The sequence below is a fragment of the Lycium barbarum genome, chromosome 12, assembly GCF_019175385.1.
Source record: "Lycium barbarum isolate Lr01 chromosome 12, ASM1917538v2, whole genome shotgun sequence".
Classification (NCBI taxonomy): domain Eukaryota; kingdom Viridiplantae; phylum Streptophyta; class Magnoliopsida; order Solanales; family Solanaceae; genus Lycium; species Lycium barbarum.
In genome coordinates, this window is record NC_083348.1 from 72,795,817 (window position 1) to 72,939,995 (window position 144,179).

The 144,179-nt window shown below is 35.3% G+C and overlaps 10 protein-coding genes across 21 annotated transcripts; 3 read left to right on the forward strand and 7 right to left on the reverse strand.

Annotated features, from left to right (window-relative positions):
* Positions 1–18,025: 18,025 nt before the first annotated feature.
* Positions 18,026–18,427, reverse strand: LOC132624417 (uncharacterized). The gene has a single exon (XM_060339201.1). The coding sequence runs from the start codon at positions 18,425–18,427 to the stop codon at positions 18,026–18,028; it is 402 nt and encodes a 133-aa protein (XP_060195184.1).
* Positions 18,428–20,859: 2,432 nt separating this feature from the next.
* LOC132624418 (large ribosomal subunit protein uL11m-like) lies at positions 20,860–27,091 on the reverse strand. Its single transcript, XM_060339202.1, has 2 exons — positions 27,014–27,091; positions 20,860–26,611 (listed from the first exon to the last, which is right to left on the reverse strand). Exons 1-2 carry the CDS (start codon positions 27,089–27,091, stop codon positions 26,168–26,170), a joined length of 522 nt encoding a protein of 173 aa, XP_060195185.1. The 3' UTR covers positions 20,860–26,167.
* Positions 26,596–29,624, reverse strand: LOC132621688 (large ribosomal subunit protein uL11m). 3 transcript variants are annotated; one of them, XM_060336043.1, is made up of 2 exons: positions 29,041–29,624; positions 26,596–26,611 (listed from the first exon to the last, which is right to left on the reverse strand). In XM_060336043.1, exon 1 carries the CDS (start codon positions 29,509–29,511, stop codon positions 29,044–29,046), a length of 468 nt encoding a protein of 155 aa, XP_060192026.1. In that variant the 5' UTR covers positions 29,512–29,624; the 3' UTR covers positions 26,596–26,611; positions 29,041–29,043. The 3 variants fall into 3 exon arrangements, with proteins under 3 accessions (XP_060192026.1, XP_060192024.1, XP_060192025.1); XM_060336041.1 differs by lacking the exon at positions 26,596–26,611 and adding an exon at positions 26,634–26,753; XM_060336042.1 differs by lacking the exon at positions 26,596–26,611 and adding an exon at positions 27,812–28,502.
* A 544-nt stretch (positions 29,625–30,168) lies between these two features.
* Positions 30,169–33,659, forward strand: LOC132624419 (uncharacterized). The gene is made up of 8 exons (XM_060339203.1): positions 30,169–30,507; positions 30,895–31,722; positions 31,956–31,965; positions 32,190–32,199; positions 32,257–32,417; positions 32,531–32,763; positions 32,858–32,962; positions 33,525–33,659. Exons 1-8 carry the CDS (start codon positions 30,169–30,171, stop codon positions 33,657–33,659), a joined length of 1,821 nt encoding a protein of 606 aa, XP_060195186.1.
* A 2,631-nt stretch (positions 33,660–36,290) lies between these two features.
* LOC132624420 (uncharacterized) lies at positions 36,291–39,128 on the reverse strand. The gene is made up of 7 exons (XM_060339204.1): positions 38,524–39,128; positions 37,687–38,240; positions 37,548–37,606; positions 37,402–37,473; positions 36,948–37,334; positions 36,650–36,731; positions 36,291–36,556 (listed from the first exon to the last, which is right to left on the reverse strand). The coding sequence occupies exons 1-7, from the start codon at positions 39,126–39,128 to the stop codon at positions 36,291–36,293; spliced, it is 2,025 nt and encodes a 674-aa protein (XP_060195187.1).
* Positions 39,129–41,246: 2,118 nt separating this feature from the next.
* LOC132621907 (probable protein phosphatase 2C 47) lies at positions 41,247–46,722 on the reverse strand. Of its 3 annotated transcripts, none has more exons than XM_060336381.1 (5): positions 46,238–46,722; positions 44,637–45,142; positions 43,723–43,914; positions 42,882–43,087; positions 41,247–42,108 (listed from the first exon to the last, which is right to left on the reverse strand). In XM_060336381.1, the coding sequence occupies exons 2-5, from the start codon at positions 44,847–44,849 to the stop codon at positions 41,553–41,555; spliced, it is 1,167 nt and encodes a 388-aa protein (XP_060192364.1). In that variant the 5' UTR covers positions 44,850–45,142; positions 46,238–46,722; the 3' UTR covers positions 41,247–41,552. The 3 variants fall into 3 exon arrangements, with proteins under 3 accessions (XP_060192364.1, XP_060192365.1, XP_060192362.1); XM_060336382.1 differs by having other exon boundaries at positions 44,637–45,147; XM_060336379.1 differs by lacking the exon at positions 46,238–46,722 and having other exon boundaries at positions 44,637–45,854.
* A 20,711-nt stretch (positions 46,723–67,433) lies between these two features.
* LOC132621728 (glutamate receptor 3.6-like) lies at positions 67,434–75,243 on the forward strand. 5 transcript variants are annotated; one of them, XM_060336100.1, is made up of 7 exons: positions 67,434–67,588; positions 68,240–68,539; positions 68,626–69,977; positions 70,065–70,342; positions 70,466–70,497; positions 70,579–70,985; positions 74,602–75,243. In XM_060336100.1, the coding sequence occupies exons 2-7, from the start codon at positions 68,275–68,277 to the stop codon at positions 75,079–75,081; spliced, it is 2,814 nt and encodes a 937-aa protein (XP_060192083.1). In that variant the 5' UTR covers positions 67,434–67,588; positions 68,240–68,274; the 3' UTR covers positions 75,082–75,243. The 5 variants fall into 5 exon arrangements, with proteins under 5 accessions (XP_060192083.1, XP_060192085.1, XP_060192082.1 ...); XM_060336102.1 differs by having other exon boundaries at positions 67,482–67,599; XM_060336099.1 differs by lacking the exon at positions 67,434–67,588 and adding an exon at positions 67,614–67,998.
* Positions 75,244–75,736: 493 nt separating this feature from the next.
* LOC132621729 (serine/threonine-protein kinase/endoribonuclease IRE1a) lies at positions 75,737–85,685 on the reverse strand. 3 transcript variants are annotated; one of them, XM_060336104.1, is made up of 7 exons: positions 85,576–85,685; positions 83,342–83,588; positions 80,990–82,290; positions 80,427–80,599; positions 79,837–80,083; positions 78,338–78,641; positions 75,737–76,089 (listed from the first exon to the last, which is right to left on the reverse strand). In XM_060336104.1, exons 2-7 carry the CDS (start codon positions 83,513–83,515, stop codon positions 75,943–75,945), a joined length of 2,346 nt encoding a protein of 781 aa, XP_060192087.1. In that variant the 5' UTR covers positions 83,516–83,588; positions 85,576–85,685; the 3' UTR covers positions 75,737–75,942. The 3 variants fall into 3 exon arrangements, with proteins under 3 accessions (XP_060192087.1, XP_060192086.1, XP_060192088.1); XM_060336103.1 differs by lacking the exon at positions 85,576–85,685 and adding an exon at positions 85,208–85,568; XM_060336105.1 differs by lacking the exons at positions 83,342–83,588; positions 85,576–85,685 and adding an exon at positions 85,208–85,345.
* Positions 85,686–88,933: 3,248 nt separating this feature from the next.
* Positions 88,934–110,048, forward strand: LOC132623210 (exosome complex exonuclease RRP44 homolog A). Its single transcript, XM_060337943.1, has 24 exons — positions 88,934–89,144; positions 89,223–89,366; positions 89,471–89,628; positions 90,272–90,327; positions 92,409–92,531; positions 92,745–92,875; positions 92,979–93,219; positions 96,590–96,737; positions 98,532–98,772; positions 99,032–99,188; positions 99,327–99,395; positions 99,895–100,020; positions 100,170–100,222; positions 100,984–101,090; positions 103,782–103,836; positions 103,934–104,033; positions 105,690–105,801; positions 106,750–106,870; positions 108,123–108,185; positions 108,269–108,374; positions 108,461–108,556; positions 109,311–109,392; positions 109,478–109,543; positions 109,646–110,048. The coding sequence occupies exons 1-24, from the start codon at positions 89,091–89,093 to the stop codon at positions 109,839–109,841; spliced, it is 2,805 nt and encodes a 934-aa protein (XP_060193926.1). The 5' UTR covers positions 88,934–89,090; the 3' UTR covers positions 109,842–110,048.
* Positions 110,049–111,504: 1,456 nt separating this feature from the next.
* On the reverse strand, positions 111,505–116,879 carry LOC132623211 (protein PIN-LIKES 7-like). Of its 2 annotated transcripts, none has more exons than XM_060337946.1 (11): positions 116,720–116,879; positions 114,877–115,158; positions 114,439–114,518; positions 114,109–114,233; positions 113,420–113,541; positions 113,087–113,290; positions 112,882–112,998; positions 112,669–112,769; positions 112,451–112,503; positions 111,998–112,183; positions 111,505–111,893 (listed from the first exon to the last, which is right to left on the reverse strand). In XM_060337946.1, exons 2-11 carry the CDS (start codon positions 115,009–115,011, stop codon positions 111,769–111,771), a joined length of 1,248 nt encoding a protein of 415 aa, XP_060193929.1. In that variant the 5' UTR covers positions 115,012–115,158; positions 116,720–116,879; the 3' UTR covers positions 111,505–111,768. The 2 variants fall into 2 exon arrangements, with proteins under 2 accessions (XP_060193929.1, XP_060193928.1); XM_060337945.1 differs by having other exon boundaries at positions 112,882–113,001.
* Between the last annotated feature and the right edge of the window lie 27,300 nt (positions 116,880–144,179).

A 144,179-nucleotide genomic window follows, 5' to 3' on the forward strand; every position in this document is an offset into this window, starting at 1 on the left:
TACTTGCCTCTGGGTCGCTCTTAATCCGAGCATACGCAAGTTCGAATTTCAAAGTGTTCGAGTGTAGATATCGAAACCTTCGCCCCACTTCGCTGCACTCGGAGAAGGTATCTTCTTTCCTTTAAGTTATTTTAGTATTCGTTTGAGCGTTTGAAACTGTTTTAGGTGGTTTGTTTGCTTAGTTGTATTTCAATTTCGTTAGCAGTTATTTTAGTCGTATTAAGCGTATTTAGTCCCTGTTTAGTTCAGTTCTGTGATGGTGTTAACTTTATATGCAAGTTTAGATTAACCTGGTGTTTTAAGTTTACATTTGTCGACTGGTATGTCATTGGATTAATCATGTGTTGATTTAAATTAGGCGACCTGTTAATCGTGTTTGTGTGCATTAGCCTTTTTCCATGATTAGTTAGTCTGAATCTCATCTGATCAGGATCTAATAAGGACCATTATCATGCCTATTCTATTTGCTTCTACATACTGTTTAGAAGAGTGATGTTAATCCTCGCTTGTATTCTAAATCTGGGTTTGTTGGTTCACTGCTATGACATCTAATGAGTTTTATATTCAGTTATGATCCAGAAGTCTACCAATCCTGCCCATGTGGTTAAAATTTGTTATGATTGGTCAGCCTATTAATCGTTTATGTCAAATCTGGATTATTGAGTGTTGGATTTGATCATTATGGCTAAATATACATTGGGTAATGCATAAAACTTTTCCTATTTTGACACCATGATTAAATGTATTGGTTGCCTGAGATATGTCTGTGCCAGTTTAAATTAAGTTAGAGTGAGCTGAAACTTAAGTGTTCGACCTACAAAAATGACTCGTCTGTGGTGGGTTGCTGGAGTCAAGAAATGTTCCTGAATTGTTGTTACGTTAGCTTTGCTAGTTGAGTAGACTGTTGCTCCCATTTTCGAAATTAGAATTAAGTGCACTTTGGTTTAAGTACAATTCTTTTCTTTGAAATCTGTGTTTGTAATTCCCATGTTCAGCCACTTTGAGGTGGTCAGTTGATGATTACATTTAAGTAGTAAATGAACTTAAACCCTATAGATTCCCTTTTGGTGTTACATTGTGCCATCAGCTGCCTCCCACTTCTGAGATTGGTCTTAGTGTACAAGCTTGAACATGCATTTTTATCTATGTTTAGTTCCAGTTTTCTTTCCTCGTGTGTCACAAATTGCAGTCTGGTCATCAGTTGATCACACATCATAAGTATTAGAGCTGAGTAATTTCAAGTTTATGACACCTCTTCATAAATCATTTTCAAATACAATGATTACTATGACACTCCGTCTCTCAAGCATGTTTACTTTACAGTTTTAAGCGCAAGCTATTTTTTATGTACCGTTATTGGGTTTGTTTTTACGTGATGGTGTATTTTTTGTTTATTGTGACTTTGGGTTGAATAGCCTTCCTTACCCTTCTTAATTTTGCTGGAATGGTTAAATAATAATCCATATGGTTGATTGTAAGTAATAAACTTTGTTTGGTTAAGTTTCTTTTCTTGTTTGAGATCTCAGAACTATATGATAAGTCCTAGATTAGTCTTGATAAACTTGCTGCCGGATATTAATGTTTAAAACTGTTGAAATGATAAAATGAAACTAGATATTAGATTGTAGCTGGTAAAATTTGGATATTTCGTCAGGACATGAAGTTGTTTTATGTGCTCGTCTAAACCTTGCCTGATATGTTAAAACTTGACTAAGTTGTGACAATTACCTAAGAAATGAAATGATTTTTGCTACCACTTCGTTGAACCTGCTCTTTGGGATGCTTAACGGACCACTAAACTGTTCCTTCTCCATCAGTTTATAAAGTTATCCATCCCTGATTAAATCGTCTGAATTTTATTGTTGAACTTGCTACTCTTCAATCATTCTGCCATTGTGAGGTTGCTAACCAGTTCGTTTAGTATTAGAGTTTTCTATAAAAATATATATATATATATATATTTTAAACCATTGTTAACACATGTCTTGAAACTAAAAAAAAAAAAACAAGCGTAGGAGGAGGAGTGTCACTTGTGTTAATACCTCCTCATAGAACCATTTTGCCTGAATAATGATTACAAATGCATTCCCTGTTCTGGTGCGGCTTTAGCAGGTCAAAAGTCAGTCATCATTTCATACACTTAAAATGAAAAGAGAGAGTGTTACTTCTACTTTCTTGTTCCCCCTTCTGTCATCATCTTATCCCTGTTTCGAATTACCAGGTTTGGTATGAAATCTTTTATTTGTTTGGCATGTTATGTCAATGCTCGAATGAATTCCCTTTTGACCCTCGAGTTTGGGAAATCTCTGCCTAATGTGAAATTTGCGTGAATGATGTTTCATTGAGTGTATGAAATTTTAGAAACAAGAAAAGGGGATTAGAAAACAGTAATTGCATTTAAAATTTGTTTGTGTGTCGTGAATCGGTTAGCGATTGCATAGTGATTGTCTGGTCCTTTAGGATCTACTGTTCTGTCTTGCTCGAATTTAGATTGAATATTGGCTTAGAACCCTTCTAAGGATATTTGCCTAAGTGTCGTGTTCGGTCCAAGTTACATCTGGTATAGTTCATGTTTCTGTTGGAATACCCCATGATATATTAAATATTGTGTTCAAATAATGCGCTATGTTGACTGAGATTGGAACTGGTACTGCTGGGCTGAAAATCTGTATTTTGGAGAGAAAAGAATAATTACCCCTTTGTATTTTAGTCGAGCATAATTATTAGCTATTGGCAGGAATGATATTGTGCTGCAAATCTACCATGTTTAGACTCAGTACCCGCTGTGTGTTGCTAGTGCATTTCTTTAAAACTCTGCCTGTGCCATATATGCAAAATGCCCTATTTAAATTATTCAGATGGTTGAATATGGTGAATATACTTGGTCTATATTTATGTGCATCATCGTGGGAGTGAAACATGCGTTGTCAGATTCCATGTACAGTCCAGTTTCATTCAAATGTGGGTTATGTTTATTTCTGAATTCATGTGCAGTAGGTATTCCTATATGTGAAATGTGTATACATGAAGTATACTTGAATATACACAATATGTACATAATCTATTGAATCGCCTTAAGTTTACATTTTTTTATATACATAACTTTTTCATTGATTAGATATTAATCCTTTTCCTTTCGTTTTTTTTGCATGATCACCGCATACGAGTCCGAGGGACTCGTTCTTCTGCCATATTCGGAGTTGGGCTAAAAGCCCAACAAAACCATCTCCGCCCAGCCCAATCTGCAGCAAAAACCCAAAAGAAAGAAAAAATGAAAATTCTGGGCCAAGGCCCAATAGCGTGGACAGTTCCCAGCAGTAAAAAAAATGGGCTGGCCCATTCGATATTTATTTACCTCTTTTATTTTATTTTGTGCATTTAATTTGTATTATGCAACTAACTTTTTGTTTGTTTTGTTTTCTTAGTTTAGATAAATCCTAATGAATTAGTAGGTTTAGTTTTGGTAATGGGTAGTTAGTTTTAAGGAAGACTAACAATCAGTTCCATAAATTTTATTCTTTTTTTTTCATGTTAAAACTATTTTATAATGTCTAATATTTATTTTATTTAGCATAATTTATTTGCAAAATAGCATGACTATATATATCGAGTTAAAAGAATCATCTTTTATTCTCACTATCCTAGAAATTTCAAAACGTGACTAATATGCAAAATATAAAATTTAAGTATATTTTATGAACACACTTTTAAGAGCCACCCAATTATACATATTTTAGCCAAATATAGTTTAATAAAGAGGAAGAAAACTTACTTTCTTTGCATTCTATTTAAGTCTAGATTTTCTACACCGCCATATTCACATAACATAATCTTGTTTCAAAGTTACTAAAACGTCACTTATATGCAAATTGTTATATTTCTGCAAGTCTTATTTTCAAGAATATTATTACATTTTCATTCAAGGGTTTAGCATGTCCAAGTTTTTATTTTAAATAGCCTTTAAAATCTTCTTTTATGCAATACATCATATTTTCTACAAGTATTATTTCAAACGACATCATTATTACTTTCATATAAAGCCTTAGCAACATTTTAAGCTTTATTTAAATTGCATCTAAAATCCTCTTTTATGCAAACTATCTTTTATAAGTTTTATTTCTAAATAGCATTTCATTTAAAGTCTTAGCAATATTTATCAGTCCTATTTAAAAAAAAAATGGCATTTTAAGTTTTCTTTTATATTATATTTTCTGTAAATCTTATTTCCACTAATACTATTTTCCATTTTTAAATTTAAACATTATATTTTACTCTCAATTAATTAACCTAAGTTGGCCGGATAACCGTAATTTAACGGATTCTAAAGGATGCCTAACCCCTTCCCTTTAGGATAATATAGAGCCCTTACCTAGAATCATCCTGGTTAAGCAGACTATTAATTGAGGTTTAGTTTTAACTTTACCTTAGTTAACATCTTGGTGTCCTAATTCACCGTTAAATTAATTAGGTGGCGACTCCTAAAAATAAAACAAAATAAATAGGAATCACCAATACGTCATACTCCTAATAATAACTCCCTCAATCGATCCCGGTTAAAAATGGGTGTGACAATGAGTCCTTAATAGAAATTATTTGAAAATAATAAAAAACCAAAAATACATAAATATCTTTACAATCATCAATAAATAATTGATTTTACATATAAAAATGTTATATTATATTTGTTACATACAAAAGTAATAAGTTGCAATAAAATAAATATGACCTTCATAAGTCTTGAGGTTACAACTTACAAGTACATATACAAATGATGTATTGTTAGAGATTACCTTTTTCATTTATTTCTTTTATTTGAATGTTAATTGATTCTGAGGAAAAAGCCCAAAAATACCCCTATGCTATTCGAAATATGTTAGATTTACCCTCCGTTATATTTTTTGACTCAAAAATGCTCTTGGCATTACGTTTTTAGCTCAAAATGCCCGCCAGTTATCCAAATAGCTCAAAAATACTCTTCATACTAATGTTTGCTCCAAAAACAAGAGAAAGGGAACCAATTTTGCACTTTTTTTTTTCTCGGAGACGAGGAGAGTGGGCTTGAATTTGTGAGGAATATAATAATAACATATGAAATAAGTAGTATAAACATTTCTAGGTTTAACAAATACCTAGTATAAACAATATTTTTCCGATCCAAAAAGAGTGTCCACTTAGCCTTTATTTTCTTGTTCAAAAAGAGTGTGCACTTATCAAATGAAGAAAGAATTAACCTCATTTTTTCATATTTGCCCTTATTAAGTATTAAGTGATCAAATCCCAATACCTATTTAATTAGGGGTAATTTAGTCAAATTACCTATTTTTACCTAGATATTAGTATTTTCTTAAGGGGTGTGCAAATGGCTAAATAGACACTCTTTTTGAACCGGAGGAGTATTATTCACAATTCACCCATGTCCACCAGTTGTGAGGCAAAAATTGTCACCATTCCTCTTCAACTAAAATTACACCTTAGAACTGATCACTGTCTCAAAATCTATTGTGGTCGTAAAATATCCAATAATATTATAAAAACTAAAAAATGTCAACGTGCTAATGTCTGTTTCATTAGCAAGCAAGGGTTGCACCCTATTCACATTTTATTGTCCATATTTCCTCCTAAAAATATATTATTATTTCTTTAGAAAATGCAAGGACATTTAAAAATAAAGAACTACAAATGTTAAGACAAGAAGCTAAGGGTGCGCATACTCTCATAAATAACGAAATTGAAATTTTTGACACTTCCATTTCGATATCACGGTTTTTGATATGCATTTTTTTAAAAAAAAATGGTATTCGGTTCTTATAGAAAAATACCAAAATATCAAATATCGTACGGAAATACTCAATTACATATACAATTTATATTATATTATTATATAGACAAAAATTTAAATAATCAAAATATAGTAAATAAAAAACCGCATTATTATATTTCTCACATATTCACCTCCAACCCCAACCCCCCCCCCCCCCCCAAAAAAAAAACTGAAAATAAAAAAAATATGAACAAGGGCAAAATTACCCATTCGAATAACTCAAAAACAAAATTGGTTCATTTTCTCTTGTTTTGGAACAACCGTTAGTAGGAAGGCATTTTTAAGATATTAGATTAATTTAATTATTTTCTACTAACCATTATTCACAATTATTTTTTTTAAAGTGAAAATAAAAGGTGAAAAGAATCATTACATATCTCTAGAATAAGTTCTTCCCTTGAAGAAAGTGCTCAACTAATTTCACGTAATTCTGTATACAAATATTTGGCAATAAATTGTAAAATATTATTACCGCAACCAGCCAAACTTCCAGAACAAACAAAAGCAAAGCAAAAAACCCAAACCAAGGAGCATCCGACCCTCCTACCACTTTCTAGGAAGGGTGTAGGAAGGATCAGGTCTCACTCTAGGAACAAAACTGATCAATCAAATATGTTCATTTGCTAGCCTGCTTTGATTCTCTAAACATTGACACTCTTTCCCTTACTGTGAATTGTATTTGTTGTATAATGAAGTCCTTCTGTACACTGCAGTCTCTAAATATCCTCCAGTTCCTTGATTGCCAAATCAAGTAGGTCATTGCTCCAAGAACTGCAACCACCATTGTTTTTTTAACCTGCTCCAGTGCCTCTATCATAACCATTGCAAACATTCTTTTGTCCCAGCCCGTGGCATCTGTATTCCCATCCATGTATTTACATCCCTCCACAATTCAACTGTCCAGTCATATGTAACAAATAGATGGTTCGCATCTTCTATTTGTTATTGTGTACACAATACACACAAAGCATTAGCACAGTGGAACCCCATATTCAACATTCTCCCCTTAGTTAGCAACCTATTTTGATTTGCCATCCACAAAATGAACCTATGTTTAGGTTGTAATATCTTGGACCAAATGAGTGTAGCAGTAGCAAGGTTTGACCCTGACTCCAACATAGTGAGATAACTCCTAGTGATAGAGTATTTATCGGATGGAGTAAGGGTGTACCTATCATTCCTATACCAACTCATCATTCCTAATTTCAACTTGTTCAGCTTCTTCCAATACCAGCTACTATCTGTTGGGGGTACATGACCCCAAAAATCATTTACATTCTTCATATATATGCCATGGATCCATTTTACCCATAAAGATTCCTTCTTATTAGTCATCATCCAGACCAGTTTCCCAACTGTTGCTCTATTCCACATTTTGCAGCTCCTTATGTTTAATCCTCCTTGTTTCTTTAGTTTACACACATTGTCCTGAGCTACTAGTGCTACCTTCCTTTTGTTTACAGTAATGCCCTATAAGAATTCTCTATATTTCTTAGTAACATCCTTCAACACACTCTGAGGTAGGATAAACACCGAGCCCCAAAAATTATACAAAGAGAAAAGGATAGAGTTAATAACCTGTAGCTTTCCTGTATAGGATAAACGTCGGTTGAAGTAGTGCTTATCCTCTCTGTGATTTTTAAACTCAACTGATGGCAATCTAGTTTGTTCCACTTCTTTGGAGACAGTGGTAATCCGAAGTGATGTGCCGTGAAATTACGGCACATTCGACGCCAACTACTTAGTATTTTGTAAATCCCCAAGTACTTTTGATGTCGCTTCTCGTGTTTTTGTGTTAATTTGTAGAATAACATGTGCTGGAAGCGACTTGAGGCAAAATGAAGCAAAAACCAGCTGAAATGAACCAGAACATCACCTGCGAATCGTATGTACTGCATGCGAGTCGCAGGTGCTGCAACATCTATTGACATAGATGGCAAAAGAAAGCAAGACAGTGGTGCAACACATGCAAGCACCACATGCAAGTCGCATGTGGTACATGCGAGTCGCATCTGATGCCGCAGATGCTGCACCACAACTGATTGAAGATGCAATACCTGTGACGATTTGGTGCAACCTGCGACTCGCAGGTTGCACATGCGACACCAAGTGCGATTCGCACTAGATGCACAGGGGTATTTTTGTCTAGAAATTATTCCCGTTTTGGACATTCTATAAATAGATTTTCTAGGGTTTTGGACTCATTATTCTACAGATTTTTTGTCTAGATTTTTGTGGAGCTCATTTATTATTGGTTGGTGAAGTCTTTAAGAGATTCCTTTTGCTTTTGTCATCTTCTCCATTGAATACTTTTGTAAGCTTTATGAATACACTTTACTTTATTGCTTTACCTTTAATGAATATTAGTAGCTAATACTTTAGCTAAGGTTGTGGGACCAAATGTGTTAGTTATGTGATTGGGTTTCATACTCATAGTTCATTTATATGATAATGGTGTTTTCTATTAACTCTTCAAGCATTAATGTCTTGTGATGGTGTACAACATTACTTGTGCCTTAATACCATTACTTTGCTTGGAAAAGAAAGTAGAGGTTAGGAAAAGGGTAAATAGCAACAATTTGGGTCATTAAATCCATCTAATAGCTTGAGCTAGGAATAGGAAAGTTGGTTGAGGCTACATGGGTGATCTCTTATAAAACATTCTAGGGCTTGGAAAAGCCTAGGATGAAATTTGCTAATTTGGTTGGAAAACTATTAGCAAGATTCGCGTGACCCTTGGTTTAATGCATCTAGGCATATAAATAAGTTGAATTGATACCCAAGCGCATTACTTTCCATTGGAACCACAACCTTGGTCCCATTTACCAATAGTTTACATTTTATAACCACTCTTAGTCTTTAATGAACAAACAACAACCAAACTACTATTATACTCCCCCCTCTCTCGAAATATAGACTAATAGTCGGGTGTTACACTTGACAAGTATATTTCTTCATTGTATTCTCTGTGGGATTCGACCCTAACCTCGTTGGGTTCTATATTTGACAACAACCACTTACTCCTGATATTAAAGGTGTAATTTGGGCGTATCACCAAGTCCTTCATTGGAAAGGTGCCTAGAGAGAATACAGTAATCTCCAGCAACCTAGACTGTATTGCACCATTAATTCCAGCAACATATAGAATTGATTTATCTGAGTTAGCTACCAGTCCAGTTGTTGCTGAAAAATGTCCAATAGCTTCCATGATCCTCTTAACTGGATCTTCCTTTCCTTTACAAAAAATCATCAAATCATCTGCAAAGATGAGATGAGTGAGTTGTTATTTTTTACACATGGGATGGAATAGGAAATCTGTAAGCTGACTCATTAGTTTCCGAACGCTTTTCAGATACTCCACTACCAATACAAAAAGGCAAGGGTGATATTAGATCACCTTGCCTTAAACCCCTCTTTCCTTCAAAGTAACCATACCCCTCACCATTTACTTTGACAAAAAATCTAGTCGTGGTAATACAAGTCATAATCAATTGAGTGAACTTTGGAGGGAATCCATAGCCTTCCATCATCTCCTGTATAAACTCCCAATGCACCATATCATATGCCTTTCTCAAATCTATTTTCATCAAATATCTAGGTGTGGTCTGTCTTTTGTAATGTCTCAGCAGGTCATGGCACATCAAGATATTGTGAATTAATGATCTATCCTGGACAAATGCACCCCGGTTTACACTCACAATACTTGGCAAGACAGATGCTAGTCTAGTGCATAATAGTTTTGATATGCATTTATATACCACATTACAACAGGATATAGGTCTATATTAACTTGCACTTATAGGAGCAGCAACCTTGGGAATAATAGAAATCATAGTGGCATTCAGTTTCTTGAGAAGCATACCTGTTCTGAAAAATTCCTGAATAGCTTTACAAATGTCACTACCCACAATGTTCCATGGGTATTTAAAGAAACCACTTCCAAACCCATCAGGGCCTGGACTTTTGTTCTCATTGATACTGAAACATAGCTAATTTTATTTCCCTATCAGTAAATGGTTTAAGCATTTCACACTGCTGGCTTACTGTTAATTTTTCCCCTTGGTCAAAAATTGTACTATGGGATTTCTTCCTGTGTTCCCCCTTCTCTCCTAGCATAGTTTGAAAGTAGTCAACAAAGACTGCAACTACTTCATCAAGATCATTTTTGGTTTGTCCATGAGCGTCTTGGATTTGAGTCACTGATTGTAGAAGTTTCCTCTGTTTGATGATAGAGAAAAAATACTTAGTGCACTCATCTCCTTTTCTGATCCACAAAGCTTTGCTCTTCTGCAGCAGAAAAGATGCAGCCAAGCTTGATGACCTTCTGAACTTCATGTTTAAACTCTTCTCCTCTGCTTGTAAAGGGACATTTCTAGGGTCTTGCTGTAGTAATGCTTGTATTTTCTGCAACTCCTCCCTATCCTCATCTGCTTTAGTCACAATATTGTTAAAGTGTTGTTTGTGGAGCTTCTTAAGATAATATTTCAACATCTTCAAACTCCTCACCACTTTATACATATCATATCCACCCACCGGAGTAGACCACACAGTTTGTACTATCTGGTTGAAATCACAGTGTTTGTTCCACATGTTCAGTACTCAAAGCTTTTAGCTCTCACACTTCTATTCTGTAGCATACTGATCACAATAGGACAGTGATCGCTTGTGCCTTCCGGTAGGAACTGTGCTTCATAATCTAGCATATTGTCCATCCATTCTCCATTCACTATTGCCCAGTCAATCTTTGAGAAAATTCTAACATCTTGCTTGTCACTCCATGTGTATCTATATCCAATGTTCTTTAATTCTATAAAACCACATCTATCAAGGCAATTCTGAAAGTCAAAAACTTCAGCTAATGAAACAGGTGACCCTCCAATCCTATCCTCATCATGTAATACTGTGTTGAAATCTCCAAGAACAATCCATGGACTTTGATAGTAAACAACTTTGTCAGTAAGAGACTCCCATAAACTTTTCCTATCTTTTTTAAGGTTAAATGCATACACAAAGGTAGCATAAAACTTAAGTTACATAAGAATATAATGAACCAAACAGGTAAGAGTTTGAGCTGTCTCACTTTTCACATCCATCTCAAACCAATCAGGTCTCCAAACCCCACAATTCTTCCATTATAATGGGAAGCATGGTTACTAGTATAGTTCCATCCTCCATACATAGTTGTCATTATTTGTGTCAACTTATTCACCTTAATCCTTGTTTCCAGAAACCCCATCAATCCTACATCCACCTTATTGCAAAGGAGTTTCACCTCCTTCTGCTTATTGAGGCTATTAAGGCCTCTAACATTCTGGCTGAATAGTTTAACCATCCCCTCAGGGGAACACTGTATTACCACCCCCGTTCTTTACTTCAGCAATTTGCTTGCTTGTTCCAGTTCTATAACTGTCTAATAGTTGGTAATTGTTAGAGGTCTTGACCGTAGTAGCATTAGTAATCACTGCCCCAGCTTTAGCCTGTTGTTTCCATCCGGTATTTGCTTGCCTTCCCCTAAAAGTTCTATTGATTAGAGCATTTTTATTATTTGGAGCAGTTCTTACCCCAGTACCCCCAATGTTTGGAACAGACACCTGGTTACTATCAGTATCATTTGCTACTTTTACAACACCTTTGGTAGCATCAGTTTGTTCAATTTCTGCAGGACATTGATCAACGGACTCATTTTGCATATTCACCTTATTCTTTCTACAAATATCTTCCTTATGGCCATACTTTTGACACAGCTTGCATACAGACGGTTGCCAATCATACGTCACTTTTTGTTCAATCACATAGCCTCTTTCATTCCTGAAATACACACAATCTGGCAATGGTGGTCCAATTTTCACCTCCAACAATAGCCTAGCAAAATTGAGCCCAACTTTCTTCTCAGTATGTTTATCAGCCATCAATGATTTACCAAAGAAACTACCAATCTTACTTCGCCCCTTTGCACTCTAGTATTTGAAGTCTAACTCGGGAAATTTTATCCAAATAGGTACAAAGTAGAGTTCATCTCTAGATAATTCTATTTTCGGACTCCACAATTTGATAATAAACGGCTTGTTGTCGAAATGGTAAATCCCTATTTGAATTACCTCAAGCTGCCCTTCTTCTGAATCGAACCTTACCAATACAATGCCATTTTTCATCATGGAAATTTTATTGATGCCATGTTTCCCCCACTGCCTCTGGATGTAGCCATTAAGCACCGAAAATGGCGGACGAGCCCAAAATACATAACAAACCACCGAGTGTTTCCAATACGCTATTTCGGAACTGATATCCTCATCCTCAATTTCACATATTAGTTGTTCACCTTCACATTCGGTAGTAACATATTCCAATTTGAAGCCAACATTCGTTATTTTAGAGATATCAAAGTTTTCCCACACCGATCCTTTAGACTCGGTTTCAACCATACGTTCGGAAGCCTTACCTGATGTCACCTCACCTCTTTCTGCTTCATCTGCCCACGAGAATCCACTACCACTATCTAGTGTTTGGATCAGTTTTTTCCATGCCTCTGTTCTCTCTTTGCCTAATACTGCTTTGCTCTTAATTAGCGGTGTGCTCACCTTTTCATTCCCCATCGTTATTATGGCTGAACTCAATTCAAACCCTGTAGTTGTTGCTATCTCTATTGAGCTTGTTTTAGCTGCGACAGGTTCTCCATCATGGTTTCCCCTACTTCAGTAACATTTGTTGGGTTAGCAACTACTACCGAAGAATTGGTGGTCTTTCCCAAAGCTTTCTGATGGACAATCCCCGCCGGATTCGCAGCTTTGGACCTCTTTCCCATGGAGTGCGCACGTTAGGCTAACGTGCACTGAGAGAGCCCAAAACTATCCATCCCTGTTGTATACAGGTAATCTTAAAAAAGAAAAAGTAATTAATAGGTCAAAATGCATCAATGGTGTAAGATGAACTTTGGAGGAAAGGATAAAATGTCATTGATTTCGCATAGATGATCTAGATACCCATGTGAATTTACTATCCTAACCTAATTTGGGCCATTATTAGAGGTGTTAAAATGGGTTTACCCAGCCCAACTCAACTCAGTCCTAAAGGGCCAAAGAATTAAATGGGCTAGAACGGACTGGCCCTTTTAATTGAAGGGCCAGCAAAATGGCAGCCCAACCCAGCCCTAAGCGGGCCGATGGCTAGGACGGGCTAGCCTTTAAGTTTTTTCGTCTTCCGAAATAATATTTTCTAAGTGATTTTTGGTACAACTTGAACATGAAACTTTTACAATATGAAATAGAATTTTCTACCACCCATTCTTGCGCAAATCCATATCATAGAAGAAAAAAATTCAAGAGAACAATTTTTTATTTTTAATCACTAATTCAGATCACATTCAAAAGAAATTGAACATAATATAAATTCTAAGTCTAAAAAGTATTACTCCAGTTTCTAATTTACTACTTAGTAGTAAGTACATTTTTTATTATCTTTTTGTTTAATTTACTTATATTTAAAAAAAAAATTAATTTATTATTCTTTTCTGGCTTCATCCCAACTCTTGAGGCCGGCGAGCCAAGAGAGATTGAGCTTTTGAGCCTCACTTCTATATGAGCTAAAGAAATCTTAATCGAACCCTACCTAAATAAAGAGTTAGGTTGGAACTGCTTTGTGGGCCAAGCTAATATTGACAGCTCTAGTCATCATGGCCAAATCAAGATTTGATTTTTCCTAAAACACCTACAAGGTGGAAACTTTTAATTGTTGACTGTAGGCTGTAGTCCCTCAGATTCCAATGATGTAACAGTGAACCAAAAAAAAAAAAATGTTGTCATTGTTACCTATATTTATGGAGGCTAATTCGGTTGCTGATGGTTTAGCCAATTTATCGTTTAGTCAAGAGTATCGCTTTGAATGACATTCACATGTGCCTTCTAGCATTTCTTCGCGTACTGCAAGAGATGATGTCAGAGTCTCATTCCCTCGCTTAGTTTCGGGCTAGGTTCTCTCCCTCTCATGTGCCCTAGGAAGCGGTCCATAGCGTGTGTCAATCGATCGTATCTCCTGCGGGCTCCTGCCATCACTTCTCTTACCTCTCTGGTGACAGGAAAAACATGAAAAACATAACTATAAACCAACTCTATAACAAGTAGAAATTCGGCTGTCTAAAAGATACTCAAGTGCAAAGACAAGGTCCTATAAATCCGAGACATACTCCTAGCTCCTGATTTTTTTTTCATTTTTTTTAAAAAAAAAAAGAGAAAAAGAAGAAGATATTTACTTATATCAACCAAGTATCCTAGTGTAGAAGGAGTACTATGTTTTGCTTTAGCAATAAAAATTCGAGGATGAGACTTTATTTAAATATATGTCTCAAGTATTACAGAAGAAAATTATAAACATGCAAAGATGTTTTATAGTATGCTATTTCCAAATCTTTGATCAATTGCTTCATATAACAGACTATTTGTTCAATGACCAAGCTAGAGTTGCCATATCTTTTAAAAGTTTAATCAAATATAAAGTATAATGTACTTTGATAAGAGTTTAATGTCCTTTTTGCTTCTTCTTCTTTTTTATTTTTTCTCTCTTTGGTTTGTGGTAGGCAAGGAAAGATGATAAGAAGTAAGAACGTCGTTTTCCCACTATTATAAAAATCTTTTGAATTGGTCATTTTTGTGGAGGCTTTGCTAATGAGTGGTCCACCATTATTAAACTAATAATAATAATAATAGGAAAAGGCGAAAAAGTTTGTGCTAGGAATACGTTGCACGTAGAGAATAAAAGTTGGGTGTCATAAAGATTTCACACACATGAAAAGTGACCTTTGACGCTCCCTAAGGTTTGATATTAGAATTGGCTTTTGGAAGAATTCATACTTTATTAAGTTTGGTTTTGAAAAAAATTATTGCGCGCCTTTATCTTTTTTGGTTTTCCCGTTTTGGGACCCAATAATTATTTTTGAGGCGTGTATGAATTGTTTTTATCATTAGAGTCTTAAATATTTGACCCTGATGTGCAAATAATATTTGTATTTGATGATTTATCATGAATTAACAAATTTTACATTTACTATTATTACTGCAACCTTTTATACTAAAATCCACAATGCGAGCAGGCTCACGCAGCAAAGTTGACGTCATGTGATATTGAACCAAAATTGAAAGAAGGTTGAGGACTCAACCTTTATGGCGCAGTCATCTTTGAAACGTGTTAAGTGCTTGTAATTCAACTAATTTTCCTATAAAATATCATAGCTTTGATCAGGTCACAGTAAGCGCCATCTAATCCTAGGCAAAATCATGTCTCTAGAGAGGACTGGCTTTGGCTTCTTGTTTTCTAGCCAAGATTTTTGTAACATGAGAAGTCATTTGTACAATGAATGGTAATCAGGAATAATACCATTCATTTATTTATTTATTTATTTATTTTAACTGTAGTGTCCAAATTAACTTGAACGCATCTCTATTTTTTTTTTTAGCTTCTTAATCGTAGTGTCAGAATCAGCTTGCGCACCTCAACTAATTTCACGGGATACCTTGCCACAACAACAACAACAACAACAACATACCAGTGATATCCCATAGCGTGAGGTCTAGGGAGGGTAAAGTGTACGCAAACCTTACCCCCATCTCAGAAGATAGAGAGGCTATTTTCGAAAGACCCTCGGCTTAAGAGAAAATATGACGAGAAAAGGTTAGATAAGCACAAACAGTTCAAAGCAATACGAAAATGAAACTTATGAAAGCGACAAAAGCCATGATAAAGCAGTCTGAGAAAAAAAACAGTAATTACCATAGATAAATACGATAATTGTGGTACAAGAAATAACATATAGTTGCAAGAATCAAAGGACAAGAAAATGAAGATCAAAACTGTGACTACTAGTACGATGGGATGCGTGGGACTACCTACTAGCCTTCTACCCTAATCTGAGTCATTCATAGCCTCCTATCTAAGGTTATGTCCTCTGTAAGCTGGAACTGCATCATGTCCTGTCTAAGCACCTCTCCCCAATACTTCTTCAGCCTACCTCTACCTCTTCTGAAACCGTCCATAGCCAACCTCTCACACCTCCACACTGGGGCATCTGTGTCTCTCCTCTTCTCATGCCCAAGCCATCTCAGTCGCGCTTCCCGCATCTTGCCTCAATTGATGTCACTCCCACCTTGTCTCGGATATCTTTATTCCTAGTCCTATCTTGCTTGGTGTGCCCACACATATATCCCAACATTCTCATTTCTGCAACTTTCATCTTTTGAAAGTTCGAGTTCTTCACTGTCCAGCACTCCACCCCGTATAACAAGGTCGGTCTCACTACCACTTTGTAGAACTTGCCTTTAAGCTTTAGTGGCACCTTATTATCACATAGCACTCCTGAAGCGAGCCTCTATTTCATCCACCTTGCACCAATACGATGTGTGACATCGTCGTCAATATCCCTATCTCCTTGTATAATAGACCCAAGATACTTGAAACTTCCTTTCTTTTGGATGGCCTGGGTACCAAGCCTCACTTCCATGCCAGCCTCATGTGTTACGTCACTGAACTTGCACTCTATGTGCTCTGTCTTGGTCCTACTCAACTTGAATCCTTTAGACTCCAGAGTTTATCTCCAAACCTCCAGCTTAGCATTCACTCCGTTGCGAGTCTCATCAATTAGGAATATGTCATCCGCGAATAACATGCACCATGACACCTTACCTTGAATTTGCTGCGTCAAACCATTCATCACTAAGGCAAGTAAAAATGGACTAAGAGCTGATCCCTGATGTAACCCCATCTCCACTGGGAAGTGTTCCGAATCTCCTCCCACTGTCCTTACCTTAGTCTTGGCGCCCTTATATGTTCCGAGTCTCCTCCCACTATCCTTACCCTAGTCTTGGCTCCCTTATACATGTCCTTGATTACCCTAATGTATGTCATAGATACACTCTAACCTCCAAGCATCTCCATAAAACCTTTCTTGGCACTTTGTCATAAGTTTTTTCTAGGTCGATTAAAACAATGTGTAAGTCTCTCTTCCTCTCTATATACCACTCCACCAGTATCCTCACAGGATGAATGGCTTCTGTAGTTGAGCGTCCCGGTATGAATCCGAACTGATTCTCTGAAATGGACACGCCTCTCCTCACCCTTATCTCCCTTTCCCACACTTTCATAGTGTGTGACTTAGCAGCTTGATACCTCTATAGTTGTTATAACTTTGAATGTCGCCCTTGTTCTTGTATAAAGGAACCATCATACTCCACCTCAATTCCTCAGGCATCTTTGTCATCTTAAAAATGAAATTAAACAACCTAGTCAGCCACGCCAAACCTGCCCTGCCTACACTTTTCCAAAACTCCCAAGGGATCTCGTCAGGCCCGGTCGCTCTTCCTCTACGCATCCTACGAACATCACATTTAACCACCTTTACCTTTATACTCCTACAATACCCAAAATCATGACGTCTCTCAAAGTACTCCAAATTTCCCAACACAATGTCTCTGTCACCTTCTTCGTTCAAGAGTTTATGGAAGTATGACTGCCATCTCCGTCTAATGAGAGCATGCTCCACCAATACTTTGCCATCCTTGTCTTTGATGCATTTTACTTAATCCAGATCCCGTGCTTTCCTCTCCCTTACCTTGGCTAGCCTGAATAACTTTTTATCCCTGCCTTTGTCCTCTAGTTCTGCATATAGGCGTTTAAAAGCTGTCGTTTTTGCCGTTGAAACTGCCAACTTCGCTTCCTTTCTCGCAATCTTATACCTTTCGTTATTCGTCCGCTTCTCCTCCTCGTCTTTGCTATCTACCAACTTCGCATACGCCACCTTCTTTGCTTCCAACTTCCCTTGAACTTCTTCATTCCACCACCACTCCCCTCGGTGCCCACCACGATGACCTCTCGAGACCCCAGTACATCTCTAGTTGTTTCCCTAATGCAGTTGGTCGTCCTGTCCCACATACTGTTCGCGTCCCCCCTACTCTCCTAAGACCCTATAGCCCTCAACATCTCCCCCATCTCCTGGGCACTAGACGAAGTCAGAATCTCCTACCTGATTCTCGGCCGGTCATCCACAACCCTCTTTTTTTTCTTCCTAGTAATCTCCAAATCCATCACTAAGAGCTTATGCTGGGTCGTAAGGTTCTCACTCGGAATGACCTTGCAGTCTTTACAAAGACCTTTATCATATTTTCTAAGGAGCAAAAAGTCTGTATGCGTCGCAACCGTCGAACTACGGAAGGTTACCAGATGCTACTCTCTTTTCGGAAAACTCGAGTTGGCTACCACCAATCCAAAAGCTTTTGCAAAATCCAGGAGTGAGACCCCTCCTCCATTCCTTTCCCCAAAGCCAAAACCTCCATGCTTATCGTTATAGCCCCCTATAGATGATCCAATGTGTTCATTGAAATCTCCTCCAATGAATAACTTCTCGGTGGGCGATATACCTCTCATCACTTCATCCAAATCCTCCCAAAAGCGTCTCTTCTCCTCCTCGTCCAAGTCTGCTTGTGGCGCGTAAGCACTAATAATGTTCAAAGTAGACCCTCCCATGACAAACTTAATCGCCATCATCCAGTCATTGACCCTCCTAACCTCTACTACCTGGTCCTTTAGCTCACTATCTACTAAAATGCCTACCCCATTCCTATACATCGCCTTACCCGAGAACCATAACTTATACTCGTCCACATCCTTAGCTTTAGATCCTACCCATTTAGTCTCTTGGACGCAAGCTATATTAATCCTCTTCTTCTTAAGAATCTTAACTAGCTCTATGGACTTCCCCGTCAAAGTCCTAATGTTCCAGGACCCTACTCTCAACCTAGACGCTCCTTGAACCTACTTACTACTACTAACCCTAGCCCCCGCCCCCGACCATGAACATGACCCTAATCTACCATTGCTCACTAAAGCCACTAAGGCAAATATAAGCTACTCAAATATTTATCTAAAACAAATAGGAATAAAAACTAAAGCACAATTTAGCAAGAAAAATAGGCAAAGTCGGGCCACTACGACAAGAATGATAGCACTATAAGCGAGAGGAATAGAGGCAAGAATGTAAAGTCAAGAAGCAACGTGATGCAGGGAAAAATTAACAAGGCTAAAAGATAGAATTTTTACGGGCCACCGGAGATACCAACTCCAGGTGAATGAACCTGTTCGCCGCAAAAAATTCTAGTTCGCCGCCTGGATTTACTGTTCACCGCCGGAATCTACCGGGAAAATTGAGTACCTGTGCTGAACTGACCGGAAACCTACTGGAGAGGGGTTTCCGGTTGCAAAAACGGGAGAACAAAAGCAAAAAGTAAAGAGAAGAGGGGAGGGGAGAGATTTGGCCGGAAAACGCCCTACTGCCGGTGCTTGTCGGCCAGAGAGAGGAGAGAGAGGTACTTGGTCGGAGTGACTCACTGCCGTGAAAGGAGAGAGGAGGGGGGTGGGGTGGGAGTTACGTACTTACCGTTGGGGAGAAAGGGGAAGAAAGATAGAAACACGAAAATCCACGGGATACCTTGCCAACTCCAATTTATTTCTTTATTTATTTTTATAACCATTTGAACCTGAGATCTCATGGTTCTCAACCATTTTTTGACCAGGTGCAGAATAATGCGCCAATTTATGCATTGAATCACAAGGAGTACCACGGACCACTTACTTGTATACCATTTGGATTATAGGGGAAAAAAAATTCTTCAAAGTTTTCACATGTCGTAAAAAAGAAAGAAATAGGAAAAACATTGATCAAATTTGCAGGTCTAAACAGCCAGCTTTCAAGATTTCAGAGAAACTCACATGCACTTCTTTAGGAAACAGTATCTGGATTACAAGTCTGAGAAGTGGCTTTCAAGATTTCATTGGAATTGGTACCCCCTTTTGGTGATCAAACTCAAGCAGGGCATATCATTCTTAAAAAGATGAAACTTCATTCATGCACAAACATTAATAGGGACCAGCAATAACCACAGCTGCCAATAACCATGGACATAACTTGTATGCAAAACAGAACAACAAACTACTCGCAGGTACGCCCTAAAATTAAAATTAAAAGTATACAAGTCTATTATCTTTCAGTTTGTGACTTTGTGTGGCTATAATAATCTCATTAAGCGTAAAATTAAAAGTTTAAAGATACATTATTACTACTAAATATAGAAAGATGTTATTCTTTTTATGACCGACTAAAAGGAAGAATTTTTTAATTTTTTTTCAAAAAAAAAAAAAAAAGTGTTATATAAATTGGGATGAAGATAGTATAACAGATATCCAAGTGTATTATCTTTCAGTTTTCTTTCTACTATGTTTTGCTTTAGTAATAAAAATTCGAAGAGTAGACTTTATTTAGACACGTCTCTCAGATATTATAATATATATAAAGTTGGATCATATTTTTAGGGTATTTTTCTTGTTCATTACTGTCTTGTGAGTACACGGTATGACTTTTCTTTTCTTTTTCGTTTTCGATTTTGATTTCTATTCTACTACTAAGCTAAAATGAAAGTTAGATTTGAAAGTTGAGAATTTCAAGTCTTTGATCAATTGCTTCATCACGTAACAGACTATTTGCTCAATGAGAAAGCTAGAGCTGCCATATTTTTTAAGAGTTTAAATTTTATATATTGATGGTGTTAAAAAATATTTACACAATCAGATAATTACAAGTTATATGTCAATAAACATTAATTAGTATTCTAATAGAAATGATAACTAATATGTTGTCATTAATTAGGATTTACTAATAAAAATAAAAATTTACATTTTAAGTACATATAACCTTTTTTTTTTTTTTTGCCCTTTTGGAATGGCATAAGTCGTGTATAAGTTAATAATTTCAATATAAGAGAGATTTCTGTAATATAGGAAACATTAGGAAATACGTGTTGCATGACCAGAGGAAGTTTTATTTTCCTTCTCTCTTTGATTTGTTTGTGGCCGACGAAAATGAAAGATGATAACAACGTCGTTTTCTCTCTATTATTAAAACAAACAAACAAAAAAAAAAGCTTTTGAATTGGTCTAATCAGTTGTCTACCATTATTAAAATAAGAAAAACGCCAAAATATTTGTGATAGGTACTAGACACGTCATTAGGCACAAAAAATTCATGGAGAATACCATGAAGGTGAATTTTCAAGGGTATGAATAAAACAGTTGTATTTGGAATTTGTTGATACCCAAAATCTATCTTTTGAATTTAGAAACAAACACTGAGCCTAAAACATTGCAGATGATTTAATATCATTAAAAATTACATAGAAAAGTCACTAAACTCCCAAATGCAAGACGATTGCATAATCTAAGCTACAATAAGAACTTTGTCATACTTGGCCTATATAAAGAGTTTAACCTTCTCATTTGTGTGCTCAAAATTTTGCAGCATATCTTCTACAGATACGTCAACCCATGCCATTTGAACTCTCCAATTCACAATAGTATTGGCAGGTAACATAAGAATCATAGTATTCTATTTAAAGGACTTGGAGGGAAAAAGGGGGAAAATATTTAGAAGTTCGTATGGTAGAAACTAAAAAGAGGTTTTAGTGATACTGAAAGAAAATAAGAAAAGTCACAGCAACTCATTACATATCCAGAAGTATATGAAGATTTATTTCTTTTTTCTTCTCTTCTTTATTTGTACTTTAATAAGTAGGATTGATGTTTTCTTGGTCATTGTTCATTTTTGTGTTCTTATCGTCTAGTCAGCAAAGCCTCTAAAACTTGTGTGGTGGATCAATTATCTATCCCTTTTGGATAAGGGGGGACCATGTCATTTCAAGAACTTATAATCTGTTTAACTCTTATTGGCACAAAGGGGCGACTGGCCGTGGCTTATTAGTTAGGAGTATTTATTTGTCCGTTTTGGAAAACCTTGCACATGATGTCATTGTTCCTTTTTTGCAATGATGTGGACACTACTACCCTTTTTCATTCAGAAATTTGCTGAAGTTGCAACCACAAATGTAGTTTTAGATTCTTGATTATTTGATACTGATGTGACAATGAACAAAAATTGTTAGTTCTGCAACCACAAAGGTAGTTTTTAATCTTGAATATTTGAAAATATCATAGTAACAACATACTCAGTGTAATCCAACACGTGATTGTAGGAAGGTAGAATGTACGCACACCTTACCCTTATCTTTGTGGGTAGAGAGGCTAATAGACCCTCAACTCAAAACAAGTATAATCATGCTGGACTGAAAGTGAAAAGATCAGATTAAGCGTCATTCAATCCATACCGAGTCAAAGTAATGTCTCTAGGAAGGAATTTGGCTTATGCCTTCTAGCTAAGTTTTTTTGTTAACATGAAAGAAGTAATTTATACGATGAATCGTAATAGGAATTAATACAATTTATGCAATGAATTACGAGTAGCATTTTGTTGTATGCCACAAGTCACTCGAACAATTCTTTTTTCTTCAAACTTTTCACATATCGCTGAGAAAAAAATGAAATAGGAAACATCGATCAAATTTACAAGTCCAGACAACCAGCTTTCAAGATTTCAGAGAAACTGACTTGTACTTCTTCAGGAAACAGCTATCTAGATTACAAGTTTGAGAAGTAGCTTTCAGGATTCCAGTGATACACCCTGCGGTGATCAACCATAAGCAGGGCATATCATTCTTAAGAAGATGAAACTTAATTCATGCACAAGCATGAATAGGGATGAGCAACAACCATTGCTGCCAATAACCGTGGATAAAACTTGTGCTCATAAACAGAGTAGAATAAAAGACGACAGTACTGCATGCAGGTACGCACTAAATACCCATAGCCAAAATTGACATAGCCCTTGCTTTGCCCACTTCCAAGATATTTTTAGTAAGAGATTACTATTCTACTGAACTATACTTCCATCATGGTACCATGCAGGTTGGAAATGCACCATCAGATACAATATTAGCTCAATACAACTACGAAGAGATGATGCAAAACAGCAAGCATATTATCAGAACCTGATAACCACAGTGACAAAATTAATATTCCTAGTAAACTGTCCCCTCTTAAAACTTCTAGATGACTTGTGAATGAAAAAAGGAAGTAGAGGAAAAGAAACTTCCGTTAAACTTTGCAAAATGACATGAGACAACAATAAATTCTGCCACAACCAAAGTAAAATTTGCAAAATGCAAATCTTTCCAGTTTCCAGGATACAGAAAAGTAGTACAACATAAAACAGTAACTTCAATAAAGCCATAACACCAAAATCAACCCACCACATATTGCTGTCATAGCAGGAAAAAAATTCTTTCATCCCCTAAACTAGAAGGATTTATGTCAGCACAGAAGCATCAAAAGTCCAGATCAGATTCCTTTGTACCCAATAAATTGCTATATTGACAAGGTCAGTCACTAAAACCCAGAGTTCTCCCAGTCGGTCTGCCTATCCTCTTCATGTTTTTAAACTAACAAAACTCGTACTTCCAGCTAAGGTGCTTGGAATTGTGTCAGACGCTATAATAGGACTAACAAAGTTCTGGCTTCAGCTAGTTTGTTTTTTCTTTATCCTGAATGAATACCGGTAATTGCAGGCTGTTACTATGATGTAAGTATAAACAGTAAAGAACAGTGTTTATGGCAATTAATGATCAAACCTGAGGACTGACTATCTCCTGTGAGGAAACTTAAATCAAATGTAAAACAGAATGTAGAAAAAACTGGATGATGCAAATATATATATATATATATATATAAGTGCAGCTATGGTTTCAACTTTCAACAGCTTAGGGATGCAAAGAGACACTGATAATCAAACATAAGAAGACACCAAATTCCCAAGTCGATGCAAGAGTTGGCTATGGAACCCATTCCTACTTAAGGCCAATAGATGTAGGTCTATCTTAGAAGATTAAGATTATGAACAATCTCCAATGGAAGGGTAAAAAAATCAGTGAAACGGAAACACTAGAAATGGAGGATCTGACCAAGAAAACTAGCTAAGTGCTTCCTAGATGAATGCCAAATTTAAGAACAGAGAATTCAGCAAACACATCAAATAAAACAAACTAAAATTTCAAAGAAATGAATCCATGAGAAAACACTAACGAATCTGCCATAATCTGCGACAAACACAGGCAGTTACTTTTGGATCATTTTGAGAAGCCGTGCTGATCTTCTCTGTACAATTCCAACTCGATTGGATGCCCATAGCAACACCCAAACACAGGCAGTTTAACATACAATTCAAAAATCCAAATAAGTTGTGACAACATGCACCAAGTATGCATCAGCATGTCTTAACACCATAGAGCAGGTTTACTCTAGTAACTAACTAACCACTATTTTCTTGACTACACCATTATTACCACAGCCATCCCTTCTCTAACTTGACCAGGAACATTTCCCTTAACCAAGATGGCACTTAGAGGGAATACTATCATGGTAACAGAACTTGCATCAACAACAGAAATTGGTAGGTCTAATTTTCCATCCTCAGCTCTATCTATGTGAAAACATGCCCCTAATGCTAACACAAAATAGAAAATGAGTGGCAGTATGATCACATGTGTTAGCCCATTCTGCTCTTAGATTCACAATAACAGTATGATGAAAAGCATTAAACTTGCTCAAATTAACCCTAATAAACTTCAAAAAAAGCTATCTTTATTGCTAGAAAAACATCCATAATCCTATCATGCTTCCTTAAACAGCAAAATCGCTGCTTTAACAAAATTTACGACTCTCATTTCCAAATCTTACAAAAAACAAAATACAATAATACCCAAAACAACAATTCAGTAGTTCCAATCAATCCAGCTCTTTCTGAACTTCAATCTTAATTGCTCTGTTCTTAGATTCACAATAACAGTATGATGAAAAGCACTAAATTTGCTCAAATAACTAATAAACTTTTTTTTAAAAAAAAAAAAACATCTTTATTGCTAGGAAAACATCCATAATCCATATCATGCTTCCTTAAACAACATAATCATTATTTTAACCAAATTTACGACTCTCATTTCCAAATCTTACAAAAAAAACAAAATACAATAGTACCCAAACAACAATTCAGTACCCAAATAGAATGGGTTAGCCCATTCTGCTCTTAGGTTCGCAATAACAACATAATCAAAAGCATTATGCTTTCTCAATTAACAACTCAAATAAAGTTCAAAAAAGCTATCTTTATTACTAAGTAAACATCCACTCCATATCATTCTTCCTTAAACAACAAAATCATTGCTTTAACAAACCTTACGACTCTCATTTCAAATTTTACAAAGAAAAATACAGAATTACCCATATGAAAATTCAGTAGTTCCAATCAATCCAGCTCTTTCTGAACTTCAATCCTAATTACTCTGCTCTTAGATTCACAATAACAGTATGATGAAAAGCATTAAACTTGCTCAAATAAGTCTAATAAACTTCAAAAAAGAACTATCTTTATTGAACCTGCAAGGGTGGCTCAGTTGGTTGAGCATGGGGCTTTCATAATGGAGGTCTCAAGTTCGAAACCCCCTGCCTACGACAGCAGGGGATTTGCCTTCTGGGTCGAGCTCGTCGCACCGGGCTTGCCTAGTGCGGGTTACCTCTCCTGTGTGGTTTGCGAGCTATTGTACAGGAGCTGGGTTTACCCTGTGCGCACCCGAAGGATAGCGGCTGCGGGTTCCCATGTCATAAAAAAAAACTATCTTTATTGCAAAGAAAACATCCATAATCCATATAATGCTTCCTTAAACCACAAAATCATAACTTTAACCAATTTACTACTCTCATTTCCAAATCTAAAAAAGAAAATTACATAATTACCCAGACGAAAGATCAGTAGTTTCAATCAATCCAGCTCTTTCTGAACTTCAATCCTAAATTCCTAATTGTTTGCTCAAATTAACACTAATAAACCTCAAAAAAAGCTATCTTTATTGCTAGGAAAACATCTATAATCCATATCATGCTTCCTTTAACAACAAAATCATTGTGTTAACAAACTCTACAACTCTCATTTCCAAATCTTACAAAGTAAATACCACACGAAAATTCAGTAGTTCCAATCAATCCAGGTCTTTCTGAACTTCAATCCTAATTGTTCTGCTTTTAGATTCACAATAACAGTATAATGAAAAGCATTAAACTTTCTCAAATTAACTCTAATAAACTTTTTAGAAAACTATCTTTATTGCTAGGAAAACAACCATAATCCATATCATGCTTCCTTAAACATAGTACCCAAACGACATGTGTTAGTCCATTCAGCTCTTAGGTTCGCAATAACAACATAATCAAAAGCATTATGCTTTCTCAATTAACTCTAATAAACCTCAAAAAAAAACTATCTTTATTGCTAGGAAAACATCCACAATCCAAACAACAAAATCATTGCTTTAACAAACTTTCCAACTCTCATTTCCAAATACAATAATACCCAAAACAACAATACAGCCTTACCAATCAGTCTAGCTCTTTCTGAACTTTAATCCCCATAGAATTAGCCGTCCCAATAATAGACTTACAAATAGACTCCAAAGGCATATACTGACAAAACGGATCACTCTGTTTAATCTTAGCAATCTCATAAACATGTATCAACGTTAATGTCGACGCCGTTACATGTCCAGGTCGACCACTTCCAAGTTCAATACCAGCAGCCTGTTTTAAATACCAAGTAACTGACGGTGACTTAACGGTGAATTCAAATGTACCGTCTTTGAATGCCGAAATTGTTACGGCCATTGGTGTACCGGGTTTGAATTTTTGGGTTCTAGCGTTGAAGTCTTTGCAGAATGCCATGGAGTTGAGTTTGTATTGACCGAGAGCTGGGCCGACTGGTGGGCCGGGTTTGGCTGCACCGGCGTCCACTGTGAGACGAATTGTGGCGGAGAATGTACAAAAGAACTGGATGATGCAAAAATATATATAAGTGCAGCTATGGTTTCAACTTTCAACAGCTTAGGGATGCAAAGAGACACTGATAATCAAACATAAGACAGACACCAAATTCCCAAGTCGATGCAAAAGTTGGCTATGGAACCCATTCCTACATAAGGCCAATAGATATAGATCTATCTTAGAAGATTAAGATTATGAACAATCTCCAATGGAAGAGTAAAAAAATCAGTGAAACGGAAACACTAGAAATGGAGGATCTGATCAAGAAAATTAGCTGAGTGCTTCCTAGATGAATGCCAAATCTAACAACAGAAAATTCAGCAAACACATCAAATAAAACAAACTAAAATTTCAAAGAAATGAATCCATGAGAAAAAACTAACGAATCTGCCATATTCTGCGACAAACACAGGCAGTTACTTTTGGATCATTTAGAGAAGCCGTGCCGATCTTCTCTGTACAATTCCAACTCGATTGGATGCCCATAGCAACAGCCAAACACAGGCAGTTTAACATACAATTCAAAAATCCAAATAAGTTGTGACAACATGCACCAAGTATGCATCAGCATGTCTTAACACCATAAAGCAGGTTTACTCTAGTAACTAACTAACTACTATTTTCTTGACTACACCATTATTACCACAGCCATCCCATCTCTAACTTAACCAGGAACATTTCCCTTAACCAAGATGGCACTTAGAGGGAATACTATCATGGTAACAGAACTTGCATCAAAAACAGAAATTGGTAGGTCTAATTTTCCATCCTCAGGTCTATCTATGTGAAAACATGCCCCTAATGCTAACACACAAAATAGAAAAAAAGTGGCAGTATGATCACATGTATTAGCCCATTCTGCTCTTAGATTTACAATAACAGTATGATGAAAAGCATTAAACTTGCTCAACTTAACCCTAATAAACTTCAAAAAAAGCTATCTTTATTGCTAGGAAAACATTCATAATCCTATCATGCTTCCTTAAACAGCAAAATCACTGCTTCAACAAAATTTACGACTCTCATTTCCAAATCTTACAAAAAAAAAAATACAATAATACCCAAAACAACAATTCAGTAGTTCCAATCAATCCAGCTCTTTCTGAACTTCAATCTTAATTGCTCTGTTCTTAGATTCACAATAACAGTATGATGAAAAGCACTAAATTTGCTCAAATAACTAATAAACTTTTAAAAAAAGCCATCTTTATTGCTAGGAAAACATCCATAATCCATATCATGCTTCCTTAAACAACATAATCATTACTTTAACCAAATTTACAACTCTCGTTTCCAAATCTTACAAAAAAAACAAAATACAAAAGTACCCAAACAACAATTCAGTTTCTGCTCTCAGGTTCGCAATAACAGCATAATCAAAAGCATTATGCTTTCTCAATTACCAACTCAAATAAAGTTCAAAAAAGCTATCTTTATTACTAAGTAAACATCCATTCCATATCATTCTTCCTTAAACAACAAAATCATTGCTTTAACAAACCTTACGACTCTCATTTCCAAATTTTACAAAGAAAAATACAGAAGTACCCATACGAAAATTCAGTAGTTCCAATCAATCCAGCTCTTTCTGAACTTCAATCCTAATTACTCTGCTCTTAGATTCACAATAACAGTATGATGAAAAGCATTAAACTTGCTCAAATAACTCTAATAAACTTCAAAAAAGAACTATCTTTATTGCAAAGAAAACATCCATAATCCATATAATGCTTCCTTAAACCACAAAATCATAACTTTAACCAATTTTACGACTCTCATTTCCAAATCTAACAAAGAAAATTACAGAATTACCCAGACGAAAGATCAGTAGTTTCAATCAATCCAGCTCTTTCTGAACTTCAATCCTAATTGTTTGCTCAAATTACCTCTAATCAACCTAAAAAAAAAAAAAGCTATCTTTATTGCTAGGAAAACATCCACAATCCATATCATGCTTCCTTTAACAACAAAGTCATTGTTTTAACAAACTCTACGACTCTCATTTCCAAATCTTACAAAGTAAATACCACACGAAAATTCAGTAGTTCCAATCAATCCAGCTCTTTCTGAACTTCAATCTTAATTGTTCTGCTCTTAGATTCACAATAACAGTATAATGAAAAGCATTATACTTGCTCAAATTTACTTTTTAAAAAACTATCTTTATTGCTAGGAAAACATCCATAATCCATATCATGCTTCCTTAAACATAGTACCCAAACGACATGTGTTAGTCCATTCAGCTCTTAGGTTCGCAATAACAACATAATCAAAAGCATTATGCTTTCTCAATTAACTCTAATAAACCTCAAAAAAAAGCTATCTTTATTGCTAGGAAAACATCCACAATCCAAACAACAAAATCATTGCTTTAACAAACTTTCCAACTCTCATTTCCAAATACAATAATACCCAAAACAACAATACAGCCTTACCAATCAGTCTAGCTCTTTCTGAACTTTAATCCCCATAGAATTAGCCGTCCCAATAATAGACTTACAAATAGACTCCAAAGGCATATACTGACAAAACGGATCACTCTGTTTAATCTTAGCAATCTCATAAACATGTTTCAACGTTAATGTCGACGCCGTTACATGTCCAGGTCGACCACTTCCAAGTTCAATACCAGCAGCCTGTTTTAAATACCAAGTAACTGACGGTGACTTAACGGTGAATTCAAATGTACCGTCTTTGAATGCCGAAATTGTTACGGCCATTGGTGTACCGGGTTTGAATTTTTGGGTTCTAGCGTTGAAGTCTTTGCAGAATGCCATGGAGTTGAGTTTGTATTGACCGAGAGCTGGGCCGACTGGTGGGCCGGGTTTGGCTGCACCGGCGTCCACTGTGAGACGGATTGTGGCGGAGATAGGGCGGCGTGTTAGGATTTCTTTTAGGGTTGCCATTGGTTGAAAATGCGGCGGCGATGAGTAGGGTTTTGCTGCGCCGGTGAGTGGAGAGGGTTTAGTTTGTTAGTTTTTGCAGTTTTGAGTTCTGGGCTTCTGGCCCATTGTCGTATGGGCTGCTTCATTAGTGGTCTAATAGGAAGAGACGTGTTGAAGTTTTAAGTTTCTTTTCATGACACTAGTAAAAAAAAAGGAAAATTTACTGGACATAATTATCTCTAAGACTTATTTATTAATAATAACTATCTTTTATTTTATTTATTGTTAATAGCTTAAATTAATTTCAAAATTACCGGTTGTAACTGATCTACAAGCGTCTCTGTATTTCCCTAAAGTTACGGCCCATGTTCCCCAATAACTCCCAATCTCTTCTCTTTTCAAATTAATTTCTCTCCCATCTTCAATATCTTCAACCGTATTATACGCCCATTATCTATCATCATTATTATCACGATTCCATCTTCCTTAATCGTTACCCACACAGTGTAGGTAACGAATTTTAATAATTTATTAGAATTTTTTTACTTTCTTTGTTGTATTTCTCTATATTTATTCTTATATTTCATCGTTTTCTTTGTTTCTTTTTTCATTCCTTTTTTTTTTTCTGTTTTCAGCCATTGTTAGAGTCTTTAAAACAAGATCTAATTATCCATTTTAATGGCGGAAAGAGATACTCCAAGTAGGAATACTCGAGGTAGTCCTCATGCTTATGATGGTCCTAGTTTCTCTTTGGGATTTTCACAACAACAACTTCCAATTGCAGGAGAATTTGCTAAAATTGCTGCTGAGAGAAGAAGCAAGAAGATTCATGACCCATCAAGGATGCGTCAACTTCCTCCAACTGAAGTTCCAAAACGGAGCAAGCCAAAAGATGATGTACCAGTAAAAAAAAGTTCTAAAGTTGCTCAACAAAATAAGAGAAATGTTACCAAGCCTTCTTCAGACGTTAAGGGTAAAAATGTTGTTAAAGATGTAGATCTGGAAGAGGATGAACAGGTATTGATGAAATTTTTCGATTTTGTTGTTTTGTATTTCACTATATTTCTGTATATTTCGACATAATTGGATATGCAATTCAGTATATTTTCGTGTATTTAATAAAATCTATATGTGCATCAACTGTAATTTACATCATATACAACATAACTGTGGAAGTTGTTTTTCGTGGTTAATTGTATTTCATTATATTTCTATGTATTTTCACAAGTACATATGTTGACTATTCTGTACTTATTGATTTTAAAAGATGTGTTAGTTGTGTTATGCAATGTTTTTTTTTGTGTGTATATTTTTCTTAGATATGCAATTCAGTATATTTCTTGTGTGTGTCTATGTTTTATACAATTGTTTCAGCCTTAACTTAGTGTTGCATTTTTATTTTAGGATCCTAAATTCTATGTTAGGAGTCATCCTGAAGAGGCTCCATCGATGCAACGGTACACTAATATCGAGGTGTTCAAAGATATCAAGAGTAAGCTAACTGTTGCACAGTTAGAGATCTTTTCCAAGACAATATTTGGGAAATTCCTCGGAATGCAGCACCTGGAGGTTCAAGCACAAATTTTTAGGTGCTTCATGGTAAGAGAGCTCAAGGAGAGCACTTCTGATTGCTTTACAATTGATATAAATGGTACCGTATTGAGATTTACCATGAGAGAATTTTCCCTTATGAGCGGGCTAAATTGTGTAGCCGATGAAGGTGAATTTACATACGATGAGGAAAAATCGAATAGGATTATGGATGATTATTTTGGTGGAACTAGGAGTAAAGTAAAAAGATTGGAGTTCATTGATTGCTTTAAGAATAAGTGTTGGGGAGATAATGATGAGGACGCTGTTAAGTTTGCAATTTTGTTTTTTATAAATACATACATCTTTTGCGGTGAGCCTAGGAAAACGAATATACCAAGGGTTCATTTTGAAGTGGTTGAGGATGGAAGGTATGTAGATTATCCATGGGGAAAAGAAGCTTTTAACGAGTTGATTAGAAGCATCAGCAAGAAGTATTCTGCCACAACACAGTATTATAGGATCCATGGGATGCCACTGGCTATGCAAGTTTGGCTGTATGAGTGTCGTTCAAGAGTTCCATCGTATCTCGCTATTAAATCCGGAAATTCCATTCCAAGAATGTTGAATTGGAGGTCCATCGACAGTCAACCCAAATATAATATTTTGATGGAAGACATTTTTAGAGACGGCAAACAGTCGGTAATATTCGAACACTCTAACTTATTTTTATGTTTTTTCATAGCATTTTATTTTGCAATTATGCCTTACTGATTTTAGTTTGTACTCCACTGTTCTACTGTCGTATTTATTGCTTTTCTGCTGGTTTTTTTCCTGGTTTTTTGTATTTCACTATATTTCGGTGTATTTCCTTTTGCATTTTCACCATACTTTTTAAATTTCACTATATTTCTTTGTATTTCCATGTTTTTCAGTGTTCAAAATGTAAGTGTCAATAGTTTTATAACACACTAATTAAATATTTATTTCACACTAATTAAATACTTATTTTAGTTTGTACTCCACTGTTCTACTGTCGTATTATTGCTTTTCTGCTGGTTTTTTTTCCTGATTTTTTGTATTTCACTATATTTCGGTGTATTTCCTTTTGCATTTTCACCATAATTTTTAAATTTCACTATATTTCTGTGTATTTCTATGTTTTTCAGTGTTCAAAATGTAAGTGTGAATAGTTTTATAACACACTAATTAAATATTTATTTCTTTCTTCTTCAGAGCTATACATGCAAATACAATCCCCACTAGCAGTGAGTTGGAGAGCCTCCAATTGCCCGATGTTGTTGTCTGTCGAGATACAGTAGACAAAAATGTCTTAGTTGATGCCAATGAAGGTACCCAAGTCACAGATATGCCAGTGGATGACTTTGATGATTTCAGTACTACTCCCCCCCCCCCCCCCCCCCACACCTTTCTAAGGGCAAACAACAACAACAGACGAATCAGACAGATTCTCCACCTTCAAAGAGACGCAGACAACTTCATACAACAGCTTCCACATCTAAGAAACAACAAATCCACACCGAACCACAGACAACTGTGAAGAAGAATCACAAGGATCAAAAGGTTGCTCAAAAACCTATTTTACAGAAGTCTGCTTCACCAAAGTTGAATGAACAAATGAATAGACCCCAAAACACCACAGTCCTATGTGATGTCCCTACTAGTTCCATGAAAGAGGAAATGCAATTGCTAAGGAAAGATTTTCAAGTTTTCAAGGAATCAGTAAGTGTTCTTAGTTACGAAACAAAAAATATTTTTGTGTATTTAATTTACTGTTTCTAAACAAATTGAAATACTATTTTTGTTTAAATATTAGGTTGTTGGTGAGTTCATAAGTGAGTTGTCCAAGCTTCGAACTTTCATGGATGACAACTTCAAGAAGCTATTTGAAGCAATCAAGGTGAACAATTCTGCGGACAAGGTAAACGTGTGAAATAGAAATTGAACTAACATTTTTAGACTCTTATTGCGAAATAAAATTTATATTAATTCATTTTTTTATGTGAAGGTTGCCGATAGTGAGGCGCCGGAGCATCAAACTGATGCTGGGCTATAGTTAACGCCTGAAGAAAACTTACGACATGATTCTACCATTCAAACATCTCCTCCGAAACATGATGATGAGTCAATTAAGGTAAAATGAGTTTGTGACGTGAAATCCATCTTTTAAAGTTATGTTGTTGTGCATTGTATGCACAAAAAAGTATATGGTTGCCATGTTCCAGTATTAAATTTTAAAGTTATGTTTTCCTCGGTATTTTCTATTTTACAAACTTTCGTATTTTATGGCGTTTCGTTTGTATTTCACTGGTACAATTGTCTATTTTACAAACTTTTTTTTTTTTTTTTTGTATTTCTATGTATTTCCACCCCCACAGAATCAATCTAATCCTGGCCCTATTTCTGTGTATTTAGTAATTCTCCAACCTTATATTTTTATGTTATGATTTTGTTTTAAATTTTGATTTTTTCTTATTCAAAAGGGTGTTGGACCAAAGTTACATGAGGAAGTTCCAGAAATTGTAGTAACCGCCGGAAATTTAAGAGCAGATACACGTAAAGCTTCATCTGAAGAGATTAATCGGGCGACGAAGGATCTTTCAATTCAACAGAGGTAAATTTTACATTCAATCTTATAGATCTTTTCAAGATACTGCTATACTTAACATTTATTAAATCTCCTTTTTTTTAGGGAATGGTCGCAGAGATGCTCATTGAGTTGCCTCTAGAAACTCGTGTACCAGAAGCAGGTGCGGGAATACAACCCGGGGACATCACTGATCATTCAATTTTAGAGACTCCACACAGGTTCGATGAGAACATTACTAAGTCACAATGGTTGATCCCTGACGAAATGTTACCAAGCCAAATAGGTTCGTCAGGATTATCTGTGTTTCATCAAACTGGTCACAAAGGATTTGTTATGCCAGTAATGTCTGCTGATAAAGGAATACAACAGCCAGTGATTAATGCGGAAGTTGTAATTGCTCAACCAGATGTTATTCCAACTAGGATAGTCAAACCCAGTAAATACTTCAGTTCACCTTACATGACCAATTACGGCTCTGCAGAAGCTTCTGTTCAAGACCCCACACATTCCATATTTGAAAAGAAGCATCCATTTGTTGAAGATCCAATTAATGGCCCGCGAAATACTTCGCTTATTCAACAATACCGGAATTGGCTTGAACAGGATCTACTTCTAAGGCATGATAAAAAGTAAGTTTGAACGTATTTACCTTTTTAATTTATATATTCATTCTTTCAGCAAAGTAAACTGTTCAAAATGAAAATAACTGATTGTTGTTATTTAGAAAGGGTAAGGAAAGCCGTTACAAAAATAATAAGCAAGCTTTGGATCCAGATGACATCAATTTTGGCTTCAATTTTGGTGTGTTACATGTTGACGACAAAAACTGGTTCTATCTCTTATCGATGAATGGACAGTCTTGGAATGATGAGGTGCTATATTTCCCATTCCCTCTTTTCCCATATTTCTCTATATTTCTCTATATTTCCCATATTTCTCGATATTCCTTCTGTGTATTTCTCTATATTTCCTGCATCTTGACTGCATATTTTTCTGCAGAAGCTTGTTTCATTTTTTTAACCAGTATCCATTAGACTAATTTCATTTTTTTACAGCATATTGATGTCATTTTTTACTACTTGCGGAAGAAAGGCAAGTACTACAAGGATAATAGTGTTGACTGTATGTTCTTCTCCAAAATTGATGAAATTCATCGTGCATATGCTAATCCGGAGGGGAACAGTAGTGTTGCCAGTTCGGAGAACGAAATATGCGAGTACATTAACGGGCATAGGATGCTGGCTAATGTGCCATGGCATACAGTTGATTGTGTTCTCATCCCTGTCAACATCAAAGAGGAAAATCAGTGGATCTTGATTATAGTGCCATTCACTGACAGGTATTTCTACTCTTTTAAAAAAAAAAATCATTAAATCTGCATATCTCCATGTATGTTCCTCGTATTTCTATCCTACAAGGTCCGTATGAAATTTAATTTACCAACCTATTAACCGAGCTGATGTAATATTCTTTTACGTGCAGGCGTCTGTACATCTACAACTCATACCGAGCTGCTGGTCATGATGCTGTTGTTAGAAAAGAAATACACAAGATAGCTACCCTATTGCCACATCATCTACATTTGCCTGGATTTTATGAGAAAAAAAAAGGCATCGATTGGATTAACCACCCATCATACAAGGGCAAACAACAGACTGATGACTTTCATGTCATGTATGTGAACGACCTGCCACAACAAGCCTCTGGCAGCATGTATGTCTTTCAACATCAGAGTTCCATTTTTTTTTTTCAAAATTCTCAACCAATAATCATTTTTATTTTTTATTTTTTCAGGGATTGTGGTGTGTATGTTGCCGCATTTGCTGAATACTTTTGTTCTGGACGAGGCGTTCCATCTGAAATTGATGTAGAAACACTACGTAATAGATACGGGGCATTACTATGGGAATACGGATGGCAAAAGGCTGATTTGAATGCCTTCAGTGACAATGAACTGCCGCCAAGACCAGTTAGGCCTGCCATAGATTACAACGCGGTCGACACAGTAGTTGTTAATTAGTCCACTAGGTTTTAATGTTCAATCGTTTTTCACAGTACTGTTTTGCTGACCATTTTTCTACATTTTGTTGTGTTGTTTTGTAAAGAATTGACAAATGACAGTGTTTTTTCATCAATGACTTAACTAATTTCTTTCACGACTATTTTTTGTTTAAGTCTCCCATATTTTTATTTATCGTTTAATGAAAACAGCCTCTGGTGTATTTTCAATATATTCCAATGTTATATACCCACTCTTCAATTCGACAAATTATTCCAGGTGAACTGGAATACTCTTACAACTGGAATACTCTTACATTTTGAACACTAAAATACAGAGAAATACACAGAAATATAGTAAAATGTAAAAAAAAATATAGTGAAAATGCAAAAGGAAATACACCGAAATATAGTGAAATACAAAAAATCAGTGTTGTATTCCAGCACCTGCTTCTGGTTATTCCAGTCCTAATGCAACTTAATATTTCTTAAACATTTCACTTATTTTTCATTTTAATGTCCGTTAACACCGAATTGTATGCAATATTATTATGAAAATAAAGGACAAAAATTACAGAATACAACGATGAACCAAAAATTTCTTTATTTAATATTTTTGGGGATAAGGTATTTAAAAAAAAAACAATTACAATCTAAACATCTACTTCTTACGTGACTCATTGGAACAAGAACGTCTATTGTGACCAAGACATCCACAAGTACTACAAGCATTCCTACGTTTACCAATCATCGTCTCCATTAATGGTTTATCTCGCTTTTTCTTTGGCCTTCCCGGGGGTCTCTTGTATCTTGGTGGCAAAACAACTTCATCGCTTATGTGTTTGGGAATATTCCACTCAGTCTCGTCAGGCAGAGGATCCACAGGCACATCATACGTCTTAATCACTGTCTTTGGTTTGAATAGGTCTGAACAATATTCATAAGGCATAAGACTTTTACTCTTCAATACAGCCCATGCATGTGGACATGGTATCTCGTCCATTTAGAACATCCGACAACTGCATGTTTTCTTTTTAAGATCAATTATGAATCGTCTTGCCTCATCATTTACGGTATACACATATTCAGTTGATGGTTCAACCTAATCAAGATGAAATGTGTCAGACCAGAATACATTGAATATTAACAACAATAAGTAATATGAAATACATGGAAATATACAATCCAAACAGAATTACTTAATATGAAATACATGGAAATATACAATCCAAACAGAATTACTTAAGTACCTTCTAAATATGCTGAAATATATTGAAATATATGTAGGCAGACTTCAACAAAATAAACAGTAACATACCGTCATACGTAGAGATTTACATTCGTTTATTGATAATAATTGCTGGAATGCTTTCCCAAGTGTTGTGAATGTGTATGTACCGTTCCTCCTATTAGTGCAATTCCATCTCCCAAACATCTTCCTCACTTCTTCAAGAAAATCGAAAACCGGCAACTCTCTTGCTGCTACCAATTTTCCATTAATACATTCGGCTATATTTGACGTCATTGTCCATCCTCTGTTAACGGGTGAATACAGTCGAGCCCACTTTTCCCTTCCAGCATCCTCCAAGTACTCTTTTACCAGAAAATCAACCTTCTCAATCTTCTCCATCAACTTATCAAACTCAGCTTGTGTGTATGCTTTTGCAAGTGCATAGAATACAGGACTCAATACTTCACCATTCGACTTGTATTTCGTGGTCACATTTTTCCATAAATGCCAAATGTGGCACAGTTGGATACACTCTACTCACCGCCTTAATGATGCTCTCATGTCTGTCTGATACAACACACATGTTATCCCTATTCCCATAAGCTTGTTTGAACTGCTCAAAGAACCAAGTCCAAGACTTATCGTTCTCTTAATCTATTACACCATACGCCAATGGTAGAATATTACCTGCACATACATGTTTTTGTGTAATATTACAGTGAAATATAGCATAAAGCATATTGGAACTACATTAGAAATATAATGAAATACAACGAAATATACCAAAAACAGAAAAAAAAATGTATTTAAACATTTTGGCATCTACCTGCACCATCCAACGTGCTGGCCGATACAAAAGTACCGTTATATGTAGTTTTAAGGTGGGAACCATCTACTACAACTATTGGTCTACAACACTCGAAGCCTTTTATGAACGCTTTAAGTGTTATAAACAAATACAAGAACTCGTTTTGTTGTGATATGTGCATTCTCACATGTGATCCAGGGTATGTTTTATCCAATATGTAGACATATCCCGGTAACTTCTTGTATGATTCTGTTGGTTCCCCTCTTAATTCATTCATTGCCTTTTCTCTAGCCCTCCATGCCGTCATATAAGAAACATCAACGCCATACTCATTTTTTACGTCGTCTACTATATCACCAGGTGTATATTTCCTCTTGTGATTTGCTATTTTTGGCTTAACAACTGACGCACCAATCAACCAACTTGTTACTTGCCTTTGGGAATACACTTTGTCCTTCAATGGACACGTATGTTCGTCATGAAAAGATCTCACTCTGAACATTTCAGAGTTCGCTATACTTGAAGCTCTGAATTTCCAACGACAATCAGTTAAACAACATACCAGAGTGTAACTACATAAACCAATACAAGAAAAGAACAATCAGATTGAAGTTTCAAACACATACAACATCCTAAATACATTGTCTATATGTACTGAAATAGTTAGATAATGGAATTAAATAATTCAAACAGTTCGTATTTCACTGTATTTAATTAAATCCAACTGAAATGTAATGGCAATCCAACAGTTTACGTCACTGTATTTCAATGCATTTCTTAGTATATTTCACTATATTTCATATACATTTCATAGTATATTTCAATGTATTTCATATTTTTAGGTGACTAACATACCTTACGGCATTCGACCTCTCTGTCCTGAAATTGAATCTTTTGCGAATTGCATAATTCGCCATAACATTCTTCAGAGTGTCCTTATCTTTGTAGATTTGATCAACAAAAACATCTTTATGTTCCTTGTTCGAAATTATCAAGTCATCGTTGTTTTGAAATAAAACAACAGCCTTAGCACAATCCGACGCATCCAAATCATTTGAATCAACTACGTTTATAGCATACATATAATCATTAAATTCAAGTTGAAACATATCGTCTCCAACTGCAGATTCGCCGGACATAAAATTCTCAAGATCATTATCAGTTATGCTAACGCACAACGGATATGCTTCAAATCCCCTGTTTTCTCTCTTAAGCTCAACATACACCCTTACTCCCATATTGTTGCGTATTTCAATTGGCATGTTGTCTCCTTCAACAACATATTTTATTGATATCGTTTTCCTGCTAATATCAACACCTAACTGAATTGCTATAGTTTCAACCAAATCACCGTATGAACAATAATCTTTGAAGACAACTGCGTCTAGTTTGTAATCAACAAAACAATTCTGTTCATTCCAAAAACCGGAGTGTCTGATCACTGTTGTTATGCTTGACATGTTTCGTTTTGATAATTCAACAAAACTAGAAGAACAATGACTGCATTGGAAAAAAAAATCATCGTTCCAATCACAGAAAATTGAATAAAAAAAAAATCACACAAATCATTGAAAATTTGAAACATACCTTTTGTAGAATCTGAAATACAAATCTGATCTTCACTAAAATTCCATATATACACTCGTCCTTATCTTATTGAGTGTATTTCAACTTGATTTTGAAGAATTCGAATGTAGAAAACAGAGCTCAAAGAGATTTTTCTGTAGTTGGATCTTTTTAGATCTTCAGTATTTTTTTGAATTCAAAAAGTTTTGATTGTGATAAAGGTGGAGAGAGATACGTAATCTGTTATGGAAGAACATTCATTACGCGTGATTAATAGACAGATTTTAACTGAATCCCTGAATTTAAAAAAAAAAAATCTTTTCCATAAATACGGCCTAATTTTACTCAGCAGTGTCGGACGTTCCGTGTATTTCACTATATTTCAAAAAAATGAAATACACGCGTTTCAACTAAAAAATCAGCTACGCTTAGTAAATAACAATTTTATAGCTATTTCTTGTTAGAAGCTACTAAAAGGTAGCTATTTATGTAAGTTTTACAAAAAAAATGGACAATTCGTACAACTGTCCTTACTTTGGGGTGGTCTTTAATTTTGTCCCTCAAATTTAAAATCCTTTACTTTTATCTTATAAAAATTCCTTAATTCTGGGTTTAAATCCCTGCTCAGTCAAAAATAAATACAATAATCGCGAGATAGAGTTTGGATTTGCAAGGCAGAATTTTGCAAAACCCTCCCTTACATGAAAAACTCTGCTTGTAGATTTTTGCATGCAAAATTCTGCTTTGCGAATCCAAACTTCTACCTTGCGAAATTCCTTTTTTTTTTTTTATTGAGATGGGTTCAAACCTAGAACCTTGGGGTATTACGCAAAGGACAAAAATTAAAGACCACCAATTTGAGGGGTAAAAATTAAAGACCAGTGCTTTTGAAGGGTAATCCGTGTAAAAAAAAAGTTTGCAGTTTTAAGTTTCTTTTCATGACGCTAGATTGATTTGAAAAAAGAGAGAAATAAAATTAGGGAATTGCTATTGACATTAACCGGGGAGGGGGTTACGTTTTTGTGTGATATGTCCACCGAAGGCAAGTTTTCTTTGGCTTTACTTGGTAATTAATTTTTATGCTAAAAATACATAATGCACTTTTTAACATTGTGTGGTTATGTGAAGTTCTCTTTTGTCATTTAGGAACCACTATAATAACAATAGACTTTACCCCAGTTTGTGGGGAGGTAGAGAGACTGTTTAGGAAGAGTCTTTGGCTCGAGTAAGGCATATCAGAGCAAAATTAAAATTCATTCAAAATTAGTCTCTTATAAAATAAGTTTCATTGAGAGATTACAAATTCTTTTGTCTCCCTTTTTATGCTATGTTTGTAGTTCAAAAGGAAGAAGATACTAGAAAAATGATCTAAAAGTTGGGCAGATTGGACCGGTCATGTTTTTATGGATTAATTTTGTCACCCCTTACTACACTTTCTTCACCAGTTTTATGTTGATTTATATATAACTATTGAGTTTTTCTACATCTCAATTTAGGTTAAAAAGATGTGAAAGTATGTTTATCTCAACAGGAATCGTGCATTCTAAAGAGTGAAGTGAGAGAGAAGGAATGTGATGTGGTCATTTTAAGTTTTGTCGAACAAATGATATTCCTGTAGTTCAACTAAAACGAAAGAAAAACTCGTAGTTTTATACAAGACCCATTTGTTTTAAAATAAAAAATGGATTTGATACAATTGAACACAATCTAAGAAATGTCCGAAAGAGAAATGATCTATGAATTTAACTTTATACTGTAACTGTTCATTTTAAAACTACTAATGCGCTGAGGCTTCATTACTCTAAGTATGCGCATTGACAGAAGATTCACTGGTACAAGTGAGTAGGTTTGAGTGATCTGTTATGCTTGTGCTTTTGGCAAGTTAATCAAACATGGAAGCCATTTAACAAAAATGCAGAAAGACCTCTATTTCTCCTTTTCACACATTGTCACATACATTACCAAGAGAATGCATCTTGTTTGCAGAGTAAGTGCTCAGCTTTACAATCATATTGTAGAGAACGGAAACTTTTAACTTTTCTTCATAGATTATTGTCAGTCCCTTCACAAGAGCAGACCGAACCCCTTTGGCTATGAATACATCTTATAATGATAATCAGCACATAACATTTGAAGAAATATAGTAACAGAAAAAAGAAGACAAAGATCAAGTTCTTGGAGGCTCCAAGGTTACAGAAGCTCCGTGTTTTCTCATCACAATCAATTTGAACCATGGACAGCAGAAACTCGGAAAAATTGCTGACCATGGTGTTTGCTATGCTAATTTATATCTATACAAACAGTTATCAGACTCTCCTTCATATGTCACTCAACACCCCCTTTAAAAGATCCAGCCCCTCAGCTGATATACTTCTCCTCCTTGTAGTTCTTGGTATTTCAATTCGAGGTGGTGGATCATGAGAGAAGCAGATTACAACAACTGTTAGATTATCACAACAGTTACGCTTTAATGCCTCCTTGACAAGAAATTTTGAGCATTTCTCGGGATCATTATGCAGCATGAGCTCCTTTCTTACGATTGTTACTGCATATTGGCTACTCATGACATCCCATAAGCCATCGCACCCAATTATCAAGAATTCATCCTCTTCTGACAGGACCACTTCTTCGAACTCTGGCTCTGAGCTTAATGGGCCCTTTGAACCTTTGGCACCCTTTATGTGCCAGTCACCCAGCGCTCGTGCAACTGACAGTTGCCCATTCAGGTAGCCATCAAAAATTACGCCCCCTAGTTTCTCAATTCTCAATTTCTCGGAAGTAGCGTTTGGTTTGTGGTCTTTTGACAATTCAATTGCTCTTCCGCGCTTCCCTAGTACAGCTCGAGAGTCCCCAGCATTAGCTATTAGCATGGTCCTGTTTATTCCAACAATATATAATTAAACAATTTGAGAGAACTAAGTGGGGTATGCAGGAAAGATAAATGTAAATTAATACATAAAGGAGTAATATAAGTCCAAATGTGTCTTCGTAAGTGCAAATCAGAACTAAAAATGTGAAAGATATGTAATATAGAATTAGTCTGAAGGCCAAAATCAATAGGAAGACCATTTTTACGCGATAGAGGTAACATTTCAAACCAGTAATGCAATCCATTCGGTCATGATTTTAAACAACATAAAGGCCTATGCACGTGTTCAAAATACTCTTCTCGAATCAAACAAAGGCCTTGTCAGCTGTAAACTAAGCAGAGTACAATTTGGAGAATTCCTTGAAAAACTTGCAAAATCCACATGCCCAAAGTAAAAGTGGACAAACATGAGGCCATCTATGTTTGCCTTACGAAGCTAATGAAGCAAACAGCACCAAACAAGTATTGTGAATTGATTTTTTGGCCATATGTCTACTTAGACATGAGCAACGTTTAGTTCATTATAAGGAGAAACAATGAGTATCATCAACTTCTCTTGCAATTTTCCAAGTTGACTCTATTTCATTATCGACAATTAGACATTCCCCTATCTGATGAACTTCGGGAGTAGGTTTTTGGTGGTGCCTTTCCTTTTTGGTACAACGGTATTCTACTACACTGTTTGGGGACAGTGATGGCTTCAGTACTTGTTGCTCCCTTCTGACATGAGGAATTAGAACTTAGGACTGGACTACGCAAAAGGAGATCAATATCTTACCGTCCTAAAATAAGTGCGATTAGAGCAGTTGTTCCAGAGGTTCTATCGAGAGTCTTCGTATCAGCTAGCTCATTATCGGCTTTCTGAAAAGCATTCCTGACAGCTTTTTTAACCATCGATGGGAAATGGGAATCCTCTAAAATAAATTCAAGGAGATTCTTTTGAGTGAATGATGCAGCATCAACGCCACCGTGCCCATCAAACACCTGGGGGTAAAAAACTAACAATCAGACTAGTAATATCATCAAAATCCAAGGAATTGACTCTTCAAGTTAGCGCATTTCTAGTTGATATCATACAACTACCAAAAACTAGATAGAGATCATTCAAATCAAAATAATACGGTGTACAGTATTAAAAAGTAACAGTGCTCATTTTTCAGCTTTCTATTTTAAGAACCTGTTTGGATGGGCTTAAACAAAGCAGCTTATAAGCTGGAAACAGCCTATAAGCCAAAAAAAAATAAGTTGGGGTAGTCCAACTTATTTTTTACCCCAACTTATTTTTTTGGCTTATAAGCTGCTTTGGATAAGCTAAACTAAACGGGCCCAATTAATTTTTTGGGCTTATTTTAAGCACAAAATGGCTTTAAGCTGGCCAGCCAAACACTCAAAAAAACTGAAAACAGCTTATAGGCAACTTATAAGCCAATCCAAACGGGCTCTAAATATTGAAATTTAAAATTTTATGACTAGTACTAGAATTCAATACTAGACGTTCAAAGAGCCCAGTGACATCGGGTTGTATCAGTCAAGAGGCATGTTTTGACTTTACATACAGAATGTAATTTTCAACAAATGTATGTGGTACTTCAATTTGAATGAAATAAGAAACTACATACACCATAATATGCTCCTTGTGAAAGAAGACCTTTGGACTCAACATGTTCCCGAAGATTATCAACACGGATATGTTCATCTTCCATGTATTGTTTGGGTCCCATCTCAGAGTAGCTTCCTGAGCGAAAGATGGGTACATAAGCACAATTGTCACTCGATGGTGATTTCAGACCGATCATTACTGTATTTGGTTCCTACAGATTTATAAGACAAATACAACTTTCAATTAGCAAGTAGCATAAACACACACTGCCAGATGAAAAGCCTCTCCAGCTAAACAACCTACAAGGGTATATGCTCGCAAAACAGTCATCGCTCACAGATTCATAATATGAAGATATGCAAGGCAATTTGTGCAATGCAAATAAATGACAGCTTATGAATCATGGTGTGACCTACAAAGTCATCGTTGGCATAATCACAGTATTTAAATCATAAATAAAGCTAGAAACAGCCGGCAGATGTTAGAAAAAACTTTTAAAAGTTTACAAGAGCAAATCAGGCTATTCATGAAGAACAATGTCTATAGTTGGATCTCATTTTCACTACTAGAATCAGACACTGCTGTTAGTAAGTAATTAGGATTGCCACTAGTGATGGTGAATAATGACCAGGAACCACCCTGCATATCTGATCCAATTTTCCTCCTTTCTTTAACTTTCAAATAGTCTATTTCCACAATAGGAATGAGCTATACAAGCCTCATAGATCACCTCAAGCAATTAATACAGGATATAACTTCAGTACATAACATACATCACAGAGACTGAGGCAAACAAAAGGACTTGGCCATTGTTACTAATTGAATTACTTGAAGACCTGCAAGCACAATACTCTCAGTTTTAAGAAAAAATCAAGCAAAGACCAAACTATAATGATTTGGCAAAATATGTCTTTTGAAATTAGATCCACTTACCAATGCAGAAGTACCAGCCAAGCTTGCTTGGCTAATACAATGCCTCATTCCTGGATTATTTCTTGGTGGCTTCCCTACATTTGGCTGACTCAAACAATCAGTTTCCTCCTGATTTTCTTCAATTGCTGACATATTTCCCTTACAAAAACCATTCTCTATTTCCCCATTACAGGGTGACATATTGGTCCCTGGAGCCATCATTATTCCTTCCATTTACTCCATCAAACATACAACAGATCCCTTATTTTGTAACCCTTTAAGCAGAAATATCAGCTCAAAAGTGTACATTTCCTTTCATGATTTATTTTTGTATTATATTTTCTTGGTTTTGAGGCTTGATCACATGGACAGCTCTGTGACAGTTCCTTGATCCCAGCTCAGAAACACCACAAGAACCCACATTTTTAGGCAGAAAACCAGTATGACAGACACTTCTTTGGAATTCAGAAACAAGCAAAGTCACCCACATGCCAAGATTTGAACTTTATCCAAATGGTATATAAGATCTGGACTAAGGAAAGGATACGAGTTTTTAACAAACAAGATTAAGCATGATCAAAGCAAAAACAAGAAACTAAGTAAAATCAAAAGCATTGTAATTTTGTAAGTAAGGAAAAAAGAATAGAGTTTTAGATGAATGTATATGGATAATAGAGTGGCGATCCCAGCTTTGAGCTTTCTGATGGCCGGCTTTGTAGGCTATGGGGATTGAGAGATTGGGTTTGTTACACGTGGGACAGTTATTGGATGGCAGGTATTTTAGTTGACCGCTCAAAATGCCTTGTGTTTTGTCATATATGGTTCACCAAGAAAAGAAAATGATCAAAATGGTACTTGATGTATGGGCTTTGGTTTTAATTGGTCCTTAATGTATAAACATGAAAGAAATGGTTCTTAGTGGATTAAAAAAAGTGATCAGTTTGGTCATAAGTCATATAAGTAAAGATAATAGCTACTTTTGTTGTTAAAATATACGAGGCCCTCGGTATGTGCATTGCGTGTGAGCTATCAAACTACAAAATAAAGATACCTTAGCTTCTTGTATTGTTCCATCCGATTTCAGAATCATATCAAAATTCCTAATCCTAAGTTGAAAGAGCCATGAGAAAAAATTTGATGCAAGGATAGGGCTTGAAGAAAGTTGAAAATTTATGGTGAATAAATTTAATAGAGTATTGAAGGAAGGCTAAAATGATTTCGATTGAGCTGAGTAAGTTGTGTATGGAGGAATATGTCAATGACCTCAATTTATCTAACAACAAAAATAATGATTCTCTTTACTTATATAATTTAAGACCAAAATTATCACTTTTTGGAATTTATTAAGGACCATTTTGATTATTTTCTCACCAAGAACAACCCTTTGCTTTCCACCCAGCTATGAATTTGCGTTATGCTTATGAGAAATATACAAGTATAACTAGAAAAAATAATAAGTAAATCTGATGTGTGAATATCTTGCTCCTATTATAGATGAAAAATTAATTTCACTACAACAGAATTTTGTTGGTCTTGAAGCAATGCTTTTGAGTTTTGACTTGTTTCATTCAAGATAAAATAGTTACTCCACAAGATGACAATATAGCATGACTTAAACCAACCTTGAATAAGTTGTTAAGTCCAGGATTTCATTCACCAGAACATGTCTTCCAATGCTTTGCTTTGAAATGAATGTGTTGCAGTACTAATAATCTTTTCTCCTTGTCCCAACACTTCTTTTCCATGCATATCTATACCACTCTTTTAACTGTATAACATCTGTATTAGAAGGAATATAATTCAGACAAAAATTTATTGGCGCTCAATAGTTATACCGAATCATATTAGTTAATCATGATTAAGTGATATATGAAAATAAAGCTATACATTAAGTAATCATGATAAAGTGATAAAAATATATATAATAAACTCATGTCAATATTTGTAATTAGTTTGGTATAAAATTGGATTCCATCAATTCACACACTGGTTGGCCTTTTAAGTAACACATTAGGTGGCCTTACTAGAGGAATTTTTTTTTTTTTTTTTTTTTTTTTGGATCTTATACTACTTGCGTTAAATAAAACTATTTCTCAGAACACTTTATAGCATTGACCTATGTTTCAAAGACAAAAGACTCTAAACCGTACATTAAGCAGTTTTTGTTAGACCTTTTTCTCTTTCTCCATTTAGAAAAAAGACTAGCAATACATGTCAGGTGTGAATATGTCTATTCACTTTAATTAATCAGTCTTTAAAGTTTATATTTTGAAAATAAATTTTAAAAATATTCTAATTGTTATTATATATAGTAACATATAAAGAATGTATTTTATGTATATCACTTTAGTTATAATTAAACAATAGAGTTGATGGAATTAAGTCTTTGAGATGGAAAGAATCAAACTTTTTCTCATTATCATGACAATGAAAGTTGTTCATCGATGTAAAAGAAAATTAGTAAATATATGTAGGAAAATTAATATTTTGATTCTAAGTTTTTTCTTTTAAATTCTTTAATATTTTATATGAAAAGTGAACAAATTAAAGTGCACGGAGGAAATAAATTTCTTTAGGAGAATTAAAATTGAACTGCATATATCTATACATGAGAAGAGAATAAATATTCAGCTAGAACACGAAAAGTCAAAAGTGAACAAGTAAAAGTGCACGGAGGAAATAAATGTGTTGGAGAATTAAATTTGAAGTGCATACGTTTATACATGAGAAGAGAATAAATATTAAGTATTATAACACATGTCTACACGGGATATAAAAATAATTGGATAAAGTGTACAAGTTATACAACTCATGGTACAAGAATTTAATGCGGGTACAAAGCTAGGCAACGCGAGAAGAGCGGGGAGAATCACGCAGAAGGGGCTGGCCATTAATTTCCATGGAATTAATGAGTGAACATTTGTGTGTTCTTATTATTAATTTTACCCTTTTTGAAGGTTATTGAGACTTACACCAATAAATATGAATATTATGGTAAAATATATACTTTGTCTGTCCCATATTACTTTTCACGTTCGCTTTTGCACGCCCCTTAAGAAATCAGAAGTAAAAGATGTATCTTACTATCTTACCCCTATCTCTTTCCAATAAATACATTCTAATCAAAATGGACTACTTTCAAGAACATTTATTACTAAGGGTAAGATGGAAAAGATTTAATTAATTTTATCTTGATTTTGTAAATGAACAAGTAATTTAGACATATATTTTTAGTAATGTGGCCAAGTAATGGGACGGAGAGGATAAGATGTGAAAGATTTAATTAATTTTATCTTGGTTCTGTAAATGAACAAGTAATTTGGACATATATTTTTAATAATGTTGAGTACTTCATTTATGAACAAGTAAAAGTGCACGGACGTAATTTTATCTTGGTTTTGTGAATGAACAAGTAATTTAGACATATTTCTATTTTTAGTAATGTGGTCAAGTAATATGGGACAGAGAGGATAAGATGTAAAAGATTTAATTAATTTTATCTTGGTTCTGTAAAGGAACAAGTAATTTGGACATATATTTTTAGTAATGTTGAGTACTTCATTTATGAACAAGTAAAAATGCACGGACGAAATAATATGTGTCAGACAATTAAAATTGAAGTGCATACTTGTATACATGAGCAGAGAATAAATATTTAGTAAAAAAGTAGTTTAGTTATGTGGCCAAATAATATGGAATGGAGGGAGTACTTCATTTATTAATTCTTAAAGAACTTGAAAAGTAAAAAAATCAACAAGTATAAGTGCGAGAGGAAATAAATGTGTCGGAGAATTAAATTTGAAGTGCATATGTGTATACATGAGAAGAGATAAATATTCAGTACTATGACATATGACCACATAGGATAAAAAAGTAGTTGGTTGAAATGTACAATTTATATAGCTTGTGGTGCAAATTTCTATTGCTCTGCTAGTCCTCTCTTCACATTTAGATATATTAGAAAGAGAAAAGAAGAAAAATAGAAAATAGAAAAATAGACATATATTTTTAGTAATGTAGACAAGTAATATGGACAAAGGGAGTACTTCATTTTTATTAATTCTTAAAGAACGTGAAAAGTCAAGTATAGTAATGTGGTCAAGTAATATGGGACGAAGAGAGTACTTCATTTATTAATTCTTAAAGAACGTGAAAGTCAAGTAATGTGGCCAATAAATATGGGGCGGAAGGAGTACTTTAGTTATTATTTCTTAAATAACGTGAAAAGTTAAAAGTGAACAAGTAAAAGTGCACGGAAAAAATAAATATGTGTGGGATAATTAAAATTGAAGTGCATACATGTATACATAGGAAGAAAATAAATATTCAACAAAAACGTGAAAAGTCAAAAGTGAATAAGTAAAAGTGCACGGAGGAAATAAATATGTGTTGGAGAATTAAAATAGAAGTGCCCACATATATATATATATATATATATATATATATATATATATATATATATATATATATATATATATATATATATATATGAGAAGAGAATAAATATCCAGTACTATGGCATTTATCCACGTGAAATTTATTAATTCTTAAAGAATATGAAAAGTCAAAAGTCAACAAATTAAAGTGCACGGACGAAATAAATTTATGTAATAGAATTAAAATTGAACTGTATATATCTATACATGAGAAGAGAATAAATATTTAGCTAGAACATGCAAAGTCAAAAGTGAACAAATAAAAGTGCACGGAGGAAATAAATGTGTCGGAGAATTAAATTTGAAATGCATACATCTATACACGAGAAGGGAATAAATATTAAGTACTATGACATATGTCTACGTGGGATATAAAAATAATTGGAAAAACTATACAAGTTATATAACTTATGATACAAGCATCCATTGCGTGTATAATTTTTAAAGCCCATGGTACAACCATGGAAAGCTGTGTTCGTCCCTTTAAGGGACTTATATATATTAGATTAGAAATACCTCGAATTAATATCACTTTGAGTTAAAAAAAAATAGTTTTCTATTATGTCCTGAAAGTTGTTGAACCTGAACTCAGTAATAATTGTTTTCTTTTATTGCCAAACTAGTTGGGGGGGGGGGGGGGGTGGTTTAGGAGTCCGGAATCAAAATGACCTAATAAAAGACCAAGTGAAGCAAAATATCCAAGAAAAAGAATAGGCACAAAAGTACCTTTAAGGCAGTATTAAAGGACTTAACCGTAACAGCACGGTTAAGTCCTTTAACACAGTATTGTACTATGCTAAAGGATTTTGTCTTTCTCCTCTAGCGCAGTAAAATACTGCGCTATAGGACCTATTTGTTTTGGTTAAACTCTCTTTCTTTTACATTTTCACACTTTTTTACGTACTTTAGCCGTATATTAATCATGCTTTGAGACTCCGAAACTTTAATATTTTATATAGAACCCTACTTATTTTTGTGCGATTAATAAGGTAGGCTCAATACATCAAGGATGCGCAAAACTTCGGATTGTCGTTTTAGTGGTTGAAAAGTACTCGAAGTCCATTTTTGTTTGAAGACTTGTAGTCATTAGCTTTACGTTACTTATGTTTTAGGGTTTCGTGTTATTTTTAAATTAATGCGTGACTTTATTTCGAATATATCACGATTTTTTTTATTAACAATTTAGGATGTGACATTATAAACAATAATAAAGACTAAGATAATATTTATAAATAGGTATGCAAAAAATATATAATAGTTACTTAAACTGTACAACACTATTGTATATGCTAGTGGTCCCACATGTGGTATGCCTGAGACTATCCTTAGGCCTAATGTCACGACCCAGCCCCGTGGGCCGCGACTGGTGCCCTACTTGGGCACCCAAACGGACATACAAACTAAATCATCATTTTTAAACAGAGTTGAGAACGAATATTATCTTGCGCGATTGCGCATACAAAACATTATATCAGAATCAGAAGAGGCAGCGGAATATACATCGCCGAACATATGCACATATATCAAAAAGCCGGCAAGGCTATCAAATATGTCAAAATCCGACAAGGCTGTCAAATGGCACAACGGCCCAAAACGCATATACAAATGCACGCCGACAAGGCTGCCACAAACATATACAAAATGCACGCCGACGAGGCTGCTATAACGAATAGAGTCATGCAAACACATCCGTACAGAAGTAGGCACACACACCCACAAATACGTCTACAGACCTCTAAACAGACAAACCGAATCATATGGCGGGACAGGGCCCCGCCGTGCCCCTGAACAAATACATATATACATAGCGAACGAATATATACCGAAATGTGTGCTCTGAAATGAGAAGAGCACTCCAAACAGCAGAAGAGGGTGTCCTAAATGGGTAGATCACCAAACTGTGCGTCTGTACCTGCGGGCATGAAACGCAGCCCCCGAAGAAAGGGGGTCAGTACGAAATATGTACTGAGTATGCAAAGCAGAATATACAGAAAGCAAATCTGAGACATAAACGAAATGGAAGTACCAAACATAAGTGCAAATCCAACATATCAAAATTTGCTTACTTTCAAAAATATGTAAGTAATGCATAGGGTACAGAAGAATATGGTCGCCCACCCGTCGATGGCGCCATAACACAGCATAACACCAGAAAGTTTCAAATCTCCGTATCCCCGTCACATATCACATCACAACATAACGCCATACACAGCATAACACCAAATATAGGTGGAACCCGACCCTCTTTTGCGAGTAGCTCGGTGAACCATAAACACAGCATAACTCCGGAGTATATCAAAATGCGCACGACAACAGAACCGGCCCGGGACTCGGCGAAAGGAATAACAGAATGCACGAGTAGAGTCGTGAGTAGTCATATGCATAAAATCATTATCATAAATTCAAACATAAGTAAAATGATCATATTTGAAATCGGAATAATAATCATACCAAATTCTTTCAAAGATTCTCTGAATTACATAAAGGAAAGTCGCGGGACCCACGGACGGGTATTTACCCAAGTCGGGCCCGCCTATGAAAAACATACGTATCATACATAATGCAAACTTTTATAAAAATATTGGAGCAATCCGAGCATTTATGTGAAATGTAGGGCATTCAGAAATTTTGAAGTTCTTTAAAGTGAAACCTTTTTGCGCAAAGTTCGGAAAGCGATTATTTCAAATACATAAAGGTTCATATTTCATCAAATCATACATAAGAGTGCCAAGGAACATATATAGATCATATCATGCTCGGATTTCGGATTTGGAATTTCCTTAAGGCTCTAATCTAGCCTATGTAAAACTAAGACATGCCAAAAAGAAGGGAGGTTGCTTTACATACCTCGTACGCACTCCAAGATGGCCAATCTAAAGTAAATTCCAATCTATGCCTCGGGCTCCCCAAGGTCTACAAATATGCCAACGAATATCCAATATTAAACATAGGCACTTAAGCCATTTATTCCAACTAACATTAAATTCTACAGAAAATTCGGCAGCATTTCCCCTGTAAATAGGCCATCCCGAGAATTTAACTCGCTCAAAATCAACAACAACAACCACAATAACCAACCTAGCAACATCGATAATCAATTCGAAAGGCAAAATAATAATAGTAGCTCTCTTTTACACCATTCGACAACTTTCCAATTATTCAATTCAATGGCTTACTTTCAAGCCACAATATCGTTCGTACATTCGATTATTAACCCAAACTCATACAAACAACATTCGAGAACATTCTAAACAATTCACATAATTTTTCCAACAATCCACAATTTCTCCAAATTTTTGGCCGAAAATAGCCCCTACCCGTGAGCAGCCCACTGGGCACACTTCCGACTCTCAATTCATGTTTTGTATCACAATTCACAATATAACGATACCATTTTCATAAAATATACAAATTACATCAACGCACAATAACCCTCAAATCAGCCCGTACAATCTCAACATCAATCTTAAGTCATTAAATGCTCAATTCCAAACTAGAATTCGTAACGACGACACGAAAGCGCTTAAGCGATAATAATGCGATATTCGGCATAATCTATGACTCACATTCGTTCACACTACACATATTCATATGTTAATGGTTCTCATATATAAGGATTGCATTAAATGCACAAAGTTCTCCAAATCAGTCCGCAACGCTTACTATATCAATTCGGGACATTTAACTCTCATTTCCAACATACAAATCATCACAACAACCATTACGACGCTAAGCGATATTAATTCATTCTTTGCTACCATTTGGAGGCTATATACACGGCTACAATACACATATACATGTATCGATGATTTTTATTCTCTTCTCCACTCTACGACAATCAATATGCTACAAGCAATTAATTCATCAACCCAATACCACACCACACACATATACTTCACACGGTCAACACACCCAACACAAGACCCAACTTCAACATTTCATATTTCATTATTTTTATCCATTTTAGCATACTACAATATGCATACAACATTTATAACTCCAAAAACAATATTAGAACTCACCTTTATTCTCCAATCCACCAATAGGCTAGGGTTTGCAGATGGGCAAAATGAGTGGTTGAATGACCCAAACAATACTTCCACGCTACTTAGGGACCTCCAAATAGTGGGTTTATACCAAAGAAATAATTTTAGAGAGGCAAAAATGGGACTTGATTTTTCTTGGTTGTGGCCGAGAACCATGGGGGAGTGGAGGCTCTCCAAGTCTTGTTATTTTTCTTTAAGTGTAGAAGTGGGAAATGAGAAAGATGACTTAGTCTTCTTTTTTTTAAGTATCCACAAATATCTCCCTTTGTTTATGGCCCACACATGTGTTGGACCAATTAAAATTGGCCACACAATGTGTGGGACCATTTCAAGTCCACACGGCCACCATGGCTTTTGGTGCAAGATTTTTAAATTTCAATTTTATGAATTGTGGTCCCAATTTTTCCTAAGTGTCCAATGCCCTCAATTTCATATTCAACTTATGTCTCAAAATAAAATCAAATGGTCAAAAGTCCCGACTTCAAATCCCGGAATAGTCTTGGCCCTTAATTGTCATAGTTAATCCGGGTTGTCCCAATGTATAAAAATACGGGACGTAACACCTAAGACTCATACCATCCCCACCGCCCTCGCCATGGTCTCCATCCCCCTTTTTCCTCTTAATATGAGGGCGCTCTAAGCCATGATCATCCTTTGCTTTTGTGTCCTTCTGCATAATGTGCTTCTTCTTGGGATCTAGTCCCGCTGACACGCTCAGAATCTCAAGCTGAGCTGGGTCTGGAAACATGACCTCTTCCTCGTCGGGAGTTGCCACCGCGATCTAAAAATTAGTACTATTTCTTATTTATATTAAATACATTAACGTTTGTTGAATAATCAAAACTGTGTATCGACGGGTGCCTGAGTAGGCTCCTGAGATGGGTCTATAGGCTCTTGAGATAGGTCTGGTGCAGAATATGAGGTAGTCTCATGAACGAGATGCTGTTCGAAGTCCAAATAAAGGTTGAAAAAATTGAATAAATATTCATCTTATATTGAATAACGTTGATTTTAAGTAAAAATCTTACCTGCGGCTCGATAGTCTCATGAGAAGACACCTCTGGCTCGGCAGGGCAATGAGAAAACGCTTGAGTGGGTCGCTTTTGTGGACCCCCTGGCGCCGAATCCTAAAATATAAAAAATTACGAAATAATAAGTAACATATATATATTTAAAATAAGTACTTTAAATAATCAAATATGTATTTTAAATATTCACCTTATATTTAATAAAATTAATTTTAATAAAAAGCTTACATGTGGTTCAACAGTCACATGGGAAGATACCTCTGGCTCAACAGGCCCATGAAAAAACGCCTGAGTGGGTCGCTCTGCTGGATCCACTGGCGCCGAATCCTAAAATATAAAAAAATTATGAAATAATAAGTAACATATATATTTAAAATAAGTAATTTAAATGATCAAATAAGTATTTTAAATACTAACCACGATTAAAAAGTCATCAAAGTCAAGAATCCTGGGTCCGTCTAAATTCCTCACGGGCCGCTCATCATCTAATGATGCGCGGAACGCCATCCAATCGATGTCATCACGCTCCTCCATGTACGCATTCTGGCTCAACTGAGCTGAAGACCCAGGTATCTTAGCAAGTAGGCGCGTTGGCGTAAACGTAAGTGATTGTCCAGCTGAGCTGTCACTGGCCTGCAACGGCTGCGGATGGACTAAAATGGGAACGGCCTCTGGAATGGGAGCGACCTCATCTGCCTCATCTACCAGATGGTGTCCTCCACCACCAGGTCCTCTAGTAGCACCGCGTCCTTTGGCAGCACCACGTCCTCTTCGCGCCGCCTAATACTCAGTCTCGAGAACAGGATCATTCATGCGCCTAAACTCTTCTGCTTGTCAGATACCGTCCTCAGATATCCGTACCATCTCCGCCACAGGCCCCGCAACCCCGGGGTAAGACATATGCTCTAACCCCAATATGTGTAACCGTTGTACGACCACAAACTGCATTTGTGTTCAATAATAAAAAATAGTTATTTTTAAAACGTAATAATTAATATAATTAAATAAATCTAAATACGATAAACTTACCAACACCTCGTACTACCCCGCGAGTGCTGCATATCCTACTTCTCTTGCTGGACGCAAAGCTGGGTTGTTGATCAATCGGCATGTGATCCCATGATACCAGCGCATGTAATCCATGATGGGAGTCACATGGCCGACCACCGCTAAAGTGCCCAACCTGTCCTGCCAACTATGGAGCTAGACACCCATGAAAGCCAAAAATACATCATCAACGGTGGATCGATCGTCCCGCTGGTAGTGTCGGAGCTCATAACGAACATCAGGGGGTATACTCTGTGTATGCCCAAACTGTCGTAAGACTCGCCCAGGCATGTGGTCCTCAACGATATCTAGGTGTATCAATGGACGTCGCGACCTCCACATGGCCTGACCTGCCCTGCAAAAGGCTAGCAACCCATCCAAAATAGCAGCATACGACATCCATATAAATAGTTGCATAAAATATAGATACAAATTAGTGATCACCAAGTAGAAAAGTCGTTTAATTAAATTAATAATGAAAAGTTAAATAGTTTTACCGCATTGTCCGTCATGTGATCAAGCTGGTCCCAGAATGAAAGAATACTGTGGTGCATATCCACATCCCGGTCAAAACCCGTCGTCCACCTCCTCGCGTTGGGCATGTCAATATCGAGGTGATGCCTGGGTACGGGCTGAAATGGCAGCATCCTCTCCCACGCCCATAATTGTAAGCGATATTAGAAAATAAGATTTTTTAGTCGTCGTTTCAAGAGGTTTTTTTACATTAAAGGAACGCGCACTTAAAAAATTACCTCGAGAAGAGCCAAAAAATTACCGACATAGGCATCGGTAGTGGTACGCCAAAACAGCACCGCCCCAGCTGTAGCCTCCTAAGCAGTCCAGATGCTTCAAGAAGGCCAAATATCGTAAGCGGACATAGGCACCCGATGTGTTCGGGAACAAGACGCCCCAGAATATAATAAGCAGGTACAAACGGGCATGACTATCAACAACGTCCTGCTGAGTGTCATCCTCAATAGGAGGCTCTGCAAGCAAATAAGTGCAGAGTGCACTAATCTGTACCTGACTCTGTCCCAAGACCTGGACCGCGGCACCAGGCACGAAGTGGGTAAGCCTAGTCAATTCCGTCACCCATGTCCTACCAAGAGGAGGCTCGTACTGACTGTATAATGGCTCTCCATCTACCCGCAATCCAAACAGGACCTCCACATCTTGAAGTGTAATCGTGGTCTCACCAGTGTGAAGATGTAAAGTATATGTCTCCGGCCTCCACCGCTCAACCATGGTCATAATGATCTCCCAATCATGCTGTACCCGACTAGCGGACATGCAACGATAGATACCGCCCTGAACAATATCTGTAAGACGCGATGGTATGGGAAGGCCCTCGCGTAAAAGAGCCCACGCTCTGTGCAGTCTACGGGGACGGAACCTAGTCGCTATCCCTATATCACCGGTCCATAATAACTCTGACCTATGAGTGTCTTGCAAAGACAGTACTGATCTATCATCGGTCCCCGGGTGAACAGGGGGCCCCGGATGAACATTCAGATCCATGAAAGAGTTGGGTCTGTAGAAACTAAATTATTCATTATTCTTAAAATTAAAGAGAAATTATATTAACTAACTAATCATTTTTAGGGAATATGTGAATTATGTTGTATTATATTTTGTGAATAATTATATCTAATTACAATTGTTCTCCTAACTACAATTAAAGAAATGACAAACTCATTTATTTAACGATTAACATGGGATAAATAAATAATTAACATGGGATAAACAATTTCACAAATAAATAAAGTAACAATGCCATAATTAACAAATAATAGGATATTAATATATTTTTTGTAACTAGTCTCTATGTACGTGCATTGCACTAATATTTCTTGTCGATTATTATAATATTATTTATATTCTATTGATAAGCAACTTGAAAAAATCATACTATCTAATTATTATCTTGAATACAATATTTATTTTGAATGTATAAAAATCAAATATTACTGCCTCGCACGATTTTGAATATTTGATTTGCTAATTTTTTTTTATCAATCTTTAGTAGATAGTCTTTTCCAAAAATTATTTTCACTCTCTAACCAAATATTGGAAGAAAATAATTATTTTTCAGAATAACTTTCGTCATATTAAATGTGCAGTAAATTTAATATGTGATAGTAAGGACACAGGGATTTGAATTATGTAATGGCAAAAACTTTTTAGTTAATTAGTTTGGGATCGAAATTCAGAAGTAGTATTTGCTTAAAATTTTATTTTGAATATGTGATATTGTTTTAGTTGACCAGAATAGCCAACACAAATATGATAAAATTAGTCTAAAAGAATATATTCGTCGACCACATATTTTTATAGAAACTTTGAATTTTGTCGTTAACGTATCTATTTATGAAATTCATAATAATTTTTATTTCCATGAACATATATATTAAAAGAAGAACTTTAACTATTCTTTTTAAGTTTAGTAGATAATATTTTATTTATTTATTTTGCGTGTTACCTAGTTGACATAGAACAGAATTATCTAAATATCATGTTCTTAACCACAACTTCATCGAGTTCTCTCAAATTTAGGTTTAGTAGTTAATATTTTTTGTTTTAATATGTTGCCTAGTTGACATAGAATAGAATAGCTAACATATATATTCATGCTTTTAAATAATATAGATTTAACAATTCATAATCAATTAACAAAATAATAATTCATAAACAATTAACAAAATATCAATTCATAATCAATAATTAACAACTAATTAATTAATAATGGCATATTTTACAAATAATAGTGGATTAACAAAATAATAAACTCGCGGCCCGCACCGAAACAGTGCTTTACCCCTAGATGTCCAGTCAACTGCTGCGCTTCAATGCATTTCGGGGAGAACCAGCTAGCTCTGGGTTCGAGTGGCATTTCACCTATTCATAAATAATTAACAAAATATCAATTCATAATCAACAATTAACAACTAATTAATTAATAATGGCATATTTTACAAATAATAGTAGATTGCTATATTAAACAATTCATGAACAATTAACAAATTAACAATTCATGAACATTTAACAAATTAACAATTCATAAACAATTAACAAATAATAAATTAGCAAAAAAAAAAAAAAAAAAAAAAACAGTAGCAAAAAGCTACTGCCCAGCACAATCAACCCAAAAAAAAAATGATTTTTTCGAAATTCACGACTATTAAATGTTAAACATGCTTAGTATATAATGTATTTAATAAAATAATAACAAAAGTTCATAGTAGAATATCTTAATCGAAGCTTGTTATAGGGTTGTTTTAATCGAGCTGTACGCCGCTTTTTTCCAAAATTTGAGCTTAGTATCTTACTCCTATATCGAGAATCTAAACTTTTCTGACGAAAATTAATAGAAAACGATGTTTTATGAAGTGGGGTCCACTCTAAATATGCCTCTAATGGCGTTTTGATTTTTTTTTTTTACCATGGAGTGGATCAATGGTGGAACCCGTTGGGGTTTTATGTCGGGTCCGATAGCGCAGTAAAATACTGAGTCAAAGGAGAGAGACAAAATCCTTTAGGGCAGTAAAATATTGAGCCAAAGGAGAGAGGCAAAATCTTTTAGCGCAGTTAAATACTGCATTAAAGGTACTTTTGTGCTTCTTCTTTTTTTCTGAAATATTTTGGTTCACTTGATCTTTTATTGGATTATTTTGATTCTGAACTCGGGATTGCGGGGCGGGGGGGGGGGGGGGGGATACTTCTTCCATACAATTTATAATGAATATCGATTTCATTAAATACAGTTGAAGAGTAATGAACATGCGTTATCATGTACCCCACAAGGGAAACTGACACTTGCAATGTTTTTATTTGCTACGTAACATACAAAAATCGATTAAATCACTTACATTGAGAATATTCCATTATTAATATAGTAAAATATGTTCCCAGCTGTCGAGATATTTGTGGCATTAGCTTTTCGCTAAACATCAATTATTGACAAGTTAACTATTATTTTACCCAATTATAAATTTAACTTATTCTCGAATGCAATTCCTTTTTTTTTTTTGAGATATTTTCATTCATTTAGTCTTTTATTGGATCATTTTGGTTCCGGACTCGGGGTTTGGGCGGGGGTGGATGGTACTTCTTCCATACAATTTATAATGAATATCAATTTCATTATATATAGTTGAAGAGTAATCCTGTACCCCATTTTTATCTGCTACGTAACATCTGAAAATCGATTAAATCACTTACATTGAGAATATTCCATTATTATCATGGTAAAATATGTTCTCAGCTGTCGTGATATTTGTGGCATTAGCTTTTCGCTAAACATCAATTATTGACAAGTTAACTATTATTTCACCCAATTATAAATTCAACTTATTCTCGGATACAATTCCTTTATATATATATATATATAGATTTTTCTATTACGGGTGATATATCTTAGGTGTGCTTTAATTAAAAAGTTATTCCTAACTATGTACGATATAAAGTATGGTTAAAGAAATGTAAGTGGAAGGAAAAAAAAAAGGGTAAAAACTTACGGAACTCACGTTTACACCGAATCATATTAATTGAGTATGACAAAATTATAAATTAAAGCAAGAGTATGTGTTAATTAATTAATTACTATGACTTAATTATAAAATATATTTAAATATTATATATTTATTAAATTGATACAGACCCCATAGGTTTTTACAAAAACAGAATTCTCAATGATTTCGTAGTACATCTGTGAGCAGTCTGCCTCACTTATTATGGCCAGTGGTGGTATACTTTTTGACCTTTTCCCAAAAAGAATGAAACTTCTTCATTCTGTAGATAAGACAATTAGTTATTTATTTATTAAAAGTTTTTGCAAGACGTGTAGCTTTACCCTTACGCCCTAACCATGAGTGGACACGATACGGTATGATACAGTATTTAAAATTTCAATAATGTAATTTTAATTTTTTATTTTAAAAATATTATATTATTACTGTATCAAATTAATTCGGTATGATTTAGTATTTTAAAATTCGATTTCGGTATTTTACGGTATGGTAAATCGGTACCATAGTTTATCCGACTTCTGACTTACATATTCTCATATCGTGAAAAATTACGACTTTCGCTACTTAAGAAACGTCACAATTATTATGTACTAAACACCCTACACATGTAAAAATATTCAAAAGATTACACAAAAAAGACATTTAAATCAAAATAGAGTAATCAAAATTTCAACGTTTAAACAATTAGTTTTCTAATAATATTAGTTTATATATTTGTTAGTATTATAATACTAAGATATATGAATTATATATGTAATTATATACTTCGGTATGGTATTCGGTATTTCGATATTTTTTTTATGAATACCGAATACCAAATTTTTTGAAAATGCATACCAAATACCATATTACCAAAATTATGGTATAAAAAATTTCAATTTCGATATGGTAATCGATATCTGCCATATCATGCTCACCCCTACCCTTAACTATTCCTTCTTTTTTTTTTAAAAGAAAAAAAAAACTGGTCAATCTTGGCTAAACAATGACTATAAACAGTGACAAATATAATATAACATAATATAATATGAGTTATGCGAGTTTCCACAGAATTTTCGACTCCCAAATTCCAATCAAAATCTTTCCATGTGCTGTTAGAAATGGACATCTGACAGATTTTCCAACCAAAATTAAAAAGAAAAACTATTGACAAAAAGATAAAATAAAATTTTGAGTTATTTAATGTTAAACCCCACTCTTGAGTCTTGATGACCAAAAGAAATGTCCAAGTAGTTGGGGACTATGACTTTGGAGCTGGACCACCAAGCTATGCGTACCAAGTTTCCCTTTCGAAATTTAATTTAAAAAACTATGTTGGATATATTCAAAAGACTAAGGGTCATCTTTTCACAACTTTCTTTCATATTTAAATGAATAACATGCATTCAATTTTATTGACTTAAATGGCCCCTTCGGTAGGTAAATATAACTACACATAAACTATAGTTCATGTGTAATTTAAATCAGATAATGAAAAAAGAAGAGTGGTGCGAACCCGACAGCATATTTCAAATTGGGCCATTAGCCAACGCATGGTACCTCACAGGTGTTTTCATTTTTTTGTGCGGATTGCCCTTCTTTTGGGGTGGTCTTTAAATTTTGCCCTTCAAATTTGTGATCTTTAAATTTTACCCCTCATATTTGTGATCTTTAAGTTTTGTCTTTTGCTTGAAAAGATGGGCGAATACATGAAGTTCTGGGTTCGAACCCCGGCTCAGGCATTAAATAAAAAAAGAATTTCGCCAGGCAGGACTGGGGGAGTGTATGCCGGATCCAACATACAATCTTTAAGGAAAAGCTAAAGTTATGCCGGATTCGGCATAACTAAAAGTCTGCCCCATAAGGCAGAATTTTTCCTAAGACATAGTTTAGTTATGCCTTATGGGACAGAATTTTAGTTAAGGCATAACAAAATTATGTCCCATAAGGCAAGAACTTTTCTTAAGGCATAGACTTTTCCTTATAAGACAAAGTTTAAGTTATGCCTTAAGGAAAAGTTCCGCCTTATGGGCATACTTTTAGTTATGTCTTTGGGGCACACTTTTTAGTTAAGGCATAACTAAAAGTTTACCTTGAAAAGTAAAAAAAATAAAATATATATATACGCTTCAAGGCAAAGTCTGCCCCATCCGGCAGACTTCTAGTTAAACACAACTAAAAGTCTGCCGGAGGGGGCAAAGCAAAATTTAAACTTTTCCTTATAAGGCAAACTTTTAGTTATGCCTTAAGGAAAACTTACGCCTTATGGGGCATACTTTTAGTTATGTTTTATGTGGCACACTTTTAGTTAAGGCATTACTAAAAGTTTACCTTGAAAAGTAAAAAAAAAAAAAAACGTATATATGCTTCAAGGCAAAGTCTGCCCCCTCCGGCAGACTTTTAGTTAAACATGACTAAAAGTCTGCCGGAGGGGGCATAGCGAAATTTAAACTCTATTTTGTAAAAATTTTTAAATTTTTTACTGAGCGGGGGTTCGAACCCGGAACCTATGGGTTTTAGCTGAAAGACAAAATTTAAAGACCACAGATGTGAGGGGCAAAATTTAAATACCACCCAAAAAAAAAGGGCAATTCGCAAGTCATTGGAACAAGCCACGTAATTCCAACACAAGTTCCTTTTTCTTTACAGTATCTTTTTTTATTTATTTTTATATATATAATAAAATAATAATAGCCTAGTTATTGTTAGCCGTTGATTTTGGTCAGGAGAACAAATCGTGACAAAAGAGTGGACTGATGATGGCGGGCTGAGCCGGTCAACCAAAAGGTTTTTTTTTGCGCGGATTGCCCTTCAAAAGCACTGGTCTTTAATTTTTACCTCTCAAATTTGAAATCTTTAATTTTTACCCTTTACCTAAAGCTCATGAGTTTCGAATTGGAACTCCTACTCAGACAAAAATAAAATAAAATAAAAAGACAGAGATTTAGATTCGCTAGGCAGTCCCATCGGGCATAGTTTGCTTTATGCCTGAAGGCAAACTCTGCCTTAGCTGCCTAATGGCTTGCAAAACTATGCTTGAGGCCTAACTTTGGCTTGCAAAGCTCTGCCTGCAGGAGAGTTTTGCATTAAAAACTCAAAACTCTTTCTGCAAGTAGAGTTTGCAGGCCAACTATGCCTGATGGCTTGCAAAACTATGCCTGAGGCCTAACTTTGGTTTTTTGCATTCAAAATTTTGCATGAGGCCTAACTTTTGTCCGAATAGGCCTAACTTTGCTAGAAAACTCTGCCTTGTGAATTTTTTTTTTTTGAATAAGCTAGGATTTGAACTCCAAACCTCATGGTATTAGGGGAATGACAAAAATTAAAGATCACTAATTTGCTGGGCAAAAATTAAAGACCACCCCAAAATAAGGGTATTCCAGCGAATTGCCCCAATGAGAAAGAGTGGCAGTCTTTTAAATTGACAAGGTTTGAATAACGAGTGCATATGACATCTTAAACAAAAACTATATGAAAATATCATCCCTATTATTAAGGCAGAGGAACTCGCTGGACCTAATAATCTTATTCCATCAAACTACTAGCTGATAATTTGTAAATTTGATACACGGACAGCCATGGTCCGTGACATGCGAGTCCACATGCCTAAGTTCCCAACCATAACATAGTGAGTAGTTCTGGAACAATTATACAATCATGACATTAGACATGTAGAAGTCGAATAGTGATTACAATAGTAAAAGATGTCCTTAGAAACTAGTTGGACCAGGACTTAACAGATATGTGATGAGAGTCAAACTCCGATAAAGAGATAGATTTCATTAAAGACACTTAAGAGCCCGTTTAGATTGGCTTATAAGATGATTAAACCAGCTTATAAGCTATTTTTTAAATTTATTTAAGTGTTTGATAAAATAGAAAATAACTTAAATTAAATCAAAAAGTGCTTAAATAAGCCAAAATCAAGAAGTTTCTCAACCCCATCTTATATTTTTTGACTTAAAAGTCATTTTGGTTTGACCAACAACTTTATCCTTTTATCCCTTATATTTTCTATTAATTTCAATATTATCCTTACTTCTAAAAATCCTTTAAGCATTTTTATTCAAACACGTAAATACTTATTTATAAAATAATTTTCAGCACTTACAAAATAGTTTCAGCACTTATATCTAAAAATATTTTTTTCAGCTAATCCAAACGGGCTCTAAGTCGGTAAGGATGTACAATCTTCCTTTTGGATACGGTATGTCATAGTTCAATGGACAAATCCGATACTATGTTGAACCAAAGTGAACATACCAAAGTGTTCATACAAATTTATTTGTACTGTCACACAAATAACTACTATTTAGAAGCACCAGTTGGGTGCCTTTTCGTCGTCCGTTTGTGGGTTCAAAAAAAAAATATTGTGGGCCCACATATTTTAAACAATTACTAATATTTTTAAAAACTACTATTTAGAAGCACCAGTTGGGTGCCTTTTCGTCGTCCGTTTGTGAGCCCAAAAAATATATTGTGGGCCCACATATTTTAAATATTTTAAACAACTACTAATATTTTTTTCTTAAAATTGTGGGCCCACATATTTTAAACAACTACTAATATTTAAAAAAAATTATGGCCCACATATTTTAAACAACTACTAATATTTAAACACCAACCATTAATAAAAAAAAGAGAAGAAAAAAAAAGTGGAACCCACCACATCCAAACTCACGGGAAAAAAAAAGTGGATCCCATATTAACAAAATCAAGCAATATTAAAAAAAAAAAAGTAAATCCCATATTAAAAAAATAAACAATGTTTAAAAAAAAAGTTCTTAGAAAATCAAACAATTAAATCAATAATAATTGATTCATTGCCACATGCGTATCAACCCATTAGAGGGAACAAATGAAATTATTGTACAGTAACATACTTAAAATACAAAAATGCTTAGAAAATCAAACAATTAAATCAATAATGATGGATTTATTGCCACATGCGTATCAACCCATTAGTGGGAGCTAATGAAATTATTGTACAGCAACATACTTAAAATACTTATATATCCGTTTTCCAATTTTTGAAAAAAAAATTGTGGGCCCATATAGCCTGATGGATTCATTGTCACATGCGTATCAACCCATTAGAGGGAGCAAATGGAATTATTGTACAACAACATACTTAAAATACAAAAGTGCTTAGAAAACCAAACAATTAAATCAATAATGTTGGATTTATTGCCACATGAGTATCAACCCATTAGTGGGAGCAAATGAAATTATTCTACAACAACATACTTAAAATACTTTAAAAAAAAAGTGTGGTCCCCATATTAAACACCAACCAATATTAAAAAATTCAAAAAAACACCAACCAATTAAGCATTTAAAAAAAAGTGTGGTCCCCATATTAAACACCAACCAATATTAAAAAAAAAAAAAAACACCAACCAATATTTTTAAAAAAAAGTAAATAAAGTGGAACCCACTATCTCCAAACTCACGGGAAAAAAAAAGGTGGACTCCATATTAACAAAATCAAGCAATATAAAAAAAAAGTGAATCTCATATTAAAAAAACAAATAATGTAAAAAAAAAGAGTGCAGACTTTGTATTCGTAGCAAACACTAGTATAATAAAATTTTAGATACGGAGCACAAACTACAATGTTATATTAATCGTGTTTTGAACATAGTATCCCATATTGACAAAATCAAACAATATATAAAAAAAAAAAAGTGAATTCCATATTAAAAAAATAAACAATGTAAAAAAAAAAAGTACAGACTTTGTATTCATAGCAAACACTAATATAATAAAGTTTTAGATACGGAGCAGGAACTATAATGTTATATTAATCGTGTTTTGAACATAGTATATCTATATATATATGCATAAAAATAGTGCAAACTAATAATGTCCAAAAGGGTGGGCCCCATACTAAACAACACCAAGCAATATAAAAAAATTATATAAAGCATGGGTTTAGACCCATGCTTCATCGTCCGTTGTCCCTTAAAAAAAGGGGGGGGAGGGGGTGGGCCCCATACTAAATAACACCGAGCAATAAAAAAAAGGAAGAAAAAAATGGAACTCACCATCTCCAAACTCATGGAAAAAAAAAGTGGACCCCATATTATCAAAATCAAGCAATATAAAAAAAAAAGTGCAGAATTTATATTCGTAGTAAACACTAATATAATAAAGTTTTAGATACGGAGCACAAACTATAATGTTATAATAATCGTGTTTTGAACATAGTATATGTATATATATTATATGCATAAAAATAGTACAAACTAATAATGTCCAAAAAAAAAAAGTGCACCCCATAAAGGGTGGACCCCATACTAAACGACATCAAGCAATATAAAAAAAAAGTGGATCCCACCATCTCCAAACTCACGGTAAAAAAAAGTGGATCCCATATTAACAAAATCAAGTAATATAAAAAAAAAAAAGTGAACCCCATATTAAAAAAAAAATAATGTAAAAAAAAAAAGTGCAGACTTTGTATTCATAGTAAACACTAATATAATAAAGTTTTAGATACGGAATACAAACTACAATGTTATATTAATCGTGTTTTGAAAAATAAAATAATATATATATATATGCATAAAAATAGTGCAAATTAATAATGTCAAAAAAAAAAAAGTGCACCCCCTATTAAAAAATCAAACAATATTCATGTAATTTTCAATGTATCTCATTAAGTCAATAATGATGAATTCATTACCACGTGCGTTTCAATCCATGAAATTGCTTTTCTTCAAAAGGTTAAGTAGTCAAACCATACAATTTTCTTTCTTTTTTTATATTAGCCTGAGATCTAATCTAGATATTAAACTGTTGTATTTGCTATTCCGCCATGTCATTTATTTGCTATGTTTACTAAAATAAATATACTTAAAATATTTATATTTTAAAATAAGATAGAATTTAATTACTTTTTTATTTTTATTCTTACTCTAATAAATGTGAAAAGAAATTAATGTCGTAAAAAAATATATATCAAATGCAGATCAAATAATGAATAAGGTAAATTAGTCAAATTATAATTCTAATCGACGTTTTCTTAAAAAACCATGCAAAAGACAACATGACAAGTAAAATGAGCTAAACCGAGAATATTTACTAAAAATTAAAAAATAGTATTTCTTCGTTTAAATAAAAAATCAATTTCTACTTTGTTTCGTTTTAAACATGTAAAATTAATTTAATAATTTAAATTAGAATTGTCCAAATCAAAATTTGATAAAAAATAATAAGTATTTTACACTTTTAAATTACAACAACAACAACAACAATAACAACCCAGTGAAATCCCACATCGTGGGGTCTGGGGAGGGTAGAGTGTACGCAGACCTTTCACCTTTAAATTAATCGAATTAAAATTGAAAGTATCAACTGATGCTTAAATATTGCTATTATTTTATCTCAAAGAGAAGAAAATAGTTTCCTTTTAAACAAGTCTTCTCTTTTAAAAATTATTAATAAATTTATCGATTTTGTGTTCATAGCAAACATTAATATAATAAAATTTTAGATACGGAGGATAAACTACGATGTTATATTAATCGTATTTTGAACCTAATATATACTTATATATATATATATAATATATATATATATATATATATATATATATATATTATCACTATTCAAAAATAACTACGTACACGTAAATGCACTATATTCTAGAGCGTTAGACCGTGAGCTGCACGGCATACGCCGTCTAGTTTACTTAAAAGACACGCACATTTTTTCCATGCGTCTCTGTCGTCTTCCTCATTTGGTCCTACAGATGAACAATCAGCACACTTGTTTTGTTTCCTATAATTACACCATCCAATTTTCTTGGCAATGGATACCGGGTTTCACTTTCAATTATCTTTAACTTCCTAACAATATAGCAAATACAGATTTTGTAAGCCATACATGAACTAAGTGGTACAGTAGGTAAGAAAAAGGTGAAAGCAACATACTAGGAAAGTTCACTTTTTTCTCTTTAGTTGAAACTCAAGATGTGCTTAGTTGATTTTGTTTGCTTTGCGTTTATGCTTTAGTGGGGAAAAGCAGAATCCCACTTGACAAAAATAGTTTTTTTTTTCCTTTCCTTCTATTTCCGGTTCTTCCCCTTTCCACTTTTCATGGCACTTTGGTGTCTTGTAAGTAAATATCTTGTCGCTACCACACATATTTTCTCAAGATTTTGCTCTGCTCTTTTTCCTATTCTAAATGACCTTTTGTGAGTTACTATATTCTATTTGTCTGCTCCATTATCTCCTCATGGGATATGCCTCATTTCACACTCAGCCTGTTCCTAGGTGGGAAATTACTGTTCATGTCCTTCTAGTGGGAAACTGAGGGTACCCCCTTCTTCTTCTTCTTCTTCTTCTTTTTCCTTTTTAATATGCTTTCACAGTTTTAACTACATATATGTTTTTTGCTCTGTTTTGGTTTGCTTGGACTCCACATCAGTTTCTGTAAATTAGGATGCTTTTTGAGGGTGTGTTTTGAATTCTTGATCTCATTGCTTACTATGTATATTGTCTGTTAATGAAAGAGTTATGGTAGATTTACTAAATTGTTCCTATTTGTGCCTGGCAGGATCAAGATTGCACATTTTTGTCCCCAAGTTCACTATGAAACTATTTTGGACATTGATTTTGATAGTTCTCTACAATGGGTATTGTACAGAAGGGGTTAATTCAACTCTTCCTGCAAGGCCTAAAGTTGTGAACATTGGGTGTATGCTATCTTTGAACTCCATCGTTGGGAAAGTTTCCAAAATTGCTGTTGAAGCTGCTGTGGAAGATATAAATTCCAATCCAAATGTTCTTGGAGGAACTAAGTTGAATATGATAACATTGGATAGTAATTCCAGTGGATTTCTTGGAATAGTTGAGGGTAAGCCCTTTGCTACATCTATCATTCTGTTGTTTTTGTGTTATAATCTTGAGTGTTATATGTAAATTGTTTCTTTTGTATAACAGCTATCCGTTTCATGGAGACGGATACTGTGGCCATTGTAGGCCCCCAATCTTCTGTTATAGCTCATGTGGTATCAAACATCGCGAATGAGCTCCAGGTCCCTCTATTATCTTTTGCAGCCACAGACCCAACTCTTTCTTCGCTTCAGTACCCGTTTTTCGTTAGAACTTCCCCAAGTGATATGTTTCAGATGGCAGCAATAGCTGAAATGATCGATCATTACGAATGGAGAGAAGTCATTGCGATATATATTGATGATGATTTTGGAAGAAATGGTATAGCTGCATTAGCAGATGAGCTGGCCAAGAGACGATGTTCGATCTCCTACAAAGCAGCTATGAAACCTGGTGCAACATTGGATGATGCCCGGGATGTTTTGGTTCAGGTTGCTTTGAGAGAGTCACGAATTATGGTTGTTCACACTTATCCTTCAAAGGGTCTGGAAATATTCTCTATGGCACGGTATCTGGGGATGATAGATAATGGATATGTATGGATTGCTACACATTGGCTCTCAGCTATCCTTGACACTTCCGGTCCCCTTCCTCCAGATAAAAAAGAGAACCTTGAAGGTGCTATCACCTTGCGTATACACACTCCACGTTCAGAATTGAAACAGAAATTTGTCTCACGGTGGAGCAATTTGACAAAGGAGGCAGGAGTTACTGGACCTTCCGGGTTGTCTACTTATGGGCTCTATGCTTATGATACTGTGTGGCTACTTGCACGTGCCATCAATGAATTCTTTAACCAGGGTGGAAATGTTTCATTTTCCAAGGATCAAAGACTAACTGAACAGAATAGTGGAAGTCTGAATCTTGATTCTATGAGCATCTTTAATGGAGGGAAGTTATTGCTGGACAACATTTTTAAGGTTAATATGACAGGTGTAACAGGACCATATAGTTTCACTTCTGATAAGAATCTTTTCCGTCCTGCTTTTGAAGTCATTAATGTGGTCGGTACAGGTTTTCGGAAAGTTGGTTATTGGTCTAGCTATTCTGGTTTATCAATTGTGCCTCCTGAAACACTCTACTCCAAGCCGCCAAATCGTTCCTCTTCAAATCAACAGCTACATAGTATAATCTGGCCTGGACAAACAACTGAGAAACCTCGTGGATGGGTTTTCCCAAACAATGGGAGACAACTGCAAATTGGAGTCCCTCACCGAGCTAGCTTTCCTGAATTTGTTGGAAAAGTACCAGGCACTGACTCATTCAGAGGATACTGTATTGAAGTCTTCACTACTGCCATAAACTTATTGCCTTATGCTGTCCCTTACAAGCTAATTGCCTTTGGGGATGGGCGCGAAAATCCAGATGATACAGAGCTAGTGCGCTTAATCACAGCAGGAGTGAGTATATAAGACTACCAAGGTTCTATTGTAGTATCAATTTAACATTGTACTTTCTAACTATATCTACTTGGTCTTTTATTTTAGGTTTATGATGCAGCCATAGGTGACATAGCAATTACAACTAATCGAACAAAAATGGTTGATTTCACTCAACCATATATTGAATCTGGGCTAGTTGTAGTGGCACCAGTTAAGCAGCAGAACTCTAATGCTTGGGCTTTTCTCAGGCCATTTACTCCTAGGATGTGGTTTGTCACTGGTGTTTTTTTCTTAATTGTGGGCACTGTAATTTGGATTTTGGAACACAGGTTGAATGATGATTTTCGTGGACCTCCAAGTAAACAGATTGTCACTGTTCTATGGTGAGTTAAACATTAACTACTAAATTAGCAGAGATTTACTATCTTTCATTCTGTATGCCAAATTTTACTATCTTTCCTGGAATATCAAACTTTTGACCTTTTTCATGTAAAACTCTTTTGCAGGTTCAGCTTTTCAACTCTCTTTACTGCCCAAAGTAAGTAACTTATGCTGATTGAGTTACTTCTGACCTAACACTTGAATGAGCTTCTATAACAGAGAACAATTTGGTGTGCAGGAGAAAACACTGTCAGCACCCTTGGCCGCATTGTCCTCCTTATATGGCTATTTGTGGTTTTGATAATAAACTCAAGTTATACTGCCAGTCTCACCTCAATTCTTACTGTGCAGAAGCTTTCTTCACCAATTACAGGAATAGAAAGTTTATTGAATACAAAGGAACCCATTGGTTATCAGTTGGGTTCATTTGCCCGCAACTATCTGATTGAAGAACTTCACATTGATGAATCTAGACTTGTTCCTCTTAACCTGCCAGAAGAGTATGCTAAAGCTTTAAAAGATGGTCCTAGCCATGGTGGTGTTGCTGCTATAGTAGATGAGCGTGCATATATGGAGCTTTTTCTCTCATCGCATTGCCAATTCAGTATTCTCGGTCAAGAATTCACAAAAAATGGATGGGGGTTTGTAAGTAGTTCTCTGTCCACTTCACCTTTTTTCTTTTACATGTCTTTGTCAACTTCACATATCCTATACATGTGAACTTGCGTTTTGTGAATTTATCTCACACTGTGACCAGTTGACTATACTATCAGCTGTCAATATTATTAACAACATAAAGAGATCCTGTGAATTCAAGATAACTAAACTAAGGAAATTGATGATGCATGAGAAGTCTCTACATCTAATACATGCAAATATGCTGAGAAAGAATATTTTGTAGTGGTGCATGGCTTTCTCCATGGTTCCTTAGTTATAAGGAATGATTCTGCTTGAAACATGCTTATGAAGGTGAAGCATACTACTGTCAGCTCGAAAGGAGACCTGAAAATTTGGGTGGTCAGTATGTCACTTCTGACATAACATGGTGCTTGCTCACAAAAATTTGTCCTTGTCTAGGCTTGTATTTTTCTCTTTTTTGTTTTTTTGTTTTTTGGTGCCTTCAAAACATAGGGGTCAATGGGTTTAGAATGTAAAAGGAACCGAATAGAGTAAAGATACTAAGTTTGTGTATTTGGCTTGGTCGTCTCTTTTAATTTAGGCTTAAGTGACTAAAACGTCCCTCAACTTGGCACGTTTTGCAACTTCAGTCCCCAAACTATTGATGGACTTCAAGACACCCCTAAACTCGGCTAAATGGGTTTTATTACACCCCTGAGCTCATGACCCGGAGTGAGTGTAGTCACTCACGGGTCCAGCTGTAAAATAAGGCTTATGTGGCCTCCACGTGTAAAATATTAATGCCACATGGCATTTTCATCCTATGTGTCCTCCACATAAATAAATTGTTTTGAAAAAAACGTAAAACTGATTTTTTTTATAAAAAATCTGGAACAATGAAATATTTATTTTAAATCTGGAAAATTTGATTAAAAAAAAACTGAAAAACTACAGTTTTAATTAAAATATCTATAAAAAATGGATTTTAAAAAAAAAATGAAAACTTGATATTTTTTGAAAAGTGTCCTAAAAAATTCAAATTTTCATGATTCTTTTAAGAAACTTCTTTAAAAAAAAAAAAAAAAAAAAAAAAACTGGAAAAACTGATTTTTTTTAAAAATGTAGAAAACCCATTTTTTTTAAAAAAATAATCCCGGAAATTTAGATTAGTTTTTAAATCTAGGAAAAAATTATCAGTTTTCCACTTTATTCTTAAAAAAATCAGTATCCCAGATTTTAAAAAAGTCGAGGTTTTTAATCAAAAATTCAATTTTTCAGATTATTTTTTAGAAAAATGGGTTTATTTAGTTTTTTCAGATTTTTTAAAAGTCCAGGTTTTTTAATAAAAAAAAATAAAATTTCCAGATTTTTTAAAAAAAAAATAACGGGTTTCTCAGTTTTCAAGATTTAAAAAGTTCCAGATTTATTTTTAAAAAATGGGTTTTCCACATTTATGAAAGTGGTGGAGATGAGGGTGAGGAGAGGCGTGTCTATTTCAGAGAACCAGTTCGGATTTATGCCGGGACGCTCAACTACAGAAGCCATTCATCTTGTGAGGAGACTGGTGGAGCAGTATAGGGAGAGGAAGAGGGACTTGCATATGGTATTCATCGACCTAGAAAAGGCTTACGATAAAGTTCCAAGAGAAATCCTATGGAGATGTTTGGAGGCTAAAGGTGTACCTGTAGCATACATTAGGGTGATCAAGGACATGTATGAGGAAGCCAAAACTAGAGTAAGGACAGTAGGAGGGGACTCAGAGCACTTTCCAGTTGTGATGGGGTTGCATCAAGGATCAGCTTTTAGTCCGTTTTTATTTGCCTTGGTGATGGATAGATTGACGCGACAAATTCAAGGTGAGGTGCCATGGTGTATGCTTTTCGCGGACGACATAGTCCTGATCGATGAGACTCGTAGCGGAGTTAACGCTAAGCTGGAGGATTGGAGACATACCTTGGAGTCTAAAGGATTTAAGCTGAGTAGGACCAAGACAGAGTACTTAGAGTGTAAGTTCAGTGAGACACCCCAGGAGGTTGGCGTGGAAGTTAGGCTTGGTGCTCAGGCCATCCAAAAGAAAAGTAGTTTCAAGTACCTTGGGTCTATCATGCAAGGCAGCGGAGAGATTGATGATGATGTCACACATCGTATTGGGGTAGGGTGGATGAAATGGAGGCTAGCTTCAGGAGTGCTATGTGACAAGAAGGTGCCACCACAACTGAAGGGCAAGTTCTACAGAGTGGTGGTTAGACCGGCTATGTTGTATGGGGCGGAGTGTTGGCCAGTTAAGATCTCTCACGTTCAAAAGATGAAAGTTGCCGAGATGAGAATGTTGAGATGGATGTGTGGGCACACTAGGAGCGACAGGATTAGAAATGAGGCTATTCGGGATAAGGTGGGAGTGGCCTCGGTGGAAGACAAGATGCGGGAAATGCGACTGAGATGGTTTGGGCATGTGAAGAGGAGAGACATAGATGCCCCAGTGCGGAGGTGTGAGAGGTTAGCCATGGATGGTTTCAGAAGAGGTAGGGGTAGGCCAAAGAAATATTGGGGAGAGGTGATTAGACAGGACATGACGCAGTTACAGCTTACCGAGGACATGACCTTAGATAGGAAGGTGTGGAGGACCCACATTAGGGTAGAAGGCTAGTATATAAGTCTCGTTATCTTTCCTTATTAGTAGGCGCATTAGCGCATTATAATTTCTTGTGCTTTGATTTATGTTATTATTTGCTACTTTCTGTACTTTGATTACTCTATTTTATCTATGTCGCTTTCGTGATTTGCATTTCCATATCGCTTTGAATTCCTTGATTATCCTGTTTTACTGTGTCGCTTGCATTATTTCATTGCAATATCGTTTTAAATCTTTTAACCTTATCTGACCCCCTTTTTATGCTTCTATTGAGCCGAGGGTCTCTCGGAAACAGCCATCCTACCTTGGTAGGAGTAAGGTCTGCGTACATTATACCCTCCCCAGACCCCAAGATGTGGGATTTCACTGGGCTGTTGTTGTTGGGTTTTCCACATTTAAAAAAAATAATAGTTTTTTCTGATTTTTAAAATTTATAATTTTTTATGAATTTTCCAAAATTGATTTTTCTTTTCTTTAAAAAAATAAAATTGCAAGTGCCACGTGGCAGCTCGGGGATGAATTAAAATCCATTTTGCCAAGTTTAGGGGTGTCTTGAAGTGCCCCAATAATTTGGGTACTAAAGTTGCAATTCGTTTAAAGTTTGGGGGCGTTTTAGTCACTTAAGCCTTTAATTTATAACTGCCTTTCCTCTCCATCATATTCCATCAAACGAATGTAATAGCATACTTGTAAACTAAAGTATATGCGGCTGGCCCAAAAATCATTGATTCTGCCAAGCACACGCTTGTCCCAACACATGGACCAGGCTGACAAATCGTTGTTTAGAAATACGCCTTTGAAAGACAAGCATCAAAGCTTAAGGTCTCCGTTACCTCGAATCCTTGTCTAAGCAAGCATGCTAAACAGAACTACATACACTTCAGGTATTCGGATCACCTCAAACTACACAAAATCATGTTTAGGACGATTAATTGCCTTTAGATGAGCACTAATGCATTTGAGAATACTGTTTGCTTACTATTACTAATTTCTTTTCATTGTTTCTCCTAGGCTTTCCCTAGGGACTCTCCTCTAGCAATTGACATGTCAACAGCACTTCTGAAACTATCAGAGAATGGGGAACTTCAAAGGATCCATGATAAATGGCTTTCTGGAATAGCTTGCACTTCACAGAATACAAAGCTTGCAGTGGACAGGCTTCAGCTGAAAAGTTTCTCAGGTCTATTCTTTATATGTGGGTTAGCATGTTTTCTGGCTCTGCTCATATATTTTGTAAAGATAGCATGCCAATATTGCCAATATTACCCCAATTCCGAGTCCTCTGGTGGAAGCTCGAGATCAGGACGCCTCCAGACATTCTTTTCTTTTGTTGACGAGAAGGAAGAGTCAGTGAGGTCTCGATCCAAACGAAGGCAACTGGATGCAACTTCAGCTAGAAGTATTGATCAAGATGCATCAGTAAATGGTTCAAGGATTGACCGTTCTGAGATATACTCAAATAGGGTTGTAAGTTTTGGAGAATCTGTGTAGTTCATCAACAAATATCTACCATTCTTCCTCAAACGTAATTATATAGGTCGAGTGTATATTTATGTACACAGTGCTGAACTGTATCAAATACAACTACTACAACGGCAAGCTAGTTGAGGTCGATTATATGATATTTATTGTCCGCTACGCTCCATTTAAGTCTATCCCAGTCCAATATTACAAAAAAAAAAAAAATAGTTTCTCTAGCATTAGAAGTTCCCTATCAATGCCAAACCCTGCTGATCCATATGTATGCGTACTTCAAGCCTTCTCTAAACAAGGTGTTTGGCTTGAGATGAATAATGACTAATAAGTAAAATGTTAAGACTCAATTGACTTGGCCACCGGCCCTCTTTCCTATGGCAACAGTCACCTCCCAAGTCTTCATAAGTCAGTTTGAAACTTAGTGATGAAAGAAAGTGAGCATTAAAGTGAAAATTTAAAAATATTTATTCAAGTTTCAGCATTACCAAACAGTAATTTTCGAGAACTAGTTCTGCCACCCAGCTTATTTACTAGTTGTTGACATGAACGGCTTTCAAGGTTAAAGATCCCGAAAGAGGGGAAATTTAAAATAGGTGAGTTTTCTGTTCTGTAAACATCAGTTAATAATGCAGGAAATAAAAACATCTCCCAACATCAAAAAAAAAAAAAATGTTGGTAAACATACTTTATAAACATTACACAAGTTGATTTCATATTTACATTATTTTTTCTTTTCCTATAACAGTGATATCAGGACAGCTATCCGGCACCTCCCACCAGCTCAGGTTCATATTTACATATTTAGACTATAATTACATCATACATCATACATGTAATGTAAGAATGGAACAAGATTCAGATGCTATCTGGAGGAGTCTAGAGTTCACTGCTTGTGAAGTACTTCTGAAAACAGTCTTCATCCTTGCAGTATTCTGACATCACTTTATATACTTCTATTAGTAGTTGGGGAAACCGACTCCTAAAATAGCCATCAAATCCTTCTGGTACAGCTCCTAAAATTTCCTGAAATGAAGTTGAGATACAACAAAATTCAGCAAATAAAACGGTACATTAAATTCGGAGGAAAAAGTCCGAAAATCTTAGTGAGCAACCTTCATGACGGTCTAAAGTCCAATGAAGCTTTCTGAATATATATGTAATGATCCAGTAATATAATGTAGAAGACAAGAAATCAACTCCGAGTAGATCGGTACCTTTACCATTACCAATTCCTCATCGAACAATATCGCCCAATAAAATAATGCCATGATGATTTTTTTTTTTTTTTTGAGATGATAACGAATTGCCATGATGAAATTATTCTTTTTACTTCCCTTTTTGGGGGGTGGGTTGGAGAAAGACCTAAGAGATTTCCAAGCACCAATACTTCAACAAAAACCTCAAAGCATAATTGCTTGTTGCAGATGTCCCATCAGAAAATTTAAACCTCAAAAGGAAATTCTTGGCCCAAATATAAGTATACACCAATCTATATATATATATATATATATATATATATATATATATATATATAAAATAAAGCTAGAAATTGACAAGGTGATGTGGCACCAGACCAAGAAACGCATTTATCTTTTTTCTCCTTTTTTTTGAGTTTTTAATCTCTAAAATATTTTTTAAAATCCTTTTTCTTTCCCTATAATTAATGCGATTAATTTGTACTAAATTCATTTATTTATGTGCTACTGCAGAAAAGTCACGCCATGCCTTTTCCATTAAAACCTCTTTATCACCATGATTTCTATTCTTAAAAATGTCCATACTCCATAACTCCCATGCCTTTTATATTCATGACCTCCAAAATATTTTAATCAGAGTTTATTACATGGCCTTCTGTCTTCCACCATTCATGCTTAATAGTTGTATATTGGTATCACATTCACAGGTTACAGTTTCTCCCATAATTCCCTTTTTGATTGATTGATTGAGAACTTGCACATATCTTGTTTTAGCAAATCATTTCGTGATTGGTTTGTTTGCTTAATACTTTGGAATTTCTTCAATTTCCAATACCAATTCTTCATTTTTTAACGGGAGGTGTAGCTCAGATTGACACTAATACCACCAAAAACAGCTCTCATCATCAAAGCAAATTTGTTATGTGGATTAATAAGACCCATAGCAACTGCCGTATAATCCTTTTCCCTTTGGTTTTTTCCACATCAACTTTTTAGATATCAAGGTATATTTCTCTTTCCCTTAGTTGGTTTCTCAGTATTTTACCACAAAATATCGGAAAATAAAATGTCAATCAAGAATAAAATAAATACCATAGTATAGTACTCCGTATCTCGGTATTTTGTTAGGATACATCATACTCTTCTTCTCGCTAATCATGTAAAATGGCTATTGGATTTAAATCAAAGTCCTTTTATGTTCACATATGTTTTTCGTCTCTTTTAGGCACGGACATTAACCAAGCAGCATAACGAAGCCAGAGGGACAGTCAGAATTTAGAAGGAAATGAGTGTCCCACCCTTTTTTTTTTGCAGCCATGACTAGCTTTGTCACAATTCTTTTGCCAGATAACTTTCGTTGTGTGCTCCTTTATTTGTCTTTTTTAATTGTTTCTAACTAAACTTTGAATCTCTAATGTATAAGCTCTTTATGTATCAGATTACTGGTGAATAAATTCTCTAATAACTAAATTCACAATTGTCTAAGTACAATTTTCATTTTATCTATAATATATATGGTTATGAGGCCATTAGAGATGGAAAATATTATGGGAAAATATTATAGCCCCCTGCAGGATCTTTCTATTTCATGCTACTCAATATGTAATTTAGAGCCAAAAAATTTAAGTTGGTTTTCATAGATCCTGTTGGCTTTCAAAACCAAATTTGTTCTGTTTTAAAACTAAAGATGCCTACAAATAGGTTTCCAAGATCATTTTTTATGTAAGTTTTTGGTGTCTTCTGGTTATTAAATTGAGGGTTTACTTGGCCTTGTGATTTCTTAGTTATTATGTTTTAACATGATTGTCTAACATCTATGTGAACCCACATTTCTAAGTTTTAATTCTAATAAAACGAACTATATTGTTTAATAAGATCATAGAATTCAGTTTTGTATGTATATAAACAGGAGAAATTCTCTATTTTCTGTCTTGGCTAAATTACAAAAAAAAAAAAAAAAAAAAAAATTACTTGAGGAGTTTACTCATGTCTTCTAAAACCCCACGCAACGCACGGAACAAATTCTCTAATTTGTTGAATAACAACAAGTATTATACCAATTGATGAAAACTAACCTGAATTTTGGTGGGAAGCTCTCTGTAATGATTTAGCTTGTTCCGCATGACACGCAGCAAATCACGAACACTGTCAAACCTATATCGCCTGTAATGGCCAATATTCTTTAGGAAAGGAGGTTCCATCTTCTCGTCCCATCTTCCACCCAAAGCAACTGGCGCTGTACCTTCTAATGCTTTCAGAAGATCAGAAAACGCCTCCCTGTCTTCGAGTTCCACCCTGTCGCTTGAGTCGCGAAGAAATGACAGTCGCATCTCAGCAGTCCAAAAGAAAGGATGAACGAGCACCTCAACTGCCTTTGGTCTTTTACAAGGAGAAAAAGAACAGGAGTTTAGCAATGGGCAGGGGCAGTGTACATATCTACTGGAAGAACATGTGCTACTTTTTAGCAGTTTTCCCAATACAATGTTAATTGTATATTGATTAAAAACAACAACAACAAGAAGTCAACACCAACCACGCCTCAATGCGCTTGGATAGTTAGCAATTCATGAAGCACAAACCTCTAATTCTCTTTTTCTTCTTTCTTTCATTTTGTCTGTTTTTTCTTTCCTTTTTATTCTTTTTTTTTTTTAAAAAAAAAAAAAAAAAAAAAAAAAGATCATCTTTTGGCAGGGCTATTGGTGGCCCAGGGTAGGGGAAGGGGTGCCTATGGGTCTTCTGTGAGGATCAAGCCTTGGACCTCAAGTATGCAAAATTAGGGCTCCGACTCTAGCCCCTATTTAGTACTGGATTTTCTAAGAATCTTTTTATACGTAGTGGATTTCTAAGATCTAAAGAGAATAAAATATGTAATACTGATACAGAGATGTTTCCTGCATTCCTGAACAGCACTGAAGAAATAATTGTACAGCCTACTTAAAATGTCAAATGTGTCGGAAACTTATTAAGCACATTACTTATAAATTGAGCTGAATTTTTTGTTGACAAGTTGTATTTAGCTAAAGTTGAAAACTACACCTGCTAATAGTCATAATCATTACGCTTTCCTTCTTATTATGCTGAATAAGCTTAAAATACTCTTTGAATTTTGAATATCACCATGCAGGAGCTGCAATTCTAAAGGGAGATAAAAAGGTTATAGTCATCTTCATAAACATTACTCCCTCCGGTTCAAAAAGAGTGTCCACTTAGCCATTTACACACCCCTTACGAAAATACTAACTCCAAGACAAAAATAGGTAATTTGACTAAATTACCCCTAATTAAATAGGTATTGGGATTTGGTCACCTAACACTTAATAAGGGAAAATTTGGAAAAATAAGGTTAATTCTTTCTTGATTTGGTAAGTGGACACTCTTTTTGAACCAAAAAATAAAGGCTAAGTGGAGGAGTATTAGAAAGTAGCATTGCAAATCAAAGAGATTTTCTAGCCATAACTAGCTACAAGGATGGTCATGGTCAATCTCGAATTCTAAATTTATCCAAAATTATTGGCATGTGCGGGATGTGATAGAATTTTTATCATATAAACTCAAAAACATTTGCACTTCTTACCTCAATTCAGCATTGGGATCTAACAAACGAGAAAACAGATCCACAGCTTCAGGGATGTGTTCCACCAAGAAAAGATCAACTTTATTCTTTGTAATATTAATGTCACGCTCAAGAGGGCTTCCAAAGGGATGACTACCACCAGTCACACAGAAAAACAGAACAGAGCCCAGACTGAACATATCAACAGCACGTGTTTGACGTCCATGAAGAAGCTGTTCAGGAGCTTGCCATCCCGAACTTCCATAACCTACAAAAAATTGTTGCTAAGTAAGAACGGTGGGAATTAAGCGTTAAAAGTTAAAGACATCATGTTCAGGCAGCAGGAGCAGTGATCCGAGAAAATTTAAAAGCTCAAGGCCACTAAAGAATAGCCTGGTGTTAGAATTGACCTCAACTGTCAGTCAAGAGATCTTCTCCTGTTTGCAGCAAGGACGACAATAAAGTGTGCCATAGACGCATAGCATGGCATAGCAATGCTCAATGTCTCATGGAAATTACTAGATAATGGAGCATACCTAATGATGGTGGGACTGAACATACATTTATCATGCACTAGCAGCTAATGTAAAAGCTACTTGATAATTACTTGCCTGTTGCATGATGACCCAATGAAGACATATCTCCGATGAGGCGCTTGCTGATTCCCATATCAGAAAGCTTAGCACATAAGAATCTTTCCTTAATTATCAGAACATTTTGGGGCTTCAGGTCTCGATGAATGATCCCCAGATCATGAAGATGCACAAGGCCAGAAACCACATCCCTGTCCTCCGGAAAGAAAATCAGAACAAATAAAAGTGTGCATGCCCAATCAGATTGGAATTCAGAACATTGTAAGGAATCAAAAGATAAAAATGAAAAATGGTTTTCCAGATCAAATTTATGTACATCCACTACCAGGGCACAGATTAGAATTTCTATGCACGGAAACAGAAATATGCATCTTCTAAGCGCTTATTAACCAACAACAGTTTAGGCCTTTGTAAGATGACAGTCGGGAAATGCAAGATGCAGAAAACTTTTTAAGGATGGGTAAACTAAGCTCAACCTTTCTTCAAGTCATCATGTAATGGATTGCAAAGTACCCTCATATACCATAAAACAATGATAAGAGGCACAAAAGTCAAGGTTGTTATGAAATTATTCAACGAACCTCATCAATTTGAGCAACAGAGGTGAAGGACAACCATTTTCCTTCATTAAGTCAGTATCCAGAAAAATACCCTTCAAATTGTCCAAATAAATTCTATGCTTTGTAGATTCTCCATCCAAGTTCTGGTTAGGACATGCATTTTCTAAAGTGCCAGCGTGAATCTGAATAAGGTCACTCAAGCTGCAAATGCAGCGTTCCAACGCAAGATAAACAAAATCTTGGTCTTGTTCCACACCATACCACCGAACGATATTTGAATGTCGATCAGATGCAATAAGATTCTTTATCTCTTTGAAGGCAATATCATGATGTGCCCGGACAAGCCTTTTCACCGCAACTGCACGGCCTTCATAAATTCCTTCAAAGACAACTGTACCATTGCTCCCTTTAGCAATCTCTGTACTGGAGACGAACAATTTACCAATAGAGCGTCCACCTTTGCTACAGATACTTGGTTCAAAAAGGTTCAACAACAGTTTATTATCAGCATCCACGTCTGCATATTTAAGTCCAGAACCAGAAGAGGTGTCTTTATCACTTTTAACGCCATTGCTCCCATTGTTCCCAGACTTCCGAGATTTCTTCCTTTTTGAAGGTACATTTGGTGAATGTGGGTTCCCAAGTTCTCTATCCAACTTGAGTTCAGCCACTAAATCACGATTATTTTTTCTTTTGATTAATAAAATTATGAACACCACCAATATGCCAAACATAGTTTTTCTTATAATATCTTTTAAGAGGGAAGTGCTACCGGACACAGGCATAGCTGCATTATCAACATTTGGTTGTAAAGGAGGATCTGGATTTGGCAGCATACCCTGAGGATGAGCCCCTGGGAGGAGATTGTTATCATGACTTCGACGTCTGTAGATAAGGGCCCTTGAGTGACATGGCAATGGCATATTGAAATGTACATCAGGTTCAGATTTGTCAGACTCCATAATATCCCCATTAAATGCGTCCTCAACTTTGCAAAGAGCAGCAGCCCCCATTTCAGCAACCGTCATGTTCCACAACACTTTGTCTGAGTTTGGAATAAAGGATGTTAATGCATAGTCTGTCCTGGTGATGTAAAGCGTGTATCCGGGCAGACTTTCTCCGCCAATGGTGCCATTATGATGAAAACTAGTGTCATTTTCCTGAGTTGGTGGAGAGTCAGGCATCTTATATGTGTAAATCAGGCGTCCAGTCTTAGCATCAACCAGAAATGCAGTAGTTCTTTTAGATCCCAGAACAATTCCGCCATCCTCAGCTATTTGTGGAGTTGAACTAATATACTCATCAATACTCTTCATAAGTTTCTGTATAAAAATAAGGAGTAATAAATAAGAGACTAGAAGCAAATGACAACAAAAATGTAGGACCAAACACAAATGTCTTCTAAAACCATGACTAACTATTGGCAAATGGAGTATCATCAATTTGAATAATATGTCTTTAGCGCTAATCTTCAATATCAGACAGGGAAAACTGCAAATAAAGGAAAACAGAGAAATTAAAGTTTTGATGGACCACATAAATCCCAAAAGTGTAGACCTGGAGGCACTACTTCTAAAAGTTTGAGGATGGTCATCGCTTCAAACTTGCTGACAACATACCTAAGGACTGACGAAACAGATATATCTGTCATTTTAGGCTTTAGCAGGTCCATTCACATCAGCCCCAAGTTGTATATAAACATCAACAAAATATTGGACTTGACGCGTTCGCTTAGTTTTACTTTTCCTCCTATAATAATAGGTAACTTACTTGGAACTCTCCAATTGGAAAAACTACGTGGGCATCCACTCAGTTTGAGATAAACCTATGACCTCCCCTCTTGTTGAGGCTTTCCACTAATTTACCTATGAAAAGAAGAATAGACTTAACACTAACACTTTTTACAAATATACATTAAAAGAGAATGGATATGAGACCAGCCGCTTCTTAGCTAACTTTTCTTTTTTCTTTTTCTTTTTCTTCTTTTTTACTTTTTTCCATTTATACACTATTGTTAAAACTGAATCTAATTCCAAAATTGCCCTGGATCAACCACTACGTAAAAAGGAGGGTATATTGGTCAAATCATGATCAAAATTAACACCTTCGTGTTGTGAACGTTAAAACGGGGAGGTCTCAAATATTTTTCAAACTAGGGGAATATTCATTTCATTTTGTTAAGCTAGATGGAGGTGTAGTTGTTAATACTGTATTAGTTAATGTCATGCCTCATTATTCGAAACCGTTTTTCTGTTACCTTTCTCAAAAAAAATGGTATCATGCCTCATTATCAATCAATTAAGTGGATATTTCTCTCTTTGTATAGCACCAAATTTGCACAGAAAAGACTTGCATAAAATTTAGAGACAATACCAATTTACCAAGCCTGTTGTGTGCATACAATTCCCAGTCATCCCCACCACAGTCAATGAAGTAACCACTTCCTATATCAGATGATGCCTCCCTGCTGTTATTGTAGTTAACAGGAGCCTGATAAGAAGAGTAGATTGGTGGCCCGGATCTAAATGACCAGAGTGGTGGTTTCATAGTATTTAAGCTATTTTGCTCCCTTAAATAAACTGTACCATCTGGTTCAGCAAACAGTGCTGTCTCAGGTTTCCTGGTTCGAGAAAGTGTAGCAAAAAACAAAGCCAAATAAATTTAATGAATCAGTAAGCACACCACAAGTATATCAAGTTATCAGTATGACGCTACGTGAACTTGGAATGAAAAAAGGGAACAAACAAATAAAAAGAGCTTTAGTTTATCATTTCTAAAGGGAATCTAGTTTAAAGTTCATGCATGCAGTTTGCGGAAAATTAGTTGATTTACCTACAAAGACATCAAATAGAATGTTTCTGGGTTCAAGAGACAAGCAGAAATGTCAGTGATAGTTTCTCCTAGATCCTGTTCGTTTTTCGAGAAGTCAAGGATGCATCAAGCATTACAATTATCAAAACATATGATCCATAATAACTGAGTCTCTGTAGATCCTATCCGCTCACTCATAAGAACGCCATTTTGCACATATTTAGATTCTAAATTACAAGGTAAGACATAAACTAATAACCAACTAGGATTCGGGTTTTTATAGAAACTGATCTCCATCCAAGAGTATCCTGCAGTTTCAAAACTAGAAATCCTAAAATTATTACCATTGTAGTTGGCACGGTTTTCAAACAGAGAGAAATGAAAAGAAAAGAATGGCAGGATGAACAAACATCCATTTTCCTGATCACTAAAAAAAGGAGCATAAAACTCTTTACTCTTCTAGTTCGAGTGTATAAGGAAACTAGAATAACATATATGTTTGAATAAAACACAAACTAAAGACAAATCTTGACTGAATTATGTATTAACTGACGTGACACCAGAATTAGTCAAAACAAGTCTTATACAGTCAGTAGAAATGGAGCATATTTAATGATGACCCAATTCTTTAGCTTCAAGACGCATAAGAAAACATGGGAAAAGCCACTGCAGGGGTAATTTAAACCAAACTCCAAAGGCACCTTAACTTGGCCACAACTAGCAACTAAACACTCTAACTTTGAGAATGCACATCTAGACACCTCAACTAGTCTCCACTGTGTCAGTTGAACAGTTCAACTTACAAAATGATCATCGAGACACTTTCAAAATTTATGTGCCATGTCAGCGTCGGGTGTCCATGAGTTGAGGTGTCTAGATAAGCATTGTCAAAGTTGGAGTCTTTAGTTGCCAGTTGAAGCCACTGCAGGGGTAATTTAAACCAAACTCCAAAGGCACCTTAACTTGGCCTCAACTAGCAACTAAACACTCTAACTTTGAGAATGCACATCTAGACACCTCAACTAATCTCCACTGTGTCAGTTGAACAGTTCAACTTACAAAATGATCATCTAGACACTTTCAAAATTTATGCGCCATGTCAGCGTCGGGTGTCCACAAGTTGAGGTGTCTAGATAAGCATTCTCAAAGTTAGAGTCTTTAGTTGCCAGTTGAGGCCAAGTTAAGGTGTCTATCTACGTATTATGCCAATTCCAATCCAAAATATGCACAAGTATAAAATGAACTACAAACATTAAAAAGAATCCCCCAATAGCAACAATAAAGCAGGAGTCTTTATCTTTGCAGCTGAGAATTTTCTCCAAGAACTCCATAAAATCCCTATATCTTTGCACAAATAATTAAAAAACTAACAATACCAACCACAAATTCAAATGGAAACTCTCAAAAATATCAAGAACAGAAACTAACTTTAATTCTGATGACAGCAGATTCCTCCTGGCCGGAGCTAGCGTAACCCCATCAAAAATTCCCTCAATTGAACTACTCGTAAAGCCCAAAAATAACAGTAAAATGCATACCAGAGTCACCCAATAGCGTTTCATCAACATATTCAAATTTTGTCCACAAAAGTGACTGTTTCTTTAACTTTTTTTTCCCCCCTTTTTTGGGGTAATTAAATAAATGAGATAGGTAACGTATGATAGAGTTATGGGTTACATGGAAGATTGATATTGAGGAAATCTACAAGGAGGGAAAGAGTAATAAGAGATTCGAAACATGGAAAAAAGGGTAGAGTAGTAGGAGGAGGATGTTGTTTCCCCTGGATTTTGGGGTACCTGGGATTTCCTGCCTCGACGGCTGTCTTTTGTCTTTTCTTAACTGTTACATGTCAGTCAACCTTTGAAAATTTAAACAAACATGTCATGTTTGGCCAAACTTATTTTTTACCTGTCAGGCCGAGCTTATCTTTTAGCTGATTGCTAGGAAAATAAATATTTTTGAGAAGTAGTCTAAAAGATAAATTAAATTGACTTTCGAAAAAGAAAGTATGACAAGTAATTTGAATGGAGGAAGTAAATAAAAAGAAATATACTTAAGGATGAGACTTCTCTCTAACTTTTCTTGTTTTCATTTCCGCAATTTCTTTACTTGGATAGAAGAGAAATGTCATATTCCAGTATTCATAGTTAAGATTTAATTTACTGAAATAAGGTTCTAATCACGGTTATAATAATTAATACACTATTTCCATATCAAATCTTAGAATTTTTGGGGTAATAATTAATTCTCTTTCCAATGCTTTTCTTACCACTCAAGAGGATTATTTCAACAGTCTGTGTATATATAATCGAGGCGTCACGTCTATTAAAATATCTTCATATATATATTTTTTTTATTCCGGAAAAGTAGAAAAATAATTGAGGACAATAAAAAAATAAGGATAAAATACTAAAATATGTGAAAAAGCTTAACCAAACTTCATGAGAATTTTCTGTAGATAATTTCACACGCTACTAATTATATCATTGCCGTTTCATCTTGAGATGCCTTTCAGCCTTAAAATTCTTGGCCGAAAGCTCCTTCTTAATCATTCATTCCCTGATCCTCTAACACTTTTAATCAACCAAGTAAAGTAATAAAACCTTAAGCGAAAAGCATTTGTAAATACATGACAAAAAACTCGTTCGAGAAAAAAAGAGGAGAAACTGGAAATAAATATTGATCAAGTCACTAAAAACTATGTATTAGGGGGAAACGAGTCGAAAGCTCCAGCTCAAGCAGAAAAGTCCAAAAAAGAGATGTCTGCCTTCGTTCTCGCTCAAGCTAAATAAAGCTCAGTCTGCTAGCTCAAGTCGCAAGTCAAGTAGTGTAGATCCAGTGACAGACAGAAAGGGGAGTTAGACTGGGATGCAAGAAGGAACACTTTGATTTAGTTAATTATGTATTAACAGCTAGTACGTCGTTGCTGAGTTAGAATACCCCCAAACAGTGTCATTTGAACACTTGGAACAAAAAGAATTTGGAAGAAAGTAAAGCGCACCAAGTGCGTGTGATAACTAGAAATTCACAATTCTAAAGAGTCTCGAGTTTCCCATAGAAAGCATGTGGCATATAGATAAGACAATGTAACTAAGGCAGCAGATAAACAATAGCAAGAAAAACTTTGGGGATCAAACCTTTTGAAGAAGCAACTTTTTCTTTCCAAGAGGATGCTTGATACGCTGTAAGAATACTGAGTAAGATAATAGAACTTCCTTATTATAAGCTAAAAATAATTGCTTGCCAATTGGTACATCTTCTGGAAAGGTGTAAATATTGCATCAGTTACAACTTTAACTAGTAAAAAAAATTATTGCATCAGCTACATGCAACTTTAATTGGTAACATATATATATATATATATATATATATATATATATATATATATATATATATATATATATATATATATATATATATATATAATGTTCATTGTTACAATAAAACAATTAGCTAATGTCCAGCAACTTAGTTGCGACTGTTGAATTCATGCGTATTTAGTAGTTACGTTGCAATTAAGCCTTAGTTGAAACAGTGTTGCCTAACACAATTAAGGAGTTAATTAAGTCGTTTAAACATGACTTTTCAAATATTTTATTTATGCACTTTTTAAAACAGCACATAGAATTTTAAAAGTAGGAAAATGGTCAAAAAAAGATAAATACCAATAGAGATCATAGAGAACATCTTGTTTATGTCTAGTTTTATATTATAAACAGATATAGATCATTTCATTAATGGTATGAACTTAATGAAAATATAAGGTTACAAACAAAAATGTGCTTTTCTTTTTCTTTACGTTTTTTTTTTTGTGATGAATCAACTATATTTTGTTGGGAGGCAGCAACTTAGGTGGCTTTTTCCATGATTTTTGTCCAAAGCATGCAAATAAGGAACCTATTTCATTTTTTTTTATTTTTTTATTAGTAGTTTGCAAACTAAAGATGTTTTTAAAACGTATGGTTACATAGTGTTTTTCAAATAGATTTCAGAAAAGCAAGCCTTCCGTCCATAGTTAAATTTCAAGAAAAAGTTACAAAATCTTAAACACTGCGATTTTTTATCAAATTTTATCCAACTATAATCTCTTTTCTTTGATTGTCCGTAATATTTAGTAACTAGATTATAGTTCTTTGTTTTAAGTTCTTTTCATGTTATTAAATTGGACAACATTATGTAAATGATTTTTTAATTGATAGCACTAGTTAGTAGAATATTATAAACTTAATTTACAACACGAAAAGAACTTAAAACAAATTAAATTTATAAAATAGAATCACCTAGACACCTTATTTGATGGTTGGGCTTATTGAACATCTGATATGTGTTTAAATAATAATATTGTGCTTATTAGACTTACGTTGTTCACATGGCAAAATATGTGTATTTAGCCTATTTTGAGAACGTGAAGTGACTCTCATTTTTCTATTTGAACTCCATAAATATTGGAAGTTGAACCTACTCAAAAAATGCCTAAAATTTTAGTTTCCATCATTTGACGCTGATTAAAATGATTCCTTGCTAAGCAAAACTAAAATTTCTTCCTCTTTTTCATCTTCTCTGTCACTGCTACTATATTCAATACGACATTCATCCTTCTTTGCAGTGCCGACTGAAGGGGTAGACCACTAAGGCCTTTTGGCGCTCAATTTTCAGATAATAGTATGTGCATATATTAAGTACAATACTTTTTACAGTAGAAAAATATTGAATACTATGGACTAGAAATTCAAATATATATTCAGACACACACACATATATATGTATGTATAAAGGAAAGAGAACTTTTGGGATGTAATATTAATTGTCATGCAAAAATTAGGTAATAGGAAAAACACATTTAGATCCTTTTATACATCTGAATATAAATATTTTAAAGCCGTTTACATTTGATAATGGAGTAATATATCAATTACTAATGTATCAACTTTCTGTGTTTTGAAAATGCACGCTATTAATATATTTTTTAAAAATATGATTATATTTAATATAGGAAATTTCCATTATTTATGAAAATTTTATTATATTAGGGTTTCAAATGTTTAATCTAAAAAATAAGAATAGTAACGCAGTTAAATAGACAACCCTTCTTATTTTTATTTTAATAATAACTTTTTTACCTAATAGGGTGAAATGGCAAAGGTTCGAGCCTTTAATCCCACTCTTTCAAGAAGAAAGCCTAAAACATTCAAGAAAACCAAAAAAGAGGCGCTTCTTCATCCTATATTTCTCTGTCGCCCAACGCAACAAACAACTACATCAGTTTTCGCAAAACCCAAAATCCATAAAGAAGAATCGTAACAACCGCAATATGTTGAAGAGCAAAGCATTCTCGAGGCAAACCAGACAAGGCAGAATAATTAAGGTACTATGCTTGTTGCTGCTGTTTTTGTTCTTTTTCCTCTTTGGGGTTTTAATTTTGATTCTTGTTTTGGATTTTCAGGAAGTTAGGGAACACTATTTACGTGATGATATTTCTTGTGGAGCTCCATATTGTGACGAAAAAAAATGTAAAGAAAAACCTCCTGGCTTAAGTGCCACTGCCACCACTGTTCTTGTTCTTGATACCAACATTGTTCTCAACCAGGTGCATATAATTTGATAACTGATGTATACGTTGTGTCAAAGCTTAAATTTTTATTGGTGTATTGGGTTTATTGTTTATAGTTTTGGTATCTTGAATTGTGTTAGATTGATTTGTTGGAGAATCCAGCTATTGATAATGTGGTGGTGTTATCGGTGGTGTTGGATGAGGTCAAGAACAAGAATATTGCGGTTTATAACAGACTCAGGGCTCTATGTAGCAATTCTTTAAGGAAGTTCTTTGTCTTTTCTAATGAATACCACAAGTATGTTCTTTTTTTCTTTTTCCTTCTGTACCTTTAGTTTTTATGTTATCAATTTCACTTGCCTTTTGATTAAAAGCTGGGAACTTTTATGCTCCGACAAACCACCGCTTATGGTGAAAAGCGTATTAGTGTTGTTTAATCATTTTATTCATTCTCGGTATTGGTTTTCCTTCTGCTTAGTGACTAATTGCATCCTTCTGGGCAGTGGGAAGGGGTGCGGGAACTATTGACTTTGAATGCTAGGATTTGGGTAAATGGTTTAGTAATATTTGTTATTTGATCCACTTAAACCATACCGTATCATTTTCCTCTTGGCATAGAGGGATTAGATTGTTGAATTTTAAAAGACAATGAGAAACACTGTGCGGGTTTTCTCAACCCGAGCATCACATCACTGTGAAAATATAGTTGGCAACCCAGTCACAACTTGAAGCTATGTCTGAAAATCTGTCATGTTTTCCGCTTAAAGAGTTGCATAAGATTAGAAGGCAGATGCAAGTGAAGTCGGCAAACTCCATTTGCCCACTTGTCTAGATGTTAGACCAATCCACTTACACGATACATACCACTACTAGACATGATTGCTACTGGTTACAGCCAAGGCTGAAATCTGATTGAAAGTTCATTTTCTGCACATTGTTAGGGATACTTATGTGAAGGCCATGGCTGGTGAAAGTCCAAATGATCGAAATGATAGAGGTTCGTCTGTTCACCTTTGTGTAGTAGCAGTTGCAGATGTTTTTCATTGCTTTTCTTGACCATTTTGTGCCATGCATTTCTGTATTGTCCATTAATTAGTTGTCTGGGCCCTTCCATTCTAATTTCTCCAAATCCTATGGATGTGCTTATGTTAGGAGAATTAATGGTCATACTTGCATTACATGTTTATAAAGTGTATTAAAGTTCATAAACTATGTGTTTGATCAGTAAGAACAGATACTTTACATTTATACTTGCATGTTCGATGGAAATTGGGCAAGTCAGTAGCCTATATACGAGGAACTATGCCTCTGTTCTATATCTACACACTATTTTAAATAGTGAAGCTGCAATGATTAGTTTCTGTTTCAGTTCCAACTTTTGGTCCAGTTTTGAAGACCTCGTTGCACTATAACCTAGTTACTTAGGGGTCGTTTGGATCGAGTACTATACAAGGATTGTAATGCGGAGATTAACGATCACTGAATTATTTAGTGAATATGCATTTCTAGTTGGACATTTGGTTCGTTGTGTTAAAGTTGGAAATGCGATATATATTGTAAAATGTTAATGTTACTTTATCAAAAAAAAAAAAAGTAAAATGTTATGGTATTGTGTACAATTATATCTCTAGTTTTGAGCAGCAGTGTAGGGTATTGGATTCAAAAGCCAAGCTTGCAAAAGAAAGTCCTTTTCAATTAAAAGAGAAAAGAAAAGAGAAGTAAAATGGATTTTTAAATGTATTGAAATTGGATTTGTACTTTTTTCTATTGAGAGGAGCGATCTGGATATTTCACATTATTTGTGGCAATACAAAGTGAAAAATAGAATGCTAGACTTTTTTCCTTTTCAGTTTCTAAATGTGATTGAATAGTTAGGGCTTTATAAAGTTACTAAATTTGGGGAAAATCAATCGCTACAAAAGGTATCACCTTGTCTATTTCTCCCGCGGACCCACACTGATGATGCCTTGGGTAGTTGGGTTCTTAAGTGCACTGATGAGTGAAGCACTTCGTTCTTCAGATTTTCTTTTGGTGGAGTATTCTGGACGATGACAGAATGAGAACCTCTGAATTAACATTTAGGGTAATATTTTGTCCTTTTGGTATTTATCCAAGTATAACTAATAGAAGTATTTTTATTCCACTATCTATCTAGTATAATATCATGCAGACAACATGTTATCAGTCTAAAAAAAAAGGTGTAATATCATGCGTAGATTCTCATAACTTATACAAGAGATTGCGAACAGTGTATAAACAGTATACAATACTGAATGCTATACAGTAACCACAAGTTTCCAGTTTGAAAATAAAAAAGAAAAAATTATACGGTAATATCTTTTCTGATACCCCAAACCAAAAACCAAACGTCCCTTAGTAGAAACACTGTGAAACTTAGAATGTTCTGATGTAAAGCTGACTTTGACTGACAAAGTGTGACAATAAAACTGAGGGGAGCTTGCATGCATCCCCTCTCTACAAATCTTGTCATGTAGGACACAGTTCTCTTCTTTTTTTCTCATTCTCGTTATTCATTGTCTTTTGTTTTTTTAAATAAATCTATAATACTAATGAGCGTCTAGCAGACAAATCCACTGTAAAAGTTTGTTAGTGGTGTTGAAGAATGTGGGTTTAATCATGTCATCCCCTGATGAACTGGAAAATATTCAGTCTATCCAATCCTAATTAGGTTGGTATGTTCTGCGCTCAACTGAAGTATCTCACCCTGAGTTTCTGTTTTGTGTCTCTCCGTAATTTTGATATGTTAATGCTGTAGTAAGATCTCATAAAAAAAAAGAAGCAAGGTTCTGGTTTTGTTCTCTAGTAAAGCTTCAAGATCTCTTAAATTTGATTATCTGAGTGCAAAACTCTAAGTAAGTTGAGCTATATTAAGTTTCATAGACAAGAAGCGGGACGGGAAAGGTTAACATGATTTGAGGAAGTATAATTGAGAACCATGGTTGTCTATTTCTAATAGGCCTTTACATGTATGCCTTCAACTCTATTCTCAATGAAGCTGAACGCTTTAGCTATTAGGGCCAGTAGATTGACAAACTTCAACAATTTTTGGTGGTTCAGCTATTAGGGCCGCGGCTAAATGGTATCAGGGTCATCTTGGCAGCGCAGTAAGCATCTTGCTAATTACGAATGACAGAGAGAACAAGAGGAAGGCAATTGAAGAGGGAATTTCTGCTGAGACAGGTAAAGCTTTCTTCTTGTTGTCTGATGTCAATCATTGAGTAGAATGATACTTTGGTGGTATTGATTTGACCACTGAGAGGCTTCTGTTAATGTTCTTGAAAGTTCTCTTTCGTTGTTACTGTGTATAGAGCTGTTCTCTTTAGCTACTGGTAGCACTTGCCTAGTTAAATTTATCTTCAGGAATATTAACTGACTTACTTCTATTGATCTCAGTTGAGTGTTATGTAAAGTCACTTGGTCAGCCGGAATTGCTTGACCTAATAGTTCAGCCTCCTTCTGAAGATGTTAATATGGATGATGTTGATGATTTGAGGCCTAAAAAGCGAAAAATCATTTATAATGAGGTGTTTTTAACTGCTTAATACAGTTTATTTAAAGAATTATTTTGGGTGCTGTCTTTAAGGCTATGGCCTCCTAAACTTTGTTTGTTGTTCATGTTTTCTATAGCATAAGCCCATGTCGGAAATTACTTCTGGCTTGCTTCGGGGACTTCTTCACCAGGGGAAACTTCGTGTTAACCGTTTTAATCCATTTGAAGCATATGTTGGAAGTGAAAGCATTGGTGATGAGATAATTATATACGGGCGTGCAAACATGAATAGGGCTTTTGATGGTGATATAGTGGCAGTTGAGCTTTTGCCTCAAGAACAGTGGCACGAGGAGAAGTCTTTGTCATTGGCTGATGAAGGTCTGTCCACTTCCTTCTTTTTTTCCTTTAATGGACATGGCATACTTGTATATTGGGAAACTGACCAAATTTTCACCAGAACTATGCGAAATGGTCTAGATATGTCCTCTGTTTAAAAATAGGGTCAATCATGTGCGTGCCGTTTCAAACATGGGCTACATTTGCCCTCATAGACTAACGTAAAACGATTAAAGAGTAATTAGTCTCTGATCGAACTGATTAGCACTATCAATAAACGTGGCAAAAATCCAACCCTTTTTAACACCCCCCCCCCCCCCCCCCTTTTCCTCCTCCTTAACTGTTTACCCAACCTCAATTCAACCTCCCAATCCTCCACCGTCGCACAATACTGTGATGTGGTGTATCTTGACATCCCTCTTTTGTTTTTCTCACCAAACCACCCCTTTGGTGAAATTACACTTGACCTTCCTCTTTTCTTATTCTTATTACTCTCTTTGGTCTGTTTTATACACAATGAGGCTATGAAGGTTTTGTCTTCTGTGGAAGATGAATCAAATATGTTTTCTCTTGAGCTGAAAAACTGTTGCTTAGCACCTCAGGTGGGTGTATGAGATTTTGGAGTTTTTTCCCCATTTTTTGGTGTTTCTTCTCTATCTCATAAAGCTAACTGATACTTGCAAGCCATGACGGATTTCAAAGTGTTTTTGGTTTTTGTCTGAGAATAGGCGAATCTGAGGCTACCCTATTGTGTTGATTTTGTTTAAAGAATGAGGCTTTTGAGCTGATTCGTGTTGTGGCTAGGCAAAGTTCAGTTTCTTTTTTTCCCTCACCAAACCACCCTTTTGGTGAAATTACAAATGACCTCCCTCTTTTGTTATTCTTATTACTCTCTCTGGTCCGTTTTATACACAATTGAGGCTGTGAAGGTTGTATATAGTGGAAGTTGAATCAAAATATGTTTTCTCTTGAGCTGAAAAACTGTAGCTTGGCATGGCACCTCGGTGGGTCTATGAGATTTTGGGAAATTTCCATTTCTTGGTGTTTCTTCTATGTGTCATAAGGCTAACTGATGCTTGCAGCCATGACGGATTTGAAAGCTTTTGAGCTGATTTATGTTTTGGCTTGGCACCGTTCAGTTTCTTTTCTTTCTCACCAAACCACCCTTTTGGTGAAGTTACACATGACCTCTTTTCTTATTCTTATTACTCTTTCTGGTCCGTTTTATACGCAATGAGGGTTTTGTCTTCTTTGGAAGTTGAATCAAACTTGTTTCTCTTGAGCTGAAAAACTGTTGCTTGGCGTGGCACCTCAGGTGGGTCTGTCTATGAGATTTTTGAAAAAATCCCAGTTTCTGGTGTTTTTCTGTCTCATAAGGCTAACTGTTGCTTGCAGCTATGACGGATTTCAAAGCTCTTTTGGTTTTTGTCTGAGAAAAGGCGGATCCGAGGCTACTACCCCATTATGTTTTTTTTTTTTTTTTTGGCTAAAAGAATGAGGCTTTTGAACTGATTCGTGTTTTGGCTGGGCAAAGTTCCGTTTCTTTTTTCTCTCACCAAACCACCCTTTTGGTAAAATTACACATGACCTCCCTCTTTTATTATTCTATTTGGAACTAATTTTGTGGAACTCCCTCTTTTCTTATTCGTAAACTCTCTCTGGCCTGTTTTATACACAATGAGGCTGTGAAGGTTTTGTCTTCTGTCGAAGTTGAATCAAAACATGCTTTCTCTTGAGCTGAAAAACTGTAGCTTGGCATGGCAGCTCAGGTGGGTCTAATGAGATTTTGGAAAAGATTTCCATTTTTTGGTGTTTCTTCTGTGTCTCATAAGGCTAACTGATGCTTGGAGCCATGACAGATTTCAAAGCTTTTAAGCTGATTTGTGTTTTGGCTTGGCAAAGTTCAGTTTCTTTTTTTTCCCCTCACCGTACCACTCTTTTGGTGAAATTACACATGACTCCTCCTGCTTTTCTTATTCTTATTATTCTCTTTAGTCTGTTTTATACACAATGAGGCTGTGATGTGGAAGTTGAATCAAACATGTTTTCTCTTGAGCTGAAAAACGGTAGCTTGGCATGGCACCTTAGGTTGGTCTACGATATTTTGGGAAAAATTTCCATTTCTTGGTGTGTCTTCTCCGTCTCTTAAGGCTAACTGATGCTTGCAGCCATGACAGATTTCAAAGCTCTTTTGGTTTTTGTCTGAGAAAAGGCAGAAACTGGGGCTAACCCATTATACTGATTTTGTTAAAAGAATGAGGCTTTTGAGCTGATTCATGTTTTGGCTTGGCAAAGTTCAGTTGAATCTGTGCGCTGGTTTATTTCTCTTACAATATGCCATCTGCTCTTTGCAGCCATCGTAGACTAGCCCATTTTTTCTGACAGTTTTTGGACAATCTGAGCCTCATTTCTATTTAACTTTGAATTCCTTCTAAAATTTATCTGCTCTTATGATGTTCTTTAATGTTTGAAATTCTCTAACATTTTCATTATCCCCCTTTTCGTAAATCTGTAAATCCCAATTTCAAAGAAGTATTATTTATTCATCCTCAAATTCGGATATGCCCCTGATCTGCCCTTTTTAGTGAAGTTAATTACTGGCATTGAGATTGTGAAGGTGATAAAGATCAAGTTATAGTGGTACTGGTGGTTGTGGAAGATGAAAAGAGGGAATATTGAGATGAATTTGAGAGGTAGATCTGAGATAAAGTTCCAACGGAGGGGGATAAAAAAGGTTGCTCTTTATTTTTTTCCAGCCATGTGTCCAACAGGTGGCATAATTTGGAGCTAAACATTGTGATTAGAGACCAATTATTATCTAACCATAAGCCATTTGAAGGCAAATATAGCCCACTTTTGTAACGGCAGGGGCATGATTGACCCAAACTACGGAGGTCATATCTAGAGCATTTCGCCTAGTTTAATTGTAAATATGACCCCCGTTTCCCTATTATATTATAAGCTGACTATCTTGATTAAGAAGGAGTTCTCTATATTTCTCTCCTGGAAAAATAGTTCGAAATAGTTCACTTTTTATGATACTAAGGAAAAATAGTACTCCTTGCCTCCTATTTATGGGATTACATTTCCATTTCAGGACATTTGACACACTTTTAATTATTGCTTCGTTACTTGTACAAATTTCAAAAACTTATTTCGTTCCATATTATATTTAGTGGTAGTAGTATATCTTCAAACTTACTCTTCTGGAACTGCTTTAATATTTTTCTACTATGAATAAATTATTCAATTCAAATTAATGTCTTGTAACTTTCATGCAAATTGAAATGAATGATTGTGAACTTGACCCTCTCCTGTATGTCTGTCCATCATGATTGTCCTTGCTTGCTCTCATTATGGAGGAAAACTTTTTTGTGCATGTAAATCTCTTAACTATTTTGGTACCCTGAAGACGACGAAGAAGAAGATGTTCATTTAGCTCCAAATACCGCTGATGATGCTCCTAGAGTCATGAATCAAGGGAAAACTGAACCTGAGGAAGTGAAACCTTCTCGCCCAACTGGACGTGTTGTTGGTATCATAAAGCGGAACTGGCACTCGTAAGTTATTGTATCAATTATCTGCTGGCTTTGGATAGTCTTTGGGAAGAACTCTTAGATAAATACTTTTTGGTCCTTGTGATTGTTCTTCTGGCATTTCAGTGGGTTTTTAGTGTAATATCGTTTTTTCTTATAAGCATCTCAAAGGATATTTGCAAATGTCCATGCATTACACAATCATGTTTTCAGAAAATTCAAAAAGACATTTAAAGAAGCCGGCGCAGAACTTTTTTCCATTTCCGAAGATACCTTCAAAACAATCGTCCCATGCTGGTTCTTGCCTGAATCAGCAAAGTTATCAAAATTACATATCCTATCACCTTTAGAGTATAGTATCTTTTCCCTTTAAAAAAAGATTGTGTCCTTTTTTTTGTTAATTAGAAAAAGGATATGACCTTGGCGTAACTGGTAAAGTTGCTGCCATGTGACCAGGAGGTCACGGGTTCAAGCCGTGGAAACAGCCTCTTGCAGAAATGCAAGGTAAGGCTGCGTACAATAGACCCTTGTGGTCCGGCCCTTCCCCGGACCCCGCGCATAGCGGGAGCTTAGTGCACCGGGCTGCCCTTTTTTTTTTTTTTTTTTTTAGAAAAAGGATATGACCTTGGTTCCTCCAAATAGGTCACCACCTAGCAACACGGTTGTGGTCATTTCATTTTAAGGACCTTTACCTTAGCGTCCATGTTTGGGGTCGAACTTGATTTGTCCATGGTTATATGTTTGATGGTTTATTCCTCATTTTTTCAAATCGTCAAGTCGTTTGAATTCTTTTCTTTACTGGGAATGGAGAAAAATGTTTGAAAATATGTTTAGACTTTAATCAGGTCGAAAAGCCTGCTATACCTTTTCTGACATGATAGAAGTTTTAAAAAAATGTTTTTGCCTAATGTTTTGATAAAGTTAAATGCACCAGTTACATTCAATTTTTAAATTCTTCCTCACTTTAGAGTGTTGTGGTTTACATTTGAGGCTTGCACAATGACCATTTCTGGCCAGTGAAATACTTTTTCATACTGCTGGTTCACTCAAGAACTAAAATTTAATGGGACCCATTCTTTTACACATTTGAACTACATTTTTACGCTCTAACCGTTAGAAATATTTATTTAATTGTCATTACCATGCCCCCATCATGTGTAGTCGTGTAGGTCAAATTCTTTTTCCTTGGCCATTCAGCATGTAAATTCTTTGATTTGTTCTAGTGAGAGTCGCACTTTACTTGCTGTGGTTCCATGTTATGTATTCACATCTGACCTGAATTTTGTGGTTAGAGGAAGAGTAACTTTGGATCATTTTAAATTCCACGCCCCAAATTTTCCGCCCTAGGCATTTCAAATGTGTGAGATGCTCTCCTTTTATGGTCTTGGATTTATCTTAGGAGTTAGCTTTTCAGGTTGAGTTAGATCCAGTGTCCATTTTTCATAAGGTGGTATTTGAGCCTCTTCGATTTTGGTAGAGATTCACATAGCTTATGCTACCGGTGGGCAGCTTACACCCTCTGGTGCCACTACTCTCCCGACCACCGTTCAAGGGGTTGCTCCTTCAGACACTGCTTCTTTATCTGGCACCTTTTCAGGCGTCGTTCATCTCTCTAGAGACTGTTTCTTACCTCTTGTGATAGCTTTGAATTGAGTTGGGCCCCGGCGTTCAATTTCCTGTGATCATTTGCAAAAGTTCTATGGTCCCTGGACTCTATGCACTGTCATTAAACTCGTACTTCTTTAAATTGCTGTATCTATTTCCACTATTAACGTCTTCATTTATTTATCTGGAAGATAATACATTTCGCCCTTGCAGTTACTGTGGATCCTTGGAGCCAATGCCTATGCCAGCAGGTGATGGTGGTCGAGCCCATGCCTTATTTGTATCCAAAGACCGCAGAATCCCTAAGATACGGATACAAACTCGTCAATTGGGAAATTTGCTGGATAAACGGATTATCGTTGCGGTTGATTCATGGGATCGTCTGTCCCGATATCCAACCGGTCACTATGTCAGGACAATTGGAGAAATAGGTGATAGGGACACTGAAACAGAGGTATGTGGTTAAATGGCGTTGATTGCTCTTTAAAATTTAAACAGATTATCCTGCTCTACCTTTTCTGTCATGTACTTTTGAGAGTGTTCGCAGTTTTTCTGTTGTGGCTTATTGTTAATAAGTGCTGAGGGCGTTGATGTCCTTTGCTTGTAGCTACCTTTATAGTATTATCTTTCATGTTTAAATAATTAGGATTTGATTTATTTCTTGACGCTGATGAATAGTAGTTGTGACTAAATTTGTGCTGTAATCACTTTAGGTGGTATTAATAGAGAATGATATAGATGCCAGGCCATTTTCTGCCCAAGTGTTGGCGTGCTTGCCACCATTACCTTGGTCTGTGTCTTCTCAAGATTTGACAAATCCTATTAGACAGGATTTGCGTCATCTGCGTGTATGTAGTGTGGACCCTCCTGGTATGTTGCCCAAATTTAGTAGTGCTTTTCGTTTTCCATTGAACTGCAGTGCCCACATTTAGTTTGTCTCAGCATAGATGAGATACTTTCTACATGTGATGACAATCTCAGACAGAATTCTGCTTTTCTGTGATGCAGGATGCAGGGATATTGATGATGCATTGCATTGTATGCCTCTTCCAAATGGAAATTTTGAAGTGGGAGTTCGTATCCATGTTTAATTTTGAGATCTTTTGGCTAGAATTTGCAAAACTTAACAGTGGCCTCTTTTGCTAACTTTTCTTCTTCAAGAGACAATGAGCTCCTTGAAGAGGGGTGTGATGAGGGTTTTCGGCACCTGAGGCTGTTCGAATTATCTTTGGTTCATTAGACTCGTTAGGTGGCCGAAATATTCTGTGTACAACCAGTGTAATAATGAGTATTTAACTGACACCGTCTCTTAATTTCTTTGATGCTTTCTATCCTCATGATTTTGTACCTAAATAAAATTTTGGCTCCCCAAATCTTGTTTTGTGCCCTAGCTACACTGGCTGTGCGCTCCGCGCACCCCCCCCCCCCCCCCCCCCCCACACACACACACACAAACAACTAAAAATGTTTTTTTTTTCCTTCATTACCTTTTGTTGTCCACAAGTTTTTTAAGAAAAATAAATATAACGTCTACGTCATGGAAAAGGTTTAGTTGTGAGTCTTTAATACAAATCAGATATTGCTGATGTTACTAATTTTGTTTATCCTGGAACTCCCCTTGATGATGAGGCTTCACAAAGAGGCACTTCTGTATATCTTGTAGAGCGTAGAATCGACATGCTTCCAAAACCTCTTACAGAAGGTAAAAATTTACTTTTATGGCACTAGGCTGGAATTTTTGCTTGTCACATTGCTCGGAGATGGATTTCATTCAATTGTCTTAACCCAAATATGTACTTTTTGGTTATGCATGCCTTCTTCCAATTAATCTTATGTTTCTTTACTTGGCAGATATTTGTTCACTTCGTGCTGATGTTGAAAGACTAGCTTTCTCAGTTATCTGGGTATGTGATTTATTTTGATGATATTGCTAGAATTAATTGCTGATCTTCTATTTCTCACAGACTTCTCTCTCAAATATCTGCCTGTTTATCTATGTTATTTTTATTTCTTGCTGCCTATCTATCTACCTAGAGGTTCATACAGTGTTCCCTCAGTCTGAACTCAGTATAATATTTCGTCTTTTACTAACACCCAGCTTATACAGACCTAGTTAATGGTCAATCATCTAACTTCATGTTATTTGTCAGTCATTAACGCTGCCATGTTGAAGGTAATGCTTAAGATGCGAAAAGTTGTCTTATGCTGATGTATTTCAAACTCAAAATTAGTTCCTTTGTCCAGCCCCAACTGATGGATTTATAACCTTATAGATCAAGCTGTCTAGTTGAATTGGGTTAAGTATTTGTCGGTCAAAAATAAAATGATTTTTGCTTGGTCCTTATGCATGTATGAGTCGACTGTCGTGACTAATCCTTCTATGAGGCAGATAGGTATGCATAAGAAGATAGAAACTTAATTATTGCAGGTTGTTGATTAAATACTCTTTTAGCATTCTGGATTGTATGACTCAATCATACTGGCATACTATAGAGACATAATTAGTCCTTGTCTCCTTCGTTTGTGCGCTTGTGGTTTCCTCCCCTCCTGCTGGTCATCTCTGATATCTCCCCCCCCCCCCCCCCCCCCCCGACATAAGTTCTCGTCACTTTCTATCTCAAAAAGATCTGTATTTTCACCTAATGTACGGTTATTTGTCTCTCAGGAAATGACACCTGATGCTGAGATAATTTCTACAAGATACACTAAAAGCGTGATTAAATCGTGTGCAGCATTATCCTATGTCGAGGCTCAAGCGAGAATGGATGACAGGTGCTCCCATTTGATGTTTCTGTTTTGTCTTCTTGGCTCTTTTTTGGTCATACTAATCAGATTCTACAGCGTTTCTCTCAAACATCTTGAACCAAACAGTCTCTTTGAGTATTAGCTAATTAGGTATGCTGATGGCCCATTAAACATTGTATTCTTGCACTATGCTTTAGCTGGAGTCACTCTTCACAACCTACTTTCTACGTTTTGCTGTTTTATGCAAGCACTTTGTGGGTTTCAAATCAATTCGCGAATAGATGTGGAGTGATACGAAAACATGAGCATATATATCATCACATGCCTTTCTTTATGACTGGTAATTTGTATGTTCATAGTTGGTGCATTCTTTAATGCAAAACAGCACAAGGATTTTGCTGGATATATGAAAAATAAAAAATTAGTCTCCTTTACAAAATGTAAGGAACTGAGAAAGTCATTCTAAATCATATAAATTCAATATGCTGCACCGAAATGCCAAAAAGAATAAACATTATTAAACCCCTTGTTATTTTGTTAGTGGGTTTTGTCGATTATGGGTGAACATAGAATATGCTTCAATGCGAGGTTTAATTATTTGACATCACTAGATGGACCTCTGATAGAACCATTTGGTATGAATGGGTGGAGAGAAGCCGTAATATGATGAGGCGATCATCTATGAGCAAAAAGAACATGGAATGGATCTGTGTTGCTCTTAAAGAGGCCTTGAGAGACCAAAAGAATGTGGTGAGGAGATGGAAAACCAAGGACCACTTTACAGAATATTTCTGCACTAGAAAGTACAATGCCCATGGCAGATATACGAGTATTTTGTCGTTACAAGGAGTCGGGAGGTTGGTCTTAATTATTCCTGAAATAGCTTTGAATGCTGGTTTGAAAGACATAACATTTAAAATGGAAATTTTATTAAATACTCTGCCCACCTGGATATTGTACAGCCATCCATAATTACTGAAGCCAACTACCCCTATTCAAAAGCTGTTCAAAAATGTGAATGGCAATCCAAAAACCTCTGAGAAGCTGATGTTTGTACTTGAGTTTGTCCACAGATTAGTCTCTCCCTCGAAGCACCTCTGATTCCTTCCCATCCATACCCCCCAAAAGATGAATGCAGGAATCATGAACCATATGTTCCCGTGTTCTTCGCAGATTTCTACCTGACCAGATAGTAGCATCTCTCTTACTTTTTTAGGAATTGACCAACTTAATCCATATTGGTTGAAAAGCATGTCGCAAAGTTGTCTGGCGCCAAACTATGGCAAGCATTTTCTTGCACCTTCGTGTTACTTCCTCAATGTTTGTCAATTCAGTTACCCCTAGTCTACAGAGAAAATCTTGAGTTGCTTCATCGAAAGTGAGCTGAAGTAGTTTTTGGTGAAGTCCACTGTTAATTGTTTCCACTGGTAATGGGTGTTGGTCTCAAGTTCTGAACTTGTCTGCAACTGGAGTCCTTTTGTCTCATTTTCATACCTCAATTGTTCAATTAGTGTTGATTTTAGTGTTGCCTTTTCCAGTCCATATTGTTATTTTTTGCCCTTAGGAAATAGGGAAACCTTATCTTTCAAGGTATGAGGCCTTTAACAAGATCAAATTGGGACCCGGTTTTTTGCCAGTGAGAGTACGGAAACTTCCACCATTAAAAATAAGTTTTCAGATGTTGGATGTCTCACGAATTCTTTTCTTTCTTTGTCAATCTTCTGCTGTCTTCCCTTTAATCTGTCTTGTGTTCAATATTTCTCATGATTTTTCATCTTCCCCATGTGAATCATTTGAAAGGTAGATTTATCTTTATTTCTTGATCATTTATTGTGCTGGAGGTTCTTGTTTCCTTCTTTTTTTTTTCTTTCTTTTCCTTTATCTGCCTTCTAGTTGTGGCGGGTTAGGCCTTATCTCCTACGTTCTGTCTTAGTAACAAAACTGAAATGCGTGAAGGATGGGGGAATGATGCGTTCCTCCGTAATGCCTATATAGGAAATGGACATTTCCATTTCCTTACAAAAGATATGGTTTGTATGAATGAGGGACTCTTGTTATGATTGAGTAGATGCAACCCCCCCCTCTCCGAAATGTCCATTTTTACCGGAGAGACCAAGCTGAAATAAGGAATATGAGAGGACTGCTCTCCTTTTAAAACATGTCAAGATTACACAAAGTACAAAATAAGTTGGTGAAACTTCCATATCAAAATGTGAAGTTGCTTTGTCTTGCCCAATTTTGAGGTTAGCATCTGTATCATGTCCTGCTTGGAGTTCGCGGTGGAGGTTAATATTTTTTAGGCCCATGATCAAGTAGCTAGCACATTAGATTTGCGTTTGTAAATACAGTAGAAATTGAACTCTACAGTATAACAGTACCCACAGGCCTAAACCTAGTTTATCTTAAAGCATTTTACATTTGAGCTCAGAAAATAATCCCGAAGTATAACTTATGTCAACTAAGGGGGCCGTAGTTAGTTGAGAAGTAAAATCTATTACTGAAGATTGTGGAAGTGGGTTTTGTGCTGTCCAACAGGGTGAACCACTCAACCTGAGAAATTTTAAACTTACGGGTTTGTTTCCAATTTGACTTTAAGCTAGTCAGTGCTTGCATGCCGTCTTCTTAAGCTTTGAATACAATACATATCTACTTTTTTGTTATTTCCATCATTTTGTACATCATAGTTCCTGTACTTACAAGTTATATCTGTTATTCCAGTCGCTTGGTGGATCCAATAACTTCAGATTTACGAAATTTAAATGGGTTAGCCAAGGTGTTGATCTCCTTTCTTTAGTTTACAATATCTTATCTTCGGACTTTCAGCTCTAGTATCAATATATTAAAGGCATTCTAATGAGACCATCTTGCAGATAATGAGGCAAAGACGTATTGATAGGGGTGCACTGACACTTGCTTCTGCTGAAGTCAAATTTCAGATTGATACTGAAACTCATGACCCTCTTGATATCGGTATAATCCTATTCTTTTTTTAATTCTCTGTCTGTCTGTCTCTCTCTCTGGTTTCTTTGGCAGCTTATTCTAAATTAGATAAAGGTGCCCAACTTTCTGCTACTTGGAAAGCCAATAAATCTTAAAGATCTTTTCTTAATTATATATTTGACAGTCTTCTTAAGATTCAGTTTAGGGATCATTTGTTTCAGACTGGTGCAGTACAGATTTTCTTAGCTTGACCTCATCGATCATATCCCTTACCATAAAACCCAATTCTCGCTTGTTTTGATAGATGTTATTGAAGCCAGACATGCATCTTTCTTTATCTGTTTTATTGTTATTGCTGTTTTTATTATTATTCCTTGACCTTCCGGCACTGGGCATATGTCAGCCCATACATGGTCGTACGACTTTGCGGAGACCTATGTTTTAGGTAAAAGTTGCTCAGGCCTGGCCACTGCGACCCCCTTTGTGAGGATGCATCTCTTCTCCTGAATTCAGGGCTTCTGCCTAGTTCCTTTGAAAGAGTTGTCTTGTTCTCGTAGGTATTCTCTGCCTACACGCCTGTATCGGTTTCGGGTGCAGGTACCCTCTTGCTCAAAATTGTTCGAGCTATTCCTAGGAGTATGACATCGGTTACTTCAGCGCAGTACCATCATCATCATATTATTATTCGGTATGGTGTATGGGAATATGCATTGTCTTAAGAGAGAAACATGGGTTAATCTGTACTTTTTTGGAGGAATATGAAGGGTTGAGTTACATATGCAGAGGGATATAAAAGATTGATTTCCATCTGCTGAGAGTATGGGACATAGGATCTGCCATCCCTAGTTTGATGACTGTTTCATGAGAGCTATAAACATTTATCGCCATGGGCTTATAGCTCTTGGGGATCGAGATGTTGATTGAGTGTGCTTGACCATTTTCTATTTGAATTTTAACAGTTCGCCAAGATAATCAGCAGTAATTCATGCTAATCTGCATAGAGGAACTATGGGAATGAGATCCATTGCTCACTTGATGATAAGATAAGATGTAAGAGATACCTATCTTTAAAAGATGTAGATACATGCGTAGGTATAGGTTTGACTTGATTCCTTGGCTAAAGAACTTTAATTGATTAACCCTCAGGGGTTGGCCTGATGGTAATTGGCTTGAGCCTTGGGGTGCTCCCTTTCAAGGTCTCAAGTTCGAAACCCACTGGGTGCAAACAATTTCTGAGGGCCATCGGACTGGGGTAAAACCCTGAATTACCCGTGGTGCACTTGCGGGAAACTCCTTACCGAGGGCCTGTGCACCCCCGGGATTAGTCGGGGCTCAAAGAGACCCGGACACCCGGTGCTTAATCAAAAAAAAAAAAAAGAACTTTAATTGATTGACAGTGTCGACTGCCGAGATCTAATCATTTGAGAGCAGAGTTTCGAACCTAAAATGCGCTGATCTGGGCTTTCTACTTGTTAATTCGGCTAGTCCATTCACATTTTTATGCATTCAAAGTTAGGAGAGTGAGATGTGCTGGTCTTGTATGTGCTTTCGTGATGGTCTTGTATGTGCTTTTCACTGTTTCATAGAAGAGCTCTGCTATTTTGCTGGGATTGCACATAACCTTGTCCTTTGTTTTACTGTTTGAGTTATTCGTGTAAAGCTAATTTTTAAGTTGTGTATGCATAGGCATGTATCAGATTCGTGAAGCAAACCAAATGGTTGAGGAGTTTATGCTTGCTGCTAATGTTGCAGTTGCTGAAAAAATCCTGATGCATTTTCCGCTCTGCTCACTATTAAGGTATGCTGCTATTGTTCCTTAGAAACAAGTCCGTTTGTTCAGTTTGCTACTTTTACCTAGAAGGTCTTCCTTAACTGGTGTCTAAATTTTCTCGTCTCATATTCACATCCTGCTAGCTGTATGAGTCTTTCTGCATCCTTCATGTGCTAAAAAAGAATGTAATTTGATCTTGTTATTCTGAAAGAATAACTCTCCTAAGATGGTATAATATGTGATTACAGGTGATAGTGAGAAGTTTCTTGGCGATCTGTCTGTTCGATGAGTGCTTACAGGCAGTTATTTAGAGTGATTCTCTTGGCTCACAGGCATAGGTTTATTGAGTTACAAAGTTGCAATTAACGATAGCAATTAAAGAAACACACATGAGAGGCTACATTTCTTTAAGGGCTTCAATTCCTTGAAGGGATGATGACATTGATTTCTTAAAGGGCTTCAATTCCTTGAAGGGGTGATGACTTGTCCAGTAGTAGTGGGCTTAACATACTCAATCCATTTTTACATGCAACTTTGCTTCATCTTCTCTCCTTCTTCACCGACCTCTTCTTTCTGCACGATTTTCATACATCAGATGGCTATTCACAGTTGTCTAAGATGGAGCACTAGAGACAGAGATGGTGGCTCTTGCAGAAGCCAACATATCTGCATCTTTCCTAAATCTGAATTCCTTCCCAGAACTTTGGATAAATATTTGTGTTCTGGAAATTTTGGATTTGATGTTGTGTTAGAGACTTATTAGTGAATAGCATGGTCAAGGGAAGCTTAGCTCTAGTCTAATTTATTTGCTATTATCTATCTTACTTGGCGTAATTTCAAGTGTTCTGCAGAAACTTGGATTACGTGTTATGCCAGAGAGTTGTGATACTATGAAATGGCTATTAAAGCTGAACCTTTGTACTTCAATTAAATTTGATCATTCTCCATGTTTACATGATGCATTTTTATTTGCAGACGCCATCCAAGCCCAACCAAAGAAATGCTTGAGCCTCTTCTCCGCACAGCTGAATCAGTTGGTCTTAGTTTGGATGTGACATCATCCAAAGCATTGGCTGACTCCCTAGATCGTGCTGTGGTGAGTTATGCCTGTCATTAAACCTGATGTGCATAGTGAAACCTGCGAATGAAAGCATGAAGTTTTTTCCTAACACTTTATTTCTGATGGGGTTTTAAATATAAATCAAATCGAGTATCACAGATGAGTTCACAAGCTGCATGTGCCAACTCATTTATTGCTAAGCCCAGCTTGTCCATTATTTAGTTGAGCTGACCTGAACAAGCATCCACCTGATCCCAGAATAAGCATGGGTCTATACAAGCTACTTAGAACCCTAGAAGACAAGTTTCCTACAACCTTATCTGATTTTCCCCGGTTGCTTCTAATGTGCAGCCACACGACCTCTTTCTTTGTCAGTCTCACATTCCCTCTCACGCTGTATTAAAACCACTTGTGAGGAAAAGATTCACTGTTTTCTAATCTCTTCTCCATTCAATTGGTTGACGATGGAATGAACAATTAATTTTGCAATTGGCTTTGTCGTGACATTCACTTGTTTTAAAGTATTAGGATTTTTTTTATTTGCAGGTCATGTTTGTTTTTGGCTTAGAGGAATAAAGTTGGTTTTCTGATTTAAATGATTTGTGAGATTAGAAATTATTAGGATTTTTGTTTCAATTTTGGCTTCGTTTAATTGGGACTCAGGGCTTGTGGCAGATAAATTCTTTATATTCGAGCTTTTTGCAACTTTATGTCAAGCCTTTGAATTCTCCAATCAAGCTGAGCTCAAGTCATGGAATTTTAGGCTCAATCTAGCCTTAAATGGTTGAGGGTAGACTCAGGCTCACTAGCTGGCATCCTAGTTTTTACTGTTAAGAAATTCAGTATCATTTCTTTTGTGACGCAAGGTGCTAACTGCTGACTATACTTGTCGGCCAAAGTTTAAGGTACTTAATAATGTGTTTAGCTCACAAATGAAGGTAATCTGATGTAAAACTATTGTTTTTTTCTTCAAAATATAAGGAAAAGAACAAGAAAATCAATGCGCATACCTTCCCTGATTCTTATTTCGGCTGTTCTGTTATTTATTGAAGATTTGCCTTGGTCCTTCACTAAAATGCCCTTAATTATATTGTATAAAATTATGTAAGTTAATTTGGCTCAAAATTGACTGATGAACTACTTTTGCTGAAAAAGTACTAATCAGCGACTTAATAACCAAGAAAACATTGCATAGTGATGATATTGCACTACTCAAAGTTTTAGGGACATCTAGTTCCATTTGGTTTTTGTTGTGCATTCATATGCTTACTTTTTATCTTCTCCCTAGGGTGATCATGATCCGTACTTCAACAAGCTGATTCGAATTCTGGCAACCAGATGCATGACACAGGTGTTCCTTCTTCGTTGATTTGATAAATCTCTTCTAAAATTGTCAATTTCTGAGTTGGTGTTGCTTTTGGTATGCATTTTCAGGCGGTTTACTTCTGTAGTGGAGACCTTAGTCCTCCGGAATATCTTCATTATGGTCTTGCCTCTCCACTTTATACTCATTTCACCTCGCCCATTAGAAGATATGCTGGTTAGTAAAAGTTAGCGTCCATTTATAATGACAAAGTGCAATGAATGTGATCAATTCTGAGCCTCTTTTTCTGTCTTGTCTTGTAGATGTCATCGTTCATCGGTTGCTTGCTGCTTCTTTGGGGATTTATAAGCTTCCTGGTGTTTTCCAAGATAGATCCAAGCTAACTAGTATTTCTGACAGTAAGTACTGCTTTTCATTATGCTTTATATTCCATTTTAATGCATTTGACTTCTTGTGGATGGAGTAATATGAGCTTGCCTTTCTTGTTATGCTTGTTCTTTGATTAAATAGGCTTTTTGTTTTCATCTGTTACGAGGTAGACCAGAAGAAATTTGTATTAATGGTTTTATGCTTTTTTCCTTCCCTTAGTGGATAGCGGGTACTTGGGATTGAATGTGTCTGTTAGTCTGAGGTTTTACTTAGCAATAACTTGAGTACTTCTGGCCCCTAGGGCTTCAGTCTTGTGGTACGAGTACGTGTGATGTGTGGGTTAGGCGCACGTCACGGATTCGAACCCTGCTGCAGACAAAAGCCTGGTATTTAATTGGAGAAGGGTAGAGGGAGGCCCATTATCAACCGAGTTTCGAATCGTGCGCCGCTGACACTCGAGGATTTCTCGGTTATCAAAAGAACTCGAGTACTTTTGTTAAAGCCTGCCCGCTCAACGTAAATAATCTATTTGTGCAGTCTTAGAGCCTTTCTAGTATTTATGCTATTGCTGAACTTATAATAAACTTCCTTTAAGTTCTAGTTTTCACACTCACCAATATTTGCTGTTTATGGCAGTGTGAGGTTTCTTTACTGAATGACCTGTGAAAAGGAGAAAGAAAAAGAAGAAAAGTAGAAGTCTTTCTTATAGAAAAATAGTAGAATTCGTTCTCTAGTTTCACAATTTGTGTCGTTATGTTTGCTCATTCCTGTTCCCAAAAACAGATCTAAATTATCGGCATAGGAATGCTCAGATGGCCAGCAGAGCGTCAGTAGAGCTCCATACCCTCATTTTCTTCAGGAAGCGGTATGAAGAGCCTCTTCATTGGTTCCTCTCCCATTGAGTCCTCCCATATTCTCTTTCTCATTTTTACTTTTCCATGCTTGTGCAGGCCAACAGATACAGAGGCAAGAATAGTAAAAATAAGATCCAATGGCTTCATTGTGTTTGTGCCCAAGTATGATACACATTGTGCAGTGCTATTCACTCATCTGCTTTATTAACTTAAGATTCATTTGGTTAGCTGTTGGATACTCATGATTATTTTAAACCTTTCCAGGTATGGTATTGAAGGGCCTGTATACTTGACCTCAAAAGGCGACAATGGAGGGGAATGGTCGGTCGATGAGAAACAACAGAAAATTAAAAAGCTTGATGGGAGTGTTTCGTATGGTGTACTTGGAACTGTGAGGATTCACATGGAGGTGGTTGAGCCCCAGCCTAATCGGCCTAAACTCCAACTGACCCTTGTATGAGACCAACAACTTTATCAAGGAAGTTTTAATTTAAAAAAACTTTACCAAGAAAGTGGGATAAGTCTAGGTCGATAGTACGTAGTTGTTAGTCCGGTGTGAGTGACTTAGTTTGTAACTGTCAAGATGATTGGATGATGCAGCTCCATAAACATATAAAATATATACATAAATTTTCCAAAAATTATTCTTTTATCGCGTTCTGCCACAGCTATGTATCATTCACTTTCCTTCTGTCGTTTTTCTTTTTGCACTCTACATTGGCAAATGAAGATTCCCAATCTTTAATGTTAGAACACGAGCAATAATGACTTACATGATGCAATCGAACTTCTCTGAAGTTAAGAGAGTACAGTTGTGGTGCAGAAGCCAGCAAAACTTTATTTTCAAGTCCCAGTTTGGAGTTTAGAGGCTACAATAGTTTGCCTTCGATATCATTGAGTAGGGAGATGTTGGAACAAAAGTCTAAAATATATCCAAGTGCAGGGTGTAGTATTGCCATGTGTTATAGTATTAGTTATTGGGTTACATGGGGAATATTTCTGATCTCTTGAATGGTCTGATATTCCACTTTTAACCCTCTCCCTTTGTATTGGCATGAGCAAGCGTACATATAAAGCTTGTTTAGCCAAATTCTCAAAATCTTTCTTATTTTGAAAAGTATTACTCCCTTCGTCTCAATTTATGTGATATAGTGTGACTAGACACGAAATTTAAGAAAGAAGGGAAGACTTGTGAGTCGAGCTCGTCGCATGGGGCTTGTCTAGTGCGGGTTATCTCTCATATGTGATTTGCGAGCTATTACACAGGAGCGGGGTTTACCCTGTGCGCACCTGAAGGGTAGCGGCTGCGAGTTCACTTTTCATCAAAAAAAGAAAAGGGGAGATTTCGAAACTTGTAGTCTAAAACAAACCATAGATATTTGTGTGACTGAAAATTATTTTTAATAAGCGTAAACGGGGAAGTTTCAAGTTAAATTATTTCTAAATATAAAAATGTATCATTTTTTTTTAAATAAATTCATTTTTTTTAGGACGGACTAAAAAGAAATGTGTATCACATAAATTGAGATAAAGGGGTATGTCAAGTGGAGTTTGAGAAAAAGCACTTGGGGATGGTAATGTATTAATGTTAAAAGTCAAATTATCTGAGAAGCGCTGAGTTTGACCAATCTTTCCAAAGTTCTTTAACCATCAGAATGCAAAAACATACATGTGAGGATTCACTTTCCAGTTAGTAGATATTTAAATAGCTAAAGATTTGAAATATTCTTCATGAAAACTTAAATCAAAATTTTAAACTTATTTGATTAAACTGTGAAAGATAAAATGAAAAGAAAAAACAGAGACATAGCATGTTTATAAGACTTGGGTCATACATGTGTTGTTGACAATGCACAAGGCTAGTTTTTAGTCCCTATTGCTGGTAGTTCGATCAATATAAAATTTTGCCAAGGGTATTGTGTCCTAGAAAAAGTTAAAACTAATCTCTGCTTTTCTAAGAAACAGCAACTTTTTCCAGCTTCTTCTCCATAATTATATAAAACTTTTACTGTTACTTAAAAGCAATTGCTATGTTTTCTTCTAGAAATGGCTAAACACTTTAGCTATCTAAAATAAGCACGTCTACTTTGAAATTAGAAGCTTTCCCTAGTAGGATAAAAATCTTTCATGAGAAATAATGATTTATAAATAAATGTAGAATAAACATACTGAGATCTTCTCGACTTTTAGCAATCAAATGAGGAACGACATTGGTTTACATCAAAAGAATTATGGCTAGAAATGGAACCCCCTAAGACAAAAAAAAAAAAAAAAAAAAAAGTGCTTCTGGTATCTAAGATTTGTATGCCTATTCTATAATAAAAGATGAATTTAAAAGCAAAAAAAATTCTTTGTCTAAATGGGGTGTCTTGATATTCAGTGTATTATTATGACAAGAGCCACATGAATACACTGGACCAAATGGTGAGTGCTAGTGCTGCTACCAAGTAAGTCCACATGAATAGAACTGAACACTCTTCTTGTGCTACATCAAATAATTGTGTCATTGTTCCTGCATTTGATTAATAAACAAAAACACAAACATCAGCTCAATTTATGCCATAATTATTATATGTTCTTTGCTAGTTTAAGTTGATATGACATCGTGTAACTTACCGATATTCATGGCAGGTGGGACAGTGTACTGAAGCATAAGCACAAAATGGTAGAGAGGGTCTGCTGGAAGGAACCCTAAATTGGCTGCTGCTTTAACTATTCCAATCCCTATCAAAGGACTGAAGATATACCGTACGCTAAGTACTGCTATTACGGTCGATGGTTTCACTTGTGCCTTCCTCAATCCTGTCAAGTTGGCAATGCAAAAAGTTTAGTTTTCACAGTAAAGTCAATGAGACAACTATCTTTCTAACGGTAATCTAGAATCAGTGAGTTCAAAATGAGTTTATGTTTTGAAATTATTCTCTCATACTTCTAACGTAGTTTACATAGATTGATTTGAAAGCAATAGGTTCAGCGGAATCTACAAAACTTGTTCTAGATTCGCCTCTGACGACACTTAATAGGACAATCTATTGCATTGGGATAAGACAATAGTTTTTTTTGTTTTACCTTGGGTGAGGTTGCCTCCAAGTATAAGGGTGATGCATGGAATGGTTCCATCCCTGATAGATAAGAAAGCAACAATGTCATTTGACAGAGAAAGAAGTTAAAATGGGATAACTTTGGCTGTCCATTTCCAATAGTTCTGGAGCAAAATTGATACTTTTCCCATTAAAAAGTACACTATTTGAATCAAATTTGATGACAAGAATGGGGTTAGTACATACCCAAGTAATTTGACAGAGTCTTGAATAACTCTAAGGGGCGCCTCATCCCCAATCACCAGATTTTTCAGCCATGTCACTGACCCAAACAGAAATCCTATGATCTGAAATTACCCACAATAACAGGGAAAAAAAAACAAAGATAATTAAGAATAACATTTAGTTACAAAAGCCCCGAGTGATCAGAAATAGAGTATAATATGAAGCAGTACTTACAGCTCCAAGTGTCGGTGGTGCCGTTAGCTCTTCCAAGAAAGTGTGTAACACCCCTACTATTTTGCTCCATGATGATCCTATTATTGGCTCTATTTCTGCTGCTACTTTACTTGTTTTCTGCTAGTTATATTCATTGATCGATTAGAATTCAGAAATCTAATTATTAATGATTCCGACTTATTAAAGACAGGTATATATAGCTTACAGTTTGATTTTCAGTGGATTTTGTCACACTAACAGGCAGTTGATCTTGAGAATTGTTGTCAAGAAGGTAAGACTTTTCATTAGTATTTAAGTCCTTGTTTGGTTCTTTAACGGTTTCTTCCTCTGCTGATTTTAGTGCTTTAAATTTCAAGGATGAGCTACGTATTAGCTGATATGTGTATGTCCATATGTAGAAACCACCAAGCTGCAAAATCAAGAAAAAAAAATTTGTGTTGATAATTGGAACTTGTTAGTATAACCTTTTAGGCTTAAGAACATAATAACATAAGGGGAGATCAAGAAAAGTGTGTAGTAAAGATGAATAAAAACTTACTGCCATGGAGAAAGAAGCATAGGAAAGGCCAACAGATGCACAAACTTTATGATCACCAAATGGGCTTCCATCTTCTTTGCAAATTGCAGGAATGACTATCAATAGAAGATTTCCCAAGTTTCCTGTTTGTCAAAATAATATTACAAACTCTTACAATTTGGAGGTGTCTGGAGCGAGGGGATTCTGAATTTTGAGTTTATGAGTTCTGAATTTTTAAAAATCAGCTTACTGAATTCTGAATATATTATCTTTATATATTAAGTGAATTTCAGGAATGACTACCAATAGAAGATTTCCCAAGTTTCTTGTTTGCCAAAATAATGTTAGGAACTCATACAATTTCGAGGTGTCTGGAGAGTGGGGATCCAAAATTTTGAGTTTATGGGTTCTGAATTTTAAAAAGGCATCTTACTGGATTCTAGATAATTTATATTTATATATTAAGTGAATTTCTTAATACAAATATAGGGTCTTGATCAGAGGCGGATGGAGCACTATAACTTGGGGTTCAATTGAACCCAAAATTTCGATGCGGGGTATAGATTTATGTGTAAACATTTACTAAAATTATAATAAATAGTAGATATAAACCTATAACTTTAGAAATCTAATAGTTTAGTGCTAAAAATTTAAGATGTTGAACACCTAAAATTTAAATTTTAGATCCGCCTCCGGTCTTGATGATGTACCTGATGAGCATGCAGCAATAATAAGTCCCTCAAGATGTGGCTTTGGTTTCAATATTTTCACCGCAATCCATCCAAGAATGCCTCCAAATAGAAATGTTAGCCCGACATTAACGGGCATAAACCACCTGTACATACCGTAATTAAATAAAATTAGTTCATGTCTAACGCCACTAAAATGACGCATTATCTTAGATTTTGACAATTCATCGTGATCAAAACTTGAATATTTTTTACGTCTCAATTTATGTGACACTGTTTGACTGAACTATTTATATACCAAAAGATTAATATATTAGCCAAGAAACTTTAAGAAAAACAAAATCAATGTACCATGATTCGATATCTTGAAAGGTGACAGTCTCTGCCAAACTCGCAAACATTAAGGAAGGCGTAAATGCCACAAACACTATCTGCAGAGAGACGTACATAACATTAAATATTTAAGTTTAAAATTATAAAATTCTAAGTTATAAACTAGAAGATGCGAAAGAAAAACAAATTCTCTATCCAATAATCATGCGACTAGGAGTCAATGCATTTTCTATCTGTGTCTTTGTTCAAAGCTACATTAATAGAGCAAACGTTTTTGGCACTATCTGTTAATTTAACCTTATTATGGTAAGGTTACTTCCTATGTGCGCGACCGGTGTAAAAATTCTTTTATGCTAAATATTAATGTATAAAAGTTAAACTCTTAAAATATTCACGTCAACAAATTAAATGCCAACTAAAATATCTTGAGACAATTAAATTAGGAAGATAATTTACTCTGTTAAGGGATTTGCGGGCATCAGCAGGAAGTAGCTTGAGATAATCAGTGGCCATTACAGCTCCTAATCCACTTATTATCAGCACTTGCAATATTGGCATCGATGCCACCTCTAATAATGTCCAGAAACCCATCTTCTTCTTTTTTTTTTTCTTCCTTTTCTTGCAAATTTTTGTAGCTAAAAAAATGACCTACTATGGAGTTTCACAAATGCTGGTATTTTATAAACAGTGATGAATGTCTCTATCTAACGGCTCAATACTATAATAAGAGGCCGAATCCTGCACGTACCAGAAACAAAAAAAGTTAGTTCGGTGAATGGTTAACAAAAGACCAACAAAAATAAAAAATAAAAAAAATAAATAAGCCAAAAAAAGAAGAAGAAGTAAATAAGTGAATATGAAATGTACTCTATAGGCTATGGCCTTGACATCTCTTTATATAAGCATAGGAAAGAACCAGGAAACTACATTTCCTTGTCATGATATGGGCTTGGGGTTTAAACTCATATTTCCACATAATCAATCCATGTCAATTAAATATCACCATCAAGAAACTAAATTTGAACACTTTTGAGTTTACTTTTGTGATGTTATTCTTAGAAAAATGAAGTTAAAAAACATGTGTTACAGTTTTAGTAAGATCTAGAAATATGATGTACCCCCAAAAACAAAAACAAAAAGGATCTAGAAATATGTACAAAAGTTAAAAAATGAATGATACGAAATCAAGAGTGGTGGACTTATAAAGAAAGATAGTGACGTGACAGAAAACGGCGCTTCAATTTCGAGCCAACATATTTTTTTGTCTCGTAGTTTCTCACTCACGAGTCACGCCTACAGGGGCATATATATGATTGCACTTTTATTTTCTATTTCCATTAGGCGGTCGATGCTTGCATTGGACTAGACTTGAATATGAGTCCTTCGATTAAGGGCGGAGTGCCCTGTCCATCTCATTATAATTCGATACACTTTTCTTTTAATAACAATTATGTCAATACTTTTCATCGACATAGATATTGGTCAAGAGCCTACTGCAAACGTCTTTCAAAAATAGATTTAAGTCACGAGAAAATGGTAAGAAAATATCCTTACGTATTAGAAATGGTTTAAATTTTCTCTCCTTCCCCCTGTTGAGTTATAATTTGATTATAATTACCCTTAACAATAAGTTTCGGGTTATAAAAAATGCCCCTTCTTCCACGGATCGCAATTTCCCTTTAGTAAACATCAGATTAACTCACAAAAATAAGAAAGAAAAAAAAAATGTATATTTAGAAGAACAAAGCATAAACCTTCTTTACCTCAAAAGGCTTATAATTGGCATAACTCACGGAGCCTTTCCATTAGCAAAAATATCAGGAAAACCTTACGCTTATGACAAGTAATGATCATCTTCGTTTGTTTCAACCCAAATTGATTCTTTCAACTTACAAAATAAAACATGCATTCCCGCTCTAGAATATATTGATGAAGAATAATACTAACAATTAACTAATTTCTCAGCGCATGTTCTTGCTTAAGAAGGACAAAAAGACAAAATAAAAATTCTGTTAATGTTTATAGAAAATTTTAATATTCTGGTTCCCCTTAATCCATATATGATAAAATATCAACAATTAATGATGGTACGAACACAGAAATATGAAATTACTCATTAACAGTTTACCACCATGTTAGCCATCTTTCATGACAAAGAAAGAATCGTTACTGCAGCCTTTAACAATTAATTATCCATGCATCGTCTTTTTTAAATGCGAAAACAACTCCAAATCACCCCTAAAAACTATGAAAAACAAAAATTAAAAAAGAAAGGTAGGAGGAAACATAAGAAACGAACCTGGAATTATATATCTCCGTAATTTATTTATTTTTGACGAAATTGATTCTTGAAAATCCGACGACAGAGGAAGAAAAAAAAAAAGCGTCGTCGGAGGAAAAAATAGGAGTTGAATTTGTAATATAAGAAGAATGAAAAAAAAAAGAATGCAATTGAACTTCAATTGTATCGGAACTTCTTATATATATGAGTTGTGGCTGGTGATTATTACCTGTTGTAATACGTAATCAGCTACGACACCACATCTTAGCAAGTGGTTATTACATAAATAATTTTTTAACAAATGATATGGCCATCAGTTTAAATGATTACTTGACTGATATCTATGGTCCGTGTTGGACTCGAACTCTACGTACATGAATGGATGAACCTCCCCAACAACAAGACAAACAGCAAATCAGAAAATATTTGTCATGGGAAAGCATTACCCGTGCTTAATTGGTGCTTTCACTAAACCAATGAATATGATACGTGTTTTCAATGTGATTTTTTTCTACTTAATTATGGTCAAAGAATATGTAATTTGATTATAAACTTGCAATTTCTTAAGTTAAATTATTAAATTTAATATAAACACCCGTTGCGAATAAATAAAATATCCCACTTCCGAATATGGTAGGCAATGAACGAACAGTTAGACATGATTTGCCTAAAAGTTCCCTCATTAAAGACTGGCCATTGATTTTAGGACAATTCTTGAGGACAAAAGTGCAAGTCGACCAGGAAAAGGATTATAGTAATTTTATTTTGTAGTAAGATAACGGAAAGATAATATTGTTGTAAGGGTGCTGACTCTGAAATGACATGTAACTCCGTTGAATATAAATCCCGATTGGCTGCTGGCAATGAGTTGTAATTTTTTTTTTTTGGGGGGTTGTTTAGATATTCTTAGCACACAAGGAGAAGAGAAATTCCAATTAGCTTCTGACTCTGTTTTCAAAATTAATAAAATCGTTGTTGAGGAGTTCCGAACTTTCTAAATTGGTGACGTTACACCCAACTGATTGCTTCCTTTGTCCTTCTAACACAAGTACTATTTATATGACGATGATTCATGCAGTTCAATTTTTTTTTGAAAAAAAGTTTTCGTAGACTATTAAAAATGTTTGCGTTTGTAATTTAACTCTTCTTTATATATTATATTTATTTTTATTTCAAATATTAGCGTTCTGACTAACACAATATGATATATATATATATATATATATATATATATATATATATATATATATATATATATATTTAACTTTTTAAAAAGACAACAACTCATTTTTTATTTATCAAATATACTGTTATTGTTTCAACTTTCAATTAGTGTAGTAAATATTAATTAACATGTTTAATTTAAGAGAAATAAAAAAGCAACTTAGACTAATATCTTACAATTAAGATTATTACATATTTTTGTTATGGAATTTACACGAACCTTTAAGAAGCATCATCAATTATTCAAGTTAATAAATCACTACGACATATTTAGCATCAGCCTCAAAACTAACTACTCGACAAATTTCAGCTTCTTCTTAATTTGCCGACGTGGTCCAAAGTTTATAGGACCAATAAATATTCTTGTGTTCATGCAGGCATAATATAGCAAACTTATTTGTGGTCGTCCAAAGTTTTATAGGACCAATAAATATTCTTGTTCATGCATTTCTTTTTGGAACATATTCTTAATTCTTGTGTTCATGCGGGCATAATATAGGAAACTTATTTGTGGCCTAGAGTGGAGATTGCGACACAACTACTTCAGTTGGTCTTAGGTTGCAATCGTTGTCTTTCTCGTAAATTATTACTTTAGCAATACAGAATTATATTTACATGAATATAACTACTTCTATCCCAATTTATGTGTTGGAAATCGGAGACAAAGATCAATATAACTAATATTTGGTGTGAATTAGGATATAATTTTTTCAAGATAATTAACATATTTGAATAATAGTACCCAAATAACTTTAAATCAATATGTATAATTAATTTTTCAAAATATTTTTAAAAAATTAAGAAGATATTATTAATCCCACATTACATAATCTATATATAATATAAAGCTAGGCATAGACAAGGTGATGTGACACCTCTCTATGACCTAGAAAGCCATTTATCTTTTTTCTCCTTTTTTTGACATTTTCTCTAATTTAAAAATGAACAACTCTAATTATCTCTTAATTATTGTGCTAAATAAAACCGTCTATTTCTTTAAAACTTCTGGTGGCTTTTCACTATCCAGAACGTGAGCTATAGTAATTGTCTTACATTGCATGTCATAAAGAAAAAGTAAATAAAGGCATAATGCCCTGCCCTCACCATAAAAAGTAAGAACAAATGAAAGATCAGTACACTGTCTCTCAAGTTCCCATTTAAAATTACGTGGAAGACTCTTTGTTATTATAAGCCTAAATTTTGGAAAAAGGTCATACCCACCCGTAGAAGATACTAAAATATCATTGAACAATATGAAATTGATGACAACTTTAACAACGAAAAAATGGTGGTATGGCTACGAAGGTGGCAGAAGTGATGGCGGTGAAGGGAGAAGGCGTGGAGATGAGTAACGCTAAATTCTCCAGCACAAATATTTGGGTATGTGCTTAGTATTATTTAAAGTAAATCATAATAAAATTTTATACATGATAAACAAATTGAAATCTCGCAAAGTTTTTCCTATAAAAAATCTCATAGTATACTCTTTTCTTTCTTTCGGTTGAATTTGGAGTCGTAATGCCTTTATTTTTTTCGTGTGTTTTATAAGCAAGAAGTTGGTGAAAAGTTGTACCGAGTAATTGGAAAGATTGATTTTTTTAAGAGATTGGTGTATTAGAAGGTGATGTTTTATACTTAGTGTGTGTTTTTGGAGGAAAATTAATTTTGTTAATGTTTAGAGCAATGATTGTAGTTGCTCTGTATGTGCCAAGTTAAGGGAAGAAAGAAGAAAGGAAGTTGAAAAAAGATTAGGAAGAAAAACAAGGCAAGAAAAAGAACAACAAAAAATAATAGATGAACTAGATTAAAAAATCAAATTTTGCTAGCTACACATGACAATCAGGATGAACAAAGGAATATACTTATTTTCAAATTCAATGAGGTCCAATATGTCCAATATCCTACGTGTTGGAAAACTGCATTGAAAATGAAGTTGTAGTAGCCTTTATTTTTTTAGTTTTCACATTCCTCTTTTTTTCTTGTAACATGTTAAAATTAGGAAAAAGGTATTGAAGTATTAATTTTCTATCTTTAAAGGGGAGAAATTAAATATTTACTTGCTTTTACCCACATAAAAATCAAAAAGTTAATTGTGTCAGAAACAAAATGTACTATTTATAAAAATAAAGATGGAGTTTTAAAATTTATGTAAAAAAAATTAGAAAATATATTTCCTTCTTCAAAACCCAAAAAAATTGTTGATAATAAATTCATAACTAAAGATCTCAAAATGATATTGTTTAAAGAATATTTGAATACGTAAAATTATACAGTTGTGAAGAGAACAGAAAGGTCAAAAAATATGTGTAAATTAAACTTTATGTCTTAATATACAAATTTTTATTTAAAAATCATTTCAAAAATTTAGTAAAGTACTTTATAATCGCGCGAAGCGCGAACAAATTTACTAGTATTCTCTATATATGTTAGGAATTAGGATCTACTTGTTTTGTGATTGTTGACTTCTTCTAATTAATCAGTTCACCAAGCGAATAATGGCATTTGAGGATAAATATTATTGCACTGAAATGATAAGAACTGTGGGAGGAAAACATTTATTTTCCCTCGTCATTTATATTAATTTAATAAATATATTTATATGTTGTTTATATAAATTGATATCAGTTAATATAGTTAACTAATACACACATTTATTGCCTTATTTTTTTGCTAATCATGATAAATTAATATAATTTGTTGTAAATTGGATGTAAGTCTAAGTCATACATGGTTGATAATTTTGGAAAGAAACAAGCAATAAACAAATTGCACGACAAGGTAACAACGGAAGAATACCCAAGTCAAAACTTCCCACACTATTTGAACACAAGGAACAAATTAATTTCAAGACCAAACGGAAATCCGAACAACAACTATACCAAAAATAAAATAGCAAAGCAAGCAAATTAAATCAAATGCAAGAGACACCAAATTTACGTGAAAAACCCCTTCAATGTGAAGAGATCCGGCCCACAAAAGCTCTACTATAATCAACGAGAGTTACAACAATGTTCTCTAAATTGCTACAACATCAACGCCAAACACGGAGCAACAATATATAAACTATAGCACCAAAACTAGTGAGGAAAGGAAAGAGATCACCCCCAGAAAATGAGCTACTGTTCATGCTCGAAAACTTGAGCTACAGACCACAAAATGCATTCTCCACCGTTGAAATCAAAGAGCCAGATGTTGAGAACCCCCAGTTCAAATTTGAGCACGATACAACGATTAACGAATCGGGAAATGTAGTTTGAAGCGGACTACTGTAGCTGATTTTCATTGTGCGAAAATCAGCTTTTCTCTCTTACGTTTTCTCTCTATATAACTGTTATGAATTCATTCTTGTGTTCGTGAAATAAGACCTAAGTTGATCTTATATAGAGTGGGCTTTAGGGCAAAGAGGACTAGGTCCAAAAGGTGTTTTATTTACCTTTTTTTTGCACGGATTTCCCTTCAATGGCGTCAGCTTTAATTTTTGTCCCTCAAATTGATGGCCTTTATTTTTTTCCCTTCACTTAAAAAAGTGGCTGAAAATACCCTGAGATTCTGGGTTCGAACCCCCGCTCAGTTTAAGAAAAAAAAATCGCAAGACAAGGCTTTGCGAAAAATCTGCTTTATAAGGCAAAAATTTGCCTTCCCTTAAGACAATTTTTTTTTTACTTTGCCGAAATTCTACAAAAGTTAAGCCTTAAGGCCTAACTTTTGCCCAAATAGCCTAATTTTGCAATGAAACTCCGACTTATGATTTTTTTTGGACTGGGTCAGGGTTCGAACCCAGAACCTCAAGGTATTTCAGGCGAAGGGCAAAAATTAAAGACCAGCAATTTGAGGGACAAAAATTAAAGACCAACCCCGAATAAGGACAATCGTGCAAATTGCCCTTTTATTTATCCACATAAGCAATGACGATCCAGGATTTTCACTTAGGGGGTTTGAAAAATTAAAATGTAGCACTTGGGATTTTAACTTGGAACCTCAAGGTAAACTTTGAACCCTCTAAACCACTAAGCCAACCTCTAATTTTGTGTTCAAGGTATTCAAAACACACACACACACACACACACACACACACACACATATATATATATATATATATATATATATATATATATATATATATATATATATATATATATATATATGTAATAAAAATATTTCTTTATATATACAGTGTAATTTTTTGTCGAGGGTGTTCGGGTCGACCCCGCTCATAAGAAGGGATAAAGCCCAAAAAATCCAACAGATAATTAGTGGTAATACTGAGGGACAACATAATTAAACAAATAATTGCTTTACATAGAGTTTAGTCACAAACGTTTTTATTTCGGCAATTGGCAATTATTGCTTCGCTGATCAAGTGGTGTTAGGCTGATTAATGACAAGCCATCTAATTAATTAGGACTTCACGGGGATAAAAATAGCTCAAGTAGTAGTATGATATTATTGATATTGTTATAACAATGACATGTAATTGAGTTGAATTAAAATTGGCTGCTGGCAAGTTGATCTTCTTGAGTTCTTTTTGCATTTTTGATCACCTTTGGCCGTCTTTCACATGATTCCGACATGTTCAACTATCAGAAAATTAATGTCACCAAAATTGTTGAAATTCGTCAAACAAAATTGAGAAAAGGCCATAAATAGTCCCTTATTTATGGGAGCAGGTCTAAAATGGTCCCTTAACTATACACATACCGGTTTTAGTCCTTTAACTATCCAAAAACTTATCAAATTTGGTCTCAATCTATTTTTTATACAAACAGCGTATAAACTCATAAACCTTCGTGAGATTAATCATTAAACCATTCCTCAGACCTATATTTCTCTCTCCCTGCTTATTTTTTCCTCAAGTTCCTCTTGTTAAAAAAAAAAAAAAAAAAAAGAGCATTCTGGCACTGGTGTCGCTCTCGAGTCTCTAAAATTCGAAAAGACAAACTCAGGCACAAAATTTCTGTAACCCTTCTTCTCAAACACTACTAAAAAACTGGTAAAAACCGACGGAAAGATCGACAAATTCTGTCAGTTTTTTCAATAATTTTTTTAAATCATTTTTTAAGAAAACCGACGGACTGCGTCGATTATTTTTTGCACAAAAATGCATGAAAAAATATAATTATTTGTTATATTATTTTCTAAAATAAACCGATGGAGTCAGTCGGTTTTTTTTATTTATAAAAAACCCGATGGAGACGGAGTTCGTCGGTTTTTAGAGCGAAAAAACAGTATAAATTGAATCAATGTAAGTATATAAACAAAAAATATCAGTGGTCTAGTGGTAAAACCCTTTAATTAAAAAAAAAAAATCGATGTGAGACAGTCAGTTTTTTTTATTTTTTTTTTAACAAAACAGACGGACTGGATCGGTTTTAATCGACGCAGTCCATCGGTTACGAAACACGAGAGAGAACTTGAGGAAAAAAGTTGAGGTTAAAGAATGAACTTGAGGAAAAAGAAGCAGGGAGAGACAAATATAGGTTTGAGGAATGGTTTAACGATTAATCTCACGAAGATTTATGAGTTTGTACACTGTTTGTATAAAAAAATAGATGGAGACCAAATTTGATAAGTTTTTGGATAGTTAAAGGACTAAAATCGGTAAATATATAGTTAAGAGACCATTTTAAACCTACTTCCATAGATAAGAGACTATTTATGGTCTTTTCTCAAACAAAATTTATAGATCCGACTTGACGTGACTAAAAGTTATTTGGCATGTGAATTGCAATTTTAATTAGTTCTTATCCCAGATAAAGTGATCCGAGACAAAGGAAAAAGCGAAGTAGGATTTGAATCCACTTGACCACCTCACTCGAAGCTGCATGCAATTTATTCCTATGTCATTTTAGCTCATTGTTATCTTACGTTATGTTGACTTAAAAAAGAATTAAACATAACAAATGCAAAAGAAATTATTACTACAGTTTTTGAGTCTGAAAAGACAATTTGAGAAGTGGAAGAGATTAGAAAGACAACTCAAGTCATTTTCCTCTACGCTAAAAAATAAAATAAAAAATATTCCACTATCAGAGATTAGAAAGCTTCTCCGAGGAAATTATGAAAAGTAAAGATCTTTAGGTGACATGTGGCCCCATCATTACTCGATATATACGAGAAATTTCTGGAAAATGAAATTACTGAACTATCAGATAACATTCCACTTTTCCTTCTTTTGTAAAGACGTACTTGATTTTAAGAGCAAATATTGTGAAGAGTTCCCATCATTCTGCTATAATCCTGCTAATAATTTAGAGGTATAAGGTGTTAAGGTGTAAAACCCATTTGCCACCTTAAAGCTAATTTGCTTATTTTGTCCGTCTTTGACTTGATTCCAATTTTCCAATAAGTTCAAATATGTTATCCCTTTTTTTCTTCAAGTTTTGAAGTCTTTTGCATCACATCTTTTTCAACAACAACAACAACCCACTGTAATCCCACAAGTGTGGTTTGGGGAGGGCAGGATGTACGCAAATCTTATCTAAATCTTTGTGGGGTAGAGAGGTTGTTTCTGATAAACCTTCGGCTCAAAAGAAACATAGTCAATGGATGATTGCATGAAAATAGGACACCAAAATATCAAGATAGAAAATAAATGGCGCAACACATAGTAATACACACATAAGGATAATACTCTACGCGATACCTAGATAATACTACTAAGAAAAGGAGAAGAGGAGATGGAAAGGATAGCCCCCCACCTCTCTCCCACACACAACGCGACAAACCTCAGCTACCTGCAAACCTTCTATCCTATTCTTCGATCTCCAAATCTTCCTATCTAAGGTCATGTCCTCAGTCAGCTGAAGTTGTGCCATGTCCTGTCTAATCACCTCCCCCCAGTTCTGCTTCTGCCTACCTCAACCTCTCCTAACTTCTGCGACCGCTAATCTCTCACACCTCCTAACTGGTGCATCCTCACTCCTCCTCTTCACATGCCCAGACAATCTCAGTCTTACTTTCCTCATCTTGTTCGCCACAAAGGCCACTCTGACCTTATCCCATATAACTTCATTTATAATCATATCTCTCCTAGTATGACCGCACATCCATCTGAGCATCTTCATCTCCGCTACCTTCATCTTTTGAACGTGAGCGTTCTTGACTAGCTAACATTCTGCCCTATACAATAATGCTAGTCTAGCCACCACTCTGTAGAACCTACTTTTTAGCCTAGACGACACCTTCTTATCGCAAAGCACCCCAAAGGCGAGCCTCTATTTCATCCACCCTGCTCCAATACGGTGTGCGATATCATCGTCAATCTCTCCATCCCCTTATATTATGGACCAAAAATACTTGAAGCTTCCTCTTTTGGGTATAATTTCTGCCTCGATCTTCACTTCCACATTGGGTTGGGACAAGTAAGCATAGGCCCACATCAACTGGGCTTAGCCTGTATCGTACACACTCTCCTATTAAAGCTTGAGGGAATAACCACCCCAAGCCTGGACAACAGCTGATGATGAAGTAACCCAATCAGTGGCTTAGTGAATACATCAGCCAGCTAAGAATATGAACCAATCATGTAAACCCATTCTGATCATATAGTTAATAATATATCCTTCATTTGCACTTTTTCTCCCTACTTTTGCCGGTCTTTAATTTTTGTCCGTCAAGAGTCAAGACAAACAACTTCACTACAAGAAAGTATAGAAGTGACAACAGCTCTTTTGGCAACAAAAATAATATAGTGGACAAAATTCAATATTTGGCAACAACTTAATTTTATTGTTGGCATATATGATGAATCTTTTGAAAATGCAAACAATTTAATTTTGTTATCATAGTATTGACTGTTGTTGCAAAAAGTACTTTTGGGCAACAACAAAAAAGTTGTTGCACGTCGTTGCAATAACAGCCGATGAGAAAAATAAAAAAATTTGTTGCCAAAAGTATTTTTTGCAACACTAGTCTATCTATGGCAACAAAAATATTTTTGTTGACAAATGTCTTCTTTCTTGTAGTGCTTTTCGGGGTAAAAGTTTATTTTTTCTCATCGCAATACCTTACAAGTTTATGCCCCGCTCCCTTGAAGAACTTATGTCCTGCTAGGCACAAATTCGATTTTAAAGGGTAAAAATTAAAAACCAACCCATTTGAAGATAAAATGATGTGACCTGGAATATCCTAAAGAATAAAGTGATGCAGAGTTATACAAGGAGCTTTAAGAGGAGTACACTCCTTAAGTGGTTATGAGTTAGTTATTATGTTTGTTATTTACGTTTTGACCCAGTAATAATTAATATTGTCTTTTACTATTTACACAAGTAGTCCCTCTGTTAGTTGAAGGAGTATATGTAAGCTCATTTGAGCAGCAATGGAATCATCTATGAAAGACTATCTATTACTATTTCTTTTAGCTAAATTTAATTCTTGTCTTGTTAATTAACGGGTCTCAACAGTGGTATCAGAGCACTTTTCTGCTCAGTAGGTACAACCATGGCCGGCGACATTGGGAAAATTGTCAGTCGACTCGACAGTATGGCAATAGATGTGTCAAGAAAGGAGGCGGAGAATGAAAAGACGATTCGTGAGCTCAAGGACACACTAGCAGCTGGCCCGAGTTCAAATTGAGGAAAGGAGAAGCAAAATGAGCTTGCAAGGGAAGAAATATATTCTCCGACCGAGGGCCCGATGGGAATTTCAGGTATGGATACTCATATGTAATTGCATCGTACCCCTAATGTCACTAGAAGCTCTGGACCGCATCACTTGAGTCCACTATTTCTGATGTCCTCATCACTGTCCACTTCTATGCCACCTCCAACCAATTTTAGCTCAATTTATACTCCACTAGCTCAACCCATCTACTCATATGCACTACCATCAGTTTCTATTGGACAAATACCCTGTTCATTGAGCTCAATGCCACAATTTCAAAACACTATCCCTAATTCTTCCTGTAACGGTTTGCTTTTTTGCGCGGGTTTAGGGCGCAAGAAAGCTACTATGAACTTGTTGACGCTCTTTCGGATTTTGTTTTGAAAAAAGAGTCGCCACCTAATATTTAAGAAATTAGGAAAATCAGTTTTGAAGGGTTTATTCAAACGCCGTGAAAAAACCTTCGTAATGCAGAGTTCTAGTTAAGGGTTCTGATGATTCCCTGGGGAAGGTGTTAGACACCCCAGTATTAAGGATCCATACTATACGGTTGACCTTCGAATTCCAGTGTATGAGTATTTGCTTAAACTGCTTATTTTGTGTTTATTTTCTCATGAAAAATAACTGTCATGCATATATATATATATATATATATATATATATATGTGTATATTTTTTTGAAAAATTTGAATGTATCCCCTTCATTTACAGGGTATCGTAGTTTTGGATATAAATAGTTTCTTTTATATATATAAAGAGTAAGTGTAAGTTTGTAAAAGGAGTGTAAAAAAAATGTTATGTTATTTACTTTCAAACTCATACACTGGGGTTCGGGTTGATCCGTATTGGTACGTTCAATCTTATCCGAAACTTTATATTACGTGTTGATTCTTTATAAAAGTGGCGTTTTACCCGTCCCTTTTTGGGTCTTTCTTTGGAATAAATCTTAAAAAAACGAAGGCTTGATCTTGTTTAATTGAAAGAATACGAGTCATATTTTGTCAAAGATCTGGTTTATTTCAGTTTGGGCCCAATAAATTCTATTTTAAGTCATCTTATAAAATCCTCTTTTAAAACAACTGAAAAAGGGTGAATATGCATTTTTTCTTCGAAATTTCTTAAAGAGTTTGTCAAGTTTACATAACCAATTTGAAATCCCTTAACCTCAAACCGTTTTTTTACCATTTTAGAGTTTAGAAAGAGGCTGGTTGTACTTTAAAACCGTTTTGGGAATCCATTTTTTAAGCTTAGCTTAAAATGTCGAATTTGATCGCGGTTTTGAAAATCCGTTTGGGGACCTAAAGTCGACTAAACGGCAGAAGAACCGTTGTCCTAAAACGTCTAGTTCCAATCACAAGTCTCCACTATAATGTGAGTTTTCAATACAAATTTCATTACAAGTACAATAATAAATACAATTAATTAAGAGGAGCTAAGTTAGACTAGGGGCATACCAAGCCCTTAGTTGGTCATTTTCACCTATGGTTGGGCCTTCAGCACACCTTGCTAGCCATTCTCCTCTACGGACTCGATAAAAGGAAATCTCATTGGGCCTTTGGCCTAACAAAGGGCTCTTTGGACCCAAGTGGTCGTGCAGGTGGAGGTAGAGAGGAAAAGAAAGACGGTTAGTTATATATTTAACTGTTCTTTCAACTAAAATAATTATACACACATGTATGTATATATAAACAAACACATCATATAAAAGATCAGTATGCTTACCCCCCTATATCAAGACTGTCTATAGGGACTCGTCTTAAGGCTTAGTATTGGCATGGGATTGGGCTTTAGCCCCGTATTCCCGATGTTGCACAAGTTCCAAGGGGTTTCTAAGAACCCCAGGCATGGCTAACACCGGGGAGACTAAAACTACCCCAAATTACCAAACTCGAGTCTTGATGCGTGTCCCATCGGTCCAAAACACATGAAGAGTATACTAATCACATATACACATATATAAGCATATCTATAGTGATGAATAAATAAAGAGAAAAAAGGCAGCACTTATAATTACTTACAAATTACAAATGAGGAAATAAATTGCAATAGGAGAAAAAGAAATGAAGCTGTCAATTCTAAAAGACTGTAACTGTTTTCATGGGCTTTAACCAAATTTGGACTGCATACTCAAAGTCACTCAAACATGCCCAGAAATAGGCCTAAAGGGACTAAGTCCCAACACTGGATCGAGCTGCCCTTTACAAGACTCTAAAGGAAATGCCCATACGTAGTACTTCATAAACAAGAGCTAACAAAAACATTACCCCTTTTAAACTAAACTTGAAGGAGAGAGTCAGTTCATTTCAATCAAAACCATATTAGTCTATGAATGGGACAGAGATTATTGCTATTTTATGTACACTGTAACTACATTCAACAAGGATAAAAAATGCCGTTCATGGCCAGTTTGTAGTAAGAAAAAGACCGTACAACATTTCTAGGATAATAACCAAACTAGACAGACTCAGGAAATTATATAGAACAAAGACATTTGACTCAATCACCAAGTACAAAACAGGGCACGAACAGACTGGATTTTGAAAGAGATTTGCCTTTTCTAACTACAATTAGAACTGACCATCATTCTAGGTGAAAGAGTAAGTTAGTCAATCCAATTAAGGAGACGCCAGATACTGCTCAAAAAAAGAAGCAAGTTGAAGAGCAATACTTAGACCCCAAAAACAGTTTTCTAGAAGAAACACACAATGCATATAATGGAAACAACTGGAAAAGAAGATTAATTATGCACACTTACAGCTTAGACCTGTTTTAGGGTGAAGTAAATGATAAACTAATCCAATCAATTAGGAATACTATGATTCAAGTTGCTAAGAACTGTACAATCAAATAGGAGCAGCATCTTTTTTATCTACCAAGTCCTAGTTTTGACCAAAAAAATGATCTTTTATTGAGAAGCAGCCTTTGATGCACCCATTTTTTTTATTTTTTTTTTGACAACAAGTAGAGAAACCAATAGGATGTCCTAGTCAACTTGTTAAGATAAATCAATTTAGAAGGGGAAGAAGAGGAAGGGAACATGCACACATTCTCAGCAATTAAGGAGGAACACATATTCACATCAAGAGTACACAGTCCTTCAAATCAGGTTCAGAAAAAAAAAAAATAGACAAAACACCTACTCTTAGTTTTCACAAGAGGCAGTTAGTGACAAGTTGAAATTCTAAAATGGGCTAAAAGCTTGACATTCTGGTTTTGAAAGGGGAAAGATCAGACAGTCAACTGTAGACAACCTTTAGAAGCTAATGGACATTTTTATAACTTAGTATTTGACATAAAAAAGGGGAAGCAAGTAGGCCAAACCAGAACAACTCTTGATAAGAACAAACTTTCTATGTTTGCTGAAAAAGGGCAGATTCATATAGATTTAGATTTCCAGGAAACACAAGCATTTTACAGTCATGACTAAGAGAAGGGGAAAAGTTTTACACACACATACACACACACTGGTTTAGAGAGAACAAGCTAGACAGTTCCAGTTTTAGTTTCAAGAAAACAAGCCTTCACACAAACTCAGACCAAACATCAGTATTGTAATTACACACTTATCATCTTCCTAGGGAAGTGAATCCCTAAACAGAGGCCTAGACTTCAAATTAGGTGAGGCACACAGACATCCCAATGTATTACACAATGGCACTTATTTTAAAAGGAAAGCCTCTACCTACCTTATCCTTTTCGACCCTTCAAAACTACTCAAATTACTATCTATTCTTCATATTCCATGTCCTGTTTAAACTATGTGGAGTAAGATAGCATGACAGGGACTGACTCCATTCCTTTAGACCCAAAAACAACTTATAATAACCTTCTACAATCATAAAACTCTACTATATCAACTAGATTCTCACCAACAATAACTCTCAACTAACACTTGGAAGAAACAAGATTTGTAAAGGATATTCATGATGGAAACCAGCACTTGACTTGAAGACAGAGTCCCAATTTATAACAAAGAGTAAACAAGGCTTAAACAAATCAGACTAGACAACAGGAAAATTAAACCATGGAACCTTTTGAAATCAAAACATTACCCCAATTTCAACCATTTGACCTTGAAACTCATTTTTTCAGAAAAAGACAATTAGATATGAATGTTGATAAGTCGAGTGAGTGCAAGCTAGCGCAAACAGTCTCAAAAGGTCCATGTTGACCTTTTATAAAAGGATAAAATACATCTCAACTATCTCACTAATGGGAACCTATTCAATGAAGCTATCACAAAAGGGTTCAAAACCAGTTTTATGCCATTTTTAGACTAAACAATTAGGTAACAAAGATCCTGGACACTTTTAGCACACATAAATACCAAATTCCAATCTAAATAATCATTTTCAAATACTAATTAACCTTAGACCCCAATGCAAGCTTCCAAATCAGCAAATCCATCAAACAAGTTGCAAGAAAGCATAAATCACATAATTACATCAAGTGGGGGATGAAAATAACTGAACAAACATAGAGGATCATACACCATGAGCAGGAACTGCATTTCAGAGGTTATACATCTTCCATCTATCCACACATAACAAACTGCTATCTAACTAAACATGGATGAAAAACCATTATGATATAGCATCAGGAAGAGCATATAAAACTAATAAGAAACTACATTTCTATAAGCTAATAGCCCAAACTTCACATCTAGATAAGAAACTACAAATAATTACATAGACACCACAACCAATAGCAGAAATAAACTAAGATTATAACCTAAGCAGAAATTAGTGGCTGAAAGCATAAATAAATCGAGCTTTACCTTTTTTTAGCGCAGCCGATCACCAAGATTGGATTTGAGAGCCTTTACTCTTCTCCAAACTCAGCCAAAACACTCACAAAATGAAAATGACTATTTTTTTTTACTCCCCAAAACGGAAAATAAACAAATTTTTAACAGAACTTTGCTTAAAACTCGAAATTTATATCAAGTTAAAGCTTTATTTTTTCACCGGTTTTTCAAGCAGGCCAAAACTTGTTTCTTCGATGGAAGTATGGGGTTCTATAAATAGAACCCCAAAAACAACAACAATCTCTAAATTTTAGATGTGGGAATCCCACTTTTACACAAGTTTAACAAAGGCAAAGGTTCAGATTTAAAGGCCAAGGAAATCAACGGTTTTAATAGATTGAAATGAGCTGAAAAGGAGATAAAAAAAAAATCACAAGGATTGTACCTTTAAGGGGTTGTTTGGCCGGAAAATCGTGCAAAAGTTGTGCCGCTGTGCCACCGACGTCACGGTTGTTATACCCTATTTTAAACGGGTCAAATCGGAGTACAACATATTGGTGATTCTTATTTGTTTATTTTAAGGAGTCGCCACCTAATTGTTTAATGGTGAATTAGGATACCTAAATATTAACTAAGGTAAAGCTAAACTAAACCTCCGTTAATGGTCTACTTAATTAGTGTGATTCTAGATAAGGGTTCTTGATTATCCTAAAGGGAAGGGGTTAGGCATCCTTTAGAATCCGTTAATTACGGTTACCGACCAAACTTAGGTTATTTAATTAGGAATAAAAAATACAAATATAACATTTTAAACGTTTAGGAAAATCGTTTGTAAATATTATCAGGATTTCAAAAATGGAGAATATAAGGCTGCTATTTAAATTAAAATAAGGTAGTAGTTTATAGAAAAAGGTTTTAGCCATATTATACTAAAAAGTATGCTGGATTAGTCAATACACTAATAGGCATTTGAAATAATTCAATAATTGATTTTAATTGCTTAGTTTATTAAGTGACAAAATAAGATCAAGAAGATAATAAACAAATTAGCTCCCTACTATCATGTGAAAAGTAGTTTAAAAATATAACTATCCTCTTTTATGAAAATTGGGCCTTGTTTGGAAAATAAAGGTATAAATTAAATTTGGGAAAAAGACTCATCTCCAATCACTACTAGAAATGGTCATTTATTGCCTTTAAATAGAATTAACCATGAAATTAAAAAAAAGGCTTATAAAATAACATTAAGTTATAATTTGAAGTAGGTGGATAATTTGAAATCGAATTTAATTCTTAATCGGATTACTCAATCCATTTTAGACTTGTAAAAGAATAATTAGCAGAAATTTTGAACTGACAAAATAGGCTAAATTATTAAACCTTTAAATACGTTATTTCGAAAGCAAATTCAAACTCTAACTACTCATTATCACTAAACTATCCCCACTAATTCTCCTAGAATTCATCTAAGCTAAGAAAACAAAAATAAGACAAAGTGTTAGTCATACAATACAAATCAAATTACACAAAATAAAGTAGAGGAGCAAAGATAATTAAATGGGCTTAGCCCATTTAAACGTTGCTGCAATCGGCTTTCTGCCATATGGGCTTTGGCCCAAGAATCTCTTTTTTTTTTATGCTGCGGATAGGGGCTGACAGGAGAGAGAGATCACGTTGGGCTTTAGCCCAACACCGAATGCGGAAGCGGACGAGTCCCTTGGACTCGTATGAAAGGGTCATGCATAAAAATGAAAGAAAAAAGATTAGTACGCAATCAATAAATAAGGCTAAACATATATAATGTAAATTTAAAAAAAAGATCAGTGACTCGTATATATACTATGTATATTTGAGTATACTCTATATATACATTCATAAGGAGGCTTAGAGGGTTAATATTGGAAAGCTTTTGCCCCCATCTTCCCGATGTTGCACAAGTTCCAAGGGATTTCCAGGAATTCCAGGCATGGATAACACCGGGGAGGGTTCAAGCTTAATCCATAATGACCCACTAATCTCCCTATTAATGTATTTTCATGAATATACTTCAAGAATGCATAGCTATACGACCTCACTGCCTTAACAAAAAAAATAATTAAAACACTTATAAGTATATTGAGAACATTCCAACCAATCCACCATACAGCAGTCACTGAATATCGCAAAACCAATTACAAATGTGCTAAGGCAAAGAATCTGCCCAACAGTGGCAACAACAAAGGTTTACAGATTGTGAACAAACTCATGAATCATATAATCCCACATATAAGCATACAACAACAGGCAGGTAATACAATAGGCATGTTAACCCTTAAATTCCCAGGATGGCCTTAAATCCATTTAAGTAAAGCGAAGAATATACGTAATCACCTTAAGACTCTTAAGAATATTACTCTTTTAATTATGTCAGGATGTCTAAACTTCACATTATATCAATAAATCAGTAAACTTATTGTGACAGCCAAGTTACACATCCACAATTTTAAGAACATCAAGTTGTCTCTCTCTATGTGAACCATATTAGACCTCTAATGTCACATTGCACACTTGTTTAGTCATGTAGAATTATTAGGCAAGTTCACAAGATCACACAGGCTCATTTTAAGTCTTCAAAGCTTATTTCATACTAGTACATCAACACAGCCTTATTCATGATTCTTTAGATAAACAAAACAAAGTGTATAAAGGCCTTATTTTCATGAACCAAACAGGAAAAAAAAACTAAATATCTCAACCCAGACTCTAATAAATGGCATCGCAAACTGAACCAGACTGACCTAATTACCATATTTTATCGTGGAACCGAACTGAAACCAAAGGTAAAAAGGAAAGGAAATCTAACTGGGCATTAGGGAATAAAAGGGGGAAACACATTCAACGAATATACATTCCCAGGAGAACACTGGTCAGAGCAGACGACATGTTAGGATTCAAGATAAGTTATTTAACATTGTCACAATGCCCATTCTCCCTGAAAACTAAATTTGATTTAAGTCACAACATATTTAAGGCATGATGGGTTGATAACTAACATGGGATTGCATTGGCCTCACAACTTTAACATACAAACACACAAGGATTTCAGCATATGTTGACATCTTACTAAACTGCACTTAGGTAGCCATCACATAAAGAAACGACACACTGGTTTTAAAACTTATCTAATTCACATGAGCATGGGAACACAAGTTAGTTTCGGAACAGAACATTGTACTAGCATAAGTCACTATAAATTTCATTTTTTAACCAACATATAGTATATGCAGATTCCAAGAAAGCTAAAACATGCTTATTCAATCTATATTTGGCAGAACTTAATGCAAATCTTAAGCTATACAAGGATTTCCCGTAACCACCTCAAGTCATGTCAGGCTAAATCCTTAGCCAACTAACAAGGTTTATACTAATCTCAAACCACTTAACTGAAGTAATATTACAAAGCATACTAGTGAGTGAATACAATTTATACTGAACTTCTGCATGTAACTTGGACTTATGCAAACTGTCTATGGCATAAGCCAAACTTAAAACAGGACAAACAACAATTCAGCATCATTTTAAGCTGTATTAATAGCAAGGCAGGGTCTAGTTCTACATGATAGGGATTCAACCCTCAATAACAAACTAAGATTAACTTAAAGGGACTACACAGGAAACTAATACTCATAAACATGACTAAAAAGGATTCAAACATGAGTAAACATCTTTAAACTAATAACTAATAAGCATGCTAGGCAGGAATGATTATCAACACACATAAATAAAAGGATAAACCAGCAATTAAAACTACCATAATGACATCCTAGAACACACATACGCAGAGAAACAGCTATAAATTTAAAATAACTAAAAAGAGAAGATTTACTGACCTTCTTCGGGTGCAGCGAAGTGGGTGCGGGGTCTCCGATACACACTCGAACACTACCAAATCTGAGCTTGCATGTACTCGGATTCGAAGCAATACCAAAGGCAAAAGAAAACAGAAAATGATTTAGTATTTTTTGAATCGATATCAAGAAATATTATGACTGCTGAAAAATAATATTTTTAGGGGAATTTTGGGCGGCTGAAAGAACCTCCTCAAAATGAATTACTAAGCGATTATTTATAGGAAATGTCTAGGGTTTTTTGAGGTTAAAAAAAATTGGGCGGGATTTCTGGTCAAGAATACTCCACTCCCCGCTCTAAATGTTTGGATTTTAGTGGATATTTCAACCCCGATCAGAAAAGAGACAAGGGGACAAAAATCCATTAAAATTTTGGTACCCGAAAATGAAAAGGAGCTGATAAAGAAAACGATTTGGTGTTCACGAATAGACAAAACTCATTAAGGTGGTTTCAGATCGAAAGCAGAGAAGGAACGAAGAAGACAAACCTTCAATGGTTGAAAACTGACTGGGAAAGGACGAGCATTAATTTCCTTTCTCCGAAATGGTCATGCATGGCCTGTAGGAACAAAAGGCCTCTGCGAATTTTCCATTCGTGTTGAAGAAGAGAGAGGGACGAGAAAGAGGAGGAGAGAGGCGCGACGGTTCTCATATGGGTATTAGGTTTAGGGCTGAACAACCAAAAAGAAAAATGGACTGGGTCGGGTCGGCTTAAGGGTTAATGGGATGATGAATTAAAATGTGGGCTAGTCCGAAACACTTGTAAATTAATTGGGACGGATGGGATGGGCCCAAAACTTGGCTGATGGAAGGTCTTTTGGTCAAAAAATATTTGTTTCTTATACTGCTTTGGGCTTCTAAATTTAAATAAAAGACCTATTTTAATTAACTATATACTAACGTGTGCTAAAATATTACCTAATATAAAAGTATGTATTTATTAGTGCTCAGATAAAAAATAAAATTATATGACGTCGTAGTGGCCGTGCGATAATATTTTTTAAAAGTTCAACAGTAAATAAACGCTATTATTTAATTGCGCAAAAATAAATGCGATGCGTGTGCGTAATATGGTAAAAAAAAATGCTGAAACGATTATAATGCAAATTATAATAATACTGGTAATAATAATAATAACAAAAATAATAATGATAATAATATTAATAATAATATAAATAATAATAATAATAATAATAATAATAATAATAATAATAATAATAATAATGATAATAGCAGTAGTAGTAACGGTAATAAAATAAAAATAATAATAGCTAGTGACTACAATAGGACAATGAAATGCTGGTATTAATAAAAGGCTAATAATTGTAGTAAAGTATAAACAATTTTTTCTTAAGTTGCCAAAAATATTAGAAGCGTAAATAAATATTTTGGAGGAAGGCGGGACAAAATTGGGTGTCAACAACGGTGGTGACGTCTACGTATAGAGAGTGGGTGTGTTGGGATCAGAGGCGGCGTAGGGGTAAAACCCTAGCCCCTCCTCTGTTGGTTTATTGCAAATGAACCCCTTGCGGTTTCTTTGCATAGCTGAGGGAGTATATTGTGCGAGTTAGGCCGGGTCTGGCCCTTTATAGGCTGGACCTGGCCTATTTTTTTTTTTTATAAAACTTTGAATCGTTTTTGTATATAGTAGGTGTATATACGCGTATATCTAGTGAATATATATTCGTAGAGGAAAAACGGGTAATTTAGTAAAATAGTTTAGTGTTTAAAGCAAATAGCCGCAATAATTTGATCAAAGACGTAATAAGCTTAACAAAGGGTTTTAGAACTTATTTTGCCAAAACGGCACAAGTATACCATATATCATAATTCAAAGCTGAGGGGTAAAATCGTCAGTTCACTTAATTATTCAAATTCGTTGGATAAGAAATAATATAAATTGCCTATTATCTAATTTGCTAATTTAAAATGAACACTTGTTTAAAATTGTTCTGCTGTTGAAAACAAATACTGTAAAACTGCTGATAAATCTCTGAATAATTAATAGAGCCTTGAAGGTTCCCCTATTAATTTATGAAAGTAAAAATAGTGACCTGAATAATTGTTTAAAATTATTCACAATTTCTGTGAGTGTGCCAAATTATCTTATTTATTATCCAAGGATCCCGAGTAATCAAAATAAATTACGGAAGGTCAAAAATCAGGTGTCAACACTTCCAATAGTCATGAAACTACACAAAGCTACATTCAGATTCCTAATTCCCAACAATTTTCCCAATCTTTTCCATACCCAGCCATAACTAATCGAATACAAAAACCTAATGTTAACCCTATCTACTCACCCTATACAAGCAACTATAACTCATCCTTTTATCACAATCCACAATATCCACCTACATCTTTGTTGAGGCAGTATAGAGTGACCTTTACGAGGTTCAATGGAAATGGTTTTCAGGACTGGTGGTACCAAGTGGAATAGTTCTTTTCTATGGATGAGGTGCCTCACCATCAGAAGGTAAAAATTGCATCTATGCATCTAGATGATCTAGCTTTGCAATGTCATAAGGCATATATGAGAAGTAGAACACATGCTAATTTACCAATTCCTACCTGGGAGGAATATGTATGGGCATTAACTGATAGGTTTGGAACTGATTTTGATGATCCCATGAGTGAGTTAATAAAACTGAAACAAAGTGGAGGAGTAGTGGAATTCCAAGAATCATTTGATAGAGCTATGACTAGATTGAATTTAGACCCTAGTTATGCTGTGAGTATTTTTCTGGAAAATCTAAAACCTGAGCTGGGTGATGCTGTGAGGATCCTAAAACCTCTCTCTCTCTCTCTCTCTTCCTGAAGCCTACCATCTAGCTAGGATTCAAGAATCAAATTTCCTTAAACAATCCAAAGCCATGAAAAGCAATTTATCATACTTATATCTGAGCAATAATTGGCTTTCCGCCAGTCAATCCACCTACCCCAAACCATTCTCAAAATCTATAAACCACCTACCTAAAAACTCTATCCAACCTTCTAATGATAGATTTAAGAGGAGAAGGCTATCACCTGCTGAATTGGTTGATAAAAGGGCTAAGGGTTTATGCTTCCTATGTGATGAACTTTTTCAACCTGGTCATGTATGTAAGGCTAAAACACAACTCTATTTACTGGAATGAGGATGTAGTAGAAGGGGAGGAAGAAGAATTGTTTGAAAACAATGAGACTGTTGAAACATGTGAGATCTCAATCCATGCTCTCCAGGGAACCAGGGTTATAAGACACTAAGACTTTTAGGATACTGTCGAAAGAGAGCCTTGAATGTGTTAGTGGACACTGGCTCAACACATAACTTTTTAGTCAGTAATCTAGTTGCTAAACTAGGATGGAAAACTAAAGCATGTGCTCATCAGGATGCTAATTTGGCAGATGGGAAATGTGTTCCTATTTTTGGAATGTGAAAGGGAGTGGAGTGGTTATTGTATAATTCTGTTTTCAAAGCTGATTTTCTATTGTTACCACTGGGGAATTGTGATATGGTGTTGGGTGTACAATGGCTCAGTGATCTAGGTGACATTATGTTCAACTTCAGACAACTTACTATGAAGTTCAACTATGAGGGAAAATTATTCTCTCTTAAAGGTATAACCCCTAAAATGGCTTTGGTAGACTCTTCCACTATCCAAAAATCCCCTGATGAACCCATTCAACTTTTCATGATTAAAGTGAACCCCAAAGATGAATTGCATATAGGAAAACAGGTAGAACCACCACTTGAAACTTCACCACCTACTATACAAATAGTGTTACAAGACTTCTCTGCTGTTTTTTCAGGAACCAAAGGAATTACCCCCATCTAGAAACCAATTTGATCATCCTATTCCCTTGAAAGAAGGTGCAAACCTAGTAAATAACAGACCCTATAGATACTCCCCAGTTCAAAAAGATGTTATTGAGAGCATAGTGAAGGAACTGATGGAGCAGGGACTGATTCAACATAGTTGCAGTCCCTTTGCTTCTCCAGTGGTGTTAGTAGGGAAAAAAGATGGTAGTTGGAGGCTCTGTGTAGACTATAGAGCATTAAACCAAATCACTATCAAAGAAAAATACCCCACCCCTATCATTGAAGAACTTTTAGATGAACTTGGAGGCTCACACATCTACTCTAAAATAGATTTAAGGGCAGGATATCACCAAATCAAAATGGCACCTGAAGACATACATAAAACTGCATTTAGGACACACTCAGGGCATTATGAATACCTGGTAATACCCTTTGGACTAACCAATGCACCATCCAGTTTCCAAAGCCTTATGAACCATGTATTTAGGGATCAATTAAGAAAGTTTGTTTTAGTTTTCTTTGATGACATCCTCATATTCAGTAAATCACTTAAGGATCGTGTCAACCACCCGAGGATTGTTTTTTAGCTACTCACTAAACATCACTTAGTAGCAAAGAGATCCAAGTGTTAATTTGTTGTGTCTTGTGTGGAGTATTTAGGACATTTCATATCTGCCTCAGGAGTGTCTACAGACCCCAGAAAAGTAGAAGCTGTAAGGAATTTGCCAGTACCTATCACTATTAAACACTTAAGAGGGTTCCTAGGTCTTGCTGGATATTATAGAAGATTTATGAGGAACTATGGGCTAATTAGCAAACCTCCAACTGATCTATTAAAAAAGGAGGATTCAAGTGGAGTGACAAGGCTGAGGAAGCATTTCAGAGATTGAAAATGGCTCTAAGTAGTGCTCCTGTTCTTACCTTGTCAAACTTTAATGTCACATTTGTTGTGGAAACTGATGCATGTGACATAGGAATTGGGGCAGTTATTATGCAAGAAGGAAAACTAATAGCTTACTTGAGTAAAAGGTTGTCAAACAACACCGGGCTATGTCTGTGTATGACAAAGAACTTGTAGCCTTGGTAATGGCAATTACTAGGTGGAGGCAGTACTTGATAGGAAGACACTTTGTAGTTAAAACAGATCAAAATGCTCTCAAATTTCTATTAGAACAAAAGTTACACACTGGCTCCCAACTCAAGTGGATTACTAAATTAATGCAGTTTGATTTTGAAATAGAGTATAAAAAAGGGAAGGAAAACAAAGTTGCAGATGCACTCTCAAGAATGCATGCAGTTGAATTTGATGCTATCTCACTCTCTACTGTTAGAGAAGGGTTGTTTCCAGCTATAATGAACCGTCAAAAAAATGACCTTGGACTCAAGGAAGTGGTTCATAAGTTGACAGTTCTACAAGAAGAAGTGGAGGGGTTTACATTTATTAATCAGCAGTTAAGGAAAAATGGTAGACTTGTGATTGGCTCTGATGAACAACTGAGGAAGGAAATTCTCAACAACTTGCATGGTTCAGTAAATGGTGGTCATTCTGGGATTGACCACTCATACAGGATGATCTCATCTCTATTTTACTGGAAGGGAATGAAGAAAGATTTGGAAGAATTTGTCAAAAAATGTGATGTTTGTCAAAAAAGTAAGTATGATCATTCTGCTTATCCTAGCCTTCTCCAACCATTGCTTGTCCCAACAGTGGCTTGGAGTAATATAAGCATGGATTTCATAGAGGGGTTACCTAAATCTAAAGGTAAGAATGTGATATGGGTTGTAGTGGATAGGCTGACTAAATATGCACATTTTGTTGCCTTGACTCATCCTTATTCTGCCATGGATGTTGCTAAGTTGTTCATGTTACACATTTTTAAACTACATGGGATGCCTATTGATATTGTGAGTGATAGAAACCCTGTATTTACAAGTAAAGTATGGCAAGAACTGTTTGTCATCCAGGGAGTGTCCTTGAGTACATCAACTGCATATCATCCTCAATCTGATGGCCAGACTGAGGTGATTAACAGATGCTTGGAAACATATTTACGGTGCTATTGATCAGATTCCACAACTGACTGGGCTGAGTATTTACCATTTGCTGAATATTGGTACAATACTACTTTTCACACATCAATCTAGACCACACCATATGAGGCATTGTATGGCCAACCTCCTCCCTTACACTTACCATATCTACAAGGGGATTCTGAGGTACCTGAGGTTGGTAGAAGTTTGTTGGAAAGAGAATTGAAGTTCCAACTATTGAAGTTTCACTTGGAAAGATCACAACAGAGGATGGCAGCTCAAGCTAATCATAAAAGATCAGACAGACAATTTACAATAGGTGATTGGGTGTATTTGAAAATCCAACCTTATAGACAGTTAACTCTATCCCATAAGCATTTTTCCAAACTTTCCTCTAAATATTATTGTCCCTATCAAATCTTGGAGAAAATTGGTCCAATAGCTTATAAACTAGTCCTTCCATCTCATCTGCTCTTACATCCTGCCTTCCATGCTTCACTACTCTAGTTCTGCCATGAAGGTCCTAGAGTCATTAATCATCCTCCAGTCCTAGATTTGGCCGGCGCTTATTGTCCTTGTCCTGTCAAAGTTTTCGAAAGAAGAATGGTCCAAGAGGGAAATAAAGCAGCAATTCAATTTCTAGTTCAATGGGATCAACTTTCAGAAGCTCATGCTACTTGGGAGTATGCTAATGCATTAAGAGTCCGATTTCCCACCTTTATTCCTTGAGACACGGAACATTTTGAGGAGGGAGTACTGATATGACCTGGAATATCCTGAAGAATAAAGTGATGCAGAGTTATACAAGGAGCTTTAAGAGGAGTACATTCCTTAAGTGGTTATGAGTTAGTTATTATGTTTGTTATTTACGTTTTGACCCCAGTAGTAATTAATATTGTCTTTTACTATTTATACAAGTAGTCCCTCTGTTAGTTGAAGGAGTATATGTAAGCTCATTTGTGCAGCAATTTAATCATCTATGAAAGATTATCTATTACTATTTCTTTTAGCTAAATTTAATTCTTGTCTTGTTAATTAACGAGTCTCAATAGTAAACTGTGCAATTTCTTCTTAAAAATCAGCTTGACCTGTGAAGTCAGTCTAACCCAATTCATTGGAATGAGTGAAGTTGCGCTAAAAAAATCAGTTCATTTTAAACTTGAGACTATTAAGCTCAGCCCCATTTAGCCATCCGGGCTCATGAGGTTAGCCTGCTCTTGAGGCAAATTAAACAAAGTAATTACTTAATTTTAACACAAAAAGTATAAAAAGAAGGAGATTAAAGAAAACTATAAAAAAAAAAATTATAAGTGAGTGTAACAAGGTTAGAGGTTCTTATGGAATCAGATTCTTCCCTTTTCAAGACTTTAAGTCATTAGTTGATTGTACGGTGACTTTAGAGCTCTTAGTTAACTCCGCAATTTTTGAAGCTTGCATGCGCGTAACTAATGCAACTCTGTATATATATTTTTTGGATAAATTAGTAATATATAGCGACATTAGAATCTTATGCATGAGTCAATATTATTGATGAATTCAAGAAAGGTACGTTATTTTTTTGCACAAAAATTTTGTGCCTACCTCAATCTCCTTTTAAAAATATGATTAGTGTGTATACACTAAAATTATTAAAGCTGATGCATCACCATACTTTTCAATATTGTTGTATAACTAAGAATATATAAGGGGTATGTTGTTAGAGTTTGCCTTGAATTTTATATCTTATTTGAATTCTACCATAATTGTGTTTTACTTCAAAAAGATTTTCTTAATGAAAAAAGTTTCCTTGCTAGAAAATATCTCTTCCGTATTTGAATAATTATTTGTTTGAGAAAAAGCTTCTGACTTCTATAAATTAAAGATCCTTCTCTCTTACACAACATACACAGAAAAACATCCACAATGTAGTAATTAAAAGAGCTTCATTTACGGGGAGATTATTCTCTCAAAGTTCTAATGTTTTCTTTTTTATATTAGTTTTTTAATATGTAGTTCACTTGACCAAATCATAATATAATATTATGCCTTTTTAGTATATTTTCGTTGTTGTCTGATTTATCGTCGTTTAAGATTTGCAACTATTAGCTTTCGCATGACACTCAGTTATTTCGACCCAACAAATGTGACGGCTTCAATTCTTCAAATGAAATTAACAATAAGCATATAAGTTTTTACATATTTTAATTAGTGTGTAATATCTAGCAATTAAAAAAGGAACCTCATTCGCATCTAATATTTAAAAGTTTTTCTTCCTCTAAAAAAATAATAATCTCATAGATTTCTCTAGAAAAATAAAATTTACAGGGCTAACCTCGTGGGCTGCGGCCCACTCAGGCTGGGTTAGGCAAACATTCTGGAGGCCCTTTCAAGTTAAGCGTTGGGCTGTGCTATCATTTTTTTTCTTTTTTCTTTTTTGCGCGGATTTCCCTTCATTTGGGGTAGTCTTTAATTTTTGCCCTTCAAATTGTTAGTCTTTAATTTTTGTCCTTTGTCTAAAATTCACGGGTTCCGGGTTTGAACCCCGCTCAGTCAAAAAAATTTAAAAAAAATCACAAGGTAGAGTTTTGGATTCAAACCTCTACCTTAAAGTAGAGTTTGAACCTTATAAGGCAGAGTTTGAGCAAAAGTCTGCCTTAAGGTTTAACTTTTTTTCGAATAGGCCTAATATTTAGCAAAAGTTAGGCCTTAAGGCAGACTAATTTTGAGTAAAAGTTTACCTTAAGACCTAACTTTTGCCTGAATAGCCCTAATTTTACTACAAACTTCTGCCTTGCGTTTTTTTTTTAACCGAGCCGGGGTTCGAACCTAGAACCTCGGAATATCAGACGAAGGATAAAAATTAAAGAACAACAATTTGAGGGACAAAAATTAAATACTAGTGCCTTTGATGGACAATCGTGCAAATGACCCCTATTGAAGTCTGGGCTGAGCTCGCCGGTGTCAATATTTTTGTTCGCGTGGCTACTTATGTATTTGTTCTTTTAATCATTTTCATTTGGCAAAAGTCACAGCTAGCCCCCTAAACTTTGCCACATTTTTCTCTGGGGTACCTAAACCGAGGGTTGTACCTATTGGGTACCTAAACCAGTCCGAATTTGTATCACTTAGATACTTTTTGGCTGAGGTGGCAAAATGTGTGTAATGCACTTACCATAGGCGCGTGAAAGGTTATAATTTTAGCCGATT

Bases quoted from the DNA above. Each gene is read 5' to 3' on its own strand.
- LOC132621729 (XM_060336103.1), bottom strand. From the start codon at position 85,347: ATGTTGATGAAACGCTATTGGGTGACTCTGGTATGCATTTTACTGTTA. The intron at 82,291-83,341 runs GTATTGTCTCTA...ATTTTTATACAG, and splicing joins ACAACAGGCTTGGTAAATTG to AAACTTATGAAGAGTATTGA. The intron at 76,090-78,337 runs GTTAGTTTTCAT...ACTTCATTTCAG, and splicing joins AGCTTCCCACCAAAATTCAG to GAAATTTTAGGAGCTGTACC.
- LOC132621907 (XM_060336381.1), bottom strand. From the start codon at position 44,849: ATGGAAGGAATAATGATGGCTCCAGGGACCAATATGTCACCCTGTAAT. The intron at 43,088-43,722 runs GTATGTAGTTTC...TTTTACCCCCAG, and splicing joins CACAAGGAGCATATTATGGT to GTGTTTGATGGGCACGGTGG. The intron at 42,109-42,881 runs GTAAGATATTGA...TGGAATAAACAG, and splicing joins ATCGCACTTATTTTAGGACG to GACCATGCTAATAGCTAATG.
- LOC132621728 (XM_060336097.1), top strand. From the start codon at position 67,926: ATGCCTCATTTCACACTCAGCCTGTTCCTAG. The intron at 70,343-70,465 runs GTGAGTTAAACA...ACTCTTTTGCAG, and splicing joins CAGATTGTCACTGTTCTATG to GTTCAGCTTTTCAACTCTCT. The intron at 70,986-74,601 runs GTAAGTAGTTCT...TGTTTCTCCTAG, and splicing joins CAAAAAATGGATGGGGGTTT to GCTTTCCCTAGGGACTCTCC.
- LOC132624419 (XM_060339203.1), top strand. From the start codon at position 30,169: ATGGCGGAAAGAGATACTCCAAGTAGGAATACTCGAGGTAGTCCTCAT. The intron at 32,418-32,530 runs GTACTACTCCCC...TTCATACAACAG, and splicing joins GGATGACTTTGATGATTTCA to CTTCCACATCTAAGAAACAA. The intron at 32,963-33,524 runs GTAAACGTGTGA...CTTATTCAAAAG, and splicing joins TGAACAATTCTGCGGACAAG to GGTGTTGGACCAAAGTTACA.
- LOC132624420 (XM_060339204.1), bottom strand. From the start codon at position 39,128: ATGTCAAGCATAACAACAGTGATCAGACACTCCGGTTTTTGGAATGAA. The intron at 37,474-37,547 runs GTAATATTCTAC...TTCTTTGAGCAG, and splicing joins ACAAAAACATGTATGTGCAG to TTCAAACAAGCTTATGGGAA. The intron at 37,335-37,401 runs GTGAGTAGAGTG...ACGAAATACAAG, and splicing joins ATGAGAGCATCATTAAGGCG to TCGAATGGTGAAGTATTGAG.
- LOC132624417 (XM_060339201.1), bottom strand. From the start codon at position 18,427: ATGTATAGGAATGGGGTAGGCATTTTAGTAGATAGTGAGCTAAAGGAC.
- LOC132623211 (XM_060337945.1), bottom strand. From the start codon at position 115,011: ATGGGTTTCTGGACATTATTAGAGGTGGCATCGATGCCAATATTGCAA. The intron at 114,519-114,876 runs GTAAATTATCTT...GTCTCTCTGCAG, and splicing joins CCCGCAAATCCCTTAACAGA to ATAGTGTTTGTGGCATTTAC. The intron at 113,291-113,419 runs GTAAGTTTTTAT...TTGATTTTGCAG, and splicing joins ATGCTTCTTTCTCCATGGCA to CTTGGTGGTTTCTACATATG.
- LOC132621688 (XM_060336043.1), bottom strand. From the start codon at position 29,511: ATGGCAACCCTAAAAGAAATCCTAACACGCCGCCCTATCTCCGCCACA.
- LOC132623210 (XM_060337943.1), top strand. From the start codon at position 89,091: ATGTTGAAGAGCAAAGCATTCTCGAGGCAAACCAGACAAGGCAGAATA. The intron at 92,532-92,744 runs GTAAAGCTTTCT...TATTGATCTCAG, and splicing joins GGGAATTTCTGCTGAGACAG to TTGAGTGTTATGTAAAGTCA. The intron at 108,186-108,268 runs GTGTTCCTTCTT...ATGCATTTTCAG, and splicing joins CAACCAGATGCATGACACAG to GCGGTTTACTTCTGTAGTGG.
- LOC132624418 (XM_060339202.1), bottom strand. From the start codon at position 27,091: ATGGGCATCCAATCGAGTTGGAATTGTACAGAGAAGATCGGCACGGCT. The intron at 26,612-27,013 runs GTTTGTCGCAGA...TGCATCATCCAG, and splicing joins ATCCAAAAGTAACTGCCTGT to TTCTTTTGTACATTCTCCGC.